The 128,236-nt window shown below is 62.0% G+C and overlaps 6 protein-coding genes across 10 annotated transcripts; 2 read left to right on the top strand and 4 right to left on the bottom strand.

Annotated features, from left to right (window-relative positions):
- The first annotated feature begins 8,105 nt into the window (after nucleotides 1-8,105).
- CDK9 (cyclin dependent kinase 9) lies at nucleotides 8,106-12,107 on the top strand. The gene is made up of 7 exons (XM_004613490.2): nucleotides 8,106-8,650; nucleotides 9,092-9,173; nucleotides 9,725-9,815; nucleotides 10,098-10,264; nucleotides 10,363-10,534; nucleotides 10,692-10,840; nucleotides 11,249-12,107. The coding sequence occupies exons 1-7, from the start codon at nucleotides 8,205-8,207 to the stop codon at nucleotides 11,612-11,614; spliced, it is 1,473 nt and encodes a 490-aa protein (XP_004613547.2). The 5' UTR covers nucleotides 8,106-8,204; the 3' UTR covers nucleotides 11,615-12,107.
- A 15,375-nt stretch (nucleotides 12,108-27,482) lies between these two features.
- On the top strand, nucleotides 27,483-36,988 carry FPGS (folylpolyglutamate synthase). Of its 2 annotated transcripts, XM_004613306.2 has the most exons (15): nucleotides 27,483-27,662; nucleotides 28,630-28,758; nucleotides 28,848-28,901; nucleotides 28,976-29,040; nucleotides 31,097-31,211; nucleotides 31,307-31,384; nucleotides 31,492-31,553; nucleotides 31,652-31,754; nucleotides 32,053-32,130; nucleotides 32,303-32,453; nucleotides 32,543-32,632; nucleotides 33,771-33,921; nucleotides 34,132-34,207; nucleotides 34,923-34,989; nucleotides 36,185-36,988. In XM_004613306.2, exons 1-15 carry the CDS (start codon nucleotides 27,525-27,527, stop codon nucleotides 36,595-36,597), a joined length of 1,770 nt encoding a protein of 589 aa, XP_004613363.2. In that variant the 5' UTR covers nucleotides 27,483-27,524; the 3' UTR covers nucleotides 36,598-36,988. The 2 variants fall into 2 exon arrangements, with proteins under 2 accessions (XP_004613363.2, XP_054995386.1); XM_055139411.1 differs by lacking the exon at nucleotides 28,976-29,040 and having other exon boundaries at nucleotides 31,116-31,211.
- Nucleotides 36,989-37,288: 300 nt separating this feature from the next.
- Nucleotides 37,289-72,194, bottom strand: ENG (endoglin). Its single transcript, XM_055134975.1, has 15 exons — nucleotides 71,739-72,194; nucleotides 61,479-61,630; nucleotides 53,837-53,977; nucleotides 50,697-50,859; nucleotides 49,949-50,114; nucleotides 49,608-49,734; nucleotides 49,036-49,210; nucleotides 48,819-48,961; nucleotides 43,108-43,245; nucleotides 42,915-42,953; nucleotides 40,345-40,461; nucleotides 39,903-40,154; nucleotides 38,756-38,810; nucleotides 37,926-38,027; nucleotides 37,289-37,845 (listed from the first exon to the last, which is right to left on the bottom strand). Exons 1-15 carry the CDS (start codon nucleotides 71,803-71,805, stop codon nucleotides 37,721-37,723), a joined length of 1,962 nt encoding a protein of 653 aa, XP_054990950.1. The 5' UTR covers nucleotides 71,806-72,194; the 3' UTR covers nucleotides 37,289-37,720.
- An 8,376-nt stretch (nucleotides 72,195-80,570) lies between these two features.
- On the bottom strand, nucleotides 80,571-87,443 carry AK1 (adenylate kinase 1). The gene is made up of 7 exons (XM_055117978.1): nucleotides 87,370-87,443; nucleotides 85,615-85,662; nucleotides 84,598-84,633; nucleotides 84,335-84,498; nucleotides 83,461-83,577; nucleotides 80,914-81,105; nucleotides 80,571-80,794 (listed from the first exon to the last, which is right to left on the bottom strand). The coding sequence occupies exons 2-7, from the start codon at nucleotides 85,619-85,621 to the stop codon at nucleotides 80,726-80,728; spliced, it is 585 nt and encodes a 194-aa protein (XP_054973953.1). The 5' UTR covers nucleotides 85,622-85,662; nucleotides 87,370-87,443; the 3' UTR covers nucleotides 80,571-80,725.
- Nucleotides 87,444-93,329: 5,886 nt separating this feature from the next.
- Nucleotides 93,330-111,857, bottom strand: ST6GALNAC6 (ST6 N-acetylgalactosaminide alpha-2,6-sialyltransferase 6). Of its 4 annotated transcripts, none has more exons than XM_055117873.1 (7): nucleotides 111,700-111,857; nucleotides 110,242-110,296; nucleotides 108,510-108,600; nucleotides 107,115-107,294; nucleotides 101,163-101,569; nucleotides 95,917-96,024; nucleotides 93,330-94,746 (listed from the first exon to the last, which is right to left on the bottom strand). In XM_055117873.1, the coding sequence occupies exons 2-7, from the start codon at nucleotides 110,265-110,267 to the stop codon at nucleotides 94,359-94,361; spliced, it is 1,200 nt and encodes a 399-aa protein (XP_054973848.1). In that variant the 5' UTR covers nucleotides 110,268-110,296; nucleotides 111,700-111,857; the 3' UTR covers nucleotides 93,330-94,358. The 4 variants fall into 4 exon arrangements, with proteins under 4 accessions (XP_054973848.1, XP_054973881.1, XP_054973886.1 ...); XM_055117911.1 differs by having other exon boundaries at nucleotides 94,425-94,750; nucleotides 111,700-111,856; XM_055117920.1 differs by lacking the exon at nucleotides 93,330-94,746 and adding an exon at nucleotides 95,195-95,445.
- Nucleotides 111,858-118,390: 6,533 nt separating this feature from the next.
- On the bottom strand, nucleotides 118,391-126,063 carry ST6GALNAC4 (ST6 N-acetylgalactosaminide alpha-2,6-sialyltransferase 4; the record flags this gene model as incomplete). The annotated part of the gene is made up of 6 exons (XM_055124157.1): nucleotides 118,391-119,080; nucleotides 119,566-119,673; nucleotides 121,201-121,613; nucleotides 124,070-124,255; nucleotides 125,387-125,472; nucleotides 125,916-126,063. Coding segments are annotated over 6 exons (1,128 nt in total), but the record flags the coding sequence as incomplete, so codon positions are not given.
- Nucleotides 126,064-128,236: the final 2,173 nt, after the last annotated feature.

Genomic DNA, 128,236 nt, shown 5'->3' with positions numbered 1-128,236 from the left:
GGGGCTGGAGAGATGGTACAGTGGGCAGCGCACTACCCTGCATGCAGACAACCCAAGTTCAAGTCTCAGCATCCCGTCTGGTCCCCCGAGCCCCTCCAGGAATAATTTCTGAGAACAGAGCCAGGAGTAACCTCTGAGCATCACTGGGTGGTTGGGGGGGATGGGGAAGCTGGTCTAGAGCGACAGTACGACAGTACAGCACACAGGTGCTCGCCTCGCTCACGGCCAACCCGGGTTCACTCCCGGGACCCCGTACGGTCTCCCGAGCCTTCGGGAGGGACCCCTGGGTGCTGAGCCCGGAGTAAGCCCCAGGCACCTCCAGGTGTGGCCAAAATATCAAAAAAGTTTAAAAAGAAAAGAAGTGGGGCTGGAGCAATAGCACAGCGGGTAGGGCGTTTGCCTTGCACACGGCCGACCCGGGTTTGATTCCCAGCATCCCGTATGGTCCCCTGAGCACCGCCAGGAGTAATTCCTGAGTGCAGAGCCAGGAGTAACCCCTGAACATTGCTGGGTGTGACCCAAAAAAAGCAAAAAATAAAAAAAATTTTAAAAATTTAAAAAAAGAAAAGAAGTGATGGAGAGAATGGTGAGGCTGAGGACCCCAGCCCGGGCCTCGCTGAGCTCTGTTTAATCCCCTCACCTCCCAGATAAGGAAACTGAGTCTCAGAGGGGTGGGGTGATCCACAGAGGCCATGCTCCAGGCAGGGGAGCGTGTGCGTACTGGGGCAGGGCAGAGGTCTGCAGCGTGGCCCCTGGGCCAAGACGGCCCCCCTCTCTGCGGTGCTCTCCTTCCTGTCAGCTGAGCCTGCGGTGGCCCCTGCTTCCGCGGGGGGGGGGGGGGCGCAGAGGTCCCTCCTCTGCCCCTCTCCCCCTCCCCCCACGGGACTGTCCCCTGAGCTTTCTGCCCCCTGCCTCCCCACAGGGAGAAGCTGCTGTTTCCCACGTCTGGGCCCCCCTCGCCTGCCCGGCCCCCCAGACCACACGGAGAGGGTGGCAGGGCCCTGCAGAGTCTGAACAGGCCCCGGGGCGCCGCTGGGGGAGCCAGGGGACTCGCTCCCCGCCCTGCCCACTGCCTGGTTCTCCAGCTCCGTCCTGACACATGGCTCGAGGGGGTGCCCCCGGGGCAGGTGTGACCCCACCTGAGCGAGGTCCAGCGGCTCCCCCTTCCTCAGCCCCCCGCCTGTTGGGGTCTGGGCTGGAGGACCCAGCAATGAGGCAAGGAGGGAAACTGAGGCTTCCCCATCCCAGGCTGGCTGTCTGGAGAAGACCACCATCCCGCCCTGACCCACCCGGATGTCACCCGCAAGGAAGACGCCAGTCCTCAGGACCGGGAGGGAGCAGGCGGGGCCCGAGATGCTGCGAGGGGCATTCATCCCCGTGGGCAGCGAGGCTGGGGGACAGTGCCCCAGGACGCCCATCTGCCCTGGGCCCTGGACTCCCCCCCACCCCCACCCCGCCCCGCCAGCCCCCTTGGGAGCCTGGAGGCAGATGTGCAGAGGGATGCACACACGGATGGATGCGCACCCGGAAGCATCCTGGAGCCAGTGGTCCAGGACCAGCGTGGTGGAGACAGGGTGGTCCGGGGCCCAGAGGAGCCCCCCTCCCCGGCAGGGACAGCAACAGGCAGCAAGAGAAACAGGAAGGAAGGAAGGAAGGAGGCCGCCGTGCCGTGCTGTGAAGCGGCAGCCAGGCAGGGACCCAAAGGCGGCCAGACAGCCAGCCTGACTAGGACAGACAGTGCACGGGCACCGGCACTCACTGAACTTCTTGCTGGCCTTCCTGGGCGCCTCCGCCTCCATCCCCCTGGACCGCCGCTGCCCCCAGCCGGCAGAGAGCGAGGAGGTGTCTTCCTCACCTCCCCTTCCCCTTTCTGGCAGCCTCGAACTCGCTTCCTCTGTGTATTTTTAAACCAGCGAAACTCCCACAGCCCCACCCTCCCATCCTCTCTGCAGAGCGGGGAGCCCAGGGCCTCCCCCGCCCCCGCTGGCCCCTAGCAGGGGGCAGACCACAGGCCTGTGTGGAACCAACCACAGACTCTGGGAATGGAGCCCACTGGGCCGGGGCCACTGGGGACCTGCCAGCAGCTGTTCGGGATCGGGCCAGCAGGCGGGGGAGGGGCTGGAATGAGAGTGGCTTATTCTGTGCAGGGGTGGGGGGAGGGGGTGGTACTGGGGGGGGGTGGAGGGGAGGGGAGGACCAGGGGGCTCTGGGAATCCCAGAGCCAGGGTCCACTCTTAGCAGGCCACTTTGTGATATCAGGCCTGGGGACTCGCCTCCCTGAGCCTCAGTTTCCCCTGTGAGCAGGGGGTAAATTGCAATGCCCACCTCCAGGGCACAGTGCTTGAAAAGCAATGCCCACGTTGATTCGGGCACCATTCTAGACCCGCCTCGTGCGTCCCAAAGTGGGCACTGGTACCCCCCGGTATAATCGCGGTGCACTTTCTGTTTGCTTCAAGGTTGATTTCCAGGGGCACGAAGGGATTCCTTGACTGAAGAGGGGGCCGGTGGGTCAATCCCGTCCATCATACCCATTGTATGGACATGGACAGGGAGGCTGAGGCTGAGGCCAACTGGGTTACAACTCACCTGGCTGGTCCTTTTTGTTTGTTTGCGTTTTGTGTTTGGTCACATCCGAGGATGCTCAGGGGTTACTCCTGGCTGGGCACTCAGGAACCACTCCTGCCAGTGCCCGGGGACCGTACGGGACTCCAGGGATCAACCCATTCGGCGACGTTCAAGGCAAACACCCGCCCTGCCATACTGTCGCTCCAACCCCTGGGCTGGTCCTTGCTTTTGGGGAGGAGGCGGGGTCACACCTGGCGATGCTCAGGAGTTAGTCCTTGTCTGGTTCTTGAACCCACAAACCGGTGTTTTTCACCCCACAACCCGTGTGCAAGTGTGTGTGCATGTGTACTCATGAGCTTATGTATTGATATGTGTGTATATCGTGTGTATATGAGCATGCATTTATGCGTGTATGTATAATTAGTGTGCGTGTGTGTGTATAAATGTGTGCACGCATGTGTGTGCATGTGTGGGTTCCCACATACAAGCAGAACAGAGAGGAGGAAATGAAAGCTCTGTGACAGGCTGTCCCACACCTGCGGAGGCTGGGTGCGAGCCCAGGGTCACCTGCCGCTGCCGCTCAGCTGCCTGTCCCCGCCCGGGATAGCTGGAGTGCCAGGCCTTCTCTCCCAGGTGAGACGGGGCGTAACAGCATGACCGGGGGCTGCAGAGCTAGAAGGGCACTCGCCAACCACGCTTCCTCCCCGGCAACACATTAGCTAGGTCCCCTGTGTCCTACCAGGAGTGAGCCCTGAGCACTGCCAGGCGTGGTCCACAACTATGCGAAACAGTGACAGCGGGGCTAGAGATGACCCCATGGCTGGAGGGCAGGTTCCCATGTGGGAGCCCCAGGTCCCGTACCCGGGACCACACGGCTCCTTGAGCATTGCTGGGGTCTGAGCCTGAGCCGGGGAGCAGCCCGTGAGCCCCTTCAGCTGTGGCCCCTAAACACAGAGCCGAAAGGGTGACCAGAGGGACTGCAGTGATACTCCAGTGGGCAGGGAGCTTGTCTGGCACGTGGCGCATCCAGGGCTGACCCCCGCCAGGAGTGATCGCTGAGCACCACTGGGTTGGGCCAAAACAACAACCTAAAAAAAATAAAAATTGCTCACGAATATCTTCAAGGTCGCTTAGTCTGTCCGACCTAAGTGTTGTCCCTCCTGTCCCCCTTCCAGCAGGTGTGGAAACCGAGGTCCCCGGGAGTTAGGTTACAGGAACGGGCACCCACTGTGGAGAGGGAGGCCCCAGCGCCCATACCTGCAAACGCCCGGACCCGCAGCAGGACGGCGGCGTCTGGTGGACGAAGGCCTGGCTAGCCCAGCTGGGGGCGGGGCCGCAGGGGGTGCACCAGGGACTGCTCAGGGGCTTCTCCCAACCTGGCGCTTGGGGGTTGCGTATTCTTTTTTTTTTTCTTTTTGGGTCACACCTGGCGATGCACAGGGGTTACTCCTGGCTCTGCACTCAGGAATTACTCCTGGCGGTGCTCAGGGGACCATATGGGATGCTGGGAGTCGAACCCGGGTCGGCCGCGTGCAAGGCAAACGCCCTACCCGCTGTGCTATCTCTCCAGCCCCGGGGGTTGCGTATTCTTGTTGGTTTGTCTCGGGTTCACACCCCGTGATGCTCCTGGACCTGCACTCAGAAATTATTCCTGCTGGTGTTGGGGGGACCATATGGGACGTCAGGGGTCAAACCCGGGCTGGTTGCGTGCGAGAAAAATGCCCTCCCTGCTGCACTCTCTCTGCGGCCCCTGCCAAAGATTAAACGCAGACCTCCAGCATGCGAAGCGCATGCTTGACCCGCTGGGAAATGTCCCTGGCCCCAGCTGAACCTCTTGACTCGGGATGCGGGGAGCACAGACCATGAGAACAACAGGCCTGGCGAAGGCTGAGTTCAAAGTGCAAAAGAGAGGATGGGGTTTTGGGCCCTGGATAGGGGGCAGGGAGGAGGGAACATTTCAGCTCCTTCTCCCAAGCACTGACTTGAGCCAGAACCTGAGGCTGGAAGCCCCCCCAAGGCCCGTCCTTGTGCAAAGTCTCAACAGATCAACGAGCCCATTTCGCAGGTGAGAAACAGAGGGCAGGCAGACTGCTGACTCCCAGCTCCCAGGCTCGTACCCGATCATCTTCATGATGTCGTCAGAGAAGGGACCTGGCGGAGCTGGGGCGGGGGGTCTTCCTAGTGGAAAGCAGAGCGGGGGGGGGGGGTCCTCGGGCCTGTGCCCCAGAGGAACCCCCAGTTGATAGGCGCTCCTGGCCGAGGAGCTGACCCACCCTTCCTGCACCCGACTGACCGAGAGCGGCTTCCTGGGACAAGACTCTCAATTCCCCGGTCCCCCATCTGTGAAACAGGCTCCTGGCGGCCGCGCCCCCAGGGGAGCTGAAGGGATGAAAGGAGGGGGTGTGACCTGGGGCCAGGGGCTGTGACCTCTGCAGACCCAGGTGGTCTTCGCGGAGGAAGGGGCACTTCCATGCAGGAGCAGGTCAGCAGCGAGGGGATCTGAGTGGCGGTGGAGAGGTCCCAGAGGGGCCGGGCGGCAGTGCCGGCGGGTGTGGCCGCCTCTGGCTGGGGCGCCAGGGCCCCGGGGGGCTCCCCGGGAGGATGAATGGGGTCAGTGTGGTCGCTCCGCCGAGCTCAGAGCCCCTTTGTGCGGCTTCGAGAGTGGCCGTTGGCAGTGCGGCTGGGGACCTGCTGGTGAGTGGCTGTCCCCCAGCTGCCTCCGCCCGCGCTGGAGTCCGGCCCGTGCCCGCAGCCCTGCACGCCCAGGGCTGTGCCACCGCAGGCCGCTCTCCCCGGCACGGCTCCATCCGCCGCCCCTGCGGGCTTCCCCCTGGGCCCGCGACTGCCTCTTCCGCCTGACCCGGGCCTGGGGCTCGGCTGCTACGGGAGACTCGCTGGATTCACGCGGCCCTGCTCAGACCCCACCTGGCCAGCCCGGCCACCTCCTCACCTGGCGGCCCAGCCTGGCTCCGCCCCTCCCCCAACCCCCCCCCAAGAGTCAAAAGGCACAAACGCAAGATCCAAAGGAACAACACAACGCTCACTCCGCATTCGTTTCATTGGGGTTAGATTCTCCAGGGTCCCTGAGATAGGAGGGACCCCCACACCCGAGGGGTCCTGCCTCCTGGGGCCCCAGGAGATGCGCGTCCTGGCCTGAGCAGCAGCCTGGTATTGGGGGGCAGTGTGGGGAGGTGCAACATGACCCGGGGGAGTCTTCATGTCAGAGGTCACGGGGTCCTGGCTTTGAACCCCACCTCTGCGTGGCCCTGACCACTCTGAGCCTGGTTCCTTTGGGGGGGACTTGGATCTGCCAAGAGCTGCCTCCTGAGTGAGGGTTCTGGAGAGTTCTCCAGGTACGGCAGACAAGCCAGCCAGAGTCATACCCCAGCTGGTGTGGGCACCCGCACCCCCAATCCAGTGACCCCTTTACACCTGGCCAGAGTGCAGCCCAGAGAGCACCCAGGGTCCCGTCTGTCCCTCTGTGCCCGTAGCCGGTACCAGCTCCAGGGGAGACAGAGCCCTGGGCAGTGGCAAATGGCTGGCCATGCCTCCCTTTCCTACCTACTCGGTGCCTCAGTTTCCCATCTGTGAAATGGCAGCAGGACGGGGGCCTGCTCAGTCAGCCGACACCTGTGCCAAGTATGGTCCCAAGCAATAATCAAGGAACCAGAACTGTCGAGGAGTGGCTTCCGGGGAGCACCATCCCTCCTGCTTCCGCCTTCCCAGTCACCTCCCTCCCCAGGGGAGCAGGGTGCCAGGGGTCAGAGCTGGGAGGACAGGGTGTGGGGGACAGCAGCACCGGAACCTCTGCTCACAGGATGTGACTTCGGGCTGGCTCGTGGGAAACAGGCGGGGCCTGAGAGTCTGATGGCGGAGACACCCAGGCCCCGACGGCCACCCCGGTGTAGAGCCCCTCCCCCTACTGCCATCAGGCACCCGGGCCAGCAGGCTCAGCCTTGGGCAGGGCCTGGGCTTGTGCCACACTGATCTGGCTCAGTGGCCGGAGTGGCCACTGTCCGGTGACGTCACCTGAGTGCTAGTCCCCTTGGACCCGACCCTCCCTTCATGCTGGAGAGCTGGGAGTGTGGGGCATGGGTCGCCTATTGTCCCTCAATACGCTGTAATTACCAGGACTATTATTATTCTCTCCCTCCTGGCCTCTCCACCCCCAGTGCAGCCAATGGTGTCCCTGCTGTCATTGGAGCATCCGGACACCAAGCCCAGGGACCAGGTCACTCCCCACTGAGGACCGGCCTGGTCCACACCGCCTGCTCTGGCCTGACCGGCAGAGTCTCCCCGGCAGTGTCCTCCCTCCCCCAGAACACGGGCGCTCTGCCCGGCCGTGGGGGCGAGTGGGGAGTGGGCGCTGCCCAGGTGAGGTCAGCGGGCTCTGGCATGCAGGGGTGCTGGCTGCGGAGGCCCAGGCCCCGGGCCCCGTCTGGAGAGGCCTGCAGAGCACGGGCAGGCCCAGCCGAGCGGGCGCAGGGCCCGGATCGGGTTGCTGGAGGAAGGCTGCGGCCAGGCAGGGCTCAGGAAGGCGCCGGGCAGGGGCTGGGAGGAGGAGGAGGAGGAGGAGGGTCCCTGAGGGCTGGGTGCAGGACCCCTCCGCGCCAGGTAGGACTCGCCAGCCAGCAACCCCCTCGGAGCCCCGTCCCGGCTCTGACCTCCGGTGACCTTGGGGCAAATGACCTCACCTCTCTGAGCCTTAAGGTCTTCTGTAAAATGGGTTGCCCACCCAGCCCCGGGCTAGGGTTCAGCAGGCGCCCCCCGCGCTTCCGAGCGCACGGGAGGGGGGGCGCCGAGTAAACGTTAGCTGCTTCCGAAAACGGGCGCGGGCCCGGCCGCGCGGCGCGGGCCGGCCGGCGGGGCCCAGGGCGAGGCCGGGGGTCTGCCTCCCGCGCGCCTCCCGGGAACGGGGGGCCGAGGCTGCAGGCCGGGCCTCTGCGCGCCCGCCGCCGCCGCCGCCAGTGGCGCCGCGCCCCCTGGCGGCCGTCGGTTGCCATGTCAACGGCGGGTGGCGGGGGCCCGGGGAGGCGGCGGCGGCGGGGGCCGTTCTCTCCTCCCAGGGCCCGAGGCCGCTCCCTCGGCGTCTCCCGCCTTCGCCGGGGCGGGGAGGCACCGCGAGCCGGGGAGGCAGGGGCCGCCCGAGGCGGCGGGCACGCGGGGGTAAACTGAGGCCCGCGGCCCGCAGCCAGGTGTGGGGCGCGGGGCCCCACCTCCGAGGGCGGAGGAGGGGCTGCGGGCGGTGACGCGCCGAGGGCGGCCGGCGGACAGCGGGCGGGCGGCGACGGCGGCAGGTGCGGCCGCGGAGGGTGGGAGGGAGCAGGGCGGGGGCGGGCGGAGGGGGAGGGGAGGGCGAGGCCGGGGCGCCTCCCTCTTTATAACGCGCCCCCTCCCGGGCTCGCGGGCCGCCTCCGCGTCGGTTCTTCCCGTCTCGCCCCCTCGGCCGGCCGCCCCGGCCCCGGGCCGCGCCAGGGAGCCCCCAGGCCGCGGCTCGGGGGCCGCCCCCCCGCCCGCCGCCCCGCGCAGCCCGGCGGAGGCGGCGCCGTCGGAGGAGGAGGAGGAGCAGGGCACTGCGGCTGGCCCCGGATCGGGCGCCAGAGCGGCAGCGGCTTCGGCGGCAGCGGCGGCCCAGGCTGATGCAGCGGGACGCACCGGCCCGAGCCCCAGCCCCGGCGCCCCGGCTCCCCGCGCCCCCGACCGGGGCCTCCGCCGGCCTGGGCGGCGGCGGCGGCGGGGGCAGCGGCGGCGGCGGCGGCGGAGGCGCCTCTGCAGCTCCGGCTCCTCCTGGCCTCCCGGGAACTACAAGTCCCAGGGGGCCCGGCGGCGGGCGGCGGGCGGAAGAGGCGGGGTCGGCGCCGCGAGGCCGGAAGTGGCCGTGGAGGCGGAAGTGGCGCGGCCGCGGAGGGCCCTGGAGCGCGGCGGCGGGACCCGGAGCGGGCGCGGCGGCGGCGGCGGCGGCGGGGGGCGGCGGCGGCGCGCTGGAGGCGGCCATGGCCAAGCAGTATGACTCGGTGGAGTGCCCCTTTTGTGATGAGGTGACCAAGTACGAGAAGCTGGCGAAGATCGGCCAGGGCACCTTCGGGTAAGGCCGGGCCCCGAGGGACCGGGCGCTCTGGGCCTTGCAACCCCCCGGGCCGGCGGGAGGGCCCCCGGGGGGCGGGGCGCGGCGGCCGGGCGCCCCCTCAGGCCCGGGCGGGCCCCGGGTCTCGCTCGGCCACGCCGCCGCCCGCCCGGGCCTGACGGAGTCGTCTGGCGGGGTGGAGCCAGAGGCTCGGGAGGGGCGGCGGGGAGGGGCTGCCGAGGGGAGCGGGCTTTCTGCGGGGACGCCGGGGCGGGGAGAGGGGCCGAGGGCCGGAAGCCGAGGATGGGGACGGCACCTCCGGGACCCGGGCTGGACGCACCCCGAGGCCCTGCTCCGCCCCGCCCCGGGTTCCTCCTTCCCTGCCGGCTCCCGGTGGGGGAGGGGCGGGCCCTGCGGAAACGGCCCCGCTGAGCCCCCCGTGGTCCCCCCCTCGGCCCCCAGGGAGGTGTTTAAGGCCAAGCATCGCAAGACCGGCCAGAAGGTGGCTCTGAAGAAAGTGCTGATGGAGAACGAGAAAGAGGGGGTGAGTAGCTGGCGGGTGGGCAGGCCGGCCCATCCCCTGGACTCTTGCCTCCTCCCGCGGGGGTGGGGGGCGGTGCGTGTTTCCATCCCCAACTTTGGAGCTTCGAGCTGAGAGTCCACGTGTGTATAGTTTTTTTTTTGGGGGGGGGGGGAAGAGAGACTTTCACGTTCAAGGGATTTGACTTTTAAATTACGTGATGCCTTCAGATGTTCCCGGCTCCTTTCCATTATTAGGGAAACAGCCCCTGGGGAGCAGGAGGGGGAGCTCACGTGTTACACCGAGTCCTCCCCCCTGACTCCGGCATGGGAGCTGATTTCACTGGGAGTGACTTTAAGCTAGAGCACCAAGGGAGAAAAAACTCTGGGGGGTGGGGTTATTCAGTGAGAGAGACCTAATGCCCACAGAGCACTGTTCAGGACCCGCCCACCCCCAGAGTCAGCCTCTCAGGCTGCCCGGATCCCCCCCCCATACCCCCGGAGGACACCGTGGGCAGCTCCTTGGTCTGGTGCTCCGGCTCACTTTTTGGCCTTCCCTTTTGTCTTTCCGCCTAGTTCCCCATTACAGCCTTGCGGGAGATCAAGATCCTTCAGCTCCTAAAGCACGAGAACGTGGTCAACTTGATTGAGATCTGTCGGACCAAAGGTCAGTCTTGCCCCCTCTTCCGGTGGAGGATGAGGCTCGGAACCTCAGACTTGGCATCCCTAAGACCCGGACGCGTTTGAGCTGTCCCTGCCGTGACTGCTTTCTCTGGTCCTTTCATCGTAGCTGGCCCGTCCCCGGGGCCCCGCCGGAGGCACTGAAACCTTTGCTCCCCGCGAGAGGATGCACAGGCAGACGCCGGGTGTCCTGGCACAGGCGGGGGTGGTCTGGCTGCGGGGAAAGCCGGTCCCGCGGGGGGGTTTCTCACTTTCCCCTCTCCCTCAGCTTCCCCGTATAACCGCTGCAAGGGGAGCATCTACCTGGTGTTCGATTTCTGCGAGCACGACCTGGCGGGGCTGCTGAGCAACGTGCTGGTCAAGTTCACGCTGGCCGAGATCAAGAGGGTCATGCAGATGCTACTCAACGGCCTCTACTACATCCACCGCAACAAGGTGGGCGGGGCGGGGCGTGGAGGGGCATGGAGGGGTGGGGCTGGGCGTGGAGGGGTGCAGGGGCGCGGACGGGACCCTCACCCCCGCCCTCCCCGCAGATCCTGCACAGGGACATGAAGGCCGCCAACGTGCTCATCACCCGAGACGGGGTCCTGAAGCTGGCGGACTTTGGGCTGGCCCGGGCCTTCAGCCTGGCCAAGAACAGCCAGCCCAACCGCTACACCAACCGCGTGGTGACGCTCTGGTACCGGCCCCCGGAGCTGCTGCTCGGTGAGGACGCCCGCGCCGGCAGAGGGGGGCCGGGGCTGGGCACGCACCCAGCCTCGCCCCCCCGCTGTCAGGGCTTCTTGAGCCGCCAGCCCTGGGGCCACGCGTCTCAGGAGGCCCTCGGGCTCAAAGGGCCCCCCTGGGGCGCTCTTCTTCCCAGGGGAGCGGGACTACGGCCCCCCCATTGACCTGTGGGGTGCTGGGTGCATCATGGCGGAGATGTGGACCCGCAGCCCTATCATGCAGGGCAACACGGAGCAGCACCAGCTCGCACTCATCAGCCAGCTCTGTGGCTCCATCACCCCGGAGGTGCGTGGCCCCCGGCCCCCCAGGCCAGAGCGTCACTGAGCTCCCAGGGGAGGAGCGGGCAGCGGAGGAGGAGCACGCCCTCCGGAGCGTGGCTGGCAGAGGGGCGGGGCCTGCTCTGCAGGGCCCCCCGGGGTCCACGGCCAGCCTGCGCGGCCTTGGGCGAGGCCGTCGAAGCTCGGCCGCACGCCTTCCTGTGTCAGACGTGGCCCCTGGCTGGTGGCCCGCTCGCTGCTCTGGCGGCTCTTGCCTTGGAGGGTCAAGTTCACTCTCCAGGGCCCGGTGGTCGGGAGCGGATATCCAGGATGTCCCGCCCCCGACAGCACCCGCGCCGCAGGCCAGCCCGACCCCAGCCCCCACGCCCATCCCCCCAGTAACCCCGTCCTCTGCTCGCCTCCCGACTGCCCCTAGGTGTGGCCAAACGTGGACAAGTACGAGCTGTTTGAGAAGCTGGAGCTGGTCAAGGGCCAGAAGCGGAAGGTGAAGGACAGGCTGAAGGCCTACGTGCGCGACCCCTACGCGCTGGACCTCATCGACAAGCTGCTGGTGCTGGACCCTGCCCAGCGCATCGACAGCGACGACGCCCTGAACCATGACTTCTTCTGGTCCGACCCCATGCCCTCGGACCTCAAGGGCATGCTGTCCACCCACCTGACGTCCATGTTCGAGTACCTGGCCCCGCCGCGCCGGAAGGGCAGCCAGATCACGCAGCAGGCCACCAACCAGAGCCGCAACCCCGCCACCACCAACCAGACGGAGTTCGAGCGCGTCTTCTGAGCGCCGCGCGCCGCCGGGACTGCCCGCGGGGGCCGGGGGTGTCTGCATCCCCCCTCCCCGCACACGTTATTTAATCCCTGCCCCGCGCTCTGGCAGCCCCGGCCGAGCAGGCTGGAGGACGTTGAAGAAGTCTAGGAGGGGTGCCAGGCCCCCCTCGCTTTTTGTTGGGCTTTGGGGGCGCTGTCTGGGGGGGGGCCGGGGGGTCTCCAGCCCCGAGGCTGGCAGGGGGTGCGCGGAGAGCCGCCCTCATCCCCAGGGACTTGCTAAGGGTTCTTAGCATCGTGGCAGGAGGGAATGGGTCCCTCTCGGTTGAGAAGTAGAAGTGGGGGCCAGCCGGGAAGGGCTGCCCTTGGTCCGACCTCCCCACGGGTACTGGGGCCGGTCGGTGCTTGGTTTCTCCAGTAGGATTTTACCGCGGGTTTTGTGTTGGGTTGTTCGGAGACTACCCTGAACGCAGTTCGGTCGGTTGCGATTAAAGTTGTCTTTTTCAGTACGCGCGTCCTGCTGTGTCCACAAACCCGCCCCTCGCTACCTGCCTGCACACCCCCGCATCCCTCCTAGGTATTCCCGTGGGGGGCCCGCCGGTCCCGTGGGAGTGTTTGGCAGTGCCTGGGACCGGGTGGTGGCCAGGATTGAGCCCGGGTGGGCCATATGTAGGGCGTGCGTGTCCTCCCAGAACGGTTGCTCACCCCCAATTCTGTTTCTTGTTTTGGGGCCACAGCTGGTGGTGATTTGGGCTGGAGCCCAGGCTCCTGCCCCCAGGTAGCTCTTCTGTTTGTGTTTGGGACACGCTGACCAGGATGCTCAGGGCTTAGACCCGGCGGTGCTGGGGACCAGACCCTAATTGGCTGCTAAGCAGATGCCTTACCGCTCTACTCTATGGCCCCTTAAGGAGATTTTTTTTTTTCTTTTTTGGTCACACCCGGCGATGCACAGGGGTCACTCCTGGCTCATGCACTTAGGAGTTACTCCTGGCGGTGCTCGGGGGACCATATTGGATGCTGGGAATCGAACCTGGGTTGGCCGCATGCAAATCATCCTATCCATTATGCTATCACTCCAGCCCCCTTAAATTATTTTTCCTCCTCAGTGGCGAGGTATATCCAGCAGTGCTCAGGAGTTACTCCTGGTGCTGCACTCAAGATTCAATCCTGGTGGCCCCAGAAAACATGGGGTGCCAGGGACCGAATCTGGGTCAGCCATGTGTAAGATAAGCGCCCTACCCACTGTACTATGTCCCCCAGTGAGACTTGAACAAGGAAGCCTTGGGTTGGGGCCACACCAGCAGTGCTCAGGGCTTACAGGAAGCCTGGGGAACTAGAAGCGGTGATGCCAGGGATCAGACCCAGGTCAGCCACATGCACGGGCCTGCCCACTGTCCTGTTGCTCTAACCCAGGAAGGAGGATCCTGGCGGCCGTGGCGGGGTGGAGAGACGGCCCCGGGGGTGAGGCTCTGCGTGAGAGTGAGCTTTGGCTGGAACCCGGGTTTGCAGGAGAGAGGGGACCCAGGCTGGGAGAGCAGCAGTGTACCCGGGGGAGGGCTGGCAGGCCAGCTAGTGGGGCCAGTGGCCACTCCGGGCCCCTCAGCCTCATTCCTCGCCTCTGCTTCTGTCCCTTTACCGGGAGTGTTGGCCTGACCGGGGGGCGGGAACCAGCCCCACTCCCACTAGTTGGGGTCTCGCTTCTCCTGCCTCGGGGCACGTCCCCTGTGAGGCCCGAATTCTGGTGCGGTCAGGCAGCACGGTTAGAGCTGGGCCCCATGATGAAATGGCCCCCAAAGAACAATTTTGGAGGTTTTCTTCCAGAGAGAGAGTGTGTGTGTGGTTTGGGGGCCACGCCTGGTGGTGCTTGCAAGCCCACATGCGTCGCTGTGGACTCAAACCAGGGATTCAGAGCAGGCTGCAAGGCAAGGCCTTGTCCAGATCCCAGTTCACATTCCCAGAATTCCACGGGGGGAGGCAGAGCCTGTCCTGGTGGTGAGTGGAATGACACCCGAGGGTCTGCTTTCATGAGCTGGAACTCAAAGTTCCTGGGATGCCATTGGCTCCATTAGGGAGGCTTCAGCGCCTCCACCTGGTGACAAAACTTGCAGTTGTGAGCTTTTGGGGGTCCAGTGACGGTGCGGTAAGTAGGTAAGGCGCTTGCACATGGCCCACCCGGCGCCTCCTATGGCCCCCCAGACCCAGCCAAGAAGGATCCCTGAGCGCTGCCGGGCATGACCCAAACCCCCAAAATAATAGCCCACGCGGCGCCCACACCCTGGGCTGCTGGTTTCTAGAACCTTCCTGGCCACCCCAGAGGTCGAGGCTGCCGGGGAGCCCTGCTCTGGACCAAAGCAGCCTCGCACCCCAAAGTGGCGGGGTGGGGGGCAGTGCAAAGCCCAGAGCAGGGCTCCTTGACCCATCTCCGGGGGCTGGCCTGGAGGTGCCTAGGGGCGGGCTGGGCAGGAGTCTCCCACGTGGAGCAAGGCCACCAAGGCCCGTTAGGGGGCGATGGAGAGCCAGAGTCTTCATTGGCTGGGGGGGCTCCCCCGGGGGCCTGGCCTCATGGACTGTCTGGAGAAACCCAGGCTTGCACCCCCACCCCCACCCCGGAAGCCTTGTCCTGCCCAGATGAAGGGCACTCCGTGCCCCGCCCTCCTCGGGTCCCAGCCCGGCCAGCCCCACTCCCCAGGAAGCCAACCCCTAGATCTGGAAGTCTCCCCCGTACCCCGCCCCCAGCACCCCGGCCTGCCCTGCTCACCTTCGACCCTTGCCCGGTTGTTATTTAACTCTGAGGTGACGCACCGGCCCTCTGGGACTGCGGTTCCCGGCACATCCTAGGATGACCTATCAGGTACCTCGTCCCTGTGTGCTGAGGTGGGGGGTGAGGTCTTGGGAACCCCCTGCCCCCCTCTCTGCTGGGTCACGGGCAGAGCTGCCCACGCCGGCCCCTCGCCTCGCCTGCCCGGTGGCAGAACAGGGAGCGAGGGATGAGAGGGGCCAGGTCCCTGGGCTCCTCGTGGCCAGTGGCCGAGAAGTGGCAGGGTGCAGCCACCGAGGGGCCAGGCCCCCCAAGGAGTCCTTGCTGGCCGAGGAGCGCCTCCTTCCAGGTAGGAGGGTGCACTGGGGCGCAGGGTCCCGGGGTGCTCAGGCCAGCAGGAGTGACAAAAACCCCGCACGCGCTTTTCAGGCCCTTGTTGTAAAGGCCTGGGGTGCTCTAGGGCCCCCCCGGGGCTCAGTGCATCTACCCCCTCCCGGTGGGTGGGTGGGGGGCTCCAGGGGAGGTTTTCTAGGGGCGAACAGCAGGCATGTGAGGTGCCCCTGCCCCCGAGGGGCCTCCTGGTGCCAGCTCCCCTTTCAGTGACCAGCTGGCCTCGTCTGACGGGGATGTGTGGACTTTCCTGTGCCCGTGTCCCGGGGCCCCGTTTCGGTCTAATGACAAGGCAGGGCGCATCCTCCCTGCTGGCCCTGAGCCAGCATCTCCGTCTGGGGAGGCCTGGGGCCATCTGGAAGGGCAGTTAGGGCCTTAGGCCGTTAGAACACTGTTTCCCTTTCTACAGGGGCCACACCCTGCTGTGCAGCCAGCCTGGCTGTGCTGGGGACCTCGGGGTGCTGGGGACCCAAGCCTCCAGGCCAGCGAGGCGTGTTCGACCCCTCGAGCTGTGTCCGCTGCTCCCGTTAAACATTTCTGAACTGGGGGCGGAAGCTTGGACTCTGGGCTTCAGCTTGTGCAACCCTCCAAGGACGGGGGTCTTGTGATGTCCCTTCACAGGGGAGGGCTCAGGCCGAAGGGGCCTGCGGGGACGCTGCAGAGCCGCTCCCTGGCGCACCCGCCTGGCTGGGGCAGAGGCGGCCGGGGCTGGGCCCCCTCTCCTGCCCCGCCCCGGGAGTGGAGGCCGGGAGGCTGGCCCCAGAGGCCCAGAGTTCGGCTGTAGGGACCCCAGGAGGTCAGCCAGGTGCCTCATTCACTGGGCTGACGAGGGCGACACGCAGCTTCTCGCCCCGGGGGGAGCCAGCTGGAGCGGGTGCCAGAGTTGGGTGAGATTCCACAGGCTGCCGCCTGCACCAGGCTCCGCCCCCTCACCGCGAGCCAGGAGCAACGGTCACCGTCACCTCCAGGCCAGGGCACTCTGGGGTCCAGCGCAGGGCATGGACCAGACCCGTGAATAACCAAGCAGGCCCCTCTCTCGGGGTCCGAGAAGAGTGGGGGGCGGGTAGGTGTGTCCCCTCACACTGGATCAGTGTCAGGAAAGAATCCGAGTTTAACCAACACAAACCGTTGGCCAGTTCACTGGTGCTGCAGAATCGGGCGGGGACGAGACTGAGCTTTGTAAAAGTATTTTCTGGAGTCTCCGCAGCAGTGCTCAGAGAGCCACGACACTCAGCCTGGTGCAGCTCAGGCTCGGCTGCGGCTTGGGGGACCAGGGAACGCTCCAGCCTCTGCTCCCGCTCCTGGTGACATCTCTGCGGCTCTTAAGTGGGAATTTTTGCACCCTGGCTTGTCACTGGCAAGTTCTCTTGCCCGGACTTCACTGGCCTCACCTGTCTAATGGGCTCACGTGGCCTGGCAGGAAGGCAGCCAGGCGATTCGCACACCCCAGGGAACAGGGGCTGAGGGTGGCAACACAATTGCTTGGCAGACGAGGCACTTTTTTGTTTGTTTTTGGGGGTGCGCAGCCAGCAGTGCTCAGGGGTTATTCCTGGCTCTGCACTCAGGAGTCACTCCTGGCGGTGCTCAGGGGACCCTATTGGATGCTGGGGATTGAACCTGGGTCGGCCGTGTGCGAGGATACGCCCTCCCCACTGCCTTATGGCTCCAGCCCCACACAAGGCACTTGCCTTGCACGTGACCAAGCCTGGACTTATTCCTGGCGATGCACTGGGCCCCAGTCACCACCAGGAGTCACCCCTGAATGTAGAGCCAAGAGTCTTTTTTTTGGCGGGGGGGGGGGGGTCACACCCAGTGATGCTCAGGGGTTACACCTGGCTCTGCACTCAGCAAAAAATAAAATAAAATAAAAATGTTATTTGGGCTAGAGCAATGGTCAGCGGCTAGGGCGCTTGCCTCACATACGACTGACCCATATTGAAGTGACCCATATTGGAGACCTGGCACCACATATGGTCCCCTGAGCCCACCAGGATGATTTAAAAAATTTTTAAATTTTTTTTATTTCTTAAGAAGAAATTTAACATATATATATATATATATATACTTTTTTTTTTTCTCTCTCTGGGTCACACCCAGTGTTGCACAGGGGTTACTCCTGGCTCTGCACTCAGGAACTACTCCTGGCGGTGTTCGGGGGACCATGTGAGATGCTGGGAATTGAACCCGGGTCGGCCGCATGCAAGGCAAACACCCTCCCTGCTGTGCTATCGCTCCAGCCCCCCCCCCAGGATGATTTTTGAGGACAGAGTCAGGGGCTAATCCCTGAGCGCCAGCAGGTGTGGGCGCCCCCCTCAAAAAAAAATACAAATGTTTGTGGGGGCTTGGACAGGTGACACAAAGAACGGAAGGCCTGGAGCACAGGCCTAGCGTGAGTGGCCCCAGGTTCCATTCCCGGCCCCGCCTGCTCCCCAACCATCACTGGGATGGCCCTGGTGGTCCCCAGCACTGCTGTGCCCTTGTTGCAAGTATTGCCAAGTATGCTTGGTTATTCACGGGTCTGGTCCATGCCCTACGCTGGACCCCAGAGTGCCCTGGCCTGGAGGTGATGGTGACCGTTGCTCCTGGCTCACGGTGAGGGGGCGGAGCCTGATGGCTCCTGGGTCCCCTGAGCACTGCTTGGAAAATCCCAAAAATGGGGGCCAGAGAGATAGTACAGGGGGGAGGGCCCTTGCCTTGCACAGAGTTGACTGGGGTTTGATCCCCGGCTTCCTGTATGCTTCCCCGAGACCTGCCAGCAGTGACCCCTGAGAGCAGAGCCAGGAGTAAGCCTTGAGCACTGGAAAAGGAGAACCTCATTCATGGGGCCGGGAGAGAGCTACTTGCGTGCTCAGTGCCTTCAATCCCTGGCAACCCATTGACCCCAGGCAACACTGGACAGTGGCCCCCACCCCCCGGGCACTCCTGGGAGGCCCCCTTCATCCACAAAATAAGTTATTCATTTTGGATGGTTCGAAATTCAAAGGGTAGGATTGGAGCGATAGTACAGCGGGGAGGGCATTTGCCTTGCGCACGGCAGACCTGGATTCCATCCCCTGAGCAGGCCAGGGGTGATTCCTAAGTGCAGATTCAGGAGTGACCCTGAGAACCGCTGAGTGTGACCCCCCCCAAAAAAAAACAATTCAAAGGATGAAAAGAATGTGGCAAGAAGGTGACATTTAAGATCTGGCACCACAATTCAATCAGCTTAATCAATGGCTGAATAAATAGCAGTATCCTGTCACTGTCATCCTGTTGTTGGTCGATTTACTCGAGCGGGCACCAGTAACATCTTGATTACACTCAGCCCCGAGATTTTAGCAGCCTTTCCTTACTCATCTTTCCCAACGATTAGAGGCTCTTTCAGGGACTAGGGAATGAGACCTATAGTTATTGTTTTTGGCATATCGAATACGTCACGGGTAGCTTGCCAGGCTCTGCCGTGTGGGCGGAATACTCTCGGTAGCTTGCCGGGCTCTCCAAGAGGTATGTATAGACCTATTACAGTATTTGGGATATGAATACGCCACAGGGAGCTTGCAAGGCTCTCCCGTGTGGGTAATAGACTCTTGGTAGCTTTTCAGGTTCTCCAAGAAGGAGAACAAGGCTATTAGATGTCTTCCGGGAGCTTGGTCTTACAGTCTCTGGATGTTGGCCGTTGGTGGGATTACACGGCACCGGGGGCAGTTTGTGAGTGTGGCTGCCAGGCTACTGGAAAATGGGGGGTCTGGATGGAGAAGGCTCAGTCCCAATCCGAGCAGGCTTGGAGATCTCAGCCCCGGGTCCCGCACACCTGGGTTCCTCTGCTGGTCCCTTCATGCGTGAGGCTCGTCCGGACGTGTGGAGAGTGGCCTTGAGCATGGCTGTGGCTGGGTTCCGGAGGCCTTCAACAAGACCTTTAATATAGCAGTATTCCTATATTAAAAAAAAAGATCTGGCACCACCAGGAGTTGGTCATGTGTTCTTAGGGGGGAAGAATATGCCAGCGAGGAGTGGGCAGGTCCTGTCCAGCACTCACTTTGAGTAGATTTCCTCAATTGTTTTTTTGTTTTGTTTTGTTTTGTTTTTGTTTTTGGGCCACACTGGGCATGCTCAGGACTTACTCCTGGCTCTGTGCTCAGGGATCACTCTTGGCAGGCTCAAGGGACCATATGGGACGCCAGAGATGGAAGCCCAGGCTGGCCCCAGGCAAGGCCCTAACCGCACGACTGTCTCTTTGGCCACTTTTGCTTTCTCATTTCTTGGTCGTTGTTTTGGGGGCCCACCCAGCAGAGCTCGGGGCTTACTACTGACTCTGGTGGTGGTGCTCAGGTGACCATATGGGGTGCTGGGGATTGAATCCGGGTCAGTCACACTGGTAAGGCTGCCCATCTTCCCGGCCCTGTATGGCGTCTGACTGAGTCAATGCTATGTGTCTCAGTTTCTCCATCTGCATAATCATGATGACGACAGTGCTCCTAGAGCACTTCCTCTGGTACTCAGAGTGAACTTGGGTGCAAAGGACAGAAGCCGGTCAGACTTAGGGGTCAGAGTTTTGAGTTCAAGCATGGCTGCATTCAGTGACCGAAAACGGTTCCCCCACCAGCCGACAGTGACGAATGAATAAAGGAATGAAGGAACAGGGCCATAGCCTGGTTGGCAATCAGTGACTCTTTATTCAAGTCTCACAGCACTAGTTATACAGAGATTGTGAAAGGTGGGGGTACCCATAGGTGTGGTTGAACATTATCATAACAATAAGTAGATATGAAGCCCTTCCTTGAGGGGAATTTTTTCTAGCAGATTAACTCAAGGACAAAATCTCATTGGGAGTTCAGCACTCTAGATGAACTAGGCGATCTGCTCAAGGACAGGATTACGTCTGGGGCATATTGCTTTCTCCGTTCCTCAGCTAGTAATCCATTTATTTCTAGTCATTTTGCTTTTTTTTTTTTTTTTTTGCTTTTTGGGTCTCACCTGGCGCTGCACAGTGGTTACTCCTGGCTTTGCACTCAGGCATTACTCCTGGCAGTGCTCAAGGGACCATATGGGATGCTGGGGATCGAACCCGGGTCGGCCGCTTGCAAGGCAAACGCCCTCCCCGCTGTGCTATCGCTCCAGCCCCTCTAGTCATTTTGTATGAGCACAGTAAGAGATATAATAAGCTTAAAGGTTGGCTCTTCCTGGAGACAGCTCACTATTGATGCCAGACTACAGTCTCAGGCAAAGTTAGTCTTTCCTAACCCCAGCAGGATCCTTATCCAGTTACTTCTTTTTGGGTTATGATAGAGTTTGTCCCATGACTGTGCTCTTAACTTATTATACTTCTTATGGCAATTATGGACTGGAGTGATAGCACAGCCAGTAAGGCGTTTGCCTTGCACATGGCTGACCTGGGTTCGATTCCTCTGTCCTTCTCGGAGAGCCCCGCAAGCTACTGAGAGTATCTCACCCACACGGCAGACCCTGGCAAGCTACCCATGGTGTATTCAATATGCAAAAAAGAGTAACAATAAGTCCCACAATGGAGACATTACTGGTGCCCACTCAAGCAAATTGATGAATAATGGGACGACAGTGCAGTGCTATGGCACTTATCCTGTCCCTTTTCGATGCCAGGGTAGCTTATGACTTGCCCTGGGTCCATCCAATCCCTCACCAGGACCTCCTTTTGGGGGTGTTAGGAAGTACGGGCAACAGAGGCTCAAATCAGGTAAATATGATGGATGTCCAGGAGTAAATATTATTCAGCCAATTAACTCCCATGCTACAAAGGCACAGCATCAACTGTCTTCCTGTGTCTAGACAAAAAGGACATTGCTAAACCATGCAGAGGACATAAAGGAAAGAGAAAAGCAATAAAAGATTAGGAGAGCCTTATGGAATTGGGTGTGCCTCAGGAGCACTGTGGTGGGAGTAACTCGATAAACCTAAGTTCCCTGGGGGAGGAGCAAGGGCAAGCCAACGTTACTGAACAAAAGCGCGGCGGTCAGCAGGGCTGGGGCAGCGGTGAGAAGGCGGGTGAGAGCTGCCTCTCTAGTCACACAGCCTCACTTCCTTTTCCCTCCCGACAGTGGCCTTGCTCCTACCCTCTCTCTGGAGAGTGACGCCCACACCTCTTGTCTCCAGGCGTGCAAGGACTTTCCTTTCTTCTCTCCTCCTGTCCGTGTTTGTTTCTACTATGAATGAACACCCGTGGTCTTTCCATGAACAGACCACAGTACGAAAGAGGAAGTATGTGTGGCTTTCACACACGGCCAAGAATGCTCAGAGCCCGGGAGCGGGTCAGTGACGGGGGCGGGGGGGGGCAGGGTGCAGGCTTGGCTGCTGGAGTCTGGTTCCGGTCAGCATCGCCAGGAGCCACCTCCAAGCACGGAGCCAGGAGTAGCTCCTGCGCACTGCGGGATGGAGCCCCGAGGAACAAGGGTGCTTGGCTTCCTCCTGAGCCCTGGGACCCCCGCCCCGAGAGCCCCTTCCCCCCCGCCCAACCACGGTCGGCAGCCCCAGGGTCGGTTCAGACTTAGTGTTGGTGAGGAAGTGATGTTGCTCTGCGGGGGGAGGAATGGGGCCCCCCTCCTGGGAGACAATGTGATCATTTGTACGAAAATGTCAAAATGCAGGGGTTGGGGTGGGTTTCAAAGTAGTAGTGGGGGGGGGGCTGGAGCAATAGCACAGCGGGGAGGGCATTTGCCTTGCACGCGGCTGACCTGGGTTCGAATCCTAGCATCCCATATGGTCCCCTGAGCACTGCCAGGGGTAATTCCTGAGTGCAGAGCCAGGAGTAACCCCTGTGTATCGCCGGGTGTGACCCAAAACAGCAAAAACAACAACAACAACAACAACAAAGTAGTAGTTGGATGTCTGAGTTACATCACTGGCACAACAGAAATTTAAAAAAAAAAAAGGTTTTTGTTTGTGTTGCACTACACCTAGCAGTGATCAGGGCTTACCCGGCTCAGAGACGCTCCTGGGTGGGAACCAGGGTGGGTCGGCTACTCATGAGCAAGGTAAGAGCCGACCCCCTGCTACTATCTTCCCGCCCCACCCATACAAAGTGTCTGATGCAAATCTTCCCCTCAGTCAGGTACTTCTTGGAACTCGTGTATCATGTCACAGCCAAGTAACAATGTGACAGTTTGCTAAGCACTATCTTGCTGGTGATGACAAGATGGTGGAAACCAACTGAGCCAAGGAACACAGGGCAAAGCACTTGCCTTACACGTGACCACCCCCGTTCCAGCCCGAGGCACTGATGAGAATAACCCCAGCGCAAAGCTGGCAGAGCCTCTGAGCGCTGCTGGTTGTGGCCTGTGTTCCCCCACCCCCAGCGTTGGAAACCATCGTCCATTGGGGGTTGCCAAAGGCACCATAGTTCTTCCATGCCGCTGAGTATGGTGCAACTTTAAGAAAACAAGTTGCCAGGGCTGGAGCAATAGCACAGCGGGGAGGGCGTTTGCCCTGCATGGGGCCAACCCAGGTTCCATCACCCGCATCCCATAGGGTCCCCCTGAGCATCTCCAGGAGTAAATCCTGAGTGCAGAGCCAGAAGGAACCCCTGAGCATCGCCAGGTGTGACCCAAAGAGCCAAAAAGGAAAGCACCTTGCCAAGCACCCAGGAGGAGGGCCTTTCTTCCGGACTCGGAGGGGAATTAGGAAGAAGGGTGGGATGTGAAGGCCCGTGCTGAGGGATGTGCACACGGTGCTTCGGGGAGGAGAGTTGGCTGCTGGGCTCTGGAATGAGGGGGAAGCTCGTCACGAAACACCTTTGGGCGCATCTGTTTGAATGTCATCATGTGTTATCCTCCAAGAAGTATAAGAATTTTTGTTTTGCTGTGTTTGGGGACCATACCCAGTGGTGCTCAGGGCTTAATTGTGCACTCAGAGATCACTACTGGCGGGGCCAAGGGCCATATGGGGTGCCGGTGCTGCGCTACTGCTCTGGCCCAATAATTTGTTATTTTATTTATTTTTGCTTTTTGGGTCATACCTGATGATGCACAGGGGTCACTCCTGGCTCTGCACTCAGGAATTATTCCTGGCAGTGCTCAATGGGCCATATGGGATGCTGGGAATTGAACCTGGGTCGGCCACGTGCAAGGCAAACGCCCTCCCCGCTGTGCTATCGCTCCAGCCCCAAATTTGTTATTTTAAATATTAAAATTGAAGAGCCAAAGAGACAGTAGGGTGGTAGGATGCTTTGCCTTGCATGTGGCTGACCCAGGTTCAATCCCTGGCACCACACTTTGTCCTGGAGTCCCTCCAAAAGGGATCCCCGAGTGTAGAGCCAGGAGTGAGCCCTGTGTGTGTGCCGGTGTGGTGTGTATCCCCATATTAGAATTCATAACAAAAAAAAAAAGCAAGAGGTCAGGGAGATAGTTCTTTTTTTTTTAAAATTTTATTTTCAACTGGATCACCGTGAGATAGTTACAAGCTTTCATGTTTGAGTTTCAATCATACAATGATCGAACCCCCATCCCTCCACCAGTGCACATTGTCTACCACCAATGTCCCCAGTATACCCCCTCTTTCGCACCCTCCCCCTGCCTCCATGGCAGACAGTTTCCCTCATATGCTCTCTCTACTTTTGGGCATTATGGTTTGCAACACAGATACTGAAACGTTATCACATTTGGTCCTTTATCTACGTTCAGCACACATCTCCCATCCTGAACGATCCCTCCAACCGTCATTGTCTTAGCCATCCCTTCTCTATTCCAGCTGCCTTCTCCCCCAGCTCATGAGGCAGGCTTCCAACTATGGGGCAATATTTCTGGCCCTTGTGTCTACTAACCCTGGGTATCAGTCTCATATTATGTTATTTTATATTCCACAGTCCTTCTATGTCTGTCCTTCTCTTTCTGACTTATTTCACTTAGCATGATATTCTCCATGAAATTTGCTTCAAATTTCATGACTTCATCTCTCCTAACAGTTGCATAGTATTCCATTGTGTAGGTGTACCAAAGTTTCTTTAACCAGTTGTCTGTCCTCGGACATTCGGGTTGTTTCCAGATTCTGGCTATTATGAACAGTGCTGCAGTGAACATACAGGTACAGATATCGTTTCTATTGTGCTTTTTTGCACCCCCGGGATATATTCCCAGAAGTGGTACTGCGGGGTCATATGGAAGCTCAATTTCTGGTTTTTGAAGCACTGTCCATATTGTTTTCCAGAAAGGCTGGCCCAGTTGGCATTCCCACCAACAGTGAAAGAGCGTCCCTTTTCCCCCACATCCACGCCTGCACCGGTTGCTTTTGCTCTTTTGAATGTGTGCCAGTCTCTGTGGTGTGAGATGATATCTCATTGTTGTTTTGATTTGCATCAGGGAGATAGTTCTAAAGGTACAAACTTTGCATGTTGAAAGTCGGTCTGGCCCCTGATTTAAGAACCACAGGAGGGGACTGGAGCGATAGCACAGCGGGGAGGGCGCTTGCCTTGCACGCGGCCGACCCGGGTTCTACTCCCAGCATCCCATATGGTCCCCTGAGCACTACCAGGGGTAATTCCTGAGTGCAGAGCCAGGAGTAACCCCTGTGCATCGCCGGGTGTGACCCAAAAAGCCAAAAAAAAAAAAAAAGAACCACAGGGGCATATGCAAGCACTGCCCTAGAGCATGTTGGTGTGGCACGAGACGAGGAAAGAGGGGCTGGAGAGACTGTACAGTGGGCAGGTGCTTGCCTGCACTGCTACACCCAGGTTCACTCCCTCGCGTCTCATAAGTACCCTGAGCCCACCGGGTGTGGCTCTCCACCCCCCAAAAAGAGAAAAGAAGGACGCCAGAGAAGATTGATGAAAAGTTAAGGCATTTGCCTAGAATATGGTCAAGCCCAGTCTGGTCCCTGGCACCACACTGTCGCTCATGTGACCTACCACCGAGCACAGAGACAGGAGTAGCCCCACTGGTGTGCTCTCTCTCTCTCTCTCTCTCTCTCTCTCTCTCTCTCTTTCTCTCTCTCAATAAAAAATAAGGTTAAATCCATTCGGCTCCCTTCTCCACCTAATATTTGATGCCTACCAATTTCCCTATGACACCAGCTATGAACATGGTCCTTATTGGGGTGTGTGGCGGGGTGGGGGGAGTGGAGAGACAGCACGGGGTTAAAGTCTTTGTTTGCTTGGTTGCATACAGCTAACCTCAAATGGTTCCCAAGCACCACCAGGGGTGACCCTCTGAGCACAGCACCAGAATCACCCCAGACCACCACCAGGTATGGCCTGACTGCCCCTATCCCATCTTTCCCCCTTGGCGGGTCAGACAGCCAGAAGCGCTCAGCTGATGCTTTGCATTCAGTGGCCTGGGGTTCGGGCCTTACTTCACCCTAAACACCACCTAGTATGGTCCCAAAGCCAGGCGGTTCCATACCTGACTCTGTTCCAAGCGGGGCTGAGATCTGCTTAATCATCGTCAGCACTGAAAATAAAATCCACTTGGGGAACTTTTTTTTCCCCCCCCCTCAGGACAGAGGAGAAAGAAATCAGTTAAGAATCAGGAAGTGGGGTGCGGGGCTGGAGCAATAGTACAGCAAGGAGGGTGTTCGCCCTGCACATGGTCAACGCAGGAGTCAGGCCTGAGCACGGTGTGGCCCCAAAACAAAAAGAATCAGGAATGTGGGATTTTCGGAGGTGGGGTGGGGTGGGCAGGAATCATGCAAGGCAAATGTCCTGCCACTGAGCCCCATCCCTTGCTAGCTGGTAGGTAGAAGAGAGTCCCTTTCGGGATCCAGGCATTGGTCCGGCCTGCTGATGCCCTCTGCTACGGACGAATCAACTGCAGCAACCAAGAAAAGAAGGGAGGGGGGGATGCTGTCCAGACAGAAGCCACAGCTGAGCGGTATCTGTGATACCCAGAGCGCTGTCGTTGACAAGACAGGGACACACAGGCCTTAGAGAAGAGAAGGGGCCCTGACAGAGGGAGGTGGTTTCGAAACAAAGCAGGAAAGATCTTCATGGTCGTTGCAGAAGGGCAACCCCGGAGTTGACACACAGCTCAGCGTGGGCAAAGGGCTGTGCAATCGACCAGGTGCAGAAGTATGAGCCCCTGGGCACCTCAGACCCTGCTCTGCACTGCCCCATACCCTCCTCCGCGCCTGAGCAGAGAATGCTTTTATTTTTTGGGGGGTGCTGAGCACAATATGCTTTTCTTGGGGGGGGGCTATGATCAGGATTTACTCCTGGTTCTGCGCTCAGGGATCACTCCTGGCAGTGGTTGGGGGACCCTATGGGATGCCAGGAACTGAACCCAGGTCGGCTGTGTGCAAGGTAAGTGCCTTACCCGCTGTACTATTGCTCTGCCTCTCAAATAGATCATTTTTTTTTTTTTTTAAAAAAAGGAAACCAGAACCAGAGAGGGAATACAGGGGTGAAAGCACTTGCCTTGCACCAACTAATCCTGGTTCAATCCCTGATATGACAAGGTCCCCTGAGCAGACAGGAATGATCCCTGAGCAGAGCCAGAGCCTGAGCACTGTGGCCCCAAGCCATATAATACTAATAAATAATATTAATAAAAGGAAGCCAAAGAGCGAGGGATGTCACCACGGCGGGGCTCATGTGAGCAGTAGCGAGTGTTGAGTGGTCAGGCTCCGAGGGCCAGGCAGAGCACCACGGTGGGCTCTCCACCTCAGCACTACTCAGGGTGGGGTGCGCCTAGAACAAACGAGGGGGAAACAATAGAGAGGAAAGGACCTCTATCTCCGTCAGCTGCATGGGGACTCCCAGTAGAAGTGAATGGCAAAGTCTTCCCCACCCATCACTTGCTTATTTCAAAATTAAACAATGGCAGATAAATATTTACTCCCAGTGCCTGCAGGGAAGCGGGTGGGAGGCTGCCCCGTCTTTCTGGACCTGGGCAAAAGAATCTGGAGAACTGGTGCAGTGGGGAAGGAGCTTGCCTTGCATACAGCTCACCCCGAGCCGCCCACCAGGCGTGATGCCTGAGTGCAGAGCCATAAGGAAGCCCCCCAAATCACTGGCGTCCTTTCCCCGTGCAAGCTATCAGGAGGGACACAACACTGGCACAGGAAAAAGTTCTGAAAACTCCAGGACCAAGGGCGGTGCCCAAGCAGTGGTGACTGCCACCTGCCCAGGGGGGGCTTCCTGTTCCTTCTCGGGACAGGAAGCCTTTCAAAGGGTCCACGTGTTCGATCTTGCCGTTCTTCCTTTTTGCGTGCGCGTGCGTTGGGGGGTGGGTGGCGGCGGGGGTGGCTGAGCCACAGGTGTGCCTTCTCCGGCCGTAGGGTTCAGGCCCTTAGCCGGGGGAGGACCAGCGGCCCCCCACACCCCGGCACCCGGGAGCCTGCCCGTTCAGTTGGGACGTTTCCGGCCGGACAGATCAATGATCTCCACCAGGAGTCCGCCGGATCTCTCTATCCCGTCTCTTTGGTTCCGGCCTGGAAACAGGCTGAGAGCGGCTCGGAACTGGCTCTTCGGCGGAGCGCGGCCGGGTCCCGGGGAGGAGCGTGCGGGGGGGCTGGGCGTGCGGTCCCGAGAGCAAGGCCGGGAGGCGCTTCCCGGTCCCCGAGTGGCCGGAGCGTCCGCCCCGCCCCGGGCCGGCCCTCGCGGATTCCTATTGGTGCAGAGGGCGCCCTGGGCGGTGCCGACTGGGTGCCGACTGGCGGAGATAGGGGGCGTGGCCTGAGGGGGCGGGTCCGGGCCGGCTCGGGGGGAGCCCGCGCGGATTCCTATTGGTGCGGAGGGCGCCCTGGGCGGCGCCGACTGGCGGAGGTCGGGGGCGGGGCCTGAGGGGGCGGGGCGGGGCGGTGTCCGCCGCAGGCCCCGGGATCCGCCGCCGGCGCTGCGACTATGTCGCGGGCCCACGGCCACCTGCGCGCGGCACTGTCCCTGGCGGGGCTCTCTCCGCGCGGCGCAAGGAGCGGGGCGGCGGCGCGGCGCGGCTGCAGCGCGTGGCCCGCGCCGCAGGAACCGGGCATGGAGTATCAGGTACCCGGCGGGGGGTGTCGTGCGTGGGGACACGTGGGCCGGCCTGAGCCACGCGTCGGGGCCCCCCCGCTGCGGGAGGGACCGGGGCCTGGACTTGGAGGCTCAGGACAGGCACATCTTGGGCGTCCGGAGTGGGAACGGGGCACCCGGAAGTTGCTGGTGAATCCTGAGACAGAAGGGGCCCGAGGGAGTGCAAAGGGTCCCCCCCGGGAAGACTTGGGACCCAGAGTCCCAGGGCTTCCGCAGCTGGGAAGTGGGGAGGGAAAGGGGACTTGGGAGTTCCTGTCTGAGACCCAGGCCCGTGGATCCGGGGCTGCGGTCTCCAGGAGTTAGAAGATGGAAACCCAAGTACCTGGGATTCAGGGCTCAGGAAGGAGTCAGGGCCAGTGGGAGGGGGCAGGGACCTGGGAAGCCAAACATTTCCACCTGGCTCTGTGCCAGAGGCCAGAACTTGATGCCTGCCAGGGCTGGTGGCACCGGTTTGATGGGGCAGGCAGGTAAACAGCACCCCCAGCGTGGACGCCCCCGAGGCTGTCCCTACCAGCCTTCCGGCTGAGTAACCCCAGGACACTGCTTTCTCCAGGCCGCTTTCTCTTCACCACCTGGTTGCTTTCAGCAGCTATTTCCTGGGCCCCGATGCTGATGCTCAGGGTTGTCAAGGAAGCCTCAGGATTGGCTCATTCTTGATAGTAAACTAAGGCAAAGACAACCCCTACGTCCCCTGCACCCCATATTTTGGGCCTGAGAGCCCAAAGAAAAGCCAGGCTGGGCTCTTAGTCTCACCGTCTCCTTTCCCTGCCACTCCCAGCGTGGGGCAGACCTGCCCCTGGCCCCCATCCTGCCCGGGCTGGTGACCGCGAGGCTGTAGCCACAGGACGGGCTTGGCGGGCGGGGAGCCCAGGTGTGGGCTGCCCCTCTGGCTCCGACTGAGCGTTCCTGTGCTCTCCCCCGGGACCGGGGTTCCCAGGAGGCGGTACGCATGCTCAACACCCTGCAGACCAATGCCAGCTACCTGGAGCAGGTGAAGCAGCAGCGGGGAGACCCCCAGACGCAGCTGGAGGCCATGGAGCGCTACCTGGCCCGGAGCGGGCTGCAGGTAAGCAGGGTGCGGCTGGGGTCTGCCCGGCACGGCTAGCCCTGAGAGCCTGCAGAGGCCGCGACCTCCTTCCGGTCTGTCGGCTGCAGGTGGAGGACCTGGATCAGCTGAACATCATCCACGTCACCGGGACCAAGGGAAAGGTGAGGGGCAGCGTCCAGGCGAGGGTGTCCCCGGGGCCTGGGAGGGACTGTCCAGACAAAACCTGCCTCTGCAGGGTTCTACCTGTGCCTTCACCGAACGCATCCTCCGGAGCTATGGCCTGAAGACAGGATTCTTCAGGTACTGGGCCGGGGAAGGAGGCGGTGTCCCCTCGGGATGCGGAGGCGCCGGCTGGGCCAGGCTACCCTCAGGACCTTGAGGAGCGGCTTTCTGCTCATTTATTTATTTATTAATTTTTTTGCTTTTTGGGTCACACCCAGCGATGCTCAGGGGTTACTCCTGGCTTTGCACTCAGGAATTACCCCTGGCAGTGCTTGGAGGACCATATGGGATGCCGGGTATTGAACCCAGGTTGGCCGTGTGCAAGGCAAACACCCTACCTGCTGTGCTATCGCTCCGGCCCCTCTACTCATTTATTTATTCTGCAGATTAGCCCCTAACAGAGCGTCATGGCAGTCTTTGATTTTTTTTCTTTCTTCCCGCCCCCCCCCCCGCCTTTTTTCTTTGCTCTCTCTTTTTATTTATTTATTATTTCTTAACTTTTGCGGTGCCAGGGATTGAAAACCCAGGGACTCACACATGCGAGGCCGGTGCTCTACGCTGAGTGTCAGCCCCTGGCCCCAGTCTTTAAATTTCAGAATAGAAAAACACCCAGGGAGGGGCAGTGATTTGAGCAGATTAATTACATAGCAGGACAGTCAGATGTCTTTAAAAAAAAAAAAAAAAGAAATGAGTTGATTACTGAGTCCATTTTTCCCACTCTGAAAAAAATAAAGCTGGGCCAGAGCAATAGTGCAGCGGGTAGGGCGTTGGCCTTGCACTCGGCCAGTCTGAGTGTGTCCCCCGTATCCCATACAGTCCCTCAGTGTCCCTCAGCACCGCCAGGAGTAATCCCTGAGCACTGCCGGGTGTGACCCCAAAAGAAACAATAAATAAATAAAGCCCAGGCTGGTGTGGTGGTACAGGGTGAGGCTGCTGGCCCTGCGTGCTGCCAGCCCAGCTTCATTCCCTGTTGTCCCGTAGGGGCCCCTGAGCACTGCACCACCGGTATAGTCCCAATGCCCCCCCCACCCAAAAAAAAGAAAAGGAAAGGGCAATTGAAATAACATTGGTGGATAACACTAGTAGGAAGCTGTCCATTTGTTGATTCTGCATTGTTTTTTGTTTGTTTGTTTTTTGTTTTTTGGATCACACCCAGTGATGCACAGGGGTTACTCCTGGCTCTGCACTCAGGAATTACTCCTGGCGGTGCTCAGGGGACCCTATGGGATGCTGGGAATCGAACCCGGGTCGGCTGCACGCAAGGCAAACGCCCTCCCCGCTGTGCTGTTGCTCCAGCCCTTGTTTTTTTGTTTTGAAAATCACATAGGGACAGTTACCATTAGGAACAGAGAACCCCGTTTTTCTTTCTTTCTTTTTTTTTTTTTTTTGCTTTTTGGGTCACACCCAGCGATGCTCAGGGGTTACTCCTGGCTCTGCACTCAGGAATTACCCCTGGCCGTGCTCAGGGGACCATATGGGATGCTGGGAATCGAACCCGGGTCGGCCGCGTTCAAGGCAAACACCCTACCCGCTGTGCTATCGCTCCGGCCCCAACCCCATTTTTCTTTGCCACTGTGTGGAGGCCTCGCCACGCCCCTGGCCCCTCCTGCCCGCCCAGCTGCCCTCTGCTTTGCTGGAGGCAGCACCCTGTGGTCACACCCAAGCACAGCGACTCGCACCAAAGGAATCTCGGGAGGGGGTTTTGCAGCCCAGGGTGGGAATGTGGGTTGTATGAGAACTCGCCGAGATGTGCCGAGGGAAAGTGGGGCAGGGGAGGCGAGAGGCCCTGGGTTAGAAAGGGGGTGTGTGGGGGCTGGAGCGATAGCACAGCGGGGAGGGCGTTTGCCTTGCACTCGGCCAACCTGGGTTCGATTCCCAGCATCCCATAGGGTCCCCTGAGCACCGCCAGGGGTAATTCCTGAGTGCAGAGCCAGGAGGAACCCCTGAGCATCACCGGGTGTGACCCAAAAAGCAAAAAAAAAACCAAAAACGGGGCGGGGGGGGGAAATGGGGGTATGGGGCCGGGAGGTGGGAGCAGGGAAGCCCAGGGGTGTTCAGCAGCAGTGACGGGGCGGAGCTGCGAGGGGGCTGGGGTGCGGGGGGCAGAGTCCCGTGACCCCAGGTGTCCCGGCAGCTCTCCGCACCTGGTGCAGGTACGTGAGCGGATCCGCATCAACGGGCAGCCCATCAGCCCTGAGCTCTTCACCAAACACTTCTGGCACCTCTACCACCGCCTCCAGGAGACCAAGGTGCCCCCTCAGGGAGACGAGTGCGGGGGCGAGGTGGCGCTGGGGTGGGGGGAGCCGGGGCTGCAGGCTCGGCGCTGACCGGCTCCTGCCTGCAGGACAGCAGCTGCGTGTCCATGCCCGCCTACTTCCGCTTCCTCACGCTCATGGCCTTCCACGTCTTCCTCCAAGAGAAGGTGGGTGCCCAGTGCGCCTGCCGGGTCTGGGGCCTGCAGGGGACTCGCGACAGGCTGGGACCTCCGGGCGTCCCATGAGCCCGTGCTGTGCCCTTGGGCCTCTGCAGGTAGACCTGGCCGTGGTGGAGGTGGGCATTGGCGGGGCGTACGACTGCACCAACATCATCAGGTGAGCGCGGCTGCGGGGACGGACAGAGGGAGGGCGGGCGGCCAGGAGCCCGGGCTGGCTCTGGGTGGGCACCTCATGGGCCCTCTGTCCCCCCGCAGGAAGCCTGTGGTGTGCGGGGTCTCCTCGCTGGGCATCGACCACACCAGCCTTCTGGGGGACACGCTGGAGAAGATTGCGTGGCAGAAAGGCGGCATCTTCAAGGTGACAAGGCAGCAGGGGGATGGAGGGGCGTGGGCGGCCTGGCCTGGCCCTGGCGCCTCAGGAAAGGGGACTGGACGGGGCTGAGGGTGCCCTGTCCCCGAGCCAGGGGGCAAGGTCTGGCCTCTGCTCTGCTCTGCTCTGGGGGTGACTGTAGTTAGCTGAGTCTCCCCGTCAGAACAGGCAGGACCAGGGTTTCCGCAGGCCCCGGGCAGAGCGGGTCGTGGCTGCCCAGACCCGGGGCGGGCAGGAGGGGGGGTTGGGCAGGAAGGTGCCCCCTTGCTCACACCGGTCTCCGCAGCCTGGCGTGCCTGCCTTCACCGTGGCCCAGCCCGACAGCCCCCTGGCCGTGCTGAGGGACCGCGCCCAGCAGATCTCTGTGAGTCAGGGGGCAGCGCCCAGCCAGGAGCCCCTCCTTCCTTTCTGGCTCTTCTGTGCGGCGGGGCTCCGTCCGGGTTCTGGGAGCGGGAGGGCTCGGAGGCTTGCGGATGAGGGCGTCGGAGAGGGCGTGGCGCTGGCAGGGCCCTGACCGGCTGCATCTCCCCCCGCAGTGTCCACTCTACCTGTGCCCGCCGCTGGAAGCGCTGGAGGAGGGCGGGCCGCTGCTGGCCCTGGGCCTGGAGGGGGAGCACCAGCGCTCCAACGCCGCCCTGGCCTTGCAGCTGGCTCGGTGCTGGCTGCAGCAGCAGCGGGACCAGCAGGGTACGAGGAGCCTGCCCTGGAGGGCCCCGGGCACCCTCGGTGCCGCCTGTCCCTCTCTCCCTCCCTCACCCCCGTCTCCTGCCCCCCAGACGTCGGAGAGCTGAAGGAGTCCGGGCCGCGCCTCGTGCGGCAGCTGCCCCTGGCGCCCGTGTTCCGGCCCACGCCCCCCATGCGGCTCGGTGAGCTGGACCCTCCGCCTGTTCGTGCCTGTGGGGGCGAGAGGAAGGTCTCTGCGGTCAGTCAGCTTAATTCCCGAGCTCTGGCTGAGCCTCAGTTTCTCCCTCTGCTCGGAGGTGGTGGGATCTCCTGTCTCCCCGCTGAAGGGTCATCACTAAGGGGCGGGACCCCGGCACTCACTGTAATACCAGCATGGTCCTCCGGCCAGGGTGGTTTTCTGGCTTTTGTATTTGGGGGCTCCTCAGGCGGTGCTCTGGGTCCACACGGACCAGGGATGGAACGTGGCGCTGTTGTGTGCAGAACCTGCGCTCCAGCCTTTGCTCCACCTCCCGGTCCACCAGAACCACAAGATTCTTTTAAAACTTTTTTTTTTTCATTTTTAAATTTATTTTTGGTTTTTAGGCCACACTTAGCAATGCCCAGTGGTTACTCGTCACTCCTGGTGGTGCTCAGGGGACCAGGTGGGATGCTGGGAAATCGAACTTGGGTCTGCTGCGTGCAAGGCAAGCGCCTTACCCGCTGCCCTATTACTCCGGCCCCAGGACCACGAGACTCTTGACGGTGGCCCGGTTCCCAGTCGCCCTGAAAGCCTCTGTACACGGTGGATGCTCAGGGCTGGTAAATTGGCGTGTGCTGTTGCTCAGTCCCATGTTGGGCTCTGAGACCTGAGCCCGTCAGATCCTGGTCCATACCCCAGCTCCCTAACCTCACCTCTGAGAAGGGATGTAACAGGAGTAGCCGACAGTAGGCCCCTCCTGGGCTTCCAGAGGAACCCCCACCCCCACCCCCCCACTCCCCCAACCCTTATCTGGTGGCTAGTAAAGGCTGCTGGGTTTCTGCCTTGGAGCTGCGGCCAGGTTGCCGGAGGGAGTTAAGTTAGGGCTGGTGGGGCTGGAGCAATAGCACAGCGGGTAGGGCGTTTGCCTTGCACGTTGCTGACCCGGGTTCGACTCCCAGCATCCCATATTGTTCCCTGAGCACCGCCAGGGGTAATTCCTGAGTGCAGAGCCAGGAGTAACCCCTGTGCATCGCCAGGTGTGACCCAAAAAGCAAAAAAAAAAAAAAGTTAGGGCTAGGGTGGGAGAGATGAGGGCTTCCTTGGGGCACGCCCTAAGGGGCTGTTTTGCCCCCCTCTCTTAGGGCTTCGGGAAACAGAGTGGCCTGGCCGCACGCAGGTGCTGCGCCGTGGACCGCTCACCTGGTACCTGGACGGTGCACACACCTCCAGCAGCGTGCTGGCCTGCACGCGCTGGTTTAAGCAGGCGCTGCAAAGTCGCAAGAGGCCAGGCGGGTGAGTGGGACAGGAGCATGGCCTGCCGGGGGCGTGGCCTCCTACGAGGGGCGGGGCCTTCCAGGGGCGGGGCCTCCTGGGTGGGGCGGGGCTGGGAGGCTGGGGCGGGGCCTGCTGGGAGGGGCGGGGCCGGGAGACCCGTGGCGTGGCGGGGTGCGGCTTTGGCGAGGGGCCCGTGCGGTCCCTGACCCTTCCTTGCCCCTCCTGCAGCGGGCCCGAGGTGCGAGTCTTGCTCTTCAACTCCACTGGCGACAGGGATCCCGCAGCCCTGCTGAAGCTGCTGCAGGTGAGGGCCCAGAGGGCCTGGCATGCCTGTGTGACCCCCTCCTGTGCCTCCTGTTTCTCTCCGCTGTGAATCGGAGCCGACGTCCTGCACCCCGTGATTGCCCTGAGAGTGTGTGGGCGCAGGGGCGGGCTCAGGCCGCTGTCCACCCCTCTGGGGAAGACTCAAACCCAGAGCTCCCAGGACCCCTGGACTGGCCTGGCACCTGCGAATAGGATTGCCAAACACAGGGTGGGCCGTGTGCCGAGCCTCAGTTTGCCTCTCCAGGTAATGGGGTTGTTCCTCACAATGACAGCTGCCTAGATTTGGTTTAAGGTGTCAATTGTGAAGCTCCCACCCTGCTCTGCTGGGGAAACTGAGGCTGCCGGGAGATTACCAGGTCTGAAATCCCTCCCGAGTCCCGAGTCCCACTTCCCAGCCAGCAGGCGGAGGCTGGTCTTCAGGCCCAGAACCCCCATTTGTGGGAACAAAGCCTCTTCCCCGGCTGGCTGACCTCCTTCCTGCTCCCCACACCGGCTGTTCCTTGTGGCCTGGATCCCAGACTCCGTTGAAGTGGAAGTGGGGCTTGGGGGTGCTGCGAGGGGGTGTCTGCAGACTCCCTCTGTGCTGTGGGGGCCAGGGGTGGCTGCAGAAATGAGGACCCTTTGTGGGCCCAGGGGTGCTGTGTGCGGGTCGCATCCTCAGTGTGTGACCCCGAGTGTGTCCCCTTGCCCTCCAGCCCTGCCGTTTTGACTATGCCGTGTTCTGCCCGAACCTGACGGAGGTGTCGTCCACAGGCAATGCGGGTGAGTGGCCGGCCCGGTGTGGGGGACCCCTCTCCCGGGAACTTGGGCGTCTTCTGAACAGGGGACCTGGGGCAGGAGGTCGATGTTTTTTTATACACTAATTCTTCATACAATAGTTTGAATTTTGTGCAGGGAGACAGAGCAGGTAGGGTGCTTGCCTTGCATGTGACCGACCCGGGTTTCACCCCTGGCACCTCATAGGGTCCTCCAAGGCCTACGAGGAGGGATCCCTGAGCACAGCCAGGTGTGGTCCCCCAAACAAACAAAATTCAGAATCTTGCAAGGTGGGCCTGCCCAGGTGTGGACGAGCCCTCGGGGAGGGGTCTGCAGTCAGGGCCGTGGGCGAATAGCGCCATTTGAAGCAGGGCCGAGTGGGAAGTCCCGCAGGCCCCGCACAGGGCTGGGGTGGGAACTCCCCTCGGAGGTGCCGCTCCTGGCACGTGGTGTGAGAGGGGCCTGGGTTGCCCTGGGAACCTGCATTCCAGAAAAGCTGCAGCGTGGGCCAGGATGTGGCCCATATCGTAGAGCACAGACCCTGCCTGTTCCAGGCCTGGGCTCCGCGCCCCCCGCCCTGCCTGTCCTGCAGGGCCCAGCACCACGAGTGCCGCCCTGTGGGCCCATACTTGGAATTGTAAAATACATACATATATATATATATATATATATAGAGAGAGAGAGAGAGAGAGAGAGAGAGAGAGGGCTGGAGCGATAGCACAGCGGTTGGGCGTTCGCCTTTCACGCGGCCGACCCGAGTTCGATTCCTCTGCCCCTCTCGGAGAGCCCGGCAAGCTACCAAGAGTATCGAGCCCGCACGGCAGAGCCTGGCAAGCTCCCCGTGCGTATTGGATATGCCAAAAACAGTAACAATAAGTCTCTCAATGAGAGACGTTACTGGTGCCCGCTTGAACAAATCGATGAGCAACGGGATGACTGTGACAGTGATAAAGAGAGAGGGGAGAGAGAGCCGCCTGGCACCTGGGCAGAGCTGAGGGACATCGTGCCTTTCTGGAGGCTCAATACACAGCTGGCCAGGGGCCCCGGTGGGCATCAGTTTTCCAGATGCATCTATTGAGGCCAGCGTGGGGCAGCACCCAGCCCGGAAGCCAGCCTGCCCAGCTCTGCCCGCACCCTTTAAGCCTCAGTTTCCCCCGGGGGGCCCCTGGTCTGACTGAGCACCCGCCCCCGCCCCGCACAGATCAGCAGAACTTCATGGTGACGCTGGACCAGGTGCTGCTCCGCTGCCTGGAGCACCAGCGGCTCTGGGGGCGCCTGGCCGAGGAGCAGAGCGGCCTGCACCTCTGGGAGCCCCCCGCGGCGCCGGAGCCTGGCGGGCCCGCCTCCCTGCGGCTGGCCCCCCGCCTGCCCCCCGCCCCCCGGCCCAGCTCCCTGGTCTTCAGCTGCATCTCGCACGCCCTGCAGTGGATCAGCCAAGGCCGGGACCCCGTGTTCCAGCCGCCCGGGCCCCCCCAGAGCCTCCTGACACACCCCGTGGCCGAGAGCGGGGCCAGCGCGCTGCGGGGGGCGGTGGCCGTGCACGTGCTGGTCACCGGGAGCCTGCACCTGGTGGGCGGTGTGCTCAAGCTGCTGCAGCCCACCCTGTCCCAGTAGCTCGGGGGGCCGGGGGCGCCACCCCCTGCCTTCGCTCCGGGAACTCCTCCCATCTGCGGTGCCTTTGGTTTCCAGCTTTCCCGACTCCGCGGGACCTGCCCCGGTGCCCGCGCCCTGGACACGAGTGGGCGCCCCCACGGGAGGCCAGGATTAGCATCCTTTATCTCTGAGCCCCCGGCCTCCCCTTCCTGCCCGCCTGCCCAGACAGGCAGGGGGCTCCCCAGCGTGACGGTGGCAGTCTGGTGGCAGTCGTGTCCCCTCCGACCCCGTGCTTCCTGGCTCAGGCCCAGCTCATTGTGTGAGAGGCCTGGCCAGGCGGGGGTCCTGCCGGGGCTGGCTCATCGGCTTCCTCTCCCTGGGACCCCGGGGACAGCGGGTGGCCGGAGGGGAATAAAGCCTGGAACTTTTTTAAGTGTTGTCTCCTGCCGTCTGAAACCTCCCGCAGGCTCTGGGGTGGGCTGCAGGGTACAGCCGCCGGGTGGCCGTGGACAAGGCCCTCCCCGTCTCCTGCCCGCCCCAGGAGCCCGTCTGTGGCACAGGACACCGGGCACGTGTCTGCAACATGTACAGGACGGGGGGCGGGGGGGCCGCCTGGAAGCCCCTGTCCGCCTCGATCCCCGAGCAGCCGGGGGCGGGATTCGAACCGAGAGCTGTCACCCAGCTCTAGTGCCGGTGCCCATCCAGCCCGGCGTGGGTTTCAGAGTCTGATTTATTGGTGGAGAGTATATGGGGGTGGACCCAGGGCAGGCGGCGGGGGGCTCGGGGCGGTGTTCGCAGGAGGGAGCCGAGCCCCTCTGCCCCCGGGCCTGTGCGTCCCGCCGAGCCGGGCCAGGGCTGACGCCGTGGGCACCCACTCCTGGCGCCCTGCGTGATGCTCTCCTGCCGCCTGGAGAGGCCCCCGGGTCGTCTGTTCTCCCCTCCCGCCCTGCCCGGTCTCGGGGCTGGGTCCGGGTCCGAATGGCAGAGACTCGGTCGCGGAGGGCAGCGCTGTCTCTCTCCACGGCGCCGGCGGCCTTAGCCCTGGCACGCTGGGTCTGCAGGTCCGTCGGGGCGGGCTGGGGGGTGCCCCGCAGTGTTCCAGGCTGGGGCCGCTGCTGCCCCACAGGCGTCGGAGGGGGGGGCGCTAGGCCATGCTGCTGGTGGAGCAGGGCGTGCTCTGGGTGCTCCCGATGCTGGGGTTGGTGCTGCCGCTCTCCGACGAGGCCGGGGCAGCCACCGCCACCACGGGCTCCCGCTTGCCGGGGGCACCTGGGGGCAGGGGCGGAGGTCAGGGCCCCGGCCAGGGCTCCCCACTCCCCCCGGCGGCGGCGGGGGCCCGGGATACTCACGCGTGTGCGAGTAGATGTACCAGAGCGCGGCGGTGAGCAGGGCCCCGATGAGGAAGGCGCCGAAGGTGATGCCCAGCACGGCGGGCAGGACGAGCGTCTTGCCTGTGCCAGCGAGGGAGGTGCGGCCTGGTCAGCACGCGGCTGTGCCCGCCCTGCCCGGACCCCCCCACCCTGCTGTGCGGGCCGGGGCACAGGACAGGTGCCTGCCCCAGCTTAGCCGGAGTCCAGCTTGCCTGGACCTCAGACCCCTCCCCCCGGAGCCTGGCATGACTGCCCCCTGTCCGCCAGGGACAGGACGGTGGGCCCAGCCAGAGTGGACGCTGCTCCAAGCCCTGCAGCCAGTCCCTCCCCTCGGAGCCCTGTCCCGTGGGGGTGCTGCCTGAGGCACCCGGGGGCTTCCTCAGGCCTCTCGCTCCTTCTCGGCCTCTGCACAGCCCTGACTTCGGGTGGACAAACCTCACGGGCCTGCCCCGCCCCCCACACACTGGGGTGTCAGGGCTCTGCCGGCTGAGGCCTCAGTGGGGTGTGCTGGGCCGAAAAGCCCACCGCACACACAGTGCCTTCTGCAGGTGAGGCGGCACCACCCCAAGGGTCTTTCATCCTCCCATGCCCGCCCCCGCCTCCGTCCTAGCGACCCTGGGGCTGGGTCCAGCGAGGGGACTGAGGAGAGCTGGACTCTGTCCCCTGCAGCCTCTGGGGGTAGCCAAGAGCTCTGCAGGAGCAGGTGCAGCCGCTGGCCAGCGCTGGGGACCACCCTGTGTGTGCTGAGGTGGCGCCGGCCCCTCTGTCCACTCCCAGTCCAGCCTGCAGGGAGGCGCGGGTGCACTCACCAGGCAGGCCCGGCCCGATGATGTTCAGGCGGATGGAGGCAGTCCTGAGCACGTCCTGGAGAGGGCGAGAGGTGAGGGGACGGCCTTCAGGGGACGCTGCCAGCGCATTCCCCCACCCTCCACAGGCCCGCCCTGCTCCAAGGCCCTGGCTCGGAGTCCTGGTGGGGAGGTGCGGAGGGGTCCTGGGAGATGCCCCCCTGGGGGATGACGGGGACCTTTGCTGGAACATTCCCGGAGAGGGCCCGGGAGGCCCCGACTCCTGGCTGCGGCTGCTCCCCTGGGAGGGTCGTGCAGGGCAGAGCCGGGTGGGCCCCAGCAGTTTGTAACTCCGGAGACCCTTCCATGGGAGTGGCCGGTAGTGGCCAGGGCAGGGAGAGCCACTGGAAGGTGATGCGGCACGGCCAGCAAGTGCTGACGGTCACCGTAGCGCGGCTCTGCCTCGACCAGCCCCGCCCAGGTGCGCTGCTGACTGAGATGAGGCGGAGATGGAGTGGCCGGTGATGGGCAGGCGTGTCGGGGGGGGCGTGGAGAGGGGGACAGATGGATGGACGGGGAACGGAGCAGCAGAAGGGTGATGGATGGGAGGCTGGTAGCAGGGGGGACAACCGGGCAGGAGAGATGACGGATGGTGGACGATGTGGATGGACCAACAGAGACAGATGGACCAACAGAGACCAACAGAGACAGATGGTGGATGTGGGTATGGACGGAGACTGGGTGGATGGGTAGCGGGTGGGTGGTGGATGGACAGATGGATGGAAAGATGGCTGGCTGGCTGGGATGGTGGCTGGATGGATGGTGGGTGGGTGGACAGATGGGTGACTGGGTGGATGGTGGGTGGGTGGGTGGGTGGATGGGGTTTGGGTGGCTGGGCGGGATGGCTGGTGAATGGAGACACGGGTGGGGACGGACGGACGGATGGGTGACTGTGGGAGAGGAGGCAGGCAGCTGTGTGCAGCTACAAGTCCGAGCTAAGCCACAGCAGGGTGGTGGCAGCAGGAATGCCCCCGGGAGCCCCCCAGCCACAGGGCTGACTGGCTCGGCCCTGGTGAGCTGGCCCCCATCCCCCTCCCCCGGTCACGTCCTGTCCTGGAGCCCTCGACCCACAGCCGCTGTCGAAGCCGAGTCTGGCCCAGGCCCCACTCACCACGGACCAAGCCCTGGGGCGGAGGGCGATGGAGCAGGTGAGGGTGCCCACCGTGGGCGTGGACACCATGTAGCCTCGGAGGAGGAAGCTGAAGCGCTTGTCGCCCTCGGGGCTGGGGGACAGCAGGTTGACGCAGCTGCCCTTGGCGGCCTGGTTCTGGATGAGGTCCACTTTGTCTCCGTCAGACCCCAAATCCAGCTGGCAGCTGTCGAGCTGCGGGGTGAGCTCGGGGATGGACGGAGACATGCTGACCTGCCGGGGTGAGAGCAGGGGCGCGTGGTCACCCCCAGCCCCGCACCCCTGCACCCCGCCGCTCTCAGGGACCCCGAGGGAGACATTCTGGGGAGGATGGGCAGGGGCCACCCCCCACCCCGGCTGGCGCTCCTCCCGCTCATGTCTGCAAAAGCGGGGGCAGGGGGCCCGCGCGGGGCGGGGGCGGTACCTGCACGAAGCCCTGCTGGCCCAGCTCGATGGTGTTGGAGGCCTGGAGGAAGTGGGGGCTGAGGTAGAGGCCCAGCTGGAAGGAGAGGCTCCCCAAGTTGACACAGTGCACTGTTTTCTGCGGGAGAGGGGGGACTGGGTAAGTCGAGGCACCCGGGGGGTGCGGGGGCGACAGAGTCGTGGTCCGGAGTGTCCGGAACCTGAACCTCACCCTCACCTGTTGGTGGGATGCAGGGGCTGCTCCTAGCTCTGTGCTCAGGGTGATGGGGACCCTATGGTTGAGGGGTCCCCCAGGGGGTCAAACTGGGCAGCGGCCTGGCAAGCGCCTCGCCCGTGGTCGCCTTATCCTCACCCTTTAAAAAGTGTTGTGGGGCCACACCCAGCAGTGCTTGGGGGGCCACCTGGGTGGTGCCCAGGACACCAGGTGGCGCCGATCATCACACAACTCCCCTGGCGCTGTCTCCCCAGCCCCCAGCCTCTTCTTTCCTTTTGGATTTTGTTTTTCGTTCGGGCTGTACCCCGCGATGCTCAGGGGTTACTCCTAGCTCTGCACTCAGGAATCCCTCTAGCCGAGTTCAGGGAACCAGATGGGATGCCGGGAGAACCGGGTCGGCTACATGCCAGGTAAGCTCCAGCCCTAATTATCCTCCTCTTGTTACATTAAAGTTTTTGCAAGTGAAACAGTTTTCTTTAGAACAGTGGAGGGAGAAGTCTGCATCCAAGATAGTGATGGGACAGCAGAGAATGCGCCTCACATTAAAAAAAATAATAATAAGGAACCATGAATTTGGGCGCTGGAGAGCTAGTGCAGCAGGTCAGATGCTGGCCTTGTTCACTGCTGACCCGGGTTCGATCCCCAGCACCCCGTATGGTACCCTGAGCTCTACCGGGAGTGGTCCCTGAGTGCAGAGCCAGGAGTCAGTCTGGGCAACACCAGGCACCAGCCCCAAACCAAAACCACAAACGCCATGAGGAACAGTGAATCTGGGGCTGGGAGCCGCTCAGGGGGCGGGCACCTGTTTCCCATGCAGGAAGGGTCCCGCCCGGCACTGGGTGGCCTCCCGAGCACCCTAGCAGTGGCCTCCAAGTCAAAGCTGGAAGTATCCCCCGACCATTGCAGATGTGGCCCTCAAACCAGGAAATAAATGAGCAAAAAAAAAATGAAAATAGAAAAAGAAAATAAAAATAGGGGCCAGGGCTGGAGCTATAGCACAGCGGGGAGGGCGTTTGCCTTGCACGCGGCCGACCTGGGTTCCATTCCCAGCATCCCATATGGTTTCCGAGCACCGCCAGGAGTAATTCCTGAGTGCAGAGTCAGGAGTAACCCCTGAGTATCGCTGGGTGTGACCCAAAGAGGAAAAAAAAAAAAGAAAGAAAGAGGGGCCGGAGTGATAGCACAGCGGGTAGGGCGTTTGCCTTGCACACAGCCGACCCGGGTTCGATTTCCAGCATCCCATAGGGTCCCCTGAGCCGCCAGGGATAACTCCTGAGTGCAGAGCCAGGAGTGACCCCTGTGCATCGCCAGGTCTGACCTAAAAAGCAAAAAAAAGAAAAAATAGGGGCCAGAGCCATAGTACAGCGGCTAGGGCATTTGTCTTGCACACAGTCAACCCGGGTCCAATTCCCGGCATCCCATATGGTCCCCCAAGCACCACCAGGAGTAATTCCTCAGTGCAGAGCCAGGAGTAACCCCTGAGCATCATCAGGTGTGGCCCCAACAAAAAGAAAAAGAAAACACACTTGGAGCTCACTCTGGGATTAGAATCACAATAGGGGGGATGAGAGAGAGAGAGAGAGAGAGAGAGAGAGAGAGAGAGAGAGAGAGAGAGAGAGAGAGAGAGAGAGAGAGAGAGAGAGAGAGAGAGAGAGAATGAGAATAGAACACGGGTGAAGGCATTTTTCTGGCACGTGGCTAAGCCTGCTTTGGGTTTCTGCGTGTCACATCCGGCAATGCTCAGAGCCTCTGAGCTCAGGAATCACTCCTGGCGGTGCTCTGGGGACCACATGGGATGCCGGAGATCAGGCTCAGGTCAGCCGCGTGCAAGGCAAACGTCATCGTTGCTGTGCTGTGCTGCGGCTCCAGCCCCAGCTAACCTTGCGTTGGTGCCTGGCACCGGCACCGCATGTGGTTCCTGAGTGCTGCTAGAGAGAGCATCCCTGCGTGGCCGCGGGAGCAGCCCCGAGCGCCACCAGGTGTCGCCCAGAAACCAGGAAGGAGGGAAGGTGGGCGGGGAGGCCGCTCACTCCGCTGCATGGCCCTGAGCTCAGCTCTGGAAGCCCCAGGCAGTGAGAAAAGGGGTGTCCTTCCTTAGGGCCCCCTCCCCGTCACAGAAAGGACCTCGGGGTCCAGGAAACCTAAGTGATTTGCCCCAGGCCAAGCATCCTGCTGACTTAAGAGGCAGAGGAGGGAGCCTGAGCTCTAAATGGCGCTGCTCCCACTGGATGGGGGAAACTAAGGCACACTGGTGCCATGGCCGGGACCCGGGCTTGAGTCTCTTGAGATCCCTCTGGGGTTCAGAAGGGGCCCCGGGACCCCTGGAAAGGATGCTGAGCACGTGACAGCCAGCTCACCCGCTGCGGCGATGAACTTGCCAAGAGGCTGATGACCACCTGCAGGAAGAGAGGGGAGGAGTGGTCAGGGCCGGCAAGGCCCCCAGGGGCTGGGCTCGTCCGGTCCTCCGTCCCAGTGCCCTCGCTGTTCCCCCCAGGGGTCCCTATGTGGGCTGGGGGGGGGGACCCACCTGCCGCGGGCCCCGGCCCTCACCTCGTTCCTGGCCATGTTTTCTGTCACTTCCATGCCACAGTCGGAGTAGGTGCTGTGCAGGACAAAGTGGTCACCTCTGTCCTCAGCCTGGCAGCCGGCGTCCCTGAAACTCATGCTGGTGATGGCGCAGCCCAGCTTCTAAGGCAGGGGGAGGGGGGGCATCAGGGGCCAGCGTCGGGGCCTGTCAAACCCACCCCGGGCCCCCAGGCCTCCTGCTCCACGCTCTCGCACTCAGGAATGACTTCTGGAGGTGCTCGGGGGACCATGTGGGGTGCTGGGGACAGAACCCAGGTCGGTGCAAGGCAAACGCCCTCCCCACCCTCCTCTCCAGTTTTGCTAGAGCTCATCATCCTACGCCATTTAAGAATGAAGCTCTTTGGGGCTGGAGCGATAGCACAGCGGGTAGGGCATTTGCCTTGCACGTGGCCGACCCGGGTTCGATTCCCAGCATCCCACATGGTCCCTTGAGCACCGCCAGGGGTGATTCCTGAGTGCATGAGCCAGGAGTGACCCCTGTGCATTGTCGGGTGTGACCCAAAAAAAGCAAAAAAAAAAAAAAAAAAAAAAAAAAAAAAGAATGAAGCTCTTGGGGCCCAAGAGCTAGTACAGTGGATAAGGCGCTTGTCTTTGACGCAGCCGACATGGGTTCGATCCCTGAGTGCAGGAGTAAGCCCTGAGCACCACTCGATGTAAGCCTAAAACCAGACAACCCTTGTCCTGGAGAGGTGGCTCAGGGGGATGGAACACCCGCCCTGTGTCCACGCCAGCACCACACGGTCCCCTGTGCACCACCAGGAGGGACACCCCCCCCTCCCAAGCACCAAACCAGGCGTAGCCCTGAGACCAGCAGGTACAGCCCCAAACAAACCCTTCCCTGAGCTCCCCCTGCCCCCTTACCCTGTGCATGACAGGAAGATGTGAGCACGAACACGGCTTAGCTACTTTGTGCCATTTATTTATTTATTTATTTATTTATTTATTTATTTATTTATGCTTTTCGGGTCACACCTGGCGATGCACAGGGGTCACTTCTGGCTCTGCACTCAGGAATTACCCCTGGCAGTGCTCAGGGGACCATATGGGATGCTGGGAATCGAACCCAGGTCGGCTGCATGCAAGGCAAACGCCCTCCCCGCTGTGCTATTGCTCCAGCCCCTGTGCCTTTCTTTTAATGTTATTAAAATAGATGCCAGCTGGGGAGACACTTGCCTCGCACCCGGCCAACCTAAGTTTGATCTCTGGCATCCCATATGGTCCCCTGAGCACTACCAGAAGTAATTCCCCTAGTGCAGAGCCAGGAGTAAGCCCTGAGCATGGCTGGGTATGGCCCAAAACCCAAAGGGAGAGGAAAAAAAAACAACCCAGTAACATAAGTGCAGGTGGGGGCTGGGATGATCAGTCAACAGGCAGAGCATTTGCCTCGTACACGGCCCACCTGGGTTTGATGCCCAGTGAGCCATCGGTGCCCGAAGCCCGCCAGGAGTGATACCCGAGCAAGGGGCCAGAAACAGGAACTGAGCCCCACTGGGTATGGCCCAAGTCCCCAAATATGTAAAACTTCAACTGGATGCAGGTGGACTTTAATGCACACATTTGCCACGTTCCTAAGGGCGCACACCCCTGCCGGCCAGCCAATTCCAGACACACGGACTCCAGGGCTGGGCTGGTCGAACGGCTTTTTCTCTTCTGTTTTGGGGTCACACTGGGCCATCTAGCCCCAGCACCAGAGATGGTCCCCTGAGCCCTTCCAGGAGTGACCCCTGAGCGCCGTCAACGTGCCCAACGCCCCGGCCCGCCTCACTACCCACCCTCCACACAACACAAAGAACCAGACGGTAATTGCTGGGCTCTGCAGACCACGTGGTCTCCAACTTTAGGAAAGCAATCCAGGACGTCATGCGGATGTGCAAATTGAGGGCCGTGGCCCTCGTGCCAATAAAACTTTATTTACACAAACACACAAGGAGGGCCATTGTTTACCCTCCTCAGAAGAATCAAATCAAGGAATTCCTCAGTCCCACTCGGGATCGAAGACCCTCGGGGGCTTAAGAGTGGCCATCGGAGGGGCCCCTTGAGTCTGGTCAGCCTCCCAATTCCCGCTCCAGTACCCCGTCCCTGACGGCTACTGCTGGCCTCAGTCCTGCCCACAGAAATGGCTCTGGATGACCCCTATGCCACCAGGTCCTGAACGCAAGCGCTACACACAGACTGGTCACCTCCGGGGAGGCCGGTGAGCTCCGAGGGGGGCGTGAACCTGCTCGGACCTGGATCCTGGTGCTCCCTTCTTTGTCTGGTTTGGGCCCTCACTGGAGGGTGCTCAGGAGGAGATACTCCTGGCTCAGTGCTCAGGGCTGTTCTGGCTGCGCTCCCAGGGACTGGAACCCAGGCGGCCCCCACACACCCGGGCTCGGTCCGCTGAGCCCCTCTCCCGCTTTGGGGCCTGGAGGAAGGGCAGGAGTGCAGACCCCCAGCGCCAGGAGCGTCTGGCCTCAAGTCCAGAGCCCAGGACCTCCCTGCACCAAGCACAGCCCTGCACCCCTGCCGTCTGCCACCCCCAGGTGGGAGCGTCACAGAAAGGGGCGCAGCCTCCGGTGGTCCCCACAAGCAAAAGCTGCACAAGTGGCATGGCCAGGACGTGTCTGTGGCCCTGACCCAGGTGCCTCGGCGAAGGACGCTCGCCTGGGGGTGCTCGCTCGTACGCAGCGGAGACCCCGGGGAGACAGCGGCCGAGGGTGAGGCCCCGGCACGGAGCACAGCTACGAATGTGGGAGCCCCGAGGCCAGGTCACACACACCCCACCCCCGTCAGCTGCCACCTCCACCACCTCTGGACTCGGGGAAGCACGACAGTGGCTGCCGTCAGAGACAACGCTCCGGCCCTGCGGGTCCAGAGGCAGCCCCGCCTCGCCCCTGCACTGTGCTCAGTGTGCAGTAATGCCCGTGGCTCAGGTCTCTGCATCGCGTCCTCCGCCCTCAAGCAGAAGAAGGGGTGTGTCGTGGAGGGGGGCAGCACCCGGGGGAGATGACTAGAGGTCCCTCCTCTCACCCCCAAATTCCCATACGAACCTAACCACAGAGGTCAACGTCACTCTGAAACTCCCTGAGAGGGGGCTGCCGGGATGGCACGGCGGGCAGGGCGCTGGCCTTGCAAGTGGTCGACCCGGGTTTGATCCCCTGGACCCCATACAGTGCCCCACGGCCCACCAGAAGTGATCCCAAAGCCAGGAGTCAGCCCTGACCGCCACGGGGTGTGCTCTCCCCTCAAAAAATATGTTTTAGTAAAGGGAAAACAACTCCTTGAGAATATGGGCCGTTTGTCAGGGTTCTGGAGAGAGCATCTTACTCAGAAAGGACAGAAGAAATGAAAAGACCCTAGAAGGGCCCTGGGATGGCCCCACGCTTGGAACACGCAACAGGTTTAAAAGCTCAATAGCTGGGTACAGGGGTGGAGGGTGGCTCAGAGGGTTGGCACCTAGCAAAAACCATAAAACAGAACCAAAAATATACTCTGGGGGCCAGAGAGTTCAGTGGGTAGGGCGCTTGCCTCTCAAGCCCTGGTGTGGCCCCCAAACAAATACTGCTGCCCAAATGACAAGAATCCTAACAAAGAATCAACATTCAGCAAGAATGTTGGTCAGTAGTTGGAGAGACAGAACAGCGGGCAGGGCACCACCCTCGCACGCTGCCCACCCAAGGACCAACCCCCAGCACCCCATATAGCTCCCTGAGCACTGCCAGGAGCAATCCCTGAGCTTAAGGCAGAAGTAAGTCCTGAGCACTGCTAGGTGTGGACCCAACAAAGACAGAATAAAGATAATGTGTGTGTGTGTGTGTGTGTGTGTGTGTGAGAGAGAGAGAGAGAGAGAGAGAGGGAGAGAGAGAGAGAGAGAGAGAGAGAGAGAGAGAGAGAGAGAGAGAGAAAGAGAGAGAGAGAGACTTCTCTTCTAAATTTACAGTGAAAATCAGACTCATCATTTGGAAAGTGGAGAGCGTCGGCAACACAAAACAAAACTTCCAGAATGTTCACCCATGGGGACCCAGCAGTCTCAATGGAAATACAGTACTAAGTGGAAATCTACCCCATGACAATAATCCTAGGCAAAGGAAAAGTTCACACACAGCGGCATTTTCCACGTCGTAGTAACATTACAGAACTAGAAACAACCTAATGCTAACGAGATAAGTCAGAATATCAATAATATTGATATGAGCAATACCATCTATTAACCAATGTACCATTTTTATTCCTAATGATATCAAATACATCTCAACTTTTTAAGTGCTCAATGATTAGAGGAGGAGACAGACAATTGTCTCTGCTATTGTTAGATCATCTAAGAAACATACAGAGAGAATTCCAAAAATAAATATCAAAATTTTGGTAGCAACTGCCCTTTAGTGGGAAAACTGATTTTTTTGTTTGTTTTCAATTTTTTCATATTAAAAAAATATCACTTTTGGGGCTGGAATGATAGCGCAGAGGGTAGGTCATTTGCCTTGCATGCGGCTGACCCGGGTTCGAGTCCCAGTATCCCATATGGTCCCCTGAGCACCGCCAGGGGTAATTCCTGAGCGCAGTCAGGAATGACCCCTGTGCATTGCCAAGAGTGACCCAAAAAAAGCAAAAAAAAAAAAAAATCACTATTTTGTTTTGGGGCAACACCCAGCGATGCTCAGGGGTTACTCCTGGCTCCGCACTCAGTAATCACTCCTGGCGGTGCTCAGGGGACCCCATGGGATGCGGGGGATCGAACCCGGGTTGTCCTTGTGCAGGGCAAGCCCCCTCCCTGCTGTTACCTCTACGTCCCCAGTCGCTGTTTAATTAAACTGGTCAGTGGGGTGCAGCTGGGCTATACCCAGCAGTGCTCAGAGGCTAGTTCTGGCTCTGTGCTCAGGACTGACCCCTGCCAGCACTCAGGGGACCGTGTGTGGTGCTGGGAACCAAACCAGGGTCAACGGCATGCAAGGAAGGTGCCTTAACCCCTGGACCACCTCTCCGGCCCAGGCCTGTGGGGTTTCGTTTCAGGTTCTGGGTCACCCCTGGCTGTGCTCAGAGCTTCCTCCTGGCTCTGCACTCCTGGTGGCTCTCGGGGGACCCTGTGAGACGCTGGAGATGGAACCTGGACGGGCTGCCTGCGAGACAGTGCTCTCCCTGTGGTGCTCTCTCGAGCCCAGTCTCTGTGATTTTTCTACTAAAATCTATGATCTTCGATCACATGTGCATGATGGCCCAGATCAGCTCCCGTTCAGGATAATGCTGCCCCCGCCCCGCCCCAAGCTTCCCTGAGGCCGGGGCCCAGCGGCAGAGCCCGTGTGTCTGTGCGAAGCTGCTTCCGTCCCTGACTTGGGGGACATCAGTAAAAATTCTGTGTCGTAGCACTCACCAGATGCCGCAACAGCCTCAGGGAGCAGACGGACCCACGTCAATCCCACCTCAGTGCAAAGGTCATTATTAACCCCATTTTTGGGGGGATTTTTTTGGGGGCCACACCTGGCAGTGTTCAGGGTCACTGTGCTGTGTCGGGGATGGACCCTGGGGCTCCGGCAGGCCAAGCATGCGACCCCCCTCTCCACTGAGCCGTCTCCAGGCCCCCAGCCCCGTTCCCGGAGAGGGAACACTGAGGCCTGCGGAGGCGTGGCCCCTGCCTGGGCTGGGGGGCCCCAGCGCCCAGAGCTGGCCGAGTCCCCACCACGGCGGAGCTGGGCACTCACCTCGATGAGCTCCTTCTTGAGCACTAGGGTCATGCTGTCCTCCGCACACGAGGGCTGGACGAGCGACAGCAGCAGCATCTGGTCACACATCTCCCTGGAGGGGGTGGTCTGCACCGGAGCGGGGGTGGTCTGCAGCCTGCTGCCTGTGGGGGGGCCAGTCTGAGCACTTGGGAAGCGAGCTACGAGCACAGCCCCCTGGAGGCAGGCGGGCACTCACCGCAGCTGCGGGCAAGCAGGGACACCTCGCTGGCCAGGGGCAGCTCGGCGAAGGTGGCGATGGTGCTGGCGTTGAGCCTCTGGGCCTCCTGCAGCAGGCCCTGGGGCGTGTCCGGGAGCTTGTAGCCGGCTATGCTCTTGTCCGGGAAGATCTTGATGGAGTATTTGCCAGTGGTCTGAGGCGGGGGAGGCAGAACCGGGGGCCACACGCACCGTCATGGGCCAGCCACGCGCCTCCACGCCCCGTCCTGCGCTCTCCTCTCTGTTTTCCCTGCCTGGGACACCCTTTCCAGAAAGGGCTGGCTCCTCTTCCTCCCCAGGAGTCTCCTCTGACCCTGCGGGTTGGCTTAGGGACCTTTCTAAGGGATCCGGGCAGGCTTCCTGGAGGAGGTGCTTCCCTGGAGGTTGTCTGCCTATAGGGCAGTGCAGAGGCAAAGGGGGGGTGGGGCACAAAGATCATCACATGGGAAGGCTCCAGGCGGAGCTGGTAGTGCAAGAAATCTGGGGTTTCTTCTTGGGAAGAGTGGGGGAAGCGAGCGTGGTGGGACCCCTGGACCTCGAAGCCAGACTCACCCATATTTGCATGTTGTGGTTGGAGTCGATGAGCCAGGACACGTAGGGCGGGCCCTGAAGTATGAGCACGGCATCGGGGTCCCCGGAAGGGCAACTCAGTTCCACCTTCACGGTCACTGTCTGGGGCCTGAGAGGCAGGAGCGGGCTGGTGGGGTCCCAGGGCCCGCTCCAGGTAGGGTGGGGGAATGGGGGTGGGAGTGGGGTGGGGCTTAAACCCACGGGGCGTGGCCTGCACAGATGGGCGGGGCCAGGGAGGACTGTGCAGTTGGCCTATGAAGATAGGCGGGGCCTACGCGGACGGGGCGGGGCCGAGAGCAAGGGGCGGGGCCGGGCAGCCTCACCTGGCCTCGGGTGCAGGCAGGACCCTCAGGATGTGCGCCTCCTTGTGGCCGGCCACCCCTTCCAAACGGCAGCGCTGGACGGGGATCCCGGAGCGAGGCTGCCACTCCAGCGTGCGGCCCATGTCCACGTGGGGCTCCAGATGACAGGACGGCGGTGACCCCGGGGCTGCGGGGACCAGCACGCCTCAGCGCCCCGCTGAGCGGCCTCCCACGGAGGCCCCCTCCCACCCACAGCCCAAACAGGGGTTGCGGGATGGAGCCCCCGAGTGCGGGGCCGGGGTGGAGGGTCCCCCTTGCATGCTGCGGGCCCCAGGCCTGGCCTGTCCCGGCTGTCAGTGAGCCCCGGCACAGACCAGGGGCGCCGCCTGCGGGCACCAGCAGCTCCGCCCACTCTGCCCAGACCCGCGCGCGCGACAGGGGTCATCACTGGTTTGTCATCTCCCCCCAGGGACAGCTCCAGGAGCTCGGGTCTGGCTCTGCCACAGATCCCGCTGTGCCCAGCACAGAGCCTGGCCCTAGCAGCTGCACAGCAAGTCACAGAGAAGGGCCGCTCTGAGGTCAAAGGACTAACCCAGGCGAGTTTCTGTGGCTCGGTCTCGAGTGTGGAGTGTGGTGAAGGAGCCAGTACTGTGCGGCCTGGGGGGGCAGTCTCTGTCCCTCATGGAGCCTCACTGGTCACATCCGGGGAATGGGCTTGCAGGCCACTCCCGAGGGCAGCCCTGAACTGAAGGAGGCACAGGGCACTGACCTTGGTCCAGCCGGAGGAGGATTCTCTGAGGATCGTTCAGCTGGGCCACCGAGGCCACAGGGCCCTTGGCAGCGGCCCAGGTGACCAGCTCCTCCTTGGTGGAGAAGGACGGCAGCGGCGTGCGGCTGACTCCTGAGGGTTCATGCAGGATGACCAGGGGGTCCTGGGGAGGCATGTGGAGGCTCAAGGCGCAGCTCCCGGGCCTCAGACACTCAGACCCAGCTGAGCACTGACACTGGAGACTCTGGGCAGTCTGGAACCCCCCACCCCCACCCCCAGAGTCAGGCCTGCCCCTCGCTGTGCCATGGGCGTCTCGCTCAGTCCCCCACAACTGATTACATCTCGTGGCCGCCATGTCCCCTGACCTCTCCACGGGTCTGTGAGCAATGACAGGAGCCCTGCTGAACCCTTCGGGGACAGCCTGAGTCAGCCTCATCCTCAGGTCTGGCTTGAGGCGGGAAGGGAAGACAGAGGAAATAAATGGATGGATGGATGATGGATGATGGAATGATGGACGGATGATGAATGGATGATGGATGGATGGGAGGATGCTTGGTGGATGGATGATGGATGGATGGGAGGATGCTTGGTGGATGGATGATGGATGGATGGGAGGATGCTTGGTGGATGGATGATGGGTGGATGGGAGGATGCTTGGTGGATGGATGATGGATGGGTGATGGGTGGGTGGATGATGGACGGCAGAGGTGGGCCTCAGCCTGGGAGAAGCTCAACACCCAGAAACTAGCCAGGCCTCAGCTTACGGGAACAGCGGAAGACAGGGGTATTTTATTTAGCAAGACACAAAAGAGCAGGACAGGTCCCCTGGTGGGCCTGGGAGGGGAACAGCTCCAGCCCCCAGCCACCTCCAATGCCCGTGGCTCAGGGCAGCCTGTGGGCAGCAATCAGGGAGGAGTTCCTGGTGGAGGTGGTCAGATACAGGTGCTCTGAGTTCCCTCTCCAAGGCCAGGAGCACTGCACTGAGGGCTGCAGGACTTTCCACCAGGGGCAGTCGGTGACTGCGCACCTGGCCGGGGGCTGGACCTTAACAAGGGGGTAAAGGGATGGCCAGTGGGGCGCAGAACCCCTGGTCCCGTGATGGAAAGGCGGGGGCCGGGCCGAGGCCCAGAGGTGGGGTGACTGCGGGGGCCGGGCACCAGCTGACTCTTCAGCAGCAGCATCCACAGTGGCCCCATCACCGGAGACCCCCATCACAGACCCCGCGGCAGGGCCCCGACACAGGCACCTGAGCCTGGCGCGGGGCCCGCACCCCCGACAGCTGGTGCTCTGTGCAGGCCCCCGGGCCTCTCGCTCGGCGCCAGCCACGGCTCCGGTCACTCCGCCCCAGTCTGGGTTTTCTTGGCCCAGAGAGGAAGGTGGGCAGGAGGCCTGTGACCTTGCACCTTCCTTCCCGGAAGGGGCCTGGCCGGAGGTGGGGTGAGTGCTCCCTCCCGCAGGTCAGGGAGGCCACTGGGCTGGTCCACCTCAGCCTGGAGCTGGGCTCGGCTATGTCTCTGCCTCAGGGCCACCTGCTGGCCACGCCCGTCCATCTGTCCAGCTGTCGTCCGTCTGCTGTCTGTCTGTTGCCCAGCCTGGACTCCTCCCCCACCTCCTTCCTCACAGCAGCCCTGGGGCCCGTGTCCCAGCCAGCTGGGGTCTGGGTGCTGGAGCCCCCCCTCATCCTGCCTCCCCCCACCCCCGCAGGCCGCCCGCTCTCCCCTGCACTCTTCCGGCTGTGGCCCTCTCAGTTCTCCCTTCCAGCTTCTGCTTTCTCTTTCTTTCCTTTTTCGTTGGCCACACCCAGTGATGCTCAGGGCTGACTCCTAGCTCTGTGCTCATGAATCCCTGAGCTTGTCAGCTCTGGGGGACAAATGAGATGCTGAGGATCGAACCCAGGTCGGCTGCACGCCAGGCAAGCACCCTCCTTGTTGTACTATCGCCCTGGCCCCTCGGGCCTCCGCTTTCTCAAGCGGTAACGACAGCTGTGCCTCTCTGGGGGTGCCCCATCCACCTGAGGTCACATGCTGGGGCCACTGACCTCTGCTCTCTGATGGAGCGCACTTCAAGGTGGAGTTTTTTTAGAAATTATTTGTTCGGGGGGGCCGGAGCAATAGCACAACGGGTAGGGCGTTTGCCTTGCACGCAGCTGACCCGGGTTCGATCCCCAGCATCCCATAGGGTCCCCCAAGCACCGCCAGGAGTAATTCCTGAGTGCAGAGCCAGGAGTAACCCCTGAGCATCGCTGGGTGTGACCCAAAAAAGCAAAAAAAAAAAAAAAGATTTGTTCAGGGCTGGAGCGATAGCACAGCGGGTAGGGCGTTTTGTCTTGCACATAGTCGACCTGGGTTCAATTCCCAGCATCTCAAACAGTCTCCCGAGCACCACCAGGAGTAATTCCTGAGTGCAGAGCCAGGAGTCACCCCTGTGTATCGCCAGGTGTGACGGACGGAAGGAAGGAAGGAAGGAAGGAAGGAAGGAAGGAAGGAAGGAAGGAAGGAAGGAAGGAGAAAGAAAGAGAGAAAGAAAGAAAGAAAGAAAGAAAGAAAGAAAGAAAGAAAGAAAGAAAGAAAGAAAGAAAGAAAGAAAGAAAGAAAGAAAGAAAGAAAGAAAGAAAGAAGGAAAGAAAGAAGGAAAGAAAGAAAGACTTGTTCACTGCAGCTGATCTCACAAATCACGCTCAGCACGGAGACCCAGATGTCTGTCCCGGCCCTGTCCCTAAAGGCCTGCTGGCGCCGTGGGGGTGACCCCAGGCTCCTTCCCTCGTGTGAAAAGATTTCCAAAGGGAAGAGTCTTATCACAGCAGCAAGGTGACTGGAACATCCTTGGGCCCCCTGCTCCCCCTGGATGGATGGGAAGACTGAGGCTACGAGTGAGGAGCAGGGAGGGCGAGGGCTGCCAGGCCCTGACCCCACCTCCGTCTGTGTTTGGGCCAAACCCGGCAGTGCTCAGGGCTTCCTCCTGGCACTGTGCTCAGGGATCACGGGGGGGGGGGGGGATCAGATGTGGTGTGAGAGATCGAACCCGGGTCGGCTGTGCACAAGGCATGTGTCCCACCTGCTACCCCATCCCTCCGGCCCTGGTGCAGACTCTCCCCGAGAGCCTGGGGCCTCCCCGGCAGGGCCCCGGGGAGCCACACGCACCGCAGCCAGCTGGAGTGAGATCCCGGGGGCGCGCAGACGCAGGTAGACGGACTTGGTCACGCTGAGCACCAGGAGCACTTCTGGGGAGCCGGGGCCTTTCTGCTCTGACGGCTGGACAGTCAACTCCAGGTCGGACACCTCCTGGGGTGGGGGGGGCAGGGCAGAGACAAACAGACGGTCACGGGGCCGCCGGCTGTAGCCCAGGGAGCACACAGGCTGCTCACTGGCCGCTCACTGGCCACTCGCCGCAGCCCTGCGGCCGGGGACTGCCTGACCCGCCGAGTGAATGAGGGATGGGTGCTGAGCGGACCCTAGAGGTGGGGGGAGGGGGAGGGGGCGTCGGGGAGAGAGCTCACGGCTGGGTCCCCGAGAGCCTGGCCCTGGGGCGCCATCCCTGCGGGCAGTGGAGCCCTCCACCCCCCAAGGGCCCCCCCCAAATATGCCAGGTGCCTCTCTCCGGCAGCAGAGCCGGGTGTTTCCTGAGCCCCTGTCTCGTCCCCGTCCAGCAGACGCGCCCTGAGCCCTTCTCAGGCCCCGCTCCGGGCGGCTGCCCGCCCTCCTCCGGTATTCGAGTGGCTCTGAAACGTCTGTGTCTGTGGACCTAATAACACAGTCTTGATACTGTCTAAGAATGTGCGTAAGTGCACATATGTACTTACATATATGGGGGGGGTTAGGTCACATGCAGCTGTGCTCAGGGATCCCTCCTGGCAGTGCTCAGGGACCACTCCTGGCAGTGCTCAGGGCTAGGGTTAGGGTTAGGGTTGGGGTTAGGGCGCCGGGATTAACCCTGGGTTGGCCACATGCAAGACAAGTGCCTTGGGGCTGGAGCGATAGCACAGCGGGGAGGGCGTTTGCCTTGCACACAGCCGACCCGGGTTCGATTCCCCGCATCCCATATGGTCCCCTGAGCACCGCCAGGGGTAATTCCTGAATACAGAGCCAGGAGTGACCCCTGTGCATCGCCGGGTGTGACCCAAAAAGCAAAACAAAAAACAAAAACAAAAACAAACCAAAGACAAGTGCCTTAACCGCTGTGCTGCCTCCCCGCCCTCCGCAAGAGCCCATGTTCAGCTCTCAAAGAGCTGACATTTCATCTCAGCTTTTAAAAATTTCTTGTCTGGGGGCCGGAGCGATAGCACAGCGGGTAGGGCATTTGCCTTGCACACGGCCGACCCGGGTTCGAATCCCAGCATCCCATATGGTCCCCCAAGCACCGCCAGGGGTGATTCCTGAGTGCATGAGCCAGGAGTGACCCCTGTGCATCGCCGGGTGTGACCCAAAAAGCAAAAAAAAATTTCTTGTCTGTCTCTGGCCCGCACACGGTGGTGCTCAGGGATTCCTCCTGGCCATGCCCTCGGGACACAGGGACAGTAACTCCTCCTGCCGGCGACACTGGCCCCGGGCTGTGCCGGGCACCCCGAGAGCCGCCGCTGCCCTGGGAAGCAGCTGCTGGGGTTTGCACTCAGGGGAAACTGTGCTCCCCGGATTCTAGGCCTGACCCCACCTTCCAGGGCATACACAGCTGACCAATTCCCGAGGTTCAGAGCGGGGGGCTGTGCTGGGGGGAGTGGGGGATCCTTTCCTCATGGTGCCCGGGACCTGGAACCAGGCTGTGCCCCAGAGCAGCCTCTACTCTGCTGGCCAGACGCAATACTTTTTTTTTGCGGGGGTTGGGCTACACCCCGCGATGCTCTGGGGTTACTCTGCACTCGGGCATGTACTCCTGGTGAGGCCCGGGGGGCCGTACGGAACACAGGGGGTCGAGCCCAGGCTGACCACGGGGCAAATGCCCTCCCCACCGTACTATGGCTCCGGCCCCCCAGACGCAGTTTCTGTTGCTGCTGGTTCTTCCTCTGCCGCCCGCCCGCCACCCACCCCGCTGCGGAGGCAGGGGAGCAGGGGGCAGGGACGGGGGGCACGCTTGGGACAAAGGCACCAGACACCCAGCCCGGGGGTTCGGAGGCCGGGCAGGCTCTGCAGAGTCCCCGCGGAGGGTTATCAGAGAAGGAGACGGGTATTCCAGGCTGAGAACACGGGTGGAAAGTTTTGGGATTTCGCTCCTAATTATCTCCTGGCCCTCTCCCCAGCGGCTGTCACGAAGCCCTCTTGGGCTGAGGCTGCTGGAAAAATCTGCGCGGAAATATTTCCGGTCTCAATCATGACACCATGCGGCCTCTTTGTTTGGGACTCTCTGCTCCTTAAAACAAACAGAAAACGAGCAAAGCGTTGCTGAGTTCATTTTCCGCAGTGCCCGCCCCCTCCGCCCGTTTTTAAACTTCTCGCACTCACTGGAGTTTGTTTTTGAATGATCGCTGAATGCCAATTTACAGGGAAGTGATCTGCTTTCATAAGTGTATGTTCGTATGCATTTACAGTTTTGATTATTTACCGGGGGGGGGGGGGGCCCACAGCCTGACCTCCAGCTCTGAGCCATCCTCGATTCAAGTTTCCTTTTTTCTTTTCCCCTTTTTTTCTGAACTACACTCGGGCTTGTTTCTGGCTGTGCGCTCAGGGATCAGCCCCGGCAGGGTCAGGGGGCCTGAGGCTGGGAACTGAACCCGGGTCGGCCGTGTGGAGGCGGGCGCCCTGCCCGCCGTGCTGTGCTCCTCCTCTTGACCCCGCTGTGCTCCCAGCCTGTCCCCAGGCCCCCCTCGCTGCCCAGTCCCAGAGGGAGGAATCTGGGGGCCTACTCTTGGCGGCGGGAGGGTGGAGGGGGATGAGTGAGAGACATCGGGGTCTCTGGCCAGCTCTGGCCCTTGGCGGACCCCACCCCCGGGGCCCCTGGGGGAGAGAGGTCTGTGCCTCGGCATCCCCACCTGTGTGGGGGGAGTCATGGAGGTCGAGCCTGGCCCTGCCAAGAGCAGGGGACAGGGAGAGAGACCCGAGAACCGGAAACGAGCCCCCAGGAACAGCGCGGGGGGCTGGGCAGGGATCTCTGGCGCCCAGGCCTGGCGGGGCCGGCCGGGCCTGACTCACGCGCACGGCCCCCCACACGCACGGCCTTCCCGCTGCCTCCCCGCCCCCCGCCCCCTCTGCCCGGGGCATCCTGGCGAGCCTGGGAGCCCAGTGGCAGCCAGGCGGCCGGGAACCCCCTGGCCCCCTCTCGGGCCGGCGGGCGGGACACCGCGTTGCTATTTCTGTCCCGTGTCCCCACAGATGCCATTGTTGGCCGGAGAGGTGGCGGGAAGGGGATTTTGCTGAGGAGCCCTGAGGAGCCGTGGCCACTTATAGAAAGTCGCTTCCAGCAATTCTTCTAGGAGTGGAGCCCTGGGGCTGCGGTACCCCCACCCTCCTGGGGCCGGCCGCGCCCCCCACCACCACTTGCCCGTCCACGCCAGCCAACTCGGGTGGCCGGTGTGGGGTGGGGGTGAGGGTCCTGGCCAGGCTGACCTAATATTAGTATTAAATGCCGGCCCTGGCATTAGTCCCAACCCCAGGCAGTTTCTTCCCCGCTTGGGGCCTCAGTTTCCCGATCTGGAAAATGGGTTTCAACCCCCACACCGCTGATTTCCCAAACCTATGAGGATACGATGAAGCCCCTGTAGAGCAGGTGGGTCAGGACCCTGCTGAGGTGTCTAGGAAGTGAGGGGCCTTTGTCCCCTCAGTCCTTCCGAGGCTCTCCATATCCACTCCTGGAGAGGGACGCCATGGTTTGGGGGTGGGAGATGCTGGGTGAGTCGGGCAGGGGTTTGCTGGAACTGGGACAGGCCTCTCTGGGGTGCCCCTGCTCCGGCCTCAGTCCTGAGGAGATTCTGGTGTTGCGTGGCCCCGAACACCAGCCCGCCCACTGCCGGGCCTGAGTGTCAAACATCTGCAGGCTGTGGCCTTCTAGAACCCGCTGAGAGAGGGGCTGCTGTCCCCAGCTGAGGGAGCACTCATTTGAGGGGCCGGTGCCAGGCACAGCTCGGGCTCATCCAACAGGGAGAGAAAGAAGGCACAACTCCGGGGCTGGAGCGACAGCACAGCTGGGAGGGCGTTTGCCTTGCATGTGGCCGAGCTGGGTTCGAGTCCCAGCATCCCATATGATCCCCTGAGCACTGCCAGGGGTAATTCCTGAGTGCAGAGCCAGGAGGAACCCCTGTGCATCGCCGGGTGTGACCCAAAAAGCAAAAAAATAAAAATAAAGGTACAATCTGTCCTCCAGGCATCGGTGCAGGCTCGGGCCAAGGCTGCCATCGGCCAAGGAGCAAACAAGTGCTCACAAGCGCGTGTCCACTGGGCCGGCCTTCCTTGCACCTGCCCACACACCCGCGTCTCCGCCTTTCTCTCTGCATCGCCCATCACCCGCCCCTCCTGCCACCCGCCTTTACTCAGCCCGGCCCTGTCCACACCCTGGCGCTGTCAGAGTGCAGAGGCAGTTCCCACCCGGCCCCTCGGGTCCCCGGGCTGGCCCCCACGCGCAGCCTGGGACAGGAACACGGACGGGAGCCCCTCTGCCCCGTGCCACAGCCCAGGTGCCCGAGCTCCGCCCTGCCCCAGCCTGAGTCAAGGCCCCCCAGGCTGAGACCCTCAGGGCGAGCCTCCGGCCACGCCGTGTCCCTCGGATGATGGGAGGATGAGAGGGTGCCCGGGCAGGCGGCCTCCCTGCACCTGTGCTGGGGCCACCCAGAGCAGGTGTTTGGGCAGAGGAGCCGGGCTGGGCACAGCCCTTCACAGAAGCAGAGCCCCCCGCTGGAACGGAGACGCCCCTAACTGAGGGGGGCAGTGCCCAGGATGCTCAGTGGGGGGTCCCAGGACCCTCTGACCGTCCCTGTGCCCTGAACAGCCTCACCTGCCCCTTCGCCGGTCTCGGGGTGAGTCAGGACCCGGACGGGGGCTGCTGCTCAGGGCGGGGCACCCCAGCTCCCCGCGGCTGCCCAGAAAAGGGGTGAATCAGCGGCTGCCGGCTCAGTTCTGGTCAGGAGGACAGCCGGGAACCGCTGAGACACCAGCCGGCTTCCTGTCTGCGGGTCAGGATGTGACCCCGGCCCCCTCCCGGAACCCAGGCTCCGGCCTGCCCGTCGGGGGCCCGGAGATCGTGCCCCTGCCCGGCGGGCGCCCGCTCTGCCCACCAGCCTCCCCGGTGGGCACACGGCTCTGCCACCCACACAGGAAGCCGGGCTCCGAGCGGGTGCCGAGGGCCGGGAGGGTCGGGGCTGCGGGCCGGCTCGGCTCTGGGCTCCTGCCTCCAGACCGCAGCCCTCGCCGCCTCTCGGGGCCCCCCCATCCCCAGGGCGCTGCTCAGCGTCCAGCCAGCACAGGTGGGCACGAGCAGGCCTCAAGGACGCGGAGCCCGGGGTGGGGAGACGGCTCCAAGGGCCGGAAGCACGCGAGGCGCGAGGGGGCCCCGGGACCCCAGTGCCCCCCGAGCACTGCTGTGAGTCAGCCCCAAGCACTGAGCCAGGTCTGGCCCCCAAGGAAAGACCAGTGAAGGGTCTGATGGGGAAGCGGGAGAGAGCATGTGTGTGGACGCCCACGTATGTGCATGCATGTCTGTACGTGTGGTATGCGTACACATGTGTGAGGCCTCCCTCCTCTGACCGGCCTCTGCTGCCCCCTCAGAAAATGGGTCTGTGCGGGTAGGGCGTTTGCCTTGCACGCAGCCGACCCGGGTTCGAATCCCAGCATCCCATATGGTCCCCTGAGCACCGCCAGGAGTAATTTCTGAGTGCAGAGCCAGGAGTAACCCCTGTGCATCACTGGGTGTGACCCAAAAAGCAATACATAAAAAAAAATAAATAAATAAAAAGAAAATGGGTCTGTGGCCTCTGCCTGGGTTCCCTGCTGGGCACCGGAGTGCGGGCTGCCAAGAAGGGCGTCGGTGGGTGACAGGGCCACCAGGCCCCCCCACTGCCGCTCCAGGCAGCCTGACATGGCTCTGTCACAGCCACCCACCCCCAGAGCTCGCTCCGAGCTCCTCCTCCACATTCCCTTCACGCAGCCCAGGGTGAGGGCCACGGCCCCGGGGCCACCGGCAGAAACCAAGTTCAGTTCCAAGGCCTCTCGGGTCTCTCCGTGCTTGCATTCATTCGTGCATTGTTCGCGTTTGTGCCTGCGTGCATTCAAGCGCCATTCAGTCATGAATCCATTCATTGGCGCGTGCATTCACGGGAGCGTGCATTTATTCGTGCATGCATTTGAGCGTGCATGCATTCGCGCACGCCTGCGTTTGAGCCTGCATTTGTTCGTGCATGCATTCATTCACGCGTGCATTCATTCATTCTGTATTTGACAGACTCTAGCATATACTCACCCTGGCCAAAATCTGATTTTTTTCTGGAAGACCCAGAACCCCCCCAAAAAAAATGTGTCTAGGGGCTGGGGTGGGCAATGGGACTCCAAGGGCTGAGTGCATGCAGGGGTCCCGAGACGGGCCCTGTCACCGCAGGCCTGAGGGCCCCAGCTCTGCTGGCCTGAGCACTGGATCTGTAAGCCCCTCCTGCTGGGCCATGTATACTGCGAGTAACCCTTAGGGCCCCCTAAGACGGCCCGGAGGGACCCCCAAACGTGCCTCTGTAAGGAGGCCCCTTACATGGGAGGTGCAATATGAGGGTCCAGCTGGGCAGTGGGGGTGCACTCTGCTCGCCCGATCCCCATCCCCGCCGGGACGGGCCGCCCTGGGAACACTGCGGGAGACGCAGGCAGGGATGACCTAGTGCAGCACCCCGTCCCTGCCTGTCCTGCGGCCCTGGGGACGTCCCCATCTCCCCAGCCCTGGCCCAGGGACACCCCAGATCTGCCCACACAAACCTCCCAGGACCCATCGAGGCACTCCCCAGTGCTTCCCACCGACCCCTGCCCTCAGGGCTGCCCGTTAGCCTCACCCAGGACGCCTGATACCCCCGGTGCAACCGGGCACCCCTCCCTGGGCGCCCCCCACCCCACACACCTGCCACTCGCTGGTCCTCACCTAAGGGGTGGTGCCCCCCTTCCTCCGCCTGGCCCAGCGTCGAGGGACGGTGCTGGGGGGCCCCGATCGCCCCAAGGGGGCCCAAGACCTGAGCCGGCACAGCGAGCTGGGGGGTCCCTTGCTGCTCCGTCACCCTTGAACTAATGACAATGGTCACGAAACCGTGAAAGCACACGCCCTGCGCCGGGCTCTCTGCCATCCGGAGACTATCGAGGCCCACAGTCCCGGAGCCAGGCCGGGCGGTGGGAGCAAGCCCCCCGACACTGGTGGTGTGGGCACCGTCTTATCACCGCACAAATGTTGGGTCAGCCCCGACTTCACCCTCAGGCGACTCCCCCACATCACGACCACGATCGACCAGCGTTTCCCGAGAGTCCAGGGGCACCTGCGGCCCTGGCAGGGTTCCACCTCTCCAGGCCTGCCTCAGTTTCTCCCTCTGGGAAGGGGGGTAGTGACAGACTGCCCCTCGAGGCCTGGCGGAGCTGGAGCGTCGTGGCCGGACGCCAAGGTCAGGCCGGAGTCATCTGATCCACACACAGACGAGGCTTCTCAAGGTCACACCACCCCAAGGGGGTCCTGTCAGGGGGGTGCCAAGCCACCACCCACTGACACTCGTCCTCTCGCTCACTGGCCGAACCCCGCCCCGGGTTCCGGGTGGCATGGGAAACTCGCTCCGAGCTGCCCCTGAAATGCCATCCCCCTCCCCCCGCAGGGACCCCCTGGGAAGCCGCCCCTGCCCTCGGGACTCACCGCCAGGAACTCCAGGAAGAAGACCCGCGTTTCCAGAGACGCGCTGGAGACCTGGGCCACGCAGCCTTCGGGCACTTGGCTCGTGACGTATGTCACCTCGCTCTCCGCAGGGTCCACGGGATGAAGGTTACAAAGGACTGTTTCGCCAAGACCTGGGTGGGGAGAGACAAGCAGTGAGGCCTGGTGGGGGGGTGGCGGCAACGCCCCCACTTTCCCGGACTGTGAAAGCAGGGGAGCTGCCACAGGCCCTTTGCACCCGGTGTTCACACTGAGAAGCCAGGCAGGGCCAGCGAGCCAGCTGGGGCCCTGCTTGAGTCACGCCCGAGCCCACACAAGTGCTTTTGTTGTGTGGCCACCCCGGGCACTGCTCAGGAGTCACCCCTGGCTGTGCTCAGGAATCACCCCTGGTGGCTCGGGGAACCGCATGGGAAGTCGGGGATCGAACCTGGGTCGGCCGCAAGCAAGGCAAGTGCCCCGCCTGCCGTTCTATCTGTCCAGCTCTGTTCTGGTCTAGTATGTTTTGGGCTCACACTCAGCACTGCTTGGGAGCTACTCCTGGCTCAGTGCTCAGGGATCACGCACTCCCAGCGGTGCTGGGGGTTCGAACCAGTGCCCCGGAGAGGCGAACGCTGTACTCAGCCCGCTGTGACATCTCTCTGGGCCCCCACCCCAATCGGAAGTGTCGTTCTATTGTTTGCTTTTGGGGGGGACCACACCCAGCGAGGGCTCAGGGATTACTCCTAGCTCTGTGCTCAGGGATCCCTCCTGGCGGGGCTCAGGGGACCCTCGGTGGTGCCAGAGATCGAACCCGCGTCAGCCGTGTGGCAGGCAAGCACCCTACCCTCTGCACCACCTCTCCAGCCCACCCACCCACCCACCCACCCACCCCGGCGAGTATTCTGAATGTCTAGAACATGGGACATGTGTGCTCTTAAAAAGTTTCCCTTGTTTATCTGATGCTGGAATTGAATAGGGCAGAGAGTGAGTGTGTGTGTGTGTGTGTGTGTGTGCGCGCGCGCGCGTGTGTGTGTGTGTGCGTGTGTGTTTACTCCTCCATCTGGCTACCCCGTCTGTGCCCGGGTACAAGCCGTCCAGGCGGGCTGACCCCTAAGGAAGGTGAGTGTGGATCGACGGAGGGGTCTGAAGGAGAAGGCACACGTGGGGTGCGTCTCCCCCGTGCCCTCCCCGCCCCCCCGGACGGCGGGAGCCAGGGGGGCCCCCCGGCTCTGGGGGCTGGCGGCAGAGGAGGCCGCGGAGGCCGGGCCGGCCCCGCCCGGAAGCGCGGGTCCTGAGGGAAGGGAATGGAATTTCACCCTGACCGGGCGAGGAGGAAGAGGAAATGAGGCCCCTACACCTCGGCCTCAGGAATGTGCCGGGGCTGGGGGGGCCGGGGGGCCGCTCCGGAGGAGGGAAGGACGACAGCGGAGGGGAGACTGTTTGGAAGTTTGTGTCTCCATCTTGTCGCGCTCTCTTCCTGTTTTCCTGGAGATCAAAGATGGGCGGGCAGGGCCCGGCCACACGTCCAGCCGACGCCAGCCCCGGGGAGGCGCACGGGGAGGCTGCGCCCCCCTCCCCGGCCGCCCGGCCCGGCTGGACTTGGCCCCCAAGGCGGGGCGGGCTGGACGTGGCCGCCGCGGCCTTGCTCTGGCCATGGTGGGGGGACAGGGACCCCGATGAGGACGGTCACCGCTGGGCTTCTGCGTCCTTCTCTTCCCTCCCTAAGGACGGGAACCCACGACCCTGCACGGGCTGGGGAGACGCCCGCCGGGATTCTCTCCCCACGACGGGCAGGGGTGGGTGGTGGAGGGACGCAGGGGCACCTGCAGGGGTGGGGCCCCTGAGCGGGGCCAGGGTGTCTCGGGCCAGCAGATGCCGCGCTGCCCCTGCTTCTGCCCCCCCCCCCCCCGGCCAGCCCCTTCCCAGCGGACAGGCCTGCAGGCATGGGGTGCCGGCTGGAGACGCAGGGGGCGCCCCCTCCCCAGCACCCCTGCCCCCGCATGACCCAGGCTCCAGCCTTCAGATCACACAGTGCCTTCCTTGGACTTTCCCTGACCCCCTCCCCAGACTTCCAGGAACCCCAGTTCCTCCCCGACGTCGGGGGCCGCCCGGGCCGCCTCCTCCAGGCGGGCAGCTGGCGGGAGAGGCCACGGGCCTGGCCATTATGTAATGATCAGATAACGGCCATGCTGGGAGATCAGATAAGAGGCCCATTTATTTTGGGGCCTTTTCGGATCCTGGCTGCCCCCGCCCCGCAGACGAGAATGGGGAGACAGGGAGTGTGACGCCCGCCCAGGCCTGTCTCCGGGAGCCGGGGGCGGGCCCACGCGGGAAACAATCCGCTGGCACCAAGGGCAACGCCGGGCCTCCCGGGACCCTGCTGGAGGAGGCGCCACTGCGGCCGGGGTGACAGGCCTGAGTGAGCGGCCCCGGGCGCCCGCTTCCCCCTCCCCCGCCTGGCCGCCCGACCACAGCCCCTGGCCTCGGGGGTCCGCAGAGGACGACGGTGGGGAGTGAAGCAGGCCAGGCCCGCCTCGCCCCGTGCCACCAGGCCCCCGCAAACACCGCCCTCTCCGTCCAGCCTCCCTTCTGTATGTTTGGACTGGGGGCCATGCCTGGAGGTGCTCAGGGCTGACTCCCAGCAGTGCTCGGGGCGGGGGGGGGGACCATCTGGGACGCCAGAGATGGATCCCGGGTTGGCCATGCGTGCGGCAAACGCCCTCCCGGCTCTACTCTCTCTCCCTCTCCCTCTCCCTCTCTCTCTCTCTCTCCCTCCCTCTCTCTCTCTCTCTCTCTCTCTCTCTCTCTCTCTCTCTCTCTCTCTCTCTCTCTCTCCCCCTCCCTCCTGCGGCGTCCCCAGCCCCCACGCTCGCAGGGAGCCGGGTCTGAGCACTTCGAGATGCTCTTTATGCCCGGGTGATGCGAGGCTCGGGAGGGAGCGTTGGCCAGACGTCGCCCAGCTGTGTGGGTGGGGCTGATGACCGGGAGCCTGTCCAGGGGCATGAGGACATGCCGTGATCGGGCACGGGGGCCGCGGGGCCGAGATTTCATTCTGCCCACTGGCCTCTTCCAAAGGGACTTTTCTTTTTTCTTTGCTTTTTGGGTCACACCCGGCGATGCACAGGGGTTACTCCTGGCTCTGCTCTCAGGAATTACTCCTGGCAGTGCTCAGGGAACCCTACAGGATGCTGGGAATCGAACCCGGGTAGGCCACGTGCAAGGCAAACGCCCTACCCGCTGTGCTATCGCTCCAGCCACCCAAAGGCACTTTTCAAAGTGAGCCCCCAGTGCCCTCGGCTCATTTTATTTGATGTATATGGGGGTGGGGGCATGTGGCCCACTGCTGGCCGTGCCTGAGGGACCCACGGTGATGGGCCCCACGTGCGAAGCCTGCACTCTGGCCGCTGACCCTCTCCTGGGCCCGGGCCTGGTTTTTTTTTTTTTTGCTTCCTGGGTTACACCCGGAGATGCACAGGGGTTACTCCTGGCTCTGCACTCAGGAATTACTCCTGGTGGTGCTCAGGGGACCGTATGGGATGCTGGGAATCGAACCCGGGTCGGTCGCGTGCAAGGCAAACGCCCTCCCCGATGTGCTGTCGCTCCAGCCCCCCGGGCCTGTTTTCTCGTTCCTGTCCTGTTTTGGTTGCCTGGGCTCACATCAGGGCTCACCCATAGCCTCCGGGGTCTCCCAGGGAGCACAGCCCAGCGGGGAGGACCCTGGGATTGCAGGTGACAGACCCAGGTTTGATCCCCTGCACCCCAGAGTTCCCCAAGCCCTCCAGGGGTGACCCACGAGGGCTGCCGGGTGCGGCCCCCCAAACAGAAACTGCATCTCCCAGTTCCCACCCCTCAAGCACAGCCCCCCGGGGGGGCCGCCTCCACCTTCCCGGCACCTGCCATGTGCACGCCACTGTGAGAAGGACTGTGTCGGGGGCTGGGGAGCACTCAGGGGCTGGCGTTCAGGGGAGGGAAGGGGGGGCTGGGTCCACACTTGAAGCTGCAGGTGCCCCCCCGCCCACCCCACATCACTGGTAACTAGCCCCAAAGCCAAAGAGCCGGAAGCGCAGGGGGCTGAGAGCCCTGGGGCCGCTCCTGGCTTGTCTGCTGCCTGCTGGGCCTGGCGTCGGCTGAGAAGCAGGGCGGGGGTGCTCCCACCCCTCCCCGAAGTGAGACCCCCTGTCTCAGGTGAGGGCGGCCGGGTGCCAGCAGCAGGAGTGGGGTCCCAGGGCTCAGCAGCCTGGGGGGGTGGCGTGGGGTCAGACACGCAGAACTGGCAATCCCTGTCCTGACACTTCACGCCCAGCACGTGGGGGCACGGGGGCCTCTTTTCAAGAGCGACTCGTTCCCCACCTCTGCCGTGTCCCCCCAGGCCCCAGCCACCTTCTATTCGGCCTTCAAAGCCCCCTGCTGAGTCTCAGCAGGACGGAGCCCTTCCTTCCTGGGGTCACCGTGCCTGAATGCCCTCCCAGACCCCCACTCAGGCAGTCCCGCCTGTCCACACTGCCCGGGGGAGAGCACTGGGTCCCAAGCACGCGGCCCAGACTCGGGCGGCTGTGGACGGGGCTGCAGGCCGCCCCCTCGGGCCCGCTGGCCGACCTGCCTCCACCCCCACCACCGCTCCGTGTCTCAGCTGCCCTACGCGTCCAGGGAACAGGCCAGAGAGACGGAGAGGGCAGCTCCCCCGCGGGGGTCCATTGGGAGCACTGGGGGCCCGAGATCCCGTAAGGCCTGGCTGGGACGGACAGCCTGGTGCGGGGAAGGCACCAAAGGCCCGGGGCAGGCAGATGTCTGGTCACCAGTTCTCGTCACCTCCCAGTGGCAGCACACGGCCTGGTCAGGGCACAGGCAGCCACGGGGAGGGCTGTGACGGGCCTGCTCTGACCTCTGCAGAGGGTCTGCACCTGTAACAGGCCCACTGCAGGGTCGAAATGAACGTTGGGGGGGGGTAATCCTCTCCATCCCACCCCGCCCACAGCCTCGGAAAGCCCCCCTCTGCCCCCGTCATGCAGCCCGGCACCCAGGGTCAGCTCAGTGGGCCGCAGGCCCCAGCCCCCCAGTCCATGGGGAAGGGTCCACGGCGAGGGGCAGGCGGCCGGGGCAGGGAGCTGGACCTGCCTCTTGCCCCAGATTCAGGTTTTTTCTTTTTTCTTTTAAGATTTTATCATTGTGGGCTGGAGCCATAGCACAGCGGGGAGGGCGTTTGCCTTGCACACGACCGACCTGGGTTCGATTCCCAGCATCCCATAGGGTCCCCCGAGCACCGCCAGGGGTAATTCCTGAGTGCATGAGCCAGGAGTAACCCCTGAGCATCGCCAGGTGTGACCCAAAAAGAAAAAAAAAAAGATTTTATTATTGAAACACTCTGAGATGGATCTTTACAGAGCTGCTCATAAATCATAAATCTGGTTCCGGCCGCACGGTGTTCCGACACCCACCCTCCGCCAGTGTACATTCCCAGCGTCCCCAGGGCCCCTCCCATCCCCTCCATCCCAGCTTCAGTTTTCTCATCAGTGAAATGGGCCTGCAGAGAAAGCGCTGCCCGCTGCCCCCAGGGCACGGGAGAGGGGATCCCGCCTGCCCACGGGGGTCTGCAGCGACCCGGCTGTGACCGTCCCTCCCTCTGCTCCCCCTTTCGTGTCACCTTCAGTCCGGCCTCAGCCCTGCGGCCACTGGCCCGAGGACCTGCCTTCCCTATTCCCCGGGGCTCCTGGCCCAGCCTCTGAGACATGGACATTTGTTTCGTGGGTCCCTGCTGGGATCCCTCCCGGTGTGGTTCAGGGGGGCACAGGGGGTGCCAGGGGTCGAATCTGGGTCAGCACTGAGTGCGAGACAAGAGCCCCCCCCCCATCTCTCTGGCTCAAGAAACAGGTATTTGTCATCTCTGCCCAGCACCACTGCCCCTTTCTAAAGAGTTCCTCCCCCCCACCCCAGGATGGAAGCAGAGGGGAGGCAGCGGCAGGGAGGGGGCACTGGGCCCCTCACTCCCGCCCTCCACCTTCTTTAATCCTGGCTGTCCGGCAAACGCCAGCGCCCCCACCCCGGGAATCCATGTAACCAAATTAACCCCCCCCCCCCGATACAGGAAAAAGCCTGAAAATGTGTGTCAAGGTGGCATTTGTAACTCAAAGGGGCACCAAAACAGTCGAGAGGAGAGGATTCACAAGGAGAGAACATTCCAGAAGTGCCCCTGGGGTGGCTCTGGAATCTACGTGACGACACAGGAAGTTTGGGGACCTAAGAAGAATATGCGAGTTCCCAAATGGGGACCCTCTTGCGTTCCAGGGCTGTTGAGGCCGGAGCCACAGTGCTCGTGCCACAGGGCGCGTGCCTGGCATGTGGCCAACTTGGGTTGGGTGCCCGGCACCCCAGACGGTCCCCCCAGGTGTGCCAGGCGTGACCCCTGAGTGCAGAGCCAGGAGAAAGCCCTGAGCACCGTGGGGTGCGGCCCCCAAACCAACCCAAACCCAAAAATCTCGGCTGCAGAAATTGTACAGGGGTGAAGGCACTTGCTCTGCACGTGGCTGAACCCCGATTCCCAACCGTGGCCGGGTCAGTCCTGCCGGCCCTGCACCCCGAGATCCCCAGCACCACAGGGTCTGAGGGCTACCACGGTCCAAGCCCTAGCGCTGAATCGCCGGTCCACCTGGCTGAGAATCGCCGAGGAACCCTGGGTGTCCCGAGCACTGCTTGGGAGACTCCCCTGGCACCTGCGACTCGCAAAAAAAAAGAAAAAAAAAAGAAAAAAAAGGCTGAGCAAAAAGCAGAAAGCAACCTGGCCGCGTGCAAGGGACCTGGGAGGGAATCTCCCCTCTTATCTGTGCGGAGCAGGGGCTGAAGAAAAGCCGTGGTTAAACTGCAAACACCTCCCCGAGCTGTTCTTTACAGAATTAAAAAAAAAAAAAAAAAGGGTGGAGCAATTGCACAGCGGGTAGGGTGTTTGCCTTGCACGCAGCCGACCCGGGTTCGATTCCCAGCATCCCATATGGTCCCCTGAGCACCGCCAGGGGTAATTCCTGAGTGCAGAGCCAGGAGTGACCCCTGTGCATCGCTGGGTGTGACCCAAAAAGCAAAAAAAAAAAAAAAAGGGCCAATATGGGGGCTGGAGAGACAGTTAAGATGATAAAATACGGGTCTTGCACTGGCTGGCCTGGGTGTGAATCCCGGCACCCCACAGGGTCGCCCCGAGTCTCACCAGGAGCAACCCCTGAGCACAGAGCCAGGAGGAGTGATCCCTGAGCACCACCAGCTGTGGCCCCCAAACAACAGCAAAGTAAAAACAGCGGCCAGGTGGCTAACTGCGCATGCCCAGCGGGCACGAGGTCCTCAGATCGACCCCCAGTGCCGCCAAGGGTGACCCCAGGGCCCCCAGCACAGATGGAATGCGCCATCAGGCCTGAGCCACCAGGCAGGTCTCAGAAGGGCACCGGGACCCCAGGTGGCGCTGGCAGAGCCCCACTTAGGGGCCGGAGGGAGCGAGAGCAGCAGGCAGGCGCCTGCCCTGCGAGTAGCTTACCCAGGCCCACCCTCTGACCCCCCACGGGGTCCCCCAAGTCTGCCACCAGTGAGCCCTGAGCACTGCTGGGTATGGCCCGAAAATTAACAAAAGGGGGGAAAGGAAGTGTGGGCCCTTGGAGAGCAGCTGACCGGAGAGCACCCTTTCCTCTCAGAGGTGGGACCCCTGCTGTCGGGGCACTGACCAGGCCCCCGACATCTGCCCGCACCAGGCCGGGCACTGCCCAGCACCCACCGCAGGGCCCTCTGTTCACGGAGACCACGCACCGGACACTCGCGTTCGCAGGGTTGGGGTCAGTGCAGGGCCCCTCCTGGTACAGTGCTCGGGGGCTCCTGGCCGTGATCGGGGACCCACACGATGCCCCGAGGGACGGCCCGGGGCTCCTGCTGCCAAGTCTAGGATGGGCCCTGGGGGTCTCTCCCAGGCCCCAGCGCTGGGCTGGGTTTTTGCTACAAAACCAGGGCCCACAGCTGGCAGTGCTCAGGAGCGACTCCTGGCTCGGTGCTCGGGAACCCCAGGTGGTACTGGGGAGTGAACCAGGGCTGGCCACTCTCGAGGCTCGCACCACAGCCCTGCACCGTCTCTCCACCCTGGACCACGCGCAGTGTTTACTTTTTGGTGTGTGTGTGGGGGGGGGGGGGGATGCTCAGGGCCCGCTCCTGGCTCCGTGCTCAGGGATCATTCGCTCCTGGTTCCGTGCTCAGGGATCATTCCAGATGGCGCTTGGGAGACCGTACACTGTGTCAGAGTTCAAACCCGGGTTGGCTTGAACCACTTGTACGATCTCTCCAGGCCCGGGATCTGCATATCTGGACAAAACCAGGCCAGCAGCGATGCGGACCGACCTCAGGGGGCCACAGACAGCTCAGCTTCTAGAAGGTTCTGCCAAGCTGCGTGGAACCTGCTCTGAGAGCTCACCACGTCCCCCCCCCCCCCCAGCCCTTGCCCACCGCAGAGACCTGGGCCCACACTGAGCCCACACACTCAGGGTCCTCCTTGGCCCCCGCTTCCCAGACGGTCAGTGAGCTGGGCCGGGTGGCATGAAATGCCCCAGCGCCCCCAAGTCCCTGACATGCTCCCTACGCCCCGTTCCTACCCCGCTCTCGGGAGCAGACCCCTCGAGGCCCAGGATGTTCGAAACAGCCGGAATCAGACATCTCACCTCATAAACTCCCAAGGAAACCAAGTGTGCACTCTCTTCTTGTGTTTGGGCACACCCGGCGATGCTCAGGGGTCACTCCTGGTGATACTGGGGGACCATATGGGATGCCGGGGACCGAACCTGGGTTGGTCGCATGCAAGGCCAGAGCCCTGCCCGCTGCCCTATGGCTCCAGTCCCCAGTGATGGATTCTTCTTTTGGGGAGTAAGAGGGGGTCAACCCAGTGATGCTCAGGGGTTACTCCTGGAATTACTCCTGGTGCTGCTCGGGGGACCCTATGGGATGCCAGGGACTGAACCCGGGTTGGCCGCATGCAAGGCAAACGCCCTCCCCGCTGTGTTATGGCTCCGGCCCCAGTGATGGATTCTGAAAGGCAGTGACAGTACGCTCACGCCCTCCCCTTACTCCTCTACATTCTGTCATTGTCTGTGCCCGCGAGACTATCACGCTGATCGGTGGGGTGTAAGCACCAGATAAGGGGGTGCACTGTGATCTGCCGGGTGGGAACATTTCACCCCCCGTGGAAATTGACAAAAGCTAGCCCGCCCTGGCTACTGATTATTTATCTGCGCGTCAGGGCCTTCCAGCCCCTAGGAACCAGACCCCGAAGGGCCGAGATGCTTCTCTGAGCGAGTTATCGCACCCAGAAACGGGAGGCGGGCAGGAGAACGGCCGGGCGCGGGCTCCTCCTCCCCCTTCCCTGTCCAGTGGGCCGTCACGGCAACCGCCTTGAAGGCCCAGAGAGAGGGGGCCCAGGGGGGGCTTGTGGACCCCACAAGGTCGGGAGCAAACATTCCCCGAGCCACAGGCCGGGGGTCAAATCCCTGCGCGGCTTCAGACTCAGTTTCCTGCCTGCCTCGGAGCCGCTAGTGTTAGCGGCCGGGGAGTGAGGACTTTTTAAAGGCTGAAGGTAGGGTCAGGGGCGTCAGGCAGCGACCCCCCACCTTCCTCCAGAGCCCCTGGGGGTTCCTGAAGGCAGCAGCCAGCGAAGGGGCCCAGGGGTGCCCCGCGGCCTGGGGGGGGAGGGGGCAGGGCCCAGCGAGGCCCACCGTGAAGGCCACGAGGGGCCGGCAGGCCCCACCCCACAGCCGGCCAGTCCTGCAGGGCAGCCGAGAGCCGGAGACACGTCGGAAGAAGCCCCCCGTGGAAGAGAGACCCCTGCAGCACCCCAAGCCCAGGCCTGAACCCCGAACCCTCCTGAGACAGCGAAATGGGGGTTCCGAGAGGGGAGCAGAGGGGGTCAGACGGGAAGGTGACCCAGCTCAGAGCCCGGGGGCCGCCCTGCCCTGAGCCTGGAACCACCTTCCCCGGCTGGAAAATGGCCCAGAAACGGCAGGCGACTGGCCCAGGCCTGCACAGCACACGGGGACCCAAGCTTCTTGGGGCGACGAGCCGGGGCGGGGGGGGGGGTGTTGCTGAGGGAGGAGAGTGAAAGTGAGTGCAACTTTCCTGGGCAGCCGGGACCCGAGTGCGGGAAGCCGGAGGGTCTGGGGAGCCAGCTGGGGCCGGCCACACCGCCAGGCGGGCGGTCCAGCGGGCTGAGCACGGGCAACAGGCCTGGGGCAGGGACCCAGGCAGGGGGGCACCTACCTGTGTGGCTGAGGCTGTAGAGGGCCAGCAGCAGGGCCAGCAGTGGGGGGCGCGGGCGGCGGTGCATGCTGTCCAGCCGGGCACGGCGTGCGGGGCCCTATCCGGTGTCCAGGGGCAGGGCCGAGGGTGGGCGCGGGGGCCGGCGGGGGCTCTCGTGGGGACGCAAGGGGAGCAGGCGGCCGGGGCGACGGCGTCCCTGCTCCAGCCTTCTGAGGGGGCGGCCGAGGGGTCAGGAGAAGTGGGCACCAGGGCGCGGGGCCAGGCCGGAGGGTGCGGGCGGGCGGGGATGCCGGCTCCCGTGGACGGTGGCGGCTGCGGCGACTGTCCGGGCCTGAGGGTGCAGCTGGCGGCCGGGGTCTGAGCGGCTGCCGTGGGAGCTCGGGCTCATCCAGCCGGGCCAGAGGCGGCAGGAAATGCGCTTCCTTAGAGAAGGGGCCGGGCCAGGCCGCCTGCCAGGCGGGGAGAGGAAGTGCCACAGGCTTTGTCGCTGGGTGGGGGCCCCCCCCACACCGGGCCGGGGGTGGGAGGGTCCAGGCTCCAGCTTGGTCTCCCCACACCCCCTCCCCTCCCTCCCCTCCCGCCAGGGCCGGTGGTGTGAGGGTTGGGGGTGCAGACCAATGCTGTTACCACACTTCCCTCCTGGGGCCTGCTGGGGACCGGGTCTGGCAGAGGACGGCGGCGAGCACTAAGCCCGAGCCAAGGAGTGCGCCCCTCCGGCACATGGGCCAGATGGTGGAGCTGGGGTATGCCCAGGCTATGCCCTGGAACAGGAGAGAAACTGAGGCCAGGGATGGGCAAAGGTCATGTCCACCCGGGCATGGACTGGCGCTGGGGCCGAGGTCTAGGCCACACACGCTTTGTCCCTTGGAGGTGGGGGGGGGGCGACACCTCCCAGTTCAAAGGCGAAACCGGGATCCGCTTAAGGTACTTCTGCAGCCCAGCATGGCTCAAAGCCTGCACCCCACGCACAGCGGGGGGGCCCCGGGCAAGACCCCCACCCCCGGTAGGCACTGTGGGGCGTTCCTGGCCCGGCAGTGGAGTTTCTGGGGGTGGGGCAGGGCAGGGGAGGCCCGGCCTCACGCTGGCTGAGGGCCGAGCAGGAGAAATGGAGGTACAGGGCGCGGACCCCGGGGGAGCAAGGGTGGGTGTGGCCCCTTGGGTGGGGAAGGGGCAGCTCCCGGCCCCGCCCAGACACAGCCCTGCCTGCTTCCCGCCGGCCTGGGCGTGGGGTCACGCGACCATCCTGTGTCAGGGACCGGGGACCCGAGAACGGGAGGTGGCCCTGGAGGTCAAGGGTCACGGGGCAAAGGGGCTGCAGGAAGGCCTCCCGGGTGCCCTGTCCCCAGCAAGGAGGGCCAATTCACCCCCTGCCCCCGTCTCACCTTTTTCTTTCTTTCTTTTTTTTTTTTTTTGGCTTTGTGGGTCACACCTGTTGATGCTCAGGGCTCACTCCTGGCTCTGAACTCAGGAATGACTCCTGGTGGTGCTCAGGGGGCCACATGGGATGTCAGAGATCAAACCCAGGTCCGCCGTGTGCAAGGCAAACGCCCTCCCTGACGTCCCATCACTCCAGCGCCCTCCCTTTCTCTTTCCCCCTCTTTCCCTCCGCCTCCTCTCCACCAGGCACTCACCTGGTCAGCTCTGAACCTACGGCCGCCCCCCAGGTCTCCCTGAAGGGAAGGGAAGGTGACCCCCGGCTGCACGACTGTGACCCAGGGCTGCTGGCCCCCAGCTTGGCTCCTCTGGATTAGGGAGACACAGATGTCAGCCGGGAACACAGGTCTTGGGGGCCCTCACAGGAGGCTCATCCCAAGCCCCCCCCACACTGCACCCACCCCCTCATGCAGGAGCCCCCTGTATAAGGGGAAGAACTGGGGGCTCCAGGGAGAGAAGACCCTCCAGGCAGCCTCCAAGGGCCTGGGGCCCCCGAGACTTCTGAGAGGCCCTCCCACTGCCAGTGGGGAGGTCACCCCACCCCGAGGGGGTGCTGGCACCTCCTGGAGGGTCCCCCACACAGACCCCAGAGGGCGCCGTGGCCTTGGGGTGCTCCCTGGAAAGCTCCTATGCTGGGCAAGGGGTACCCATGGGCTGAGTGCAGGGGGCCCCGATCCATCCTGGCACCACAGAGACCCCCCAGCCCCTCAAACAGAGCAGCCGCCCCCCCCGCCCCCCACCCCGAGTAAAACAAGAAAAGGCCCGCAAGGACGCAGCAGCAGAGGGAAACTGAGGCTCAGGGAGGCAGGCCCTGGCCTCTTGGGAAGAGGCTCATCCCGGGCCTCCCCGGGCTTCTAGAACATTCCTGTGCCCTGATGGTCAGCCTGCAGAGTTGGGGTTCCTCCGCTTGCCCCGCACATGGCTCCTCTGTCCAGCTGGACCCAGATCAGAGAGGGAGGGGGGGGGAGCAGGAAGAGCGTGAGGGCTTCCAGCTCCCTCCTCTGGGGGTCCCTGGCGGTCTGTGGGCTCCCCCACCCAGGCCCTCCAAGCCCCAAGGGGCCAAGCCCAAGCTGCCACCGCTCCCTGGGCGGCCCTGGAAGGAGCCCCCCTGCAGACCCCCACACGAGCCCACGGCAGGCTGGGGGCCAGGGCAGGCCCGTGTCCCGCCCCCCGGGGGCCACGCGAGGCTTCCTCCCTCCCCCCCCCACCGGCCGGGGCCGCAGGAAGAACCACAGCACGTCGACCCTGGCCACCGGCCACTGCAGGAATGTGAGGCGGCCCCCAGAGGGCCCCCCCCAGGCGGCCGTCCGACTCCAGCACCGGCCTGGAGCCAGGAGCCACTGGGAGGCCCAGGGCCAGACCCCGGGGCCAGGCCCGACCTCCCGGGTGCCGGGCTCGGGCGGCGGCAGGCCTGCGGGAGCTCACGTCTCTCTCCAGGCGGGGACCACTGCACCCCACGCACCTGCCCAGCCCTGGCCAGGGCGCCTGCGCGGGCTGTCCGCTCCGCAGGAAGGGAACTGAGGCAGGGCGGTGGGGAGGGGACACGCAAAGGAGAACGTGAGTCTGGCCTTGGCTCTCCTCCTGGGGCTTCCAGAACATTCCGTCCTGGTGGCTCCGGCTGCCTCCTCGCCCTCCCAGGCTTGGGCCCCTCTGCATCACCCCCACTCCCCAGTGAGGTTACAAGGTTACAACCCCCGCCCCGGGCAGAGCAGCCCTGGGGCTCCGGCCCACGTGACTCACACCCTTGCCTCTGCGACGCCGGGCGGCTGTCCCGGTGGTCTGTTTTTTCTTTCAAAGGCAGAGGCCGGGCCGAGAGATAGCCCAGGGTCAGTTAAGGAGACCCGGGTTCGATCCCGGCACTGCATCGCCCCCACCCCAGCCCCGCCAGGGGCGATCTCTGAGCACCACCAGTTGCGGCTATAAAACAGAACAAGAAAGTTAACGAGAGATCACAGAGCGGGGGAGGCCACGACAAGAGTCTGAACCCCGGCACCACCTGCCCCCCGGCCGGGTAGGGCCCGGGGACAACGCCCCGTCCTCGGGCCGAGCCCTGTACTGCCCGGCCTGGTCGAGCGTGTCTGGGAGCCGCGTGCGCGCCGCAAGGAAAGTCCCCCCAAACAATGCAAAAAAGCGGGGTCCTTACCCCCAGAATCCTGGCCATAAAACGTGGCTCCCGGCTCAGTGACTCCGCAACTGTGCTCTCTTCTGCCGCTGACACTCGAACCCAGCACCGTGCGGGCAGGGGTGCGGGCGCTCCTGCGCATGCGCACGGCTGACCACGCGCACATCCAAGCCCCTCCCCGCCTGGCCGAGTACTGCGCATGCGCGCCTCTGAGACCAGTGCATGTGCACGGCTTGCGACCACGCACGAACTGCACACGTGCGCGTTTCGACGACCACCCTCTAGAAACGTTCTCTAGGGCTGCTCCCGCACGCGCTCCGGCACCCTCTGCGATGCGCTGCCACCTCGCAGAGCTCACCTTGCCTCAACTCTTGCTTCAACACATTTATTTTCGGGGGGGTGGGGGGAATGGGGCCCCCAAGCAGTGCTCAGGGATCCTGGAGCTCCTTGTAAAGATACTCATCTCACTAGGCCCTGCGATGCCAGGAGCCACCCTGCCAGTGCTGGGCACCTCTGGGGCACCCAGCAGTGGTGTCGGATTCGAACTCGGTTTCCGCCATGCAGAGCAAGCAAGCCCCCAGAACAGCCCTTGGCCCAGTGCGGGGGGCCACTGCGCGGTCCCCACTGAGTTGAGCCGCCCTTGTCCAGGGTAAGAGCCGACGCCCCTCAAACACCTGCTGGCCCTCAGCTTCTCCCCACTGGCGCCCCCCATCAGCGTCTGATTTCCTTCCTGTTCCGGTGCCCCAGGCCTGTGCTCATGGGGTCCGCAAGGCTGTCCCCCCACCCACAATCGACCCAGAGTCGCTTCCCTGGGGACGTACCGCCCCCAGCACCCCTGGATCCCATGTTCCTATTTGCCTGGCTCTCCAGGACAGACGTTTTCTAGGGTGAAACTGTGAAAGGGCCTATTGCAGGGGTCTCGCTGCTGGGGCCTCCGAGGTGGTGGTCCTGAGTCCCCGGGGAAGGGGTGCTGGGGGCACACAGCACTCAAGGGGCGATGACCCCCACTCCCGGTGTCTGAGGAGGCTTCCAGACAGGGCTCTGTGCTCCGGGGCCCGGTCCCTCCGGAGGGCCCCTCCCTTAAGTTACCTGCCCCCCAACATCCCAGAGGACCCTCCCCGGCTCCAGAACCCTAGAACATGGTTTGCTCTGTTTCTGAGTCCCTCGAAAGGGAAACCGAGGCCCGTGAGTGCCAGACACTCATTTGGGACCCCATAAGCCATGCGAGTGGCAGGTCAGGGGATCCCAACCGGGGAGCCCCAAGAGGCAGACAGAGGGGGGGTGGGGCCCTCCCTCCCCATCCGGTGCCCGGGGAGGAAGCGGGGTCTCCTAGCTGCGCATGTCCTGGGCCGCACCCCCTGCCCCGCAAAGCCCCCCCACGGTGCAGCCGCCAGGCCTTCCTGTTTACCCGAGGCCCCTCTCGCGGCTGGGAGGCGACAGTTTGGCCTCCTCTGCTCCCCGCTTCCTTCCTCTCCCACTTCTGCGCCTCCGGCCAGGACCTTCCAAGCCCCTGAAGCCAAGACTTGGGGGCGCAGTCTGGGGGGGCATCTAAGGCCACCTCCCAGGGGGCCCTCTCTGGAGCCGGGCTCTGAAGCCCCGAGGTCACAAGGTCTCCCTCCGCCCTCGGCTTGGGGACAAGGTTCTGGCTCCTTGGCTTCTGGCGGAGACGCGTCCCTGCCCCCCCCAAACACACACGCAGGTTCCCGCTCAGCCCCCCAGCTGTGGCCAGACCTCCGCCCAGGGCCGGACCTGCTGAACCAGAACCAGTCTGGAGGGTTTCATTGTGTGTCTGTCAGACTGGGGTCCGGCCTCCCGCCTGCCTTCACGCTCTTCAAGAATCTTCGAGGGGCTGGAGCAATAGCACAGCGGGGAGGGCGTTTGCTTGCACGTGGCCGACCCGGGTTCGAGTCCCAGCATCCCATAGGGTCCCCCGAGCACCACCAGGAGTCATTCCTGAGATGCAGAGCCAGGAGTAACCCCTGAGCATCGCTGGGTGTGACCCAAAAATAGAAAAAAAAAAATCTTCGCTCTTCGATTTCCTGGCCCCAGAGGCTTAGTCCAGAATCCACGAAGACTTTGCGAGAATTCCCAGGCATGAGAAACCCGTGGGGTGCAGGAGTGAGAGGGAAGGATGGTGGGTTGGAGCCATGACCCAGGCTGATAGCAATGAGAAAATGACACGTGCTCGGATTCTTACGTTATCTTGGTGCTACTGAAACGTGATTATCTAGGAAAACTTCCTAATTCCTGAGGGGACCTCGCCAGCAGTGCTCAGGGGTCCAGGGGCCCACTTGGGTAGTCCTTGGCCCTGTGGCCCCACTAGGGCCAGACCTTGTGCCACCAGGCAGGGAATGAGGGAAATAGGGGTGCTGGAGACCAAACTTGGGACCTGGAGCCTGCCCTGCGTGCCCGCCCTCCCCTGCTGTGAGCCGTCTCCCTCACCTGGAAAACATGAGGCTTAAAACGACCTCAGCATCTGCCCTACTAAACTTACCTGTTGGAGGTAACGTTCTTTTGGACTCTGTAATTTACTTCCAAACCCTTTGACAAGGGCCGGGGATGTGGCTCAGCGGTTGGGCCCCGGGCTGGATACATAATACATAAATAAAATACTCGGACAAAACGGAAACTGAGTTTGAAGGAAGGCCACTCGCTAAACACGGGAGACGGTTTCCACCTGCCTCTCCTGGCCGGTGTCTCTGCAGTGGCCTGTCCTCCGTCCTGCCCCGCCCCCGGACTCCTGCCAGCAGGGGGCGCCCCTGAGCACTGGGCTGGTTTTCAGATGGGCCGCAGTGCCGGTTGGGGGGGTGGTGTTTCCCCTCAGCCCTACGGGGCTTACTTAGGCACTGGGTCTTGCCCTCCCTCCCCCCACCCCCGCCGCCACGCCCTGAAGCTCCGCAGTTCATCAGACACTCCCCCAGGGAACCCTTAGTTAGGGCGGTTGACACTGGCTGCTGTGATAACGTCTGTTTTTTCCCCCAAAGGTTTCAGGTGTTCCTTTTTTTGTCAGGAAGGGGGGCACCGCCTGTGTTGTTCTCCCACTGCGGGTCACTCAGTCCTCGCCCTTGGGCTCTTCTACTGTAGCACTGTCGTCCCGGTGTTCACTGATTTGCTCACGCGGGCACCAGTAACGTCTCTAATGTGAGACTTGTTGTTACTGGTTTTGGCATATCGAATACGCCACGGGGAGCCTGCCAGGCTCTGCCACTCGGGCGGGACACTCTCGGTAGATGGTACTTTAGAGAGAACAAAATGATTCCGTGGGGAAAACATGGAGGACACTGACGTTCCTGTGAACTAGGGCATTTGCACGTGAATGGCGCCTGAAGAAAGGCAAGGGGGGCTGGAGGGGGGCGTCAGGCCCCTGCCTCAAGGCCCAGCATGTGGCCGGCTGGGCTGTCATCCAAAGCACCACCTGAGCACCACCAGGTGTGGGCCCCCAACAAAACAAAAACCCCAAACTCAGAAGCACAAATAAAACTTCAAAAGTGAATAGGGAAGGGCCTAAAGGGAGGCCCTGGGTCCCAACCCACCCCGGCAGATGGGTAAGAAAAAAAGCTAATGTTGGGGCTGGAGAGACAGCACAGCGGGGACGGTGTTTGCCTTGCGTGTGGCCGACCTGAGTTTGATCCCCTGCACTCCATGTGGTCCCCTGAGCACCGCCAGGTGTGACCCCCAGACCAGAGCACAGCCGGATGTGACCCAAAACACCAAAAAGAAAGAAACTCCTTCTGACAAAACTTCTTTTCCCTTTTCTTTCTTGGTGGGGACCACAGCTGGCTGTGCTCAGGGCTCACGCCTGGCCTTCTGGGATGGGATGCTGAGGATCAAACTGGGTTCATCTGCATGGAAGGCAAGCAAGCGCCCCTCCTGCTGTACTGTCTCTCTCTGACCCCGACAAAACCTGCACCGTTAGATCTCTCTGGGGTGCTAGGGTAGGACTCGGGGCTGCCACCTGCTGTGCGTCTCTCTGATGTCCCTCAGGAGCACCTCTCTGGGCTCTCAGCCCTCTGACTCGGCTTCATCCTACACAGGATCTCGACAGCCTTCAACAGAATTGGCGTATGTGTTGGGGCCGCAACAGGGAGGACGTTTGCCTTTCACGCGGCCGACCTGGGTTCGATTTCCGGCATCCCATATGGTCCCCTGAGCAGTGCCAGGAGTAATTCCTGAGCGCAGAGCCAGGAGTAAGCGCTGAGCATCGCCGGGTGTGGCCACAAAATAAAAAGAATTGGCGCGTGTGTTTGGCCAGTGCGACGCCCCCCGTCCAGACGGCTCACTCTGAGTCACCCCTCAGTCTCCGTCCTCTCCTGGCCCCCCGGCACCTAGCAGTACCCTCCTGCTCAGGCCCGTCTGCATTCTCCGTGCCGTTCCAGGATGGGCCCAGGGCGTCCCGCTCTGCCGCTGAGCCCCCGCCCGGCCCGGCCCGGCCTCACACCCTCCGCTCCCCCCGCCCATCACCTGAACACATGTGTTTGGAAGAGCAAACACAGGTGAAGCCAGTAGCTGGGGATCCCTCGGGGCACACGGACCCTCCACTTGGTTTGTGGCCCCCCAAGGCTCTCTCGGTCCTCTGTGAGCCCTGAGAGGCTTTGTCCACGGGGATGTCCTCTGGGTGCAAGAGGACAGGAAAAGGAAGCTGGTTCTCCCCAGGATTTCGAGGGTAACCCCAAGGCCCTCTGGCCCCGCCTGGCAGCTGACTACCTCCGGCTGCAGGTTTGGAAAGGGGGTCAGAGAGGGCAAGTAGGGGAGCTGCTTGCTTCACGTGTGACCCGCCGGGGTCTGGGTCAAACCTACCGCACTGCACTTGTCCTTTGAACCCCTCTAGGAGTGATCCCTGGAGTGAGCACAGAACCAGGCGTAAGTGGGGGAGCACTGCTGGGGCTGACTCCCCCCAAACCAAAAATTAAACAAAGGAGGGGGCCCGGTGGAGCCCGGCCTGGCCCCACAGTGAGAAAGCCCCCCTGACCGGGACCCCACACTCCCCTTAGGTCTCAGAGCCCTCCGTCACCCTCAGAGCTTCTTGTACAGAGAGGCTGGTCCCCGCCTCAGAGCCGCTGTGTCCCCAGGGGGCCCCTGGGGTCCGGGACCTCAGACCCCAGGCGGGAGCCGCGTGCAGGCACCGGCAGAGGCCCCAGGGGACATGGCCAGAGCCAGGGTGCGGGGTGCAGGGGGGCAGAGGGCCCCAGGAGGCAGGGGCGAGGCAGGGGCCGGGACCCCCGACCACACAACACAGGCACCGACTCTGGCAGGAGCAAAGAAAGAGGAAGACGGAATGTCCTTGACGATTCCTTTAGTGCTGTCGGGCCTCCATGAAAACAGGATGAAGTGGCTTCCTCTGTCTGTTCCAGCGGGCCTGGGCGGCGGCCGGCGAGCCCCGGGCGGGCGGGCGGGCGGGCGGGCGGGGTGCGGGTGGGGGGCTGCGGCCGCCCTACTTGAGCTGGTCCAGGTGGGTGCAGATGTCCTTGAAGACCTCATCGGGGGAGCCCTCGGCGTTGATCTGCGGGAGAAGGAGCCCCCGTGAAGGCGGAGCCGGGGTGTGGGGGGGGGTCTGACCCCCACCCCCCCTCGGGCCGGCAGTGGGGAAACTGAGGCTGCGCGGGCTCCCCGGGCGCCCACCTTGCGCACGATGCCCCGCTTCTCGTAGTGGGCGATGACGGGCTCGGTGGCCTGGTAGTAGGTCTCCAGCCGCTTCTTGATGGTCTCCTCGTTGTCGTCCACGCGCCCGCTCGTCTCCCCGCGCTTCAGCAGCCGCTTGGTCATCGTCTCGGCGCCCGCGTCCACGTACAGCAGCAGCGTGGGGGGGCCGATCTGCCGGCCGGGGCCAGTCACCCGGGGCCAGCCCCCAGGCCTTCAGGCCCGTCCCCAAGGCAGCCTGAGCCCGGGCGCCCCCTTCCCCCTGCCACAGCCTGCCCCCCCCCCAGCTTCCTCCATGGCTCCCCAGCACACACAGGAGAAGTCTGTGCCCTCCGACCCTCCAGCGCCCTGCCTGGCAGACTCGCTGCCCAGTGCTCCTCGGTGCTCAATGCTCTCTCCTTGCTGCCACCAAGCCTTCAAGCACGCCCGCGCTTCTGAGCTCACAGCGCCAGTCACCAGCACCCCCGGGACACGCTCTTCCAGACCCTCCGCTGTCCCCTGGGAGGGCTCCGGCAGCCCCTTCTCCCCAGTCAAGCCAGGAGCCCCTGGGCAGGACGGCGGCCGTACCCCAGGCCTGACCCTCGCAGCCCAGGGAAAGCAGGGAGGCGAGGAGGAAGGCTCTGGCGCCCTCTAGTGTCCAGATCCCAGAAGGCCACCAAGAAGGTCTTACAAAGCCACGCAGAGTCCCAGGAAGGAGCCTGATTTTCTTTCACCCCTTTTCCTAGGTGTGGCCCTGAGGGCGGGAGGTGGCATCACACCGCAGGTGCCAGGGCCGGCCTTGTCTCGGGGCTGCCAAGCCTCTGACCAATAAGCTCCATGGCCCCCACTTCACAGACAGGAAAACTGAGGCCCAGAGCAGGGTAGATACTGGCTGGAGGTCTGCAGCCCCGGGGAGGTCAGGAGAGGCAGGCGTGGGGCTGGAGTGATAGTACCGTGTGCAGGGTGCTTGCCTTGCCCACGGCCAGCCGGGTTCATCACCAGGAGCAATCCCTGAGCACAGAGCCCAGGAGTCAGCCTTGGACATGACGGGTGTGGCCGAAAGCAAAGTTGCCAGACATGCAGGGCGGTAGCTGTGCGGAGGCTGAGAGCGCAGGAAGGCAAGGCTGGCGCTGGACGGTCCCTCACGGGGCGGGGGCTGGCGGGGGCCTGGAAGGAGCCCCCCCTTTCCTGGGACGGCCCATGATGCCGCCTGTGCCTGTGTCTGCACATGCATGTGTCCTTGTATCACACACGTGGACACGTATTTCCGGCCATGTGTACACATGTGTCTATGTGTGCATGCCTATATCCCGGCACTGCACACATGCATATGTCACCAGCAGTGTGTGCATGTGTGTGTGCACGTGTGTGTGTGCATGTGTGTGTGTATGCGCAGCTGTGAGACCCATCCCTGTATGCGTGCCTTTGCTGGCACGTGTCTGGTGTCCCGTGTGCACGTGTGTGTGTGTGTGTGTGTGTGTGTGTGTGTGTGTGTGTGTGTGTGTGGCACCCACACAGGGCTCCTAAGGGCAGCTGTCTGAGGGAGTCTGGCCACGTCACTCTCCAGGCCGGCTCTGCAATCACTCCGAGGGTCCTGGAAGGAGCCAGGACACCCCCCTCCACTCCTGACAGCATCAGGCCCCGCCTGACCAGAACCTCCTCCCCGGGCTCAGCCCTGGCCCCCGCCCCCCGCCCCACTCCTCTGCACAAATTGGCCCTTTCTGGCCCCCTCCAGCCCTGGCCCTGCTCTCTCTGCCCCTCGGGCGACGTGTGCCCACGAGGTGCCACTGGGTGTTCACCCTCCACCGTGCTGCTCCTCAAAGCAACTGTGTTTGTCTCCCATTTTGCAGAGGGGGCCACCGAGGTGCAGAGAGGCAGGATGGTGGGTTCGGGACCCCAGTCAGGGAGCTGAAACCTGCCTCCAGCTGGGAACCCCGGAGGGTCCTGTCATCCAGAAAGACTTTCAAAAACACTTCCCTGGCTTCCTCCTTTCCAGCAGCTCTGCCCTGCCGGCCTGTCAGCCCCCTCCAGCCAGAACACCTCAGCCCCTGCCTGGCCGTGCCCGTGCCTGGCCCCGGGCGACCCTGCCTGGCCGTGCCCGCGCCTGGCCCCGCGCACCCCTGCCTGGCCATGCCCGCTCCTGGCCCCGGACGACCCTGCCTGGCTGTGCCCATGCACCCCTGCCTGGCCGTCCCCGTGCCTGGCCCCGGGCACCCCTGCTTGGCCGTCCCCGTGCCTGGCCCTGGGCGCCCCTGCCTGGCCGTCCCCGTGCCTGGCCCCGGGCGCCCCTGCCTGGCCGTCCCCGTGCCTGACCCCGGGCATCCCTGCCTGGCCGTCCCCCTGCCTGGCCGTGCCTGCTCCTGGCCCCGGGCACCCCTGCCTGGCCGTCCCCACGCACCCCTGCCTGGCCGTCCCCGTGCACCCCTGCCTGGCTGTCCCCGTGCCTGGCCCTGGGCACCCCTGCCTGGCTGTGCCCGTGCCTGGCCTCGAGCGCCCCTGCCTGGCCGTCCCCGTGCCTGGCCGTGCCCGCGCCTGGCCTGGGCACCTCACCTTCCGCTCGAACTCTTCCCCCTGCTTGACCTCCCGCGGGTAGCCGTCGATCAGGAAGCCTTTGGAAGTGTCCACCTTCGCCACCATGGCGTCTCGAAGCATGTCCAGCACTGTTTCCTGGGGGGAGGCACACGAGGGGGCACTGAGCCCCTCTGCCCACACCTGCCACCTCCTCTGGTGCCAGCCCGGCCAGGCCGCCCTCACCGCACGGGGGAGACCCGACATGTTCACAGACCCGTCCCTTCACCCACGTCTTTCTTTTTTTGGTTTTTGGGCTACACCCGGCAATGCTCAGGGGTTACTCCTGGCTCTGAACTCGGGGCTCATTTCTGACCCTGCTCGGGGGGACCATGTGGGATGCCGGGGATCAAACCCAGGTTGGCCGTACATGCAAGGCAAGCGCCCTCCCTGCTGTACCATCGCTCCGGCCCCCGTTCAGTCATTTCTTCATTTCTCCATGATGCCGGCTGAGCCCTTCGCCCACCCCACCCTGCTCCTGTCCTGTCCCCGACACTACTGGCAGACACAGGTGACTTATCTGTGTCCAGGCATGACACGGGGTGGGAAGAAGCGAAACACGAGGACGTATAAAATGAGTAGAAGGGGTGATCTCAGACCAAATCTGAGACATCAGAACTGCAAGCTGCGCAGGAAAGAACCTTCCAGGCGGGCGGGAAAGTGAGGGGTGGGAGGGCCACAGAGACCCCGGCCAGGGGGACAGTCAGCTGGGCTGGGCCGAGGGTGGGTGCGGCTAGAGGGTGGGGCTTGGCAGCTTCTGGAAAGAGTTTGCTGCCAGGGGCCGTGGAGGCCCACCAGAAGGTCATGGTCAGCCTTGCTGGCACTCAGGGCCACTGTCCCCCCAGCGCCCACTCACCAGCGGGACCAGCTGGCCCTTCTCCATGATCTCCGACAGCGTCTTGCCCCGGTCCGAGCCGGAGCTGACCTCGGCGCGCAGCAGGTCCCCGGTGGAGAGGTGGGTGTAGCCGTACTTCTGGACCATCTTCTCACACTGGGTGCCCTTGCCCGAGCCGGGCCCCCCTGAAAGGGGGTCCCCCGAGGGTGAGTGTGCGGGGGCGTGGGAGGGGTCCCCAGGCTCTGCGCACACCCCCTCCCCCGCTCGGCCCTGCTTGTACTCACCCACCACAAAGATGATCTTGGTTTTCTTCAGCTTCTCTAGGGGGGAGCAAAGGGGGGGCACAGTCTGAGCCGCAGGGCATGCCTCGGGCGGCCGAGGACATCGTGACAGGCCCCAAGAGGGAAACTGAGGCCTGTCGCACCCAGCCTCCCCTCTTCTTGGGGACACCCCCACCGCGTGGCTTTAGGGAAGAATCCCAGGGCCGGGGGGAGGGGGGCGGCAGGTAAGGCCTTGCAGGGGGCCCACCCAGCTCCGCCCCCGCACCCACTGGGTCCCAGAGCACGGCCAGGGGTCACTCCTGAGCACAGGAGTTGCCCCTGAGCACCACTGGATGTGGGTCTCCCCAGAAATGGGAAAGGTTCCCAGCCCTGCCCCCCGAGACTGGGCAGTACCAGGCCTCAGGGTGGGAAGACGGGGCGGGGTCCCGTCCCCCGAGTGCCAGACTCAGACGCTGGGGCCAGGGCGCAGCTGAGTGGCTGCGGGGGGTGGGGGGGACTGGTCTCAGGCGGCGCAGACCGGCGGCAGCGGGCAGAGGCGTGGTGCCAGGGGTGGGAACGGTCATGCCACCAGGAGCCGCGCCAGCCGGCACCCGGCCCGCCCCACGTGCCCCTCCAGCCCCAGCACCCGAAGCCAGGAAGGCCCAAGGCTTCCTCAGGGCCATGGACCGGGGACACCAGGGAAACTGAGTCACAGAGAGCCCCAGGCACTTAGAGTGCACAAGGCCAGAGCAACAGTGCACCAGGCAGACGCTGCCTGGCACGGGGCCAACCCGGTCGATCTCCAGTACCCAATGGGGTCCCCTGGGCGTCCCCCCCGGAGTGCTCCCTGAGCACTGCCAGGTGTGGTCTAAAAACCAAAGCGGCAAAGAACCCTCAGGGCCTCCCCCACCACCACCCCCCCCCCCCGCCAGGGCCCCTCGCCCACCCTCTCCAGCGAGGCAGGCGCTCGGCTCTATAAATACCAGCGTGGGAGGTGAGCGCGTTTAAAATGACACTGGGGGCTGGCACCACCCCGCGTACCTTCCATCCTGCGTCTGTGCCCTCCGGGGGGCGGTCCAAGTCAGCGCTCTGCAAGACACGGGCACGGCGGGCTCAGGACGCGGCTCCTGCCTCCCCCGCAGAGGCTGCCGGTGTGTGTGTGGTGGGGGGACTGGAGGGGCCCACGGGGGCAGAGAGGCCCCGCGGGGTGCACGGCTGGGGGTGTCACCTCGCCCGTGTCCTCTGCGGTGGTCAGGAGGCAGGGGAGTGCCCCCCCCAGCGGCCAGTGTCGGGACGCAGGGGATGGCTCTGCGTCCCGGGCTCCGTGGCAACGCTCCCCAGGGCCGTGGCCGCCCGGCTGAGTCCCCCGGGGCCCAGGCTGCCACAGAGGCCCCCGGGGACACAGGCCCCCCCCCACGAGGAAGCGCCGGACTCAGCCCTTTAGCATTTCCCACGGGGGGCTTAGGGCCCCCGAGTGGGCTCATCCCACCACCCGCACCCCACAAACTTGGCTCAGCTGCCCCCACCCCTCTCCTAGGCCCCCTGTAGACCCCGGGAGCAACAGCGGGAATCTCCCCAAAGCCACGGATCACTGCTTGAAACCCCGCCCCGTGGGGCCCTCTCTGCCAGTGAAACTGCCTGTCCCTAACAGCGGGTGCCAGGGCCTGGAGTCTTATCAGTCACTGGAACCGCTGGGGTCCCCAGGACAGGACGGGGCTGCCTCCAGGGCCCCGGGCTTGTGGCAGATGCTATCTTTTAGGTTTGCTTCAGGTATCGCCTCTGTCACGGAGGCTTCCTAGATTTTGCCCAACTTGGCTCTCCACTGCTGCGTTCTGGGGGGCTCCTGTCACCCTTGGCAGGCCGGTGCCCCCCTGTGACCACCAGAGGGCCCGGCCCACCGCGGAGCACGGGGCTTGCGTGGGGGTGGGGGTTCCCTCCATCCTCCCAGCCTCTCTGGGCTGGGGGCCGAGACTGGCTCCTGGCAGGGCTAGCTCCTGGCAGGGGGCTGAGCCTGGGCCTGGCACGGCTCCCCCGTGCCCGGGCCTGACTTGCAGCCTCCGGCTTGCTTGGGGGGTGCTGGCGGCGGGGCAGGAGCTGGCAGGGGGACAGCCTCCTCCGGCCCCACTCTGCCCACCCCCTCCTGTAACCCAAGTCCCCCGTCCTGTCGGCACCTGCCGCTCCACCGAGCCAAAATAACTCAGGGCAGCGAGGCGGCCTGCGGGGACCCAGGGCCCGGGGCAGCGTTGGGTTACAGGCACGCACCGGGCCTTATAAGGGGCCGCGGCCCTGTCCGGCTGTGGGTCTGCCGCGGGCCCCGGCTGAGGCCCACCCACGCCGGCAGGCAGCGCGAGCGGGTCCCGCAGAGGCGGACCGGCGACCGCCAAGGGGGGTCTTGGGCAGCTGCGGCGCCCCCATCCCGGGGGCCCGCACCCCCAGGCCGCGTCCTGGATGGGGGCGGGGGCCGCTCCGGAGAGACCCCCAGGCAGTCGGGGCTGGCGGGGGCCGGGCGGCTCCTGCCCCAGGGGCTCCCCCGGGGCCACGGCGGGCCGCGGGCGGGACACGCCAAGGGCAGGGGCCGGCGCCCCAGGAGGGCTGGCCGCGGGACAAAGGGGCCACTGTCCGCGACACGCCGCGCGCACACACCCACGGCGGCACACGGGGACGCCGCCGGCCCGGCCGCGCCCGCCCGGGGACACGCCCGGTAACCGCGGGGACCGCGCGCCGCCGCCGCCGCGCCCCCCGCCCGCGCCCCGCCGCGCCCCCGGCCCGCGGCCCGCCGCCCGCGCGCGCACTGACCTGGGTGCGGGTGGGCGCGGGCGCCGGCGCGTGCCCTGCCCGTCCTGCCGCCGCCCGCAGAGGCCCCTATTTATAGGGCTGTCAGCGCGCGGCATGCCGGGAGGCGGCGCCGGCGGCGGGAGGGGCGGGCGGGCGGCCCGGGCCGGCCCCCCCCCCCGCCCGCACCCGGCCCCCCCCCCCCGCCCGCCCCTCCCGCACCCGGCCCCCCCGCGGCGCCCGGCCCGCACACTCCCTGCACCCCCCAGCCCACACCCCCCAGCGCCTGCACCTCCCCCCGCACCCGAAGCCCCCCTCACACCCACACCTTTTCCCACCCCCCCAACCAACCTTCCAACCCTTCCGCCCCTAAAGACCCAACCCCCCCACGCCCCCTTGCAGAGGGCTCTCACTACCTGCTCCCCCTCCAGGGGCAAAGGATGGGCTCCCCGCAGGGCGGCCTGGCCCGGGCCTGCCATGGCATCATCTGGGTACCAGCTGGGGCTGGAAGGAAGGGCCGGTGCCCGAGCAGGGGCCAGCCTGGACTACACCGGCTCCCGTGGGCTCAGCACAGGGACGCCTGCCCCAAGCCACTGGAGGCGATTCCACCCTTCTGGGGAGGAGACCCTGAGAACTCATTCCTGAGTGATTCAAAGTGCTCCTGCAGGAATCTGCATGCTGTGCTGGAGACCCAGGTCCAGCCCCCCTGAACACCCCCCCCCAAACCAAACTAAGACTTCCCCGGAACTTCCAAAGATCCCTGATACCCATCACCCACCTGAGTGGTTGCGGAGATGAAAACACTTAGCCCTGTGCGCGGGAACGCTAGCGGTAGGGCACGGGTTCCAACCCTGTGTCAATCACAGTGCCCCGGGCACAGAACCAGCAGTAAGCCCTGAGCACAGGCAGGTGTGAAACCCCGAAAAAAAAAAAAACCCAACTCAGCTCTGCGCCCCCTTCTCCCCGTGGAGGTGAGCCCAGGCCTGGGACATTCAGAGCACTGTAGGAGCCAGATGGGGGCCAAGGATCCCGATGTGGAAAACAAGCACCAACTCCCATTGGACCTGGGTACGGAGCTGCGTGAGTGATCCCCAGCACCCCCAAGCACACTGGAAGCAACCCATCCCCCCCACCCCCAGCACCATGCCAGGAGCGCCCCTGAACCCGACCGAGCCCACCTGGTTAGTAAACACTCACCTGTGGGCTCTGGGCTTCAGCCACCCCTGAGACCCTTTCAGAGCGACAAGTGGAGGGAGAGTCTCATCTCTCAGACAGACGGCCCGAGGCTCCCCGGGGAACATGATGAGTCTGGCCCTCTCGACAGGAAGAGCAGCATAGGCCCAGGAGCGGGTAATGAGGCCGGCAGCTCAGACCCTTCACTCCAGCCCACACTGTGAACGTGGTCACGCAGACGGGGGGAGGCCTGTCTTTTTCTCTTTTTCCCTTTTGGGTCACACCTGGTGATGCTCAGGGGTTCCTCCTGGCTCTGCACTCAGGAATCACTCCTGGAGGGTCTCCGGGGATCCCATGGGATGCCAGGGATCGAACACGTGTGCAAAGCAAACGCCCTCTCCACTGTGCTATCACTCCAGCCCGGAATTCAGAATTTGTCTCCTTGGCACGAGGGGACCCTTGGAATGAGTCTGAGCGGTCCTGTAAGAGGGAGACCCCCAGGGGGCAGCCAGGACACCGGGAGCTTGGGTCGGTCCCAGCTCTGTTTCCTGGGACTTCACACAAGAGTCTATTTCTTCTTTATCGGTTTGTTAGTGGCCACACAGCAGCAGCGATGCTCAGGGGTCTGCACTCAGGAATCACTCCTGGCGGTGCTCGGGGATTGCTGGGGATCGAACCCGCGTCAGTCACATGCAAGGCACGAGTCCTACCCACTGTACCATCTCTCCAGCCCCACGAGCCTATTTCCTGGGACTCGAGTTTCCCGTCTGTGGGAGAGCGGGGCCTGCACTGGAAATTGTTTCATTTGGTTGGCTTTGTTTGGGGCCACACCGGCAGTGCCCAGGGCTGACTCCTGGCTCTGTGTTCAGGGATCAGTCCCGGCAGGCTTCAGGAAATCAAAAGCGGTGCCGAGGATTGAACCCAAGCTGCCAACACGCATGGCAGTGCCCTGCCCGCCGTGCCACCTCCACAGCCCCACTGTGCAGGGTGTCTGAAGGACTTTCTCTCGGGCTGCAGATGGTGCGTATTTTGGTACAGACTCTGGGGAAAGCAAGTGTGCGGCACCGGTCACAATCACTGCTGTTTGCCTTCTATTTTCGGATCCCACACGTGGGCACCAGTGTGTACAGGGTGACTCTCTGGCCAGTGGGGACACACGAATGGGAGGAGGAGCGTGGTACTGCCAGGTACGGCGGGGATCCGGCACAGGGACAGCGGAGAAGGGACACGGGGGCCTGTGGAAGGACGCTGAGTCCTGTGTGACTGGCAACAGCTCCTGGGCTTGAATGGATGAGAAATGGGCAACACGTGAGCTGTGCCCGTCGCTCCCGCCCGCCTGCCAATCACTCTCAATGCACAGAGCGTGGGCCCCTGGAAAGGCCCTTTCCAGTTTTCTTTTTGTTGGTTTGGTTTGGTTTGGGGGGGGCACACCCAGAGGCGCTCAGGGGTCGGGCCTGGTGGGACTCAGGGGACCCTCCGTGGTGCCAGGAATTTGAATCAGGCTCGGGGCGTGCAAGGCCGGCATCGACTCTCCCATGTTCTGTCTCTGGTCCACAAGACAATCCATTACTTTATTCTGGTACCATTTTAACACTGTACCTTGCAGGCATTAAGCCGAGTGAAATAAGCCAGCCAGAAAAAAGGCAGAGTGCGGGCTGGAGCGATAGCACAGTGGGGAGGGCGTTTGCCTTGCACGCAGCCGACCCGGGTTCGATTCCCAGCATCCCATAGGGTCCCCTGAGCACCGCCAGGGGTAATTCCTGAGTGCAGAGCCAGGAGTAACCCCTATGCATATGCACCCAAAAAGCAAAAAAAGGAAAAAGAAAAACGGCAAAAAGGCAGAGTGCATGGTTCTACTTACCCAAAGCACTCGAGTCAGTGAACAGAATGTGGAATGCTGGTTACCTGGGCCAGGGGAGGAGGTATCCCCCAGAGGCGAGGGGCTCAGAGATAAAAGAGGAAAGTTCTAGAAATCTGTTTCATAAGGTAAAACTACTCACTGGGGCCAGAGAGACAGTACCATGGGTGAGACCTTGCATGGGGCCAACCCAGGTTCAGTTCTGGCACTGTTTAGGGTTCCCCAAGCCCACCAGGAGTGGACCCTGAGCACAGAGCCAGGAATAAGCCCTGAGGACCCATGTGTGGCCCAGAAACCAGGAAAAATAATCAAAGAAATCTAAATTCACTTTATAATGGTTAAATCGAACCCAGTTCGGCCGAGTACAAGGCAAACGCCCTACCCGCTGTGCTATCGCTCCAGCCCCGCTGTTATTATTTTTTAAGAATTTTTTTCTTTTCTTTAAATTTATTGAATCACCAAGTATTATTTTGGAACCTTAAAAAAAATACCTGTAGCAAAAAAAAAAAAAAACCTGTAGCACTGTTGTCCATTGTTCATTGATTTGCTCAAGCGTGCAGCAGTAACGTCTCCATTGTGAGACTTGTTGTTACTGTTTTTGGCATACCGAATACGCCACAAGTAGCTTGCCAGGCTCTGCCGTGTGGGCGGGATAGTCTCGGTAGCTTGCTGGGCTCTCCGAGAGGGATGGAGGAATCGAACCCTGGTCAGCCACGTGCAAGGCAAACGCCCTACTCGCTGTGCTATCGCTCCAATCCAAAAAAATATGTAAAAATTTTTTTGGTAAAAAAATACCTACAAATGTAAATAGAATTAAGACAAGCATTTTTCAAAACTTTGTTTGGGGGGAAGGTGATGGTGCCGTGGGCTATCCCTGGACTGACTCCTGGCTCTGTGCTCAGGGATCACTCCGGGCAGGACTCAGGGGACAAGACGGGGCCGGCTCTGTGCAAGGCAAGCGCTGTTCTATGTCTATGGCCCCATTTCTTCAAGAACTTGAAAAACAATTTGGGGTGAGGAAAAACTAGTGCGACTTGCCTGCTAGGGGATGGGCGCCGGAAGAGCCGGGGGAACTGGCCAGAGGTTCTGGGGGGCTCGTGAGTTTGCCGGGGGTGAAGACACCCCCACTCCCAAGGAGGCCTGGGGTGCAGGGGATTCAAAGGAATTTCTAGGAAAGGGATAGGCCGGCCACAGAGGCCCTGAACCCTGGCGAGGTGGTGCGGGCCTGGGAGCCCGGGGCCGGGGAGGGTCTCGGAGCAGAAGCAAGCGGAGGTAGGGGCTGGTGTGACATCGGGGGAGAGTGCTGCCCGTGTATGCCACCGACCTGGGCTCGATCCCCGGCATCCTAGATGGCCCCCTTGCACCGCCAGGAGTAATTCCTGAGTGCAGAGCCAGGAGGAACCCCTGAGCATCGCCAGGTGTGACAAAAAAAAGTCCAAGAGGGGAAGAAAGGTGAGAAGAGGTAATCCCAGGCCCCCAGCTCTGGCCTCGCTGGGTCTTCTCTGAGGGCTCGCGGTCTTGACCTGGCCCAGTGTCGGATGTTCTGAAGCTAAAATAAACCATTCTTGGGGCCAGAGCATCAGTACAGCGGGAAGTGAGAGTACAGCGGGGAGGGTGTTTGCCTCGCACACAGCCGACCAGGGTTCGATCCCCGGCATCCCATATCCTCCCCCCCCACCCCGCCCCCAGCACCGCCAGCAGTAATTCCTGAGGCAGAGGCAGGAGTGACAGCACCCCCGCCCACCCCACCCTCGCGCACCTCCCCCACTGCACTTCCTTTGAGGGAAGTGGACACCCCGGGGCGGGTGTGGCTCTGGAATCCGCGGTGCGGAACCCCATCATTAACAGCACTGGAAACGTGGTGCCTGAAATAAAACAGAAGAGGCACTGCCTTTGGGAAGAATCTTCCTCTGTCTGCGCCCAGGGGCCCAGGGGAAGGGCACGAGGGTCCCCTCCCCTAGTCCACAGGCCGGAGCCCCACACATAAGGACCCTGCAAGGCTCCCGTGTCCGTCCAGTACCCGCATCACCCGGTCCCACCAACCCCGGCGCCAGCAACTTCCCAGTCTCCCGCCCAGGTGCAAACAGAAGCGGGGAGTGGAGGTTTTGCCCCCACCTGGGCCCTGGGCTTGGCTACTGGACGGCCTGGACGGCCCATCTTCCCCCACCCCCCCTGAGACGCAGCAGGGAGCCAGGGCAGGCCCCCGCCCCCCGGGGAGAAGAGATACGTGAACTGCGTGTGTAGGGTGGCAGGGCGGCGGGGTGCGGCGCAGCGGGCGCCCTCCTCCCGCTGGCTGCGTGCCCAGAGGGCTCTCTTTCCCGCCTGCCCGTGTGCCAGGCCTCTCTCTGAGCCGCGGCTCCCGAGGGCATCTTATCGCCGCGACAGGCTGTAATCGCTGAAGTCACAGCCCTGCCTCCTGCCCCAACAAGTCCGCAAAGGGACTCTCGCCGCCGATCCAGCCCCAGCGGGTCAGCCTGGCCACGCGAGGCCCAGGCAGGAAGCGGTGGCTCCCAGCCCCAGTGCACCCCCTCCCACCTCGAGCACCCCCGTCTGCCCCAACACCCCTCTCCTCCATCTTCCGGCTCGGCTCGCAGTGCTCCAAACATCAGCGGGGCTCTCCCTGGCCTCCCGACCTCAGAGCGCCCTTCTCGCAGGGGTTGTGTCTGCATCTGCGTCACCCTCGCTGTTCCGGGTGGCAGGTCAGGGACAGGCCCCCACGGTGGGTCCCTCTCTCCCCCGGGGGATCTGGGACCCCCGCGGCAGTGCCAGCCTGACCCTGAGGGTGGAGTGACTCACCCGACGCAGGCGGGCAGGGGGAGGCAGACCCATGAAGAGCTGGGTGGGCCCCCACGAGAGCTCGCCACCCCCACCACACCACCCCTGTGCTGGACACCAGCTGCGGGAGACGCGCATGTCCACAGGGAGCTGCTCTGAGATGCCAGGGACGCAGAGAGCCAACGGGAACTCAGGAGCATTTTATTCCTGTACAAATCATTACAAAATCAAGTCGGGGAACTGGCCGGCCCCCACCCCACCCCAATGTGCAATGGTTCGCTGAAGACCTCCACATCCTCCCCTGGACCTCTCCCCCTCCACGCCTCCTCCAGGAAGCACTCCAGTCTTCCCTTCCAGGTCCAGAGGATGGGGGGGAGACCCAAAATAAAGTGCCTGATACGGAAGGGGGCGGGGTTAAAGACACTGCTCCAGATCCCCCCAGAGCCTTCCAGGCCCAGCTCTCTGGGAGACCCTTGGAAGCTTCCAGCAGCAGACAGGGGCTGCATGAGGCCCAGTTCGGCTGGGATTCCCCCCAGTTTCGGCCCCAAGGGCTCCTCCCGATGCAGAAGGAGCTGGATGGTAGCAGGAAGGGGGGCCTGGCTCTTTAAGAGCCAAACTAAAGGCTGCGGGCTGAGACGCTAAGAAAAGAGCTAAGGGGTCTCTCCTTCCTGCCAGTTCCCCAAACCCGGGGAAAGTACGCAAAAAAAAAAAAAAACAAACAAAAAAACTACCCTCATGTTTCTGGGTGGGAAGGAGGCTCCCGAGAGGGCTGGCCGGACGCCTCCAGTCTGAGGACTGACCCAAGGCAGCCGGTGAGGAGGGGGAGGTGGGAGGCTCGCCGACACCCCAATGCGGGAAGGCGGTCCACGGGCTCAGGGAGCAGAACCAGGAGCCGGTCCGCAGCCCGGAAAGGCAGAGCAGGACCGGAGACCTGCCTCCCGCCTCGGGGGCCCCCTCCCGCGGCCGGGCCCACCCCCCGCGGTTTCATTTTCAGGTTCTGGGAAGTGAGGAGCAATACTGCGTTCCCAGTTCCTGGGGAGAGGACCCCCATGTCCCAGCCAACGGGAAGTGACTTGGTGCCCACGGAGGGGCTCTGAACCCAAGGCCTCATGGGAAAAGTCATGTCCTTAGCCTCAGATTACTCAGAAATACCCTGATTCACTGTACTCTGACCCTGACTGAACAAGAAAGAACCCGGCACCCCTGATTATCCACAATGAAGCCCGAATCCCTGATTGGCCACGAGAGACGCCCCGCAGGTGCTGATTGGCTGAAAGATATCCTCTACCCAAGGCCTGATTGGCCGGAGGACACTCGGGCCGGCCTTGATTGGCCCAGACAAGGCCGTGGGGGGCGGGACAGAGAACCGCTTCTCCCTGGGCGTGGTTTGGACCCCACTGGCCGGCAGCCTAGGTCCAGGACGGGTGGGAGAAGGTGATGCCGTAGAGCTGGGCCCAGGACGAGAAGACCCTCTTCTCGGTGATGAAGCGGTGGTGGTTCCCCTTACGGCTGTGCTCGTTCTGGACGTAGGTGACGCACTCGTCGGGCCCTTTGGGCTCATAATAGTGGTAGGGCATGCGCTGCAGGCGGGGCCGCTGGCTGGGGCAAGGACGAGCCGTGAGCGCAGGACGCCACCCCGCCCCCGCCCTTGCTACCCCTGACAACGCCTGCCCCTCCCGGCCTTCAGTTTTTCCATCTGTAAAATGGGTCAAGGATGGACAAAACTTTTTTTTTTTTTTAATAAACCGGAGCCTCACCCACCCCTTACTGTGGGTGAGCCCTAAGGCCTTTCAGAAAAGGGCCTCCTTGGTTATTTTCATCTCTGAAATGGTTGGAATAATTAACTGTCACTTAAGGTCTCAGTGAGGAGTAAGAGAGGTTAAATGCACCCGGTTAGCACTCTCTAAGGAACAACTATTTCCCAGGAGGCTTTTCCAATAATAATAATAATAATCACTGTTCGATTTGTTCAAGCGGGCACCAGTAACGTCTCTCATTGAGAGACTTATTGTTACTGTTTTTGGCATATCCAATACGCACGGGTAGCTTGCCAGGCTCTGCCATGCGGGCTCGGTACTCTCAGTAGCTTGCCAGGCTCTCCGAGAGGGGCGGAGGAATAGAACACGGGTTGGGGGGCTGGAGTGATAGCATAGCGGGGAGGGCGTTTGCCTTGCACGTGGCCAACCCGGGTTCAAATCCCAGCATCCCATATGGTCCCCTGAGCACTGCCAGGAGTAATTCCTGAGTGGAGAGCCAGGAGTAACCCCTGTGCATCGCCAGGTGTGACCCAAAAACTGAAAAAAAAAAAAAAAAAAAAGAACACAGGTTGGCCACGGGAAAGGCAAAAGCCCAACCGATGTGCTATTGTTCCAGCCTAATAATAATAATAATAATAATAATAATATACAAACTCTGGCTAAATTGGGGATGAGGGCCCCCAAGGCAGCTCTCAGTAGCCTGGATCTTTTTTTTCCCCTTTTTTGCTCTTTTTTCGGCCATACCCAGTTGTGCCCAAGCCTTACTCCTGGCTCTGTGCTCAGGGATCACTCCTGTGTGCCTGGGAGCGCAGGTGGGGTGCCGGGGATTGAACCCAGCTCAGCCACATGCAAGGTGCGTGCCCTCCCCGCTGTCCCCTGTCCAGCCTAGGAGCCTAGATCTTAGAACATCATGAAACGGGGTCCCACCCCCACCCCCCACCCAAGTTTCCAGGGCCCCGGCTCCATCCTGCGGCCAGCGCCTGGGTGCTGCTGGGGGTGGGGGCTCACCTGCAGTAGTCGGGGGGGACCATGCCGTAGACATGCACGTGGTCACACAGCTCCACCGCGATCACCATGGTGAACCAGCCCGTGCTCAGCCACGAGTGGGACTTTTCCCTGGAGGCAGAGAGGGGGCATGAGGTGAGGGCACAGAGGCGGGGCAGGGCCAATCCACACTGAGGCTCCCCAAACCCACCGGGCGGGGCTTCCCAACCACTTCCGGTACCCAAGTCCAGCCTCTCCGAGGGGGCAAAGTGTGGAGGACAGCTGGTCCGGATGGACAGAGATAGGGGAGTGGAGGGAAAGGGGGAGACCAAGGGCCCTGGGGCAGATGGGCAATGACCAGGACCAGCAATGACATGGGCAATGACAGAGCATGCAGGAAGCAGCTCAGAGCCAACTCGAAGGGGGGGGGTGTGTATGTGGGGGATGCTAATGAGAGGAGGGTATGCTGGGTTTGAGTACAAGACATGCAAGACGGGGCCAGAAGCAGAGCCAGCCCCCCCCACACACATGCGGGCCCCTCTGAGCACCCCACTGTGGCTGAGGTGGGCTGGCTTGGTAAGACACCAGAATTCCTCAGAGAGCGGGAAAAGGAACACGGAACAGCTCATGGACTGTCTTTTATATCAATGACATGTTGAACGAGACAGTTTTGGATAGATCTGGCTGAAGGTTTTCTTTGAAGAGTCTAAAATCAGGGCTGGAGAAAAAGTATGGCAGGCAGGGCACTTGTCTTGCAGGCCCTGATCTGGCACCCCACGGGGTCCCCTGAGCCCCACCTGGAGGGATCCCGAGCACCACTGTGATCCCTGAGCACAGAGCCCGGAGTAAGCCCTAAGCACCACTGGACGTGGCCCCCCAAAATATCTAAAATCACTTTCTTATCAAACTAACAAAGACAAGAATAACTAATATCAAGCAAGGGGCTGGGCCGGATAGCACAGCGGGTAGGGTGTTTGCCTTGCACTCGGTCAACCTGGGTTCGATCCCCGGCATCCCATATGGTCCCCCAAGCACCACCAAGAGTAATTCCTGAGTGCAGAGCCAGGAATTACCCCTGAGCATCACTGGGTGTAACCCAAAAAGCAAAAAAAAAAAAAAAGAAAGCAAGGGGCCCCCAGATGTGACTCAGTGATAGGTTGCATGCCTTGCACACGTGAGGCCTTGAGTTTGATCCCCAGCACTCCCTAAGAATGCCACATGTGATCCCTGACATCACAACAATGTGTGTGAACCCCGGGGCCACCACAGAGAGGGGCCGGCATCACAGACCTCGTGAGAAAGGATATAGACACTAAGGACACGCACTCACTTAGATAAATGGCCCAATTCTTTGAAAAACGACACCATGCAGTTAAGATGAAACAGATGGCCTGGGACTCCGGTAACAGGGGACTGGAGGGAGCTCACTTTGAAATAAGCTTCCAAGGGGCCAGAGCCCTGGCACAGCAGGGAGGGCACTTGCCTTGCATGCTGCCAACCCAGGCTTGCTCCCCAGCATCCCATGTGTCCCCTACAACACCGCCAGGAGTAATTCCTGAGCACGAAGCCGGGAGTTAACCCCTGAGCACTGCCGGGTGTGCTCCCCCACTCCCCCCCACCCCCACACACAAAGGAATAAAAAAGAAAAGAAATAAAGAACTATCCAAGACTATATGGTTTCACTGGCAAATTCTGCCAAAAATACACTGGGGGGGGGGGGGCTTGAGAGATAGCACAGTGGGTAGGGCGTTTGCCTTGCACGCGGCCGACCTGGGTTCAAATCCCAGCATCCCATATGGTCCCCTGAGCACAGCCAGGGGTAATTCCTGAGTGCAAAGCCAGGAGTAACCCCTGTGCATCGCCAGGTGTGGCCCCCCCAAAAAAATACACTGGGGGTCAGAGAGAGCTCCACGGGCAAAGAGAAGCCTGCTTTGCAAGCAGGAGACCCGGGTTCGATTCCTGACACTTGCAGGGTTCCCCAAGCATGACCAGAAGCAACCCCGGAGCTAAAAATTCTACATTCAAAAGCTACCAATTCTTCCTTTTCTTCCAGAATAGAAACACCATGTCCCGACTCATTTTCTGACACACAGTGCTCCCCTGACACCCAACTGGGAGAATAGGGCCTCAGAGACAGTAAAGCAGATAAGGCGCTTGCCTTGCACAGAGACGACCCGTACTTAATCCCGGGCACCACAGATGGTTCCCGAGCACGGCCAGGAATGATCCCTGAGTGCAGGGTCAGGATAAGATCTGAGCAGGTATGGCCTGAAAAACCCAAAACAATCCCACCCCGTAAAAAAATAAAAAAATACTCTCAAAAACCAAAATCAGACCAAAACAAAACCGACAGGCAAAAATCTCAACAATAATAGGGGCCAGAGTGCAGTGAGTCTTGCCAACCTGGGTTTGATCCCTTATATCCCATATGGTCCCCAAGCACCACCAGGAGTAACTCCTGAGCATCACCAGGTGAGGCCCCAAAACTTTTTGTTAAATAAAATTCGGGGACCAAAGTGATAGTATAGCAGGTGGGGTGCTTGCCTCGCACTTGGGCGACCCAGGCTACATCCCCAGCACCCATATGGTCCCTCAAACCCACCAGGAGTAAACCTTGAACATTGCCAGGGTGTCGCCCCAAAAACTAAATAAATAGCGAAGAGACTTAAAAAAAAATCAACAGATTAACAAATCATTTCTAGTCCATCCACGAAAGGAAAAATACATCACAACCAAGTAGAATTTACTCTAGCAATATGAAGCTGACGGATACCTAATTAACATAATCTATATGTTAATAGTTTTAAGAAACACTACTCAAATCAGGAAAGAAAATACATTTGCTGGGGCCAGAGTGCTAGCACTGCAGGTAGGGTGCTTGCGGATGTGGGTTCAAGCTCCAGCACCCATATGGGTGATCCCCAAGTGTAGTCGGGAGTAAGCCCTGAGTACAGACAGATGTGGCCCCAAAGGAAATAAACAAAAAATCTGTAATAAAATTTGACCTCTAGTGATTATAAAACTTTTAACAAAATAGAGATGGGTACCCTTCACCCCAAAAAAGGGCAGCTACAAAACCCGCAGCTAACACCATATTCAGTGATGAAAGGCTGACACTTCTTCCAATCCGTTTCAGAACTGTATCAGAAATCCTAGCCAATGCAATAAGTCAAGAAAAAGAAATGTGGTATACAGACAGAAAGTAACAGAAGAAATAAATGTCCCTATCTGCATGTCCTCATGACATGACCATCTGCAAGAAAATCACTAAGAAGCTACAAAAATCTACTAGAATCAGTACATAGGTTTGCCAGGATTCTAGGACATGAAATTCAGTCCCACTTCTATAGCAGTAAGTTTGGAACAACAAAAAAAATTTTTTTTTTCTTTTTGGGTCAAACCTGGCGATGCACAGGGTTTACTCCTGGCTCTGCACTCAAGAATTACTCCTGGCGGTGCTCGGGAGACCATAGGGGATGCTGGGAATCGAACCCAGGTTGGCCATGTGCAAAGCAAACATCCTATCTGCTGTGCTATCACTCCAGCCCCAACAAACTTCTTTTAATACTATTTGTAGTAGTCCAAATACCTTTAAAAAGTATAAATGTAATTAAATATTTATGGACTCTATATATTGGACATACTGAGTTCATGAAATATCTTAAAATTAACCCTTTAAAAAATTTTTGGAGCTACATCCAGCTGTGCTCAGGTCTTACTCCTGGCTCTGTGCTCTGGGGTGACTCCTGGCAGGACTCAGGGGACCATTTGGGGTGCTTCAGATTGAATCACGGCCAGCCACATGCAAGGCAAGCACCCTACCTGTTGTACTATCACTCCACTCTTAAAATTAATCTAGTTTTTGCTTGTTGATTGTTGTTTTGTGGGGTCACACTGCCAGTGCTCAGGGGCTATTCCTGATTTTTTTTGCGCTCAGGAATGAGCCTGGTGACGCTCAGGGGACCATATCTAGTACCTGAGATCCAATCTGTGTCAACTGCATGCAAGATAAACACCTTGCCTCCTGCATGATCTCTCTGCCCCCTCCCCTTTTGGGGGGGATGGGTGGGGCACACCCAGCAGTGTTCAGGGTTCACTTCTAGCAGCTTGGAGGGCCACCTGGGGTGCCGAGGATGGAACCAGCATTGGCTGAGTACAAGACAAACACTAGCGTTCCCCACCCCTTTAGGGCAAGACCCCATAATGCTCCGGAGCAACTCCTGACTCCAGGCTCTGGGGTCACTCCCAGTGGCCCTTAGGGACCATGCAAGTGCTGGGGATGGCACCTGGGCTTCCTGCAGACAAAGCGTCACTCTGGCCAGTCAAGACATCTCTCTCCTCCCTCTTTCTCACTTTAACTTTTAATTTTTTTCAGGCCACATCCACCAGTGCTCGGAGGTCCACACGGCCTGCTGGGTGCTGAACAGAGTTGCCTTTGTGCAAGACAAGTAAGTGCTTGACTCCTGTACTAGCTCTCTGGCCCTGTTTACTTTTATTTATTTTTTATTTTGTTTTTGTTTTTTGGGTCACGCCTGGCGATGCACAGGGGTTCCTCCTGGCTCATGCACTCAGGAATTACTCCTGGTGGTGCTCAGGGGACCATATGGGATGCTGGGAATCGAACCCAGGTCAGCCGCGTGCAAGGCAAACACCCTACCCGCTGTGCTATAGCTCCAGCCCCTATTTATTTATTTTTTTTTGAGGCTGCACCTGGCATGCTCAGGGTTTACTCCTGGCGTGGCACCTGAGATTGAACCTGGGCCACCCGTGTGCAGGGCAAGCACCCTCCCCGCTGTCCTACCTAGCTTCTCAGGGGGGTCAGCGGGGAGCCGAGCCCTACCTAGCTTCTCAGGGGGGTCAGCGGGGAGCCGAGACCTACCTAGCTTCTCAGGGGGGTTAGCGGGGAGCCAAGCCCTACCTAGCTTCTCAGGGGGGTTAGCGGGGAGCCGAGCATGCTGGGAGTGGTGTGTCGCGAGAACTGTGTGTGGAAAGAAGCAAGACATCCTGAAAAGCCGCTCCCAGGGCCCCTCCTTGGAAGATGCTGGGGCGCCAGAGGCATCTCGGAGCAGAGCGTGCTGGGAGCCCCTGTGCCCCCCGCCCAGGCCCCCGGGAGGAAGCCGTGCGGGGCCCTGCGTGCATGCTGGAAGCACGGGCCGAGACCGCCGGGAAACCGCCCAGGCCCCCGAGCAGGGCTGCAAGGCGTGCGAGGCGTGCGGTGCGCAGGGGGCCCCAGGGCTGGCCCGAGGGGCGGGCAGGCAGGAGGCCGGTACCTGTCCTTGCCCGTCTCACCCCGGAAGAGGTCGTCAAACTGGCGCATGCGCCCGGGAGAGACGGCGTAGGCCTCCAGGCTGGGGAACAGCAGGCCGGCCCGCTGGATGACCCGCACCAGGCTGCCCTGCGGCTTCTGCATCTTGTTGGGGGGCCCCCAGAAGATGAACACGGTCTCCGGGGTCCGGTTCACAAACTCCTGGGGCCGCCGCAGCACGCGGAAGATGCTGGAATGGGCCACCACGCGGAAGGTGGTCTTGTTGCCCACGTCGGCGGAGTAGCCGCTGGTGGGCGCGTCGTTCATGCGGATGGTGCACTCGGCCCGCTCGATCTCCGCGCCCAGCTTGGTGCCCAGCAGGTGGCTGGAGCTGGTGACGATCACACACTGGTGGCACCGTGAGGGCAGCGTCTGGGGGGCAAGAGAGCCAGCACTGTCACAGTCACTCAGGGCCGGGTCCCCCCATAACCCTGGGGGCAGGGGTTAAGATGCCCTATATGGACAGGGCGGCTGGAGCCCTTCACAGAGTTCACCAGTTTTATGAGGGGGAGGGGAGGAGCACACGGGGTGGTGCCCGCACTTACTCCTGGCTCTGCACTCCAGAATCTCCCCAGCAGGCTCTGGACCATATGGGGTACCCGAGATTGAACCTAGGTCGGCCGTGTGCAAGACAAGTGCCTTACCCACTGTACTATCGCTCTGGCCCCTCACCAGTTTCTTGTGAGCTGGCTAACAGCCCAGCAAGCATCGGATTTGGGTAGACTGACTCAACAAGTTAAAATAATGCCAAGTTGGGAGGCTGGAGGAACCAGTTGGGAGATGCATGCCGAAAGTAGATAATGGACCAAACATGATGACCTCTCAGTGTCTGTGTTGCAAGCCATAATACCCAAAAGTAGAGGGAAAGTACGGGGATATTGTCTGCCATGGAGGCAGGGGGAGGGTGGGAAAGAGGGGGTATACCCGGGATATTGGTGGTGGGGAATGTGCACTGGTGGAGGGATGGGTGTTTGATCATTGTGTGATTGTAACCCAAATATGAAAGCCTGTAACTATCTCACGGTGATTCAATAAAAATTTTTTTAAATTAAAAAAATAAAAATTTTGGACTTCCTGGAGCGACATCTCAAACTCTACAACACTGATAGGCCAGGAGTCACACACCAGTTGGACGGGGTATAATGTAGAAGGCATCCAATCTCAATTAACAAAATATCAACACAGAAAGCTTAACCTGTAACAGTATTTTAGTAATCTCTCAGGAGGGCTTAATAGCTCCACGGTGAGATACACAATCTTCACTTTGTTCTGAGGAAACATTTTTTTTGATCATTGTTTTAGCAAATTCTAACAAGCACTATGAGATAAATAACTGAAGGCCTGCTATGGGGGCAGGCTTCAGGGGTGGCTGGGAAAATTGGAGATAATGTTGGTGGGAAGCAATGGCTGGGGATTGGTATTGGAATATTGAATATCTGTAACAAATCGTCTTGAAAAACTGTAAATTACAGTGTTTATATAAGTGTAATATGAAAATAAATTTTTTAAAAAAGGTTTATTGGGGCTGGAGCAATAGCACAGTGGGTAGGGCGTTTGCCTTGCATGCAGCGGACCCAGGTTCTATTCCCAGCATCCCATATGGTCCCCTGAGCACTGCCAGGGGTAATTCCTGAGTGCAGAGCTAGGAGTAATCCCTGTGCCTCGCTGGGTGTGACCCCCCCCAAAAAAAAAAGAAGGTTTATTGTTTTAAAACATGTGTGAGGGCCAGAAAGATAGCACAATGGATAGGGTGCTTGCTTTGCACATGGATGGGTTCAATCCCCAGCATCCTATATGCTCACCAAACATCGCCAGGAGTTAATTCCTGAATGCAGAAGCAGAAGTAATACCTGAGCGTCACTGGCTGTGACCAGAAAGTTTAAAACAAACAAACAAACAAACAAAAAACTATATTTGGGCCGGAAGATGGTTTAAAGGGCTGTAGACCAAAGCAAAAGACTAATAGGTGGGCCAGAGCAATAGTTCAGTGGGTAGGGTGCTGGCCTGGTATGTGGCCAACTCAGGTTCGATCCTTGACATTCTATATGGTCCCTGGAGCACCAGCAGGAGTAATTCCTGAGGCAGAGCCAGGAGTGACCCCTGGGCATAGTCGGATGTGGCCCCCAAACCAAAAATAAATAAATAAATAAATAAATAAATAAATAAATAAAACAATAATGACAGGGGCTGGAGCAATAGAAAGTGGGTAGGGTGCTTGCCTTGCACAAGGCCGACCCAGGTTTGATCCCCAGCTTCCCAATCAGCCCCCCAAGTCCCTTGAGGAGCGATTTCTAAGTGCAGAGCCAGGAGTAATACCTGAGCACCACTGGGTGAGGCTCCCAAACAAAACATAACCACCAAAAGATGTCTGGGTGGGAAGGAAGTGTGCAGCGGGGAGCAAGGAGCCGGCTGTGCGCCAACAGGGGTGGCCTGCTGGGCCGGGCCCAGAAGCACAGACCAAAGACTCGGGGGGCTGCAAGAGCATCTGCTTTACTCATGGCCCACCTGGGTTCCATCCTCAGTCTCCCAGAGGGTCACCGCCACGAGGGTCCTGACTACCATGAGTGCCCTGAGTGCAGTCAGGCATAACCCCTGAGCACTGCCAGGTGTGACCCCCCCAAAAAAAATCAATTTAAGAGGAATGGGTGCTCGGGGAGAGCCGTGAGGCAGGCCCCTCTGAGCCGAGAAGGAACCCCACGGGGAGGTGCTGGGGGCTGGAGGAGCAGAGCGGCGGGGGGTGGGTGCAGGGTGCTGGGTGCTGGGAGGCCCACGCTCACCCCATGGGGTCTGGACCCCAGAGTCCCAAGCTCAGCCCAGCTCCCCAAAGTGGGGCCACTCCCCCGTGCGCCCGTGACATTTCCGCAGCACCATGAGCACATCAGTAGGGGCCGGAGCGAAGCCTCCGTGTTTCTGTGCCCCTGGGACCAATGTCCGGGGGTCTGCTTTCTGCTGTGGAATTCGCACTCATCTTCCAGGGCCAAGCTTTGAAGCCACCTCCACCAGGCAGCCTTCCCTGAGCGCCCAACACATCCCAGGTGCCTGCACGATAGCTTTTCCGGGTGCTACTCCGTCCCTCTCAGTCACCCCCAAACGGCCAGGGGGCGCCGCCTTCAATTTCTCTCTCTCTCTCTCTCTCTCTCTCTCTCTCTCTCTCTCTCTCTCTCTCTCGGGTTCAAGTCTCCCCGGGGGTCTACACACCTGCTGCCGGGCGGGGCGATGTCTGGAGCCCCGGACCCGACATCTGTGTGTCTGCAAAGCGCCTGATGAACTCTGGGTGGGCAGTGAGGGCAGCAGAGTGACCCTTGGCCGACAGTGGCCCCCGGGCCCCAGGGGGGACCGTCGGGGCTTACAGGGCCGCCGGAGTCCCAGAAGCACACGCCGAGTCAGAGCCCCCGCGGCAGACAGGAGCGTGGCCACGTCGGCTGCTCTCTACGACACAGGCCACAGCGAGAGGACAGCGGGGACAGTGCTCGCCCTGCAGGCAGCCAGCGTGGGCTCGCTCGCTCCCGGCACCTCACACAGTCCCCCGAGCCCCACCGGGAGTGACCCCTGAGCACAGGCCAGCAGCAAGTCCTGAGTGCCGCCGGGATGGCCCTCGACAAGCGGCGAGGCGGAAGGCGCAGGGCGATGCCTCAGCTCCTCCTCTTCCCTGCTGTGTGTCTCTCGCCAGTGTCTCCGCCTCTCTGAGCCCCCAACACGCCTCTCTTCGTGGGAGGGAAGCATGTGGACTTACAGGGTTGGAAGGAGGGTCACTGCGGGTCACACGTGCTGGGGCCCAGTGCTCAGAGGGCACCCAGCAAGGGGCAGCGATTATCCTGACTGAGTTTTTGTGAGGAACCCTGTGTGAACTGCCCCCCGCAGAGAGAGATCAGTGAACACCAGAGGCACCTTTCCACAGGGATTCTGACCCAGAGGACAACAGGCAAGGAGCACGGAGCGCGGGCCCTTGCATAGACGCGAGGCTCAGAGAGGACGAGACACTTGCCCCAGGTCACACAGCAAACAAGGTGTTGGATATCATTGGTTTGTCCTTTCCCCCTTGCCACTAGGAGCTTAGGTTTATCAGTCACACCCATCAAAGTGCTCCCGAGTCACTCCCATTCCTTTGTTTATCTGTAACCATTTCTACCAGTTTATCTGCTCTTCCCTTAATCAAACTCTGTTAATTGGTAAGGTCAGAACTTCCTAGGACACTGAATATTATAATATTGCCTTTCTCTCCTCTTTATGCCTTTTGAATAATTTACTTTAAAGCTATGTCTTTTTTGTATAGACACAAGAAGACAATATTATGTTTTTATAACTTAAGACTTAATTGGCCTCGAATATTATTCCCTCCTGGGCATCTGCTTTCTCCACTTAAGCCTCAGTTGCCCTCAGTTCCTAGCACCCCAAAGTAGGGTCCCCGACGTAGGACGGGAAGGATCCAGGGCAAGCGGTGAGTTATGTGCTACCCTGGCATCGAGATGGGCCTGGCCAAAGTGCCTAATTCTTAACTATAAGTTAAGAGCTTGATCATAGACAAATGCTGTCATGATCCAATAGTAATTATGAGACTGGGACCCTGCCAGGGATAGGAAAGACTGATCTGGCCTGAGCACTGTAGTCTGAGATTGAGATGGCCCCAGGAGAGCAATTCTATAAGCTTTAATGCATCTCTTATTGTGTCCATACAAAATAATTAGTATTATGAATTCTTATATGTTTGCTGGCTGAGGAGAAGAGAAACACATTCATGGGACTCCGCCCTTGGGTGGATCCTCCTGCTGAAAGAGAATTAAGTCCTAGGAGAAGCATCCCCTGAGGGAAAAGAACCTTACCCTATTGCTGACCACACCTATGCGTATGCCCCAACCCCCTCATGCTGTGGAGATTTAACTAGGCTGTAAGAGTGGGTTGGGGGCCAGATCCACAGGGGCCAGATCCACAGATCGAGAGAGAGACCGAGAGCCGGGAGAGAGGCAGAGAGAGAGAGAATGAAGTAGGATGGGGGAGAAAGAAGCAGGAGGAGAATCAGAGGAGAATGGAGATGGACATGAAATAAACCGATCGAGCAACCAGTTTGGCCTTCTTCCTTCCTTCGCCTGCCTCGCCTCCTGCGCGCCCTTTCTTTTTATTTTTGTGTTTTACACACAAGGAGCCAAAGTACTAGGAGCTGGGGCCAGAGTGACGCACGGTGGGGAGGGCGCTTGTCTTGCACGCGGCAGACCCAGCTTCAGTCCCTGGCACCCCAAATAGTCCCCCGAGCACCTCAAGGAATGACCCTTGAGTACAGAGCCAGCACCACCAGGTAAGACTCAAACAAAACAAAACAAAACAAAACAAAACCATACTAGGAGCCAAAGCTTGGGCTCCTGGGGTCTATCCCTTCTTTCTGGAAGGGTGGAAGCGGGGCCAGAGTGAGAGTACACTGGGGAGGGTGCCTGCTTTGCACGTGAACAACCGGGTTCAATTCCCAGCATCCTATATGGTCCCACCTGCACGCCAGGAGTCAGCCCTGAACAACACCTGAGTGCAGAGCCAGGAGTCAGCCCTGAACATCACCGGGTGTGACCCAAAAAGCAAGGAAGGAAGGAAGGAAGGAAGGAAGGAAGGGAGGAAGGGAGGAAGGGAGGAAGGAAGGGAGGGAGGGAGGGAGGGAGGGAGAAGGAAGGGAGGAAGGAGAAAGGAAGGAAGGAAGGGAGGGAGGAAGGAAGGAAGGAAGGGAGGGAGGGAGGGAGGGAGGGAGGGAAGAGGGAGGGATGAAGGAAGGGAGGGAGGGAGGATGGAGGGAGGGAGGATGGAGGGAGGAAGGAAGGAAGGAAGAGGGAAGGATGGAAGGAGGGAAGGAGGGAGGAAGAAGGGAGGGAGGGGGCAGCTGAAGGAGGAGGAAGCAGGGAGGCCCAGCCAGCCCCCAAACAGCCGGCCCTGCCCTTACCTTATTGCCAAGAATGGGCACGTAGCCGTCACTGATGTGCCACTTCTTGAGGTTGAGGGGCCGGCGGCCGCGGCCGCGCAGGGGGCCGTAGTGGAAGGCCTCGTTGGCACTGCTGGAGCTGTAGAGGATGAGGATGGTGACGAGGGCAAAGAGGACCACGAACAGTGCCGACCGCTGCTCCTGGGAAGGGGAGAGGCTGTGAGGGCCCTGCCGCGGCAGGTGCAACGCCCTCCCTCCCCCCGCCCCTAACGCCTGCGCGCTGTTCTGTCCGGAGTACCACCGCCTCCTCCAGGGAGGCCTCCTCTCATTCCAACTGTCCCTCCTCCGGGGGGATCATGAGCTCTGAGGCTGGGGCCAGGGTCTGCCGGGGTCTCCGCTTAAGCCGTCCCCAGGGCCCTGGGCCTTCTCTGGGTTACTGTGTGGGCTGGCCCGGGCCGCGGGCCCCTGCGGGCCGCGGGCCATGGGTCCCCGCCTTGTTCTCAGCCGCAGTGCTCACCCAGTTCGCCCGCGCCCTGCAGAGGGACCGGGTTTCTCTGCCCAACAATTTGGCGACGCTTCGTCAGTAGAGGGCGCTGGAGAGGCGGCTGGGGCCGGCCCCGCCCACAGGAGGCTGGACTTTCACGGGGGGGGGGGGGCGGGATGAGGGGGTTGCAAAGGGCCCCCTGCACCCTGCAGCTTTTTTTTTTTGCTTTTGTTTTTGAGCCCCAGCTGGAGGTGCTCAGGGTTCACTCCCCGCTCTGCACTCAGGAATCACCCGCGGCCGGCCCAGGGGACCATGTGGGGTGCAAGGCCAGCGGCCGCCCTCCCCATGGCCTGTAGCTCGGGCCCTTCCTGCAGCTTCTGCCATCGCCCACCTCTGCAGCCCGTCACCTTGGCACCAGCCCACGGCGCCCCGGGGAGCCGGGGTCTTAGCTCTCCGAGCGGGGAGCTCCTGATACGGCCTATTTCTGTGCTCAGTCCTGCCTACGCGTCAGTAATTATTCATGGTCCACTTTCCCCGGCCCAGTTCCTGCAGGATGTCTCTGTTCCAGTGCACCCGGACACACTCCATGGCCCTCAGGCTCGGCCCAGGATGCCTGCCAGGAAGGGCTGGGGGAGAGCAGATGCACGGATGGGGGCACCCTCTGCAGCCCCCTGAAATGGTGCTCATTACCCGCCTCCCTCGCCCCGCCAGCTCCGGCCCCCTCCGCCCTGCACCCCTCCCTGGAGATGGCCAGGCCAGGCCCAGGAGGCCAGGGAGGGACAGAGCCCAGAGTGACCACACCATGCGCAGCGGGACCCTCCCAGGTCCCCACGGCCGCTGGGACGTCAGGAGGGCGGACTTCCGATGGCCTGGGCCCGAGTCCCACCGTGGTCAGTCAGAGGTGGCCCCAGGGACAGGCTGGAAGGACTTACTTTGTTGCTACTCATCTCTCTGCGGCATCTGCTGTGGGGCAGGGGCCAGTGTCCTGCAAGTGGCCCGGGGGACGCGGAGGAGGGGTCACTCCTGCAAGTCACAGAAAAGATTATGTCCTGACCCCTCCGCTGGGGCTGGCATCCTCCAGCCCCCCTCCCCCCAATTCTCCTGCCCACCCAGCAGTGCTCCTGGAGGTGTTCGAGGGATCTACTTGGTACTGGGGTTCAGTAGGCCTGACCCCTGCACTCTCTCCGGTCCCCCCATGCTGGCTTCCTGGCCCAGGGCAGATGGAGCCGGACAGCAGTGAGAGGAGGAACCCCCGAGCCACACAGCCAGGCCAGAGCCTTGATCTCGCGCCACAGCTGCCCTCTCCCTCCCCGCCCTGGGGGACACCCCAGCAGCCCACGGAGCTGAGGCTGGCTCCTGGGGGCGGGGAGCACAGGGAGCACCGCTAACACCCCCAACTTTATTTTTGGCTTTTGGGCCACATCCAGCAGTGCTCAGAAATCACTCCTGGCCACGCTCCGGGGACCACACGGGCTACCAGGTATCCGACTCGGGCTGGCCGCGTGCAGGGCGAACCCCCCACCCCACCCCCCCACCTGCCCGGCTCCCTCTCCAGCCCCCGCACACCCTCGGCTGTAAGGCCGGTCCCAGGGCCCTGCGGTGACACAGCTCTCCTTGGTCCCCAAACTTCTGCCCCCGCACCCCCACACCCTGCCCATCCCCACCCTCCCACGGGAGTGGGAGACCGCCCCCTGCCGGTTCTGGTTCCGGTTCCGGAGGCCAGGCTGCCTCTCGCAGCCGGCTCAGCTTCAGCTTCTCCCGAGCTTGGGGGGGCCCGGGGGTGGTGGCGGAGGATGCGCCCACTCGCGCCGCAGAGTCGCTCCATTCATGAGCAGATCTGATCTCGGTGCTACCGGCACATGCACGCCCGCGCGCGCACGGGGTCCCGGGTCTGGCGACACAGCCCCGCTCCCCCAGCGGGGAACTGGGGGGGACCCTGGCCAGTCCCTCCTCTTTGCCCCAGCGCCAGGGGCTTCAGACAAAGCTGAGTCTGCTTTTGACCTCCCCAGAATCCTCTTCCTCCTGTCCCGGTTAAAACCAGCGCACCTCTCCGGGCCTCAGTTTCCCCACCCGTCAAAAGGGAGCGAGCACTTGGGCCCAGCCGCCTGCAGGGGTTCGAGACCAGAGAGTACGAAGGGTGGGGGAACGGGGGCGGAAGGAGAAACTGGGGTTCTAGGCCGCGCCCCCCAGGTGGCCCGGGCCTGTGAGCTCAGGCCGCCCCGGCCCCTGACCTACAGGTTGTTTACTCCGCCAATGACACGGGAACGGGCCGGGAGCCCAGGGCCCAAAGGGGCACCCCCCCCACCCCGCACGCCGCCCCTGATTGGCCAGAGCCTGGCCTCGCCCGTCGCCACAGCCCCTCCTCCCCAGCCGGGCTTCGGGTTTCTCCCCGGCCAGGCCCCGAGGCCCGGGACGCTCACCACGTCCACGGCTGGGGAAACTGAGGCTCACCCCAAGGGAAGCGCGGCCCGCCACCTCCTTGACGGGGCCTGCGGACACCGCCCGACTCCAGTCCCCGGACCTAAGCGCCCCCCCCCCCCCCACCCGCTTTCCCACCTGTGCCTGAGCCGCCCCCCTGGTCAGCCCGTCACCGTCCTGCTCTGGGAAGGCCACGGTGATGTCAGTAACAGCATCCCGCGCGCGGGTCCCGGCTCCAGCACTTACTGGGTGAGGGGCCTCGGGAAAGCCATGGGACCTCGCTGAGCCTCAGCCTCCGCATCTGAGAAACGGGAACAACGCGGCGTCACTCGTCGGCCCGCTGGACCGGCCCGCTGGACCGGCTGCAGGGCAGGCGGCGGCGCTCCCCGGGTTATTCATTGCCCGCGACCCCGCCGCCCTCCCGCTTACCGGCACACGTCCCCATTCCCGCAAACCCCGGTGCCAAGCTGCGTCCGTGCCAGGCGCGCCGCGCGGGCGCCCCCGCCGGGAGCCTGCCGGGCAGGGCGGCCCCCGGGGGGCTCCGAGCGCCCCCCGCCGCCCCCGGCCCCGGTGAGGGGACCGCGGGTCGGAGTGGCCAAGCGCCGGGCACAGGCGTTTTCTTTACAGGCCACGGCCCGGGCCGAGGCTGCCGGCAACTCCCGGGGCGTGGGGGGCGCGCAGTCCCGGGGCGTGGGGGGCGCGCAGCCCCGGCGGGCGAGACCCCCGCTCCCCGGGGGCGGCGGCGGCGGCGGCCTGCGGGGGGCCCGGCCCGAGCGTGGCCCCCGCGCCCAGGCGGCGGGGCAGAAGCGCTGAGCGCCAGGGCTCCGGCGGGGGGGGCGACCCCCGGTGCCCCGTTTGGGGGTCTTCGCCTCCCCTAAGCCAAAGAGCCCTCCCGCGGGGCCGGGTGCCCCCTCCCCAACGGCGCGTGGGAGGAGGGTTTGGGGAGCACGGGGAGGGGGAGCCCAAATTCCCAGATGCGGGCGTCGAGCCGGGGGATCCGCGGGAAGCGGGGTGAGGGGCAGGCTCGCCCCCTGTGTGGGCTGGCTGAGACCCCCACCCCTCCCGGCTCCCGCACGCCAGGGGACCCGCTCCCCTACCCGCGGCCGCCAACGGGACCCGCAGCGGCGGGTCCCCGCGTTCCAACGGCGCGGCCCGAGGCCCAGCGGGGCGCGCGACGGGCGTGGGCGCGAGGACAGCGGGGGCCCCCCGCACCCGGCCCCGGCCCGGGGGTCCCCCGCGTCCAGCCCCGTCCCGGGGGTCCCCCGCGTCCAGCCCCATCCCGGGGTTCCCCCGCACCCAGCCCCATCCAGGGGGGTCCCACGCACCCGACCCCATCCCCGGGGGTCCCCCGCGTCCAGCCCCATCCCGGGGGGTCCCCCGCACCCGGCCCCGTCCCCGGGGTCCCCCGCGTCCAGCCCCATCCCGGGGGGTCCCCCGCACCCGGCCCCGTCCCCGGGGTCCCCCGCGTCCAGCCCCATCCAGGGGGGTCCTCCGCACCCGGCCCCGTCCCCGGGGTCCCCCGCGTCCAGTCCCATCCAGTGGGTCCCCCGCACCTGGGCCCCGTCCCCGGGGGTCCCCCGCGTCCAGCCCCATCCCGGAGGGGTCCCCCGCACCCGGCCCCGGCCCCCGCGCCGTCCCGACGCCCTCCCCCGGGGGCGCAGGCCGGGTCCCTCCCGCGGCCAGCCCCGCGCGGCGTCGGCTCACCTCCCCCGGGGAGCGCCCGGCCCCCCGCGGCCCCCGAGCCCCCTCACATGGCGCCGGGAGCCGCGAGCCGGGGTCCGCGCAGCTCCGGCCGCCCAGGCCCCGCCGCAGCCCCGGCCCGCGGGGTCCTAGCGCCGCCGCGCCGCTGCCCGGGCCTGGGAGGCGGCCCCCGGCTAGCTCCGCCCCGGGGCGGCGCTGGGAGGGAAGGGTGCGGGGTGCGGGGTGCGGGGTGCGGGGCCCGGGACTCCGGAGCTCCCGAGCAGCACGCGGACTCCCGGCAATTATCAGTGGCAGCGGAGAGAGCAGCAGCCTTCCCAGAGAGCCCGCTTCTCTCTGGTGTGCTGACCACGACCAGGACGGGGGAAATTGAGTACGGGCACCCCGCGGGTTGAGCTCAGTTGAATTGCACCCTGACTTTCTCCGCCCAGGGTAAACTCTGAGGTTCACTTCGGGCTCCCACCTGCTGCAGAAAGACTTCAGTGCAGCTTTGGAAGGGTTCAAGGTACTATGTTAGGGCCGGCCAGGGAGCGGGCGTATTTGCATGTTCCAGCCCCGACCCCACCCCGCGGTGGTCTCTGTGTGGAAGCCCTCCGGAAGCAACCTCCAAACACTGGGCAGCCCCTAAGCCCCTGAGCCCGTGGGCCGGTGTGATCCGAAACAAAGCAGAACAAAACCTTAGACTAGTATAACTATGGGGCTGTTCACAATCCACGAATGTGACAGTGCAATGTAGCAAGCAACCACTGATAGCCACTGGGCGGCAAAACTAAGGTGGGCCCGAGGGAGTGCAGAGAGGGAGGCACCTGGGAACCTCTTCAACCCCCAGCACCCTGAGCACTGCCAGGAGTGACCCCCGAGCACACAGCTAGAGAACTAAGACACAGAAGCAGGGATGTGACTCAAGAGGTAGAGCACTTACCCAGGTCTTACGCGTGCGAGATCCTGGCTTGATCCCTGGCAGGAATGGCACAGGTCCCCAATACCATGAGGTGTGGGTCCCTACAACCATAGGCAAGAAATGGGGCCAGAGTGATAGTGCACTGGGTAGGGCGCCTGCTGGCACACAGCTGACCCCAGTTCTGTCCCCGGTATGGTCCCCTGAGCCTGCCAGGAATCATTTTCTGAGTGCAGAGTCAGGAGTAAGCCCTGAGCACAACCACCAAAAAACGGAGGGATGCTGGAAAATATACATGGTGAAGGTCCGTAACTGGCCCACGTGTGACCCTGAAGGTCCCCAGGCACACTGGGGTTGATCTTCGTAATCCAGGCCAGGAGCATGCAAGGGCTGGGCCTGAGCACTGAAACCACCCGCCTGTTGACTGAGTAAGCACTAAAAATGAAAGAAAATGAAAATAAAAGGCCGAGGAATAGCAGACTGAGAACGTGCTTTGCATGCAGGAGACCTGAACTCAATCCCCAGCACCTCAGGGTCCCCAAGCTCAGAGCCAGGAGTAGCCCTTGAGTGCTGTCAGGTGTGACCCCAAAACAAAACAAAATGTGAGGCCAGAGCAATAGCACAGCAGGTAAGATGCTGCCTTTCATGCAACCAACCGGGTTCGATCCCTGGCATCCTATAGGATCCCCTGAGCACCGGGAGTAACCACTGGGTGTGGCCCCAAAGCCAAACAATAAAAAGTTCATTCTATTATTCTGTTTTATAACTTACATATTATTTGTGTTCACAGTGTGTGTATATATATGTATATATGTGTATATATATGCATATGTATATACATATACATATCTGGGCCTCTTCCGCCCAGATTGCCCATTTTCCAGTAGCTAGGCAGTCACACCCAGAAACTGCCCCTGGCGCCGGGTAATCCCACCAACGGCCAAGATCCAGAGACTATAAAACCAAGCACCCGGAAGCGTGTAGCCTCGACCTCTTATAGCCTAGTTCTCCCTCTCAGAGAACCTGACAAGCTGCCGACAAGCTGCCGAGAGTTTTCTGCTCACATGGGAGAGCCTGACAAGCTCCCCGTGGCATATTAATATGCCAAAACCAGTAACAATGATGGATCTCATTCCCCTGACCCGGAAAGCCTCCAATGCGGCACCATTGGAAAGGACGAGTGACAAGAGGCTTCTAAAATCTCAGGGATAGGACGAATGAAGATGTTACTGAGACCACTCGAGAAAACCCATGATCAACGGGGATGATGATGATGATGATGATGATGATATATATATATATATATATACATCAATCACTGTGTCAATGTCGCCTCGTTGCTCATCGATTTGCTCAAGCATGCACCAGTAACGTCTCATTCATCCCTATATATATATATATATTTTTTTTTTTTTAAGAGAGAGAGAAACTTGATCCCCACACCCATATGGTCCCCTGAGGCGTGGTCCTGAACACAGCCAGAATCAGTTCTGAGCACTGCTAGGTGTGTCTTCCCCCACCAGAGAGAGGGGAGGGGGGCTGGAGGTCATATAGGCTTAAAGTGCTTGCTTTGCATGCGAGAGCCCCCACCCCAGCACAACCCACAGGACCACCCTCCCAGCGGGCCGGCCAGGTGAATGCAGCGAGGCAGGCTATCCGGGGTCTCGGCTGCGAGGCCTGCGAGGGTGGGGGCCTGCTGGGCTGAGGGGCCTGCCAAGGGGGCCACAGAGGTTCCCCCAGACAATCCAATATTTCTCAAAGGGGAAGGAGGGAAGATAAACCAAGGGAAATTTTTATACCTTTTGCCTGTCCCAGGGATTAAGAGGTTAACAGTAGCTTTTGCTAAAATAAGATTATGGACTTCTTCCTCCCTCCACCCCACTTTTTGGCTTAATTTTCCAAAATTTTCAGACAACGGCCTCATGTTTTTACAATAGTCCTACCCTTATCTGTGCTTTTCTGAGTTTCAAGAACCCCATGATCACATGATCAAACACTATCCAAAAATATTAAGTACAGTAAAGTACTTCCAGAAAGAGGGTGGCCACACACTGGGCTGGCAGTGCTCCGTCACGGAGTTCTGTGTCACTAGCAGTCAGCTGTAAGCTTGTCATCGGGGCTGTCTTGTTGGGGACCACCCAGGCTGTGCTCGGGAATCACTCCTGGGGGGGTTCAGGGGACCATCTGTGGTACCAGGGATTGAACTGGGGGAGGGGTCAGTGCAGCAGGGAGGGCAAAAGCAAGTATTTCCCTGCTGGACTCTCGCTGGGCCCACTTGTAATTTATAAAGCAAACTTTATCAGAGACACGTGGACAGGACAGAGAGGTTGGGGTCTGAGGTGTCCGGAAGTTCCTGGAGGTCTTGTGACACGTCCTCTGAAGATAAGGAGGTGCCGTGTAGATTTGCCTTTGCTTTTTTTTTTTTTCTTTCTTCCGTTGGGTCACATGTGTGGTGTGGGTGGGCGGGTGCATTTGGTGTCCGTTGCTCCCCTGGCATGCTCAGGGACCGTCAGTGTCAGGTCCCAGCCTGAGCTGCACCTCAGCTGATCTCTCCCCTGCTCTGGACTCTTATTCTTCATGGGGGGTGGGGAACCGAACCCAACTCACACATCAGGCGTGAGCTTTATCACAGAGCCACATACGCAGTCCCTGAAAACTTATTTCTAATTTTTTTTGGTCTGTGGCGGGGGGGGCACACCTGGCAGTGCTCAGGGCTTACTCCTGGCTCTGCAATCGGGGATCACTCCTGCAGGTTTGGGGGGATTATACGGGATGCATGCCAGGGATCCAACCCGGGTCAGTAGTGTGCAAGGCAAGAGTCCTGCCCGCCGTACTATCTCTCCAATTGCTTGGGAATTTTTTTTTTTTAATTTGCTTTTTTGGATCACACCCGGCGATGCACAGGGGTTACTCCTGGCTCTGCACTCAGGAATTTCTCCTGGCGGTGCTCAGGGGACCCTATGGGATGCTGGGAATCGAACCCAGGTCGGCTGTGTACAAGACAAACGCCCTCCCCGCTGTGCTATCGCTCCAGCCCCTGCTTGGGGATTTTTATTTTAATTAACTATATACAATCTGGTGACTTTTCCTTTAATTGTGGAGGCTACACTCACCCCAGTCCCCAAGCAGTGCTGAGGATTGAACCCCGGCTCTGTGCATGCGAGGCATACGTCTGCTAGTTGACAGACCCGAGCAGCTCCCAGACACACACACACACACACACACACACACACACACACACACACACACACACACACACACACACACACTCTGAGCAGTCTCCCCTAGTTCTTAGGGTCCCTCCTGGCGATGTTTGGGGGACCCTCCGTGCTGCCGGGGATTAAGTCTAGGTTGGCTGCTTGTACAGCAAGGTGTCTACCCACAGTACCATCTCTGGCCAGCTGTGCCATGTTACAAAGGCATCCGGAGGGCAGGATGCGGGTGGCACAGACGCCCCTGGAGAGTGGCTCTGGGGTGCTCCCCTTTTTCCCCCCTTTCCTGACTTCCACCTTGTTTTCACTGCACTAATTTGGTAAGCAAACACAACTTTGTTTTCCATGAAAACAGAACTCAGCGGAGTGAGGGAGGGGCCGGGAGGGGGCCCGGCGGTTTCCTTCTGGGGCCCCCCAGCAGCAAGGAAAACACCAGAGCCCGGGGCAGCCCCGTGACTGTGACCGGTCAGCTGGGCAGCAAGGGGAGGGGAGCCCTCGGCCTGGGGTCACCGGCAGGTTGGGGGCTGCACCAGGGCCGCTCTTCCTCTCACCCCAGGGAACCAGAGCAGGAAATCAGAGAGGGGTCCCTCTGCCTCACCTCGGGCTGCGGTGTCCCGGCGCCCTGGTGTCCCGGTGCCCTGGATAATCCAAGATCCTCTTTTCAGTTCCCTTTTTCAGAACCCCCAGAGCAATCACAACTGCGTCCACAATAATAACAGGAGGATTATGAATGCTTAATAACTGAGCTGAGCAGTGACCTTCCTGCCCGTGCCCTGAGGCTGGCTCTGGCAGGCGGGTCTGGCCCTGGAGCTGAATGTCCTCTTTGTGTGTCCCCCCTTCCCCCCCCTCCCCGCCCAGCTCCAAGCCTACCCCCCACCCACAGCAGACCCTCCTGGCTGACTGGCAGAGGTGGGAAGCCCTGGGGCCACCCCAAGTCCTGATGTGAAGCAGGCGTCCTCCCCATGGTCTCCGGACCCCCCCACCTCCCACCCCTGCTCCCCACTCAGAGTTTGAAGCCAACGGCCCACCGGGATACAGGAAGTTGGACATCAGGTGTCTCTGGAGACTTGAGATTGAGGCTGGGGGCAGCTGCCCTGGGCAGTGACACACAGCGGGGCCTCGAGGTGCTGCCGCCCGGACCCCGGCACCCTGCAGCTGAGTGTAGACCCTTGGGGGAGGGGGGGCAGGAAAAGAGGCCCAGAGAAGAACCATCCATCAAGGACCCCCTCCCCCACCCTCGGCTCACTCACCTCCAGCCGCAGGAACTGAAGGGGAAGGGGGTCCTCTGAGAGCTGCCCGCAGGCCCTCTCCACAGCAGTGGGTGGCCGGCTCCTATAAGGTCACCACTCAGTGGTGGACACCCCGTGGGGAGTCAGGCCAGACAGAGGCGCCTCTATCTGGCAGAAGGGCTGAGCCATTGGGAGAGGCGGAGGGGACAGTCCTGGGTGGGGCTGGTCCAAATCCTGGCAGAAGCAGAAGGCACCTGGACGCCCTGGAGCAGGAAGACAGCTGGTGGGATGGGGGGCTTCCTGCCTGTGCGGCCCCAAGGACAAGAGAGCCAGAGGGACCCCACTGAAAACGCCACTGCTCGGAACACCTACCACGCCAGGAGACAGGGGCACCCCGGTACCCTTGGTTTCGGTTTTGGTTTTGGGGCCAGCCTGGCTCTGTGCCAAAGGATCACTCCTGGTGGGGCTCGGGGAACCACGCATGGCTGTGTAACTGGGCACACTGGACTATCTCTCGGCCCTAGGGCTCGTTGTTTTTTTTTTTTTTTAACCTTTTGGTCACACTCTGCCATGCACAGGGGTTATTCCTGGCTCTGCACTCAGGAATTACTCCTGGCGGTGCTCGGGGGACCATATGGGATGCTGGGAATCGAACCCGGCTGGGTTGCTGCATGCAAGGCAAACGTCCTACCCCCTGTGCTATCGCTCCAGCCCCGGGGCTCATTGTTTGACAGTAAAAAGCAAAGAAAGCTTTCAGCTTGCCAGGAGCAGGGCAGTGTGCCACGGATAGGGTCCTGGGCCTGTCTTGGGGGCTTCTCTAGTCTTTACAAGACCCTAGTGGTTGGGGTGGTCCTAGACACCCCCAGACCTGGGATGGCACTGGGCTCAGTCTACAGCATCACCTCATCTGTAAAATGGGCCAATACCAGCCCCCTCTCTGAGTGACTGCCCCCCCCCCCCAGCCCCACTGCTCTCTGCTGGCTCCGTTTCCCCCAGTTGAAAGGGGAGAAAACCGAAGCTGGAGAAGCTGAGCCCGGGCCTGCTTGGCCTGCGCTTCCTGTAACCGGGGATAACCACAGACATAAGCACAGGAAATCGGCATTTAACTGGAGGGCCTTGGAATGTGACCCATAGGCTGAGGAGGCCATGAGTGGGAGGAATTTCTTCATTCCTCCCAAGTCGAGGGCTTTCCCTCCCACCGGGTGTGGGGCGGGAGGGGGAGGGGTCCCAGTGCCTCTGGGTGGGGGCATGTCCTGGACCAAGTTCTCAGAGAGCTGCCCCAGTGGGGTGGGGGTGGAGGGTGGGGGGGGTGAGACTTCTGGGGGCGCGCATACCCCAGACCACACTGGAGACGAACATCAAGAAAACTCATTTACCATCTCCTCCAGAACCCCGAGTCACAGCTGAGAGTCCCCTCCAACCGACAAACCCGTTTCTGGGCAGCCGGCCAGGAAAGGGTGGCACCGAAGGCAGGCAGAGGGGCACTGGAGAGCAAGTCCAAGAGCATGATGCTGGTGAGTAGGGGCGCTGCCCGCCCCGGGGCAAAGGCCACTGCACAGACACGGAGTGGACTGAACCCCTACACTTCCATCCAGATGATTGCAGAAGAGCAGAGGTCACATGACCCTCCCCCTCCTATTCATCCCCAGGTCTGGAGGCACAGAGGGGCTGGTGGCCTCCACCTGGCAGGAAGGGAGCCAGAGTGCGGGGGGGGGGGGGGGGGGCAGCAGATCCCTCTGGCATGTTCTAGCAGAGTGAGGTCAGGTCAGGGGCACGGCCAATCGGGCCCTTTGTCAGATGGGGCGTGGCCTGTCGTGGGCGTGGTCCTGTGGGCGTGGCCAGAGCCAGGGTGCCCCGGCCCCTATGCGTCCCAGGACGGGTGGGCAAACACGATGTGCCGCTGCTTGGCCCAGCGGGAGAACACGGCCTTCTCGGTGAGGAAGCGGTGGGCGCTCCGTGGGGCCCGCTCGTGCGCCAGGTACATCTGGCACTCGTCCAGCCGGCCCTTCTCGAAGTAGTGGTAGGGCACGGAGCGATGGCTGTTCTCTCTGCAGGGACAGGACAGGTGTGGTCCTCGCATCTCGCCCGCGCCCTCTGTCAGTCCCGCCCCTCCTCGCTGGCCCTCGCTGACTCATGGCCTGCAGGCCTGGCCCCCAGGAGGTGGGGAGACGGGGGGGTCGAGGGGTTTCTCAGATCCCAAAGCCTGGGGTTGAAACCTGGACGCTGCCTGGGGCGCGCTGGGGCTGACCGTGACCCAGAACCCACCCACCTGCAAAGCTGGGGGTGCTGAGCCCTGTTCCCCTCTCACTCCTGGCTCGGACCCGGATAGAGCTGCATGTGGAGGCGGCCCTGGGTCCCACAAGCAGCACAGCGTGGCCCCCCCCACCCTCCCGCCGCCCAGAACTGGCCACCGTGCAGTCAGCCCCTCACGTGTTATTCCTGATACCCAGGTGGGCACCTGGGTGGGTGGGGCCCGCAGAGCCCATCCTCTCCCGCCAGACCCACAGCGCCTCCAGCGCACGCAGCAGCTGACCTGCAGTAGCTGTCGCTGACCATCCCGTACACCACGATCTCCTCGCACAGCTCCAGGGCCAGGATCATGGTGAACCAGCCGGTGCTGAGGAAGGACCCGGACTGCCTCCTGGGGCGCAAGGGGGACAGTCAGTCAGGTCAGTTGCCTGCAGCTTGGAGCCAGACCTTGGCTGCCTCAACAACTGCAGGAGGCCCTTCCTAGCTGGGACCTCCTCGCCCCACCCCCAGGAGGCCTTGGAGTGGCTCATTTATGTGGAACGCCTCGAGCCTGGGCTGACCGGGAGCCTGGCACCCCCAATGCTGGCACCCCCAATGGAGGATGGGGGGAAATAAGTGGGGTGACATTCCATCCAGACTGAAAGGGCAAGGGCTGCCATGGGGAGCTGGGGGTGATGGTCAGACAGAAGCCACAGTACGAGGCGGGCCTTATGCAGTGACAGACCGCTAGGGGACTCTTGGCTCTGTGAAGGGCCATTGAGGGGAGGTCCTGCCCAGGGGTACAGTCACCAGGGCTGCCCTCACATCCCAGGGAGCCTGAGAGGCAGTGGGGAGGCCAGGGGAGGGGAGATGCGAGGCAGGGGGGTGGTAGCGACAGCATGGGCAGGAGGAGAAACAGGAGAAACAGGAGACTGTGTGTGCAGGTGACGGAATGCGGGAAGCCCAAGTTGGGGGCTCTCTTTCCTTCTCTTCAGAGGAGAGGGTAAGAAGGGAAGGCAGAGGAGGAGGAAGAAATGAGGAAGAGTGGGGCCGGAGCAGTAGCACAGCGGAGAGGGCACTTCCCTTGCACGCAGCTGACCCAGGTTCAATCCCCAGCATCCCATAGGGTCCCCCGAGCGCTGCCAGGAGTAGTTCCTGAGTGCAGGACCAGGAGTAACCCCCTGAGCATCACTGAGTATGACCCAAAAAGAAAAAAAAAATGAGGGAGAAAGGGGGGATAGAAGCACAATGGGCAGGGCATTGCCTCACATGTGGCAGACCAGGGTTCCATCCATTACACTCCAAATGGTTCCCTGGAGCCTCCCGGAATGATCTGGGTATGTCCCAAAAAAAGAAATAATGGGGAAAGGAGAAGGGAGGGGGAGTGAAAGGGAGGACGGAGGAAGGAGGGAGGGGCAGCCTGGCGGGCCAAGGAGGAGCAGGCGGGTGAAAAGGCGGCTGCTGTATTCTGTCCTGGACCAAAGGAGATCTTAGATGCCAGGTGCCCAGCTAGTAGGCGGAGGCCCAGCCACAAGGTTGCTCTTAGTTACTTTCTTTGTCCTCCTTATCTATCAGGAACTTTCCAGCTCTCAGAGGTTCCCCTGGAGCTAGGTCAGGCCCCACCTGACCCGCCCTGCCTGCAAGGTCTTGTCCCCTCCAAGTGCTATCCCCAACCCCCTCGGACTCTGGATTCTGCAGAGGCCTTACCACCGAGGCAGTGCTCCACTGCCCAGCCCCCACCCTGCCCGAAGGACGGCATTCCCGTACCCCAGGAAGGGCAGGGCCACCAACGCCTCCGCCCAGCCTGGAGGGTGCGGTGTCTGGTCGGGAAGGGCGGAACCTCAGCGAAGGGGTGGGTCTAGTGTAAGGGGCGGGGTTTTCCCAGGGGGCGGAGTCTTGTCCGGAGGGGCGGGGCCTTGGGGCAGCTGTGCCCACTCACCGGTTCTTGCCGGTCTCGTCCTGGAAGACCTGGTCGCAGTAGGCCATCATGCGCTCAGTGAAGGTGTACACCTGCAGGCCCGGGTACATCTGGGTGAGCTGCAGCAGCGTGCGGTAGGTGCGGCCGCCCAGGGTCCGGTCCATGTGCCGGCCCTGGCCCCACACCACGTAGACGGTGTCCCGGGCCTGCTGGAAATAGTGCGAGTAGTTGCGCAGCAGCAGCGGCACGCTCGTGTGCGAGACCACGCGCAGGGTGCTGCGCTGGCCCACGTCCGCCTCGAAGCCCACGGTGGGCGCCTGGTTCATGCGCAGCACGCACTCGGCGCGGTCGATCTCGGCACCCAGGCCCGAGCCCAGCATCTGTCCCGAGCTGGACACCACGGCGCAGCTGCGGCACAGCTCCCAGACCAGCGGCTGCGTGGGGAAGAGAGAAAAGGACGGGCGCGTGGGCACACACGGCTTCCACCCGCTGCACCGCCGCCACCCGGGGAATGCCTGCTGACCTCCACGAGATGAGCAAACTAAGGGCCGGCAGGTGACTTACCCAAGGTCACACTGACAGCAGGTGGCACAGCTAAGAGTTTCGATGCAGAACCCCATGCATCCTTCCCACCCCCCTCCCCTGTTTTCTTTTGCTGAGGGAGCACAAGCCATAGTGCTCAGTGCAAAGTGCTGACTGAGGGGCCGGAGCGATAGCACAGCGGGTAGGGTGTTTGCCTTGCACGCGGCCGACCCGGGTTCGATCCCTGGCATCCCATAGGGTCCCCCAAGCACTGCCAGGAGTAATTCCTGAGTGCAAAGCCAGGAGTAGCCCCCTGAGCATCGCTGGGTGTGACCCAAAAAGCAAAAAAACAAACAAAAAAACAAAAAACAACAACAACAAAAAAGCTAAGTCCTGACTGAGCTCAAGGAACCCTGTGTGGTCCCAGTGATCGACCCAGGGTCAGCGGCCTGCCAGGCAAGTGCCTGACCAGCTGTTGGATCTTTCCGGCCCCTTTCAGGAGCTTTCTTGTTTTGTTTTCTGGCTACACCTGGCAGTGCCCAAGGCCTTTTCCAGGCTCTGTTCTCAGAAGTGAGTCCTGGTGGTACTCAAGCGACCATATGGGGTGCCGAAAATTGAACCAGGATAGAACGGTGTCAGCCACATGCAAGGCCTGAACCCCTGTACTATCTCTCTGGCCCCCTCAGCAGCCTTTTGCCTGGTCTGATGACGGAGGCCCATCCAGTCCCCATCATGGGCCCTCGTTCAGGTTAGAGCAAATATTTATAAAGCACTCTGAATACTGCTGACAGATACTGGGTGTAATTCTCTCCTGCACTGGAGCACTGTTGTTCATCGATTTGCTCAAGCGGGCACCAGTAACGTCTCCATTGTGAGACTTGTTACTGTTTTTGGCATATCGAATACGCCACGGGGAGCTTGCCAGGCTCTGCCGTGCGGGCAGGATACTCTCAGTAGTTTGCCAGGCTCTCTGAGAGGGACGGAGAAATCGAACCTGGGTTGGCCGCGTGCAAGGCAAACGCCCTACCCACTGTGCTATCGCTCCAGCCCAATTCTCCCCTAATTTGTAAAAAGCAGTCCTCTGATGTTCACTTGATTTCAGCTTCTCTTTGTGTGTGTGTGGGGGGGGGGGGCAGCCACACCCGGTGGAGTTACTCAGGAGTTACTCCTGGCTCTGCACTCAGGAATTATTCCTGGTGGTGCTCTGGGATGCCGCAGATAGAGCCCGGTCAGCCGTGTGCGAGGCCAGCGCCCTCCTGCTGTACCACCGCTCCAGCCTCTCAGCTTCTCTGCAATGCCCCAGAGGACGTGGCCACGCTGGGCCCCCGGGAGCCACTTCCCTGGAATATGGGACAAGCTGAGGGCCCAGCACTGCCCCCTGCCCCCACCCCAGCTGTTTCTCCGTCAGCTCCTGCCCTGTCTACGCGTCTACCGCCAGACCCCCCCGTCCGCAGGGCTTCCGGGGCAGGAACTGGGAATCGGCTCTGACAGACGGGAGATGTTCCTCCAAAGACCCAAGGCCCTATGCAGGGGCTCTAAGCGGCTGCGCCGAGTCAGGCTCCAAGAGAGACGCCCCAGCTACACCCCGGAGCTTCTGCCCTGGCGGTGCCGTGGGGTGCCCTTCGGCCACCTGCTGCGTAGGTCCCGAAGTGAGCTGAATTCTTTCGGGGATCAGAGCACCCAATGGACCCCGCAGGGCTAACAGGGACCGGTCTAGTGCTATAAGGCAGGGAGGGGGCAGCACCGTCACTGCACCCCCAGAGAGTCACTCTGTCCCCAGAGAAGGGGCGCGCTGGGGTTGGCGTGGCGTCGCCGTCAGCCGGACATGTCCCTGGCAGACATGGATCGAGTGGGAGCAGGCTCAGGAGATGCCCAGATGGCAAGTCTGACTAGGCCCTGATGATGAGTCTCCCGCAGGGGCGGGGGGCACCCCTCACTCAGCCCGGAAATGCTTGTTGAATCAAAAAACCCGTTTCCTCGTAGAGCCGGAAAGATCAGAGTGAGGGAAGATCAGGCCTGTGCCACAGAGCTCGTGGGCAGAAGTTATGCTCAGGGCCCGGCTGGGCTCGGTTTTTATTTCATGAGCCCATTTTTTTACTTCAGGGACACGGTCTGGGCCACACACAAAAAACTCAAACAGCTCAAGGCCTACTCAGTGCTCAGGAGGAAACCCAGACAGTGCTCCGGGGACTGCATACGGTGTCGGGGATGGAACCAGGGCCGCAATGCAAGGCAAGCACCTCAGCCCCCGCTACTCTCTGGCCCAAGCCCACATGTCTTTGTCTCCCAGGAAGCTGTGGGGTCCCCCCTGGCTGTCCATTGCCCACCCCACCCCACCCCCGACCTGTCGCCCTGCCCACTCACTCACCTTCCCATCCGGCACACTACTGTAGCCATTAAAGTGCAGGGGCCCTGGCACGGTGGGCCTGGCCTGGGGAGTGAGGCGGGGGTCCAGGCAGGAGGCCAGGCAGAGGGGCAGGCAGGCCCAGCAGCAGAGCAGGAAGCAGGCGGCGGAGAAGCCCACGGAACACAGGATGACCAGCAGGAGCCGACTCTGGGGGTGGGGGGAGACAGCAGCAAGGGGTAGCACGGAGGCCCCGGAACTCCAAGCAGCTTCTGCCCAAGGCTGCACCTCACCCTCGGCCTGTACCCCCAGTTCAGGAGCTCCGCGGTTCAGAGAGGGGTTGTCGGCTCTCTTCAGCGCCCCCCACCCCCGACCCCACCACTGACTCAGGGCCAGCGCGGAGCTGCTGACCAGCAGGTCAGATGTGGGTCAGTCGCCCAGGAGCAGAGAGGCGGGTGGGAGGGGCGGGGTGGGACGTCCTTGAAGACCCCGCTTGGATCCTTGGAAGCTGTAGCGCCACCATCCCTGTTTGGAGCAGGAAACCTCCCAGCCCGCGGGCTGGGGCCGGGGCGGCCAGGAAAAAAGCCTCCCATGGAGCCCTCAGGAGGGGCTGCCTGGAGGGGGAAGCAGAGTGCACGGGGTCACTTCAGGCCATCTGAGTCTCCGGCTGGGCTGCTCCTGGGCCTGTGTGGGGTGGCTGAGAAACTCGGAACAGCCAAAAGACGAGAGGCAGGAGGCAGGCACCCCCCTCCGCACATCCTGCCAGACCCACCCTTTGTGCCCACAAGGCACTTCAGATTCTAAAAATAAATCTCTTAATGGCCAGCTGTGTGTGGGGGCAGGGTTTAGCCCCTGGGCCTCAGGCGGCAACTGATACCTGGTCCCCCGGCCCCAGGGGCACCCCAGGTCCTGGACTCCCAAGTCCTGCAGGGGGACAGCTGGGTCCCTGAGGACCACCTCCTGCCCACAGCCAGGCCTCTCCTCTAAGCCACGGGGCTGCAGGATCAAGTCAATGGCAGCAGCACCTAACTTGGCCTTGGGTCCCACTCCCGGGGTGTGTGGGTGGAGGGGGCAGAGAGAAGGAGGGTCTCATCTGCCCGCCTGCAAAAGCGCCAGGAGGGGAATGTACAGGCCAGCTCTCCACTTTAGGGGGGAGAGGGGCAAAGGCATGAGGGAGAGGACAGCCACCTGCCCGCCCATGAGCACCGGACTTGCCGAGCAGGGCGTGGGGCTGGAGGTGCCCCGAGGTCTGGCCGCGGGAGAGGCTGCTGTGGTCTAGGAAACCCAAACCCCGCCTCGGTGTCCCCTTCCTCGGGCCTCTTCCTTCCTCCAGGGACTTACCCAGGCCTTCATGCTGTTTCTGCTCTCAGCACTCAGGAGGCTGCTGTCTCCAAGGCTGGGGCTGGGCCAGGGTGGGAGCTGGGTACCTGCCAAGCAAGCACCAGAAGTTCAGAAGGGGGTCCAGGCCCCGCCGGACACGGCCTGGGGACTCTGAGGCAGGAGCCCCCCGACCGCTGGCGTCCAAGGAGATGAGGTCTTGGGGCATCCGACGCCTGCAAGTTCCCACACACCTGTTAGTGCCACGGCCCGGCACGGGAAAGGGGGTGATCGGGGACCGCCCACAGGGGACATCCGGCCACCCCATCCCCACGATGCCGGCGGGGGTGGGGAAAGAGAGGCAGGGGCGGGGAGCCCTCGGCTCAAGGTCACGCATCGGATCTGGGTCAGCCGGAACCGGGAGCCCGAGCCCCGACTCCCCCACCCCATCCCTCTTACATACAACCAGCAGGCGAAAGGGGAGGCCTGGGGCGAGCCGGAGCGAGCGCCGCGTCCCACCTCCCAGGCCCCGCGCCCCTCGGCGGGCTCTCACCGGGAGGAGAGGCTGGGGCGCGCCGAGTGCATGCGACCCGCTGCTCGGAGCTCCATGGCCAGCGGGTCGAGCAGGAGACCGCAGCCCCGGGCGGAGGCGGCGCAGCGGCCGCCGCTTTCTGGAAGCCGAAAGTGCAGGGCGGGCGGCGGGGGCGGGGCCGGGGAGGAGCCCGCGGGCAGGGCGGGGCCTAAGGGGGCGGGGCTATAATGGGGCGTGTCGCCGGTACGGGGCGCGCGTGGTTGGCCGCGAAACCGGGCGGGGGCGGGCCGAGGCCGCCGGGGGCGGAGTCTGAGTTCCTGCGTCTCTCCCTTTCCACCCACCGTTATTTCTCCCTAGGTTTGGCTGGGGTTCGGGGTGTTGCAGCCGTCTTGGCTGCCTGGCGTTCCGGACTTGACTTTCTTCTATTTCTGAAGTTGAAGGAAGGGAAGAGGAAGGAAATGGGCGCCCTACCAAGTTTCAAGCTGGTACAGTTGCCAGATTTAGCAAGTGAAAAAGCCCAGATGCCCAGTTCTATCGGCATCTCAGTTTTGTTTTCTTTTGGGGTCACACCCATCCGTGCTCAGGGGCTATTCCTGAGCTCAAATGCACTCTGGTTTCTCACATGGAAAACAGTCAGCACCAGCCCCTTTGAGCTATCTCCCAGGCTTCAGCCTTATGCTATGTCCATTTATTTATTTATTTTGGTCACACCCGGTGATGCTCAGGGGTTCCTCCTGGCTCTGCACTCAGGAATCACTCCTGGCGGTGCTCAGGGGACCATATGGGATACTTGGGATGGAACCCAGGTCTGCTGCATGCAAAGCAAAGGCCCTCTCCGCTGTACTATCACTCCAGCCCCTATGTCTATTTATTTTTTATTTTATTTTGTTTTGGGGGGCCACATCTGGCTGTGGTGGCTCTTACTCCTGACTCTGTGCATAGGGATCACTCCTGGCTGTGCTTGGGGGGCCACTGCGGGGAGGATAGAACCCAGGTCAGCTGTAAGCAAGGCAAGCACCTTCCCCACTGTACTGTCTCTCTGGCCCCTGATACGCTAATGTCACTGGGTATTTTTTTTCTTTCCTCTGGAAACTCTCCCTCCCTGCATGTGACCTTCACCTGAGCCTCGGTTTTTTTCCATCTGGAAAATAAAATGTATTTCCCCTCTGGGAATAGCGTGCCTTCCTCCCGATGACAGAGCCCACGCTGCTCCAGGAGGGCTGGGATAGGTCTTTCCAGAAACACAGCTCTGCGCCCCTACCTGCAGCGTCATCCACGTCCCAGCCAGCTCAGCCCAGGGCCCCGGAGGTTTGAAATATCTCCTTGCTGAGTCCGGGAGACGTCCCACTCAGGGGCACCCTGGGGCCAGAAGAGGCGGGAGGGGCGGGGAGAAGGCAGCGGGAGCCGAGGCTGGTGGCAGCGTGGCGCGCGCATCCTTCCCATCTGGCACGGTCTGTTCGGAACCCTTCACAGCCACCCTGCTCTGCGGGGCTGGGGGCTGGGCACCGGCCTGGGCTGCTGCTCTGCCTCATTCCCAACTCCCTGTTCGAGTCCGCAAGGCCAGGGCAGCCCCTGTGTCAGCGCGCTAAGCTCCACCCACCTGCGCCCCTCCCCTCCCGCCCCCCTCGCAGGTCCAAAGCCAAGTGTCTCCCTTGTGGCTCTAGACATGGGGCCGTTCTCCAGCCGCTCAGGGCCCTGCAGCCTGATCCTGCAGCACAGCCCACCCCGCTGGGGCGCACGTACCTCAAAGGTCGTGGTCCAGGTTCAACCCTTCTCTGTGGCCCCTCATTCGCACGGTGGGTCCCCCAAACCAGAGCCCTCTGGCCTCTCCAGGTTTTGGTTTGTTTTTGCTTTTGCTGGGGGCCACACCCGGCAACGCTCAGAGCTTCCTCCTGGCTCTGCGCTCAGTAATCACTCCTGATGGTGCTGGAGGGACCACGTGGGGTGCCCGGGATCAAACCTGGGTTGGCCGAGTTGAAGGCAAATGGCGTACCCGCTGTACTATATCTTGGGGCCTCCCTCCTCGTTGTCATCTATGGAGTCGGTCCCCTCCGACTCCCCAGGGGCCTGTGGGTGTGTCTCTCCCTTGGGATTCAGCCACCCCCTGCAGGGATGGGGGTGAAGAGTTCCTGCCCCTCCCCCACCAGAGCCCCTGTCACAGGCCCCAGAGTGAAAGCAGCTTGTCTGTCCACAGGTTCTGCAGCACCCCTGGGGCTCTGACACAGCTTGCTGTGAGGACCCCATCACCCCGGGGCTGTTGCACCTGCACCGGATGCCCTACATCCTGACAAGGGGTGGCGTGAGCACCACAGACACTGCGGGGGGGGGGGCGTACCCTGGCT

This window comes from Sorex araneus, chromosome 1, assembly GCF_027595985.1.
Source record: "Sorex araneus isolate mSorAra2 chromosome 1, mSorAra2.pri, whole genome shotgun sequence".
NCBI classification, from domain to species: domain Eukaryota; kingdom Metazoa; phylum Chordata; class Mammalia; order Eulipotyphla; family Soricidae; genus Sorex; species Sorex araneus.
This window is presented reverse-complemented; position numbering and strand designations above follow the sequence as displayed.

Coding starts and splice junctions, on each gene's coding strand:
- FPGS (XM_004613306.2), top strand. CDS start 27,525: ATGTCGCGGGCCCACGGCCACCTGCGCGCGGCACTGTCCCTGGCGGGG. Junction 29,041..31,096: donor CTGAAGACAGGATTCTTCAG/GTACTGGGCCGG, acceptor GTGTCCCGGCAG/CTCTCCGCACCTGGTGCAGG. Junction 31,755..32,052: donor AGAAAGGCGGCATCTTCAAG/GTGACAAGGCAG, acceptor CGGTCTCCGCAG/CCTGGCGTGCCTGCCTTCAC.
- CDK9 (XM_004613490.2), top strand. CDS start 8,205: ATGCAGCGGGACGCACCGGCCCGAGCCCCAGCCCCGGCGCCCCGGCTC. Junction 10,265..10,362: donor ACTACATCCACCGCAACAAG/GTGGGCGGGGCG, acceptor CCCTCCCCGCAG/ATCCTGCACAGGGACATGAA. Junction 10,535..10,691: donor GCCCCCGGAGCTGCTGCTCG/GTGAGGACGCCC, acceptor TCTTCTTCCCAG/GGGAGCGGGACTACGGCCCC.
- AK1 (XM_055117978.1), bottom strand. Junction 84,499..84,597: donor CAAGATCATCTTTGTGGTGG/GTGAGTACAAGC, acceptor ACCCCCTTTCAG/GGGGGCCCGGCTCGGGCAAG. Junction 80,795..80,913: donor AGCGGGGCATCGTGCGCAAG/GTGGGCGCCCGG, acceptor CTTCTCCCGCAG/ATCAACGCCGAGGGCTCCCC.
- ST6GALNAC6 (XM_055117873.1), bottom strand. CDS start 110,267: ATGGCTTTCCCGAGGCCCCTCACCCA. Junction 107,295..108,509: donor GAGAGATGAGTAGCAACAAA/GTAAGTCCTTCC, acceptor TCCCCTTCCCAG/GAGCAGCGGTCGGCACTGTT. Junction 101,570..107,114: donor TGCCCATTCTTGGCAATAAG/GTAAGGGCAGGG, acceptor CTTGCCCCCCAG/ACGCTGCCCTCACGGTGCCA.
- ENG (XM_055134975.1), bottom strand. CDS start 71,805: ATGCACCGCCGCCCGCGCCCCCCACTGCTGGCCCTGCTGCTGGCCCTC. Junction 49,211..49,607: donor ACCACAACATGCAAATATGG/GTGAGTCTGGCT, acceptor CCCCCGCCTCAG/ACCACTGGCAAATACTCCAT. Junction 38,811..39,902: donor GCCCCAGGGCTTGGTCCGTG/GTGAGTGGGGCC, acceptor CGCCCTCTCCAG/GACGTGCTCAGGACTGCCTC.